This window comes from Brachyhypopomus gauderio, chromosome 1, assembly GCF_052324685.1.
Source record: "Brachyhypopomus gauderio isolate BG-103 chromosome 1, BGAUD_0.2, whole genome shotgun sequence".
NCBI lineage: Eukaryota > Metazoa > Chordata > Actinopteri > Gymnotiformes > Hypopomidae > Brachyhypopomus > Brachyhypopomus gauderio.
The window spans coordinates 713,977-858,155 of record NC_135211.1 but is presented as its reverse complement, the minus strand read 5'-3'; the positions used below and the strand labels follow the sequence as shown (position 1 = coordinate 858,155).

Genomic DNA, 144,179 nt, shown 5'->3' with positions numbered 1-144,179 from the left:
CTCCGGTAAAAGACTAAGGACCATCAAAACCAGCACTACCCGACACACCAACAGCTTCTTCCCCAGAGCTGTAGCTCTCCTCAACCGTAGGGGTCAGCATTGAGACATATATACACAAACTAAATTCACCTACAGCACTGACCAACAACCTGCACATCAGCATTGCCTGTACAAACATATGTATATTTCTGTAGATAATCGTGTAAACTACTTTTTTTTTTTTACTTACCTGTACAGTATACCCACACACACATCACCAGTGTAAACTACTTTTTACTTACCTGTACAGTATACCCATACACACATCACCAGTGTAAACTACTTCTTACTCACCTGTACAGTATACCCATACACACATCACCAGTGTAAACTACTTCTTACCCACCTGTACAGTATACCCATACACACATCACCAGTGTAAACTACTTCTTACTCACCTGTACAGTATACCCATACACACATCACCAGTGTAAACTACTTCTTACCCACCTGTACAGTATACCCATACACACATCACCAGTGTAAACTACTTCTTACTCACCTGTACAGTATACCCATACACACATCACCAGTGTAAACTACTTCTTACCCACCTGTACAGTATACCCATACACACATCACCAGCCTCCGACCACCACGTACAGTATCTGTATCTCTCGTATTTATTGTCCTGTATCTTATTATCCTATCTCACTGTAAATACCTGTTTATTGTCTGTGTTCATTATATGTCATTACATGTCATACATGTTTGCTCCCACCAAGAAAAATTCCTGTATGTGTAACATACCTGGCGAATAAAGGGATTCGATAAAGAGATTCAATTAACTGCATTCTTGCAGTAAGGGCAATGTAGGTCATTGAGCTTAAAAGACCTGCTGTTTTAGGCTATGAAGAGTAATAAGATGGAGGAGAAGGTGTGAATAGTGTAAGAATGTACCGAAATGAAGACTGTGAGTATCTAATGAAAGGACATTGGATGTAAATTCTCTGAAACAGTACTTTGTAATCAGAGTGATTATTTCACTTAGAAAATGTCAATTTGTTTTCAATATATTTGTAAAAATGTAATTTAGCCTAAGTGAGGGCAGGTTTTCTTGTATCATAGTCCTTTTTTGTTTCATTCTTAGAGCTAACAAGTAACAATAATTGATACCAGAAAAATAGTATTTGTAGGGGTTCTCAATTAACATGGACTTTCCTTGTTTTTTCCTTTACAGCAACGTATTAATTAGTATTAAGACAACCCAACCCCCATTTTTGTACACAAAAAACTAAACCTCTAGCAACATGAAAATTTTTTAGCTAGCTACCTTACTTAGCTTAGTCAGCTAATAAGGTGACACTAGCTCCGATTCATGGAGTGCGGGCCAGTGGGTTAGTGCTGTGCCGTACGAACATGATAATCTAGTGACATATATGCCATAATAACACACAGAAAATAAGCAAACTATTACACTAACCAAGCAAACTATTACACTAACCAAGAAACAAAACTGAAACAATATTTTGCATTTACGTTTTCGCACAAACCAGGAAATGCAATATTAAACTAAACAAAACTGACAATGGGGAAGCTACTGAAAACAAGGTCACAAGGCACTGATTCTAAAAGGTTATTTAGTCACATTAATTTGTTAACATATTGATGTTACATGCAAATGTCACCATTACGAATATTTTGTTTGGGCGGCTCATTCTTCCTTTTGTGCAAAACGCCATCTAGCGTTAATTATGTGTCAGTACCAGCTCCCCTGTGTAAAGACTCAGCGGTCTTTTGACGCTAGTAGTAGGTGGTGAAAGCGGTCAGATAACCGGCCCTCTGCTCTTCTAGGTATAAGTATGTAAATGAGGTGCAGCGCTTCTAGTGTTAAAGATTGGAACTGTGTCAGAATCTCAGATTGGAGCTGGAAGGCTATTCCATAATTGAGGGGCTTTAAAGGAGAAAGCTCTGCCTCCGGCTGTAGTCTTACAAATTTTTGGAACTAGGAGAAATCCAGCATTTTGGGAGCACAATGGGCGAGATGGGTTGTAGTAAGCAATGAGTTCACTCAGATATTGTGGAGCAAGACCATTTAACGCCTTATAGGTTATCTTGAAAGTAGTTGTGATATCATCCGGATTGGAAGATATATACAACTGGCATTTGTTTTGTTTGCCGCTTTTCCAGCTAAAAAAATCGGAGAAATCTGCGGACTTTTGAGCTTAATTTCTGAGCTGAGTTCATATTGTGCACTGGGTATATTTTAGTTTTAGTAACACATTTTAGAAATGAGTAATAGTTTAAAGTTTTTTTGGAGTTTGTTTCTGTTTTCTTTTCGTCGGATGTTCTGAAATAAACCGGACCATGAAGCGGAGTTGCTCATGGAATCAGTTGCTGGAACTAAATAATAATCAAGCTTGTCCGGGGGATTTATCTGTCATCAGGCAATTTTGGTTGCTTCGTCGACCTCCCTATGTCCACAGGAGCCAGCGGAGAAAGTTTGTTCATCTCGGCGCTGGATCCGCTATTCCATCTCTCTGGTCGGTTTCGCGTACCGACGCAATGCAAACGCATCATCAGGGCGTCGAGAGGTGTATTTTTTTTTTTAAGTATTCATGTGCCGCTCCAAACAGAATTCTGTCACTAGCCTCGCGAGAACTGCCACCCAGACTACTGCAGGTGGCAGTTCTCGCGAGGCTAGTGACAGAATGCGGCACATAAATGCTTTTAAAAAAATGAAATTGAAAACTCGCGGGTTTAGTGTCGACAGTGGGAGCAAACCTGGAACAACAAATCAGAGATGGATTTAACGAGAGAAGGCAGTCCTGCCTAAAAAGCTAAGCGTACGTGTAAGTACCTTGACGAATGGGACAGGGAATTTACTTTCCCAAAGAGGAGCATGAAGGGGCATATCTACTCATTCTGTAAGATATGTAGCTGTGATTTTAGTGTCTCTCATGGGGGAAGGAACGAACAATCTGCCAAGCACAAACGCGGGCTAAAGGCACAGAAATATGCCCAGGAGATGTCCCCATTTGTAGCTAGAAATACCACTAGAAATTTTTTATATTTTTTATTCATTTGTAGTTCAAAACATATTTGGGGTGTTTTTTCTTCACTTTTTGCCACTTCAAAGATGTTTTCGTCTCTCCTACAGCCTCAATTGCAGCTATATGCAAATAACCGATTATGCAAATTAGGCTATGATGTCATTTATGGGAAATGTCCCGTATTTTTAAATACAAAACATGACAGGTATGTTCTAGGTATAAGTATGTAAATTAGTATGTAAATGAGTATGCTTCTAGTGTTAATCATCTTTGCAAGATTTCATTTTGGAATCTTAGGAACATAGCTAAGCTTCGTCCTACCCTTTCACTGTCTGACGCTAAGAAATTGGTACACGCTTTCATTTCCTCAAAACTGGATTACTGCAATTCACTCCTTATCGGATCTTCTGCTAAAGAACTCCAGAGATTGCAGTACATTCAAAATAGTGCAGCCAGGATTCTGATGAGGGTATGGAAAAAAGAGCACATTACGCTTGTACTGTACACACTTTACTGGCTCCCTATAACCGCTTGCATCGAATACAAGATCTCAGCCCTTACATATCAGTGTCTTTATGGTAATGCCCCATGTTACTTGAAAGAGATACTTACTCCGCTGATGCCTTCAAGGTTTCTTCACTCTACAAACTCCAATCGTCTTCTCTGTCCCAGAGTTAAGCTCACTACCATGGGCGATCTAGCTTTCTGCTCAGTTGCCCCTTGCCTGTGGAATGCTCTCCTGGACCATTTGAGGATACCTCAGACCACGGATTCTTTTAAGAAAGGACTCAAAACTTACCTTTTTATTAGAACTTATCTTTTTAATTAACTTAAGGAATTTTACTGCATTTATTTTTTGATGTTTCTACAGGTATGTTGTTTAATTATGTTTTAACTTTTGTAGCCCTTTGAGATTTGCGGATGTAAGGTGCGTTACAAATAAAATGGATTATTATTATTATTATTACAACCGAGTATCATCTGCGTAGCAATGGAAGCTAATAGCATGCCTACAAATGATAGTGCCCAGTGGTAGCATATATAATGAGAATAATATGGGGCCCAGTACAGATCCTTGTGGGACAGCATATTTTACCTTAGCATGCTCTGAGCATTCGTTATTTACTAGTACAAATTGGTAACAAACTGTCAGGTAGGACCTGAACCAGGAGAGTGCTTGACCTTTTATGCCAATGAGTGTCTTTAGCCTATTAATTAGAATATTATGATTAATGGTTTCAAAAGCAGCACTAGGGTCTAGCAGTATGAGAAAAGAAATGTGTCCTTTATCAGAGGATATTAAGAGATCATTCAGTACTTTAGTAAGTGCTGTCTCAGTGCTGTGATGGGGTCTAAATCCAGACTGAAATAACTCTGATATGTTTTGTCTGTAAGAAGGAAGAGAGTTGTGAAGAAACTACTTTCTCAAAAATTTTGGATATGAATGACAGATTAGAGATTGGCCTACAGTTGGACAGTTCCTGGGAGTTACGACCAGGTTTTATAATTAGGGGCTTGATGACTGCAAGTTTAAATGAACTGGGAACATAGCCCAGGCTCAGAGAATAGTTAATTATAGCAAGCAAAGGTTCTACATTGCTATGCAGTAATTATTTAGGTAGATCGGTTGGTACGGCATCTAGTATGCATGTGGAGGCTCCTCGTAAGGCTGGAAACAGTTTTAAATAGGAGTGCTCAATTGTTTTTATGCTTTTCTATTAAAGCTGATAAGTATGAGGAATTTGCCGTATGAAGGCCACGCTTATATTCAATAAGGCTGCTTTTCCATGATAGTCTATACACTTCTAACTTTGAATTTCGCTATTTACGCTCCAGGGTCCGCGCGGCTTGTTTGAGAGTATGCGTGTGCTCATTGTACCAAGGCGCTATTTTTCTCTCTTATATCGCAATGACCCAACCTTGTCTAAAGCTGTACGAAAAGAAGTCTCGACATGCTCGGTAAAAATGCCCTAGTCCTTCCAGAGCTACAGGTAGATCAATGTTTGTCAGATCCGGTAAAATATCAGTGAGCGCGGCTATGGTACTGGGTGTTATAGTTCATTTAATTTGGTAGCGGGGCGGCTGATGAATACCGTCAGTCAAACACAACTTGTACGTTATGAGGCTGTGGTCAGAAATGGCCTCACTCTGAGGAAGAATTGCTAATGTTAATACCAAATGATAAGACCAAGTCTAAAGTATGACTACAACAGTGTTAATTTCGTTGACGAATAATTTTTGTCATAGTTTTCGTCAACGAACCTTTTTTTCATGACGAAAATGAGACAATAACTAAATAATTACTATAAGGCCTACTATATAGGCCTTTTTCACAACAAAGCGGAAATACGTCACCGACGGGTAAAACAAGTTCCTGTACTCGCAGAAGACAGTTGTCAATTCACCTCAGCATGGAGCGTGTATTTACTTCATCCCTGTCGTCGCTGCTGAGACTGAGTTCAGGGTATCTGCACATTTTTAAATCTCAAATTCAATGACTTTTAAGACCTTTTTAATACCTCTCACAAGAAAAAATAATACTATTACCGGGGATGCAGGTGTGTTCCACATCGTTGACGGGGGGGGAGGGGTGGGGGGGTTGGCGAACGAAAATTGTTGACGTTGTTGAGGCTGTATACTCCAACGCTAGGAATCTAGCACTAGGACCCTGGAGCGGTTATTTTCTGCATTAGCGCTAGATTCGGCAAAGTTCACATCGCGCCAGAACAACTGAACAACACACACTTATAATAATTTAATGCCTCCCCTCATAAAATTCCAGACATTTAAGACATTTTTAGGCCTTGAATATGGAAAACTAAATTTAAGACATTTTAAGACTTTTTAAGGACCCGCGGGTACCCTGGAGTTTTGAAGACGTTTCCAGGATCGTTGGAGAACATTCAACAACGAAGGGTTCCAGGCTACAAATTGTTTGTAGAAGAATTACAAGAATTGTTTGTCACCATACCAGGGTAAGGTGACACCAGCTAACCCTAGCTATTGTTTAACATAGGTAGTTCCATTAGTCATCCTACGGAGTGGTAAAACAGTCTATATTATTATGATATATATTATAATATTATGAATGATACTGACAGCTAGTTAACAATATCTAGCTAGGTTAGCAAGCCAAGTAATGTCAGCTATTGATTGTTTGCTTTACATCAGTATCAGTAAAGTTCATGACACACACCAAGTTATTAAGTGTTATTGTTTATTCAGTCTCCAATATAGTCCACAGCAAAGTGATAGTCAGGGCTAGATGCTACATTGTAAACCCAGATTTGGTTTTAATAAATTATTTTAGTAATCATTAATTATTATTTCATGTTTTGTAAAACAATATTGCCTTTACTAAATAAAACAAGTTGTTATCATTAATGAGCTGAAATAGGCATTGCAATGATCATGTTAAGTAAAGATAACTCAATATGTTAAGTTTATAATTGGTAGGGGTGGGGGCTGTTTGAATCGTGTGCGTGAAGAGTTGTTCTGGTTGTGCATATTGTTTGAAGAACCTTTCGTTATCACCCCGCTGCACCCCAAATGTATGAGTTTTGAAATCGGTGTTTCTTCAAATGAGTATTTGCAAGGTTGTCAGCTTTCAGTGCATGTAACTTATTAGTTAACGCTAATATATTCTTATCGGTTCATATAGCATTAGAACATGTCTGGCGTTCCTGTCCGATCATAGTTTAACTAAAACCGTAGCATTGAAATATGTGTTCTGACAGTTCGGAGTTTATGGCTAATTTTAACTATTAATATTATATATTTTTTATATTGAAGCGTCGGTCCAATGGGGGACGGCGCTACTTCCCGTGAGTCCCTGCAACTCCGGTATCGTTATCTGTTAATGTGATGTCTGTGCATGTGTTGATTGATTGTGTACTTGATTATGTGCGTTACTTGGTTTAAGTCCCCCTTCATCAGTTTATGTAGTTGTACTGTGTGAATTATTCCATGCCATGTTTGTGTAGTGTTGTTGTGTTATTGCCATTTCCTCATGTTTCGTGTCTGACGTCTGTTCTGCGTGATCGTGGATCTCTTGCGTGAGTATGTTAGAGGCAATTTGAATTTAAAAAAAGCCTTGTTGTGTTGCAATGGATCTGTTTGCTACCTCTCCTTCCTACACCACGCCACAAATATTCTTATAATTGAATGTGAACATGAGTAAAGACCACTAAAGAAAATTTGATTTGTCTATTGCATCCACTTAATTCCTTAGTTAGAGTTTAACTCCTTAGTTACGTTACCGATTACTTGATTTTAAAAATAAGTACGTTAGAATACAAGTTACTTTAGTAGTTACATTCAGCAGCAAAATGAATTTTTCCAATACTCACTTTATTGGAAGTGCATTTTTAACAGTAACAATGTATCTCCTGACATTACATTTGTGTCGCTGCATGGTATTATTTGTAAATGTATTTGTAAACGTACTACAAGCAAACTATTCAGTCAGAAAGCTATTTGCTATACAAGTTCAAGCATTTTAATGTACTTTAGCCAAAATTCCAGCACTTTTCAAACCTGGAACACAATGCAACATTAAAATTCGTCAGGCAAATGTTCCATTCCCTGTTTTTGAAGGGTATTTCTTTACACTACCACATATTGTTACAGAGAACACTGCAAAGAATGACGTGTAAAACGCGTTTGCCGCTCTCACAGGTTCATGCGCAGTGTGCAGAGTCAAGCGCTACGGTCAGACGCAAAAGTATAACAGCCAAGAAGAAAGCAAATATATTGTCAGGGCTGGGTCCAGGACCATCCCTCCTGTCGCCACTGGAGGGAACCCACGAGCAAATACTCGTGGTAGTGTCAGAGCTGGGTCCAGGACCATCCCTCCTGTCGCCACTGGAGGGAACCCACAAGCTGATTCTCGTGGGAGATGCAATCAGCGGTGAGGACCTGCAGCTGTGCCTTCCCCTATTTAATGGGCACGGTTGGAGGGCCTCAATGCTCTTGCATCCAGCCTTATTCCCGGTTACTGAGCAGTCGTTGCGCTCTCTCTATACTGTTTTTTTGAGGTTTCTTCTCCTGCGCCCTTACTGGCCTTTCTCAAGTTTTTCCTAAGCTGTGTTTTCTCTATTTTTAGTTTTTGTTCTTTTGTTTTCAGCCAGCTCCTTTTCCTGGCTTATATTTATTTTGTTCGTTTGTGCTCCCTTTTTGATCACGACACGTTGAGTGGTTTTCCTCTGTGTGCTTTTTGCTTTCATTCCAGTCAGTTTCTCTGGCTTGTATTTTCTTTGTCCGTTTGTGCTCCCTTGTTACAGAGTCTTGTCTCCACCGTTTTGTTGTTTTCACTTACCTGGTCTTACGTCAAGGGGGTTCCGTATTCTTTTCTGTTTTAATTTTCTGAGTTATACTCAGTTTTCCTTTTCCGCGTTTCCCGCTTAGTGGCGGAGGTCTCAGTTTGTCATGTTTTCTTTTGGGTTTTGCCCCTGGGAGTCCCCTGTTCCCTGGGGGGTTCGCGTGACACATATATATTTTTTTACTAAGGAAAATAAAAATACTAACGCAGTTACTTGGATAAGTAACTTTAATCTGGAAATAGTAACTCATTATATTACTCGTTACTGAAAAAAGTGGTAAGATTAGAGTAACACATTACTGACATCACTGTGTAGGATCATAGGTGAGGAATGGATATGAGACCTCACCATGTCAGTAGTTTATTATAAAGCACAGGGTGAAGCCTCCACTACAGTTACTGGAATTTCTAGCACCTCTGCAGTTTTAATCTGCTCATGCATTTAATTTCATTCTTTCTTCCCAAGATATAGAGGATAATTTTATCAGCAGTTTAGATTCTGGAATTCAACATATTCTGATTGATCTGCATTTTGTACTGTATTTACTCCTACTTTACAGACTGTCTATATGTGGTCTCACTGAGGAGTCTTGCAAATCTCTCGCATCAGTTCTACAAACAGAGAACTCACTGAGAGAGTTGGAGATTAATAACAATAACCTACAGGATTCAGCAGTGGAGCAGCTCTGTGCTGGACTAAAGAGTTCACAATGTAAACTGGAGATTCTCAGGTGAGTTTTCTGTGAATTTATTCTGGAATGGAAACAAAGTGTGATGCCAGTACAGTTATTTTTAAAGGGTCAGTGTTCTCTTTAAAACTATAAACTGCCTCAATTTATGTGTTTTTAAAAAGTCAGTTTCATAAAAAAATTTTAAAAAATCCCCCTGAGGACAGCATTAAAAAGTACTTCCACTCAAGGCAATGCAAGACAATTTTTACTTTTTAAAGTTCTTTTTTCTAATTCATTGCAAATATTTTTGCAACATTTCATAAAGTGAACACACTGTGAAGACAGATACAGATACATCATACATGAGCAGATTTCCAACATCTGAGACACAGATTAGTCCTTTTACACATGTATGTGTAAAACATGTAAAAAAAAAAAACAAACATTTTACACATGTATCCCAGATAGCAAAATTATTCTGGCCCACATTGCCCATTTTCATCTGGCCCACTTGCCACACTGATGGACGGCCCTTGGGCGGACCACTCCCGGTTGCCAGATTTGGGCCACATAAGGGCCAGATTAGGGCCACATGTCAGCCAAAAGAGAAGCACACATTTGGGCCAAATGTGGGCCAGAAGCTGACTACAAGGTGTGGGCCATATCTGGAACAGATCTGGACCAAACTCCATTTACATCTGGCTCACTTGCTGTGTGAATTGACACACTGGGCAGACCACTCCCGGTTCCAAGGAGGGACACTGCAGTAACAGATCCATATCCTACTGACACTCACATTCACTTAAAACAAGACAACCACTAGCCTTCATATTTCCCCATTATGACCGGCCTACACATTTGTAAAAGTACAATAAATTAACCTAAAAACTTTTTAATCATTCAGTGACATGTAGTTATGCACAGAGGTGAAATCACACCATATAGCATGTCATCTGAAAGCAGAAAAATGAATGCAAACACTGGAATTGGTGCAAAATAATTTTATTTCCAAGCTACAGCCAACCACAAATTTGGTGTGAATCTCACACACACTGTCTTTCCTGCCGCAACTTCCTCCCTCCTTCTCTGTCCATGGCTAAATGTAGCCATCTTTTAACGTAGAACTCTTTCTTGGTTTGTGGCTTGTCTAGTGAGATGATTTCTTCCAACAGCTCCTGCAAAACAAAGAGCAAAACAAAAAACGAGATTATTTAGTAAAGCAAGTGTTATAGAAGCTTATAAACATTTCTAATCAAATTGGAAACATGATACAAAATGTATATTTAAATCTACTTATTTAAATTAGCTGTTGCCTTTTATCCTTTTAAAATGAAAAATGCTAACCATGCAAGACAAACCTATTCACACTCATGCTGAAGTTACACACTTCCTTTATTACAGCTGACAAACATTTTGCTTTAAAGCATTAAGTAAATTTCAAGGAATTAGTTTATGGTAATCAAACAAGTCAGTAGTACAATACAGCACCTACCAGTAATCACATCTTTTAGGCACAAGCTGCTGAACGCCATTTTGCCGTTTATGCCCCGCCAGTTCAACTTCTTGGCTAGAGAGTTCGCCACAGTTCGCTTCATAATTCTCCACACAGTATCCTTCAGGTCCACCCCTCCATTAAGCCCCAAAGCAGTGATCTGCAAATAATAATGCACTCGCTGTGTGTCCAAGATACAGACCTTTCATCAAGAATGTTCAGAAAGACATAAAAGTAACGCATTATTACCATTTTGTTTTTGAGCTCTGGTTCGTTTTTCAGAGCACTCTCCAGATGAAGCAATGACTCTGTATCCGCAAGCAGTAGAGTCCCTTCATCAAGATCTTGTTCACCTGGACCTCCTGAACTTCCTTGTGGTCTGAAGAGTTCTCTGCATGATCTTCAATTGGTCCAAGATCATTTCCTGTTTTACAAGTAGATTTTGTAAAACAGCTGAAAAGCAAAAAGAACAGATAAGGACAATAAATGATAAGGGGTTAGACTTGTGATACAAATGTAAATAAATTGTGTATTATGTACTATAATATATGATAATACTACTACCCAGTAATTAAAAGCAGTGAAATTCATATTAATGTAGACTGAAAGAAATCTGGGTGGGGTTTGGTTCCCATGCTACACTGCTACAGCACTTTGTAAGTCGCTCTGGATAATTTAAATGCTACACTCCTTCGGCAAGACTCCTAACATTATTTTGATCTACTTTTAAAACAGTAACCTTGTAAATCACTCAGAATAAGATCATCTACCAACTGCCGTAAATGTTTCAGTATTTGCTCTGCTTCATTAGCCTGCTGAACACGATCAACATAAAGAACCTTTCATCAACTCTTTATCTGACTATCATCAAAATGACATACGCAAAAGTAGTAGAGATCAAATCCAATGACACCATCCAAGCATGCAGTTATATAGTTAAACAGTAATAAGAACACTGACTTAGAACATCATATTTTAAACAAGTAAAATTACTCACAGGCAAAATCCGGTCACGGGGGTCGCCGGTCCATGTCCGGTCACGGGGGTCGCCGGTCTCAGTTCAATCAAGCTAGCCAATCCTGGGTTTGGGTGCATAATGATTGGTGGTGGCGGAAGCTTTCTGCTCTTTTGCAGTTTTTTACAGCAACTTACATCTTTTTTTTCTCCTGGATTTTTTTGTCACTGTGTCATCATCATCTTCAGCTGTATGGATGTCGGTCATGGCTTCTGCCTCAGGGAGTTTCCATCGTGCGCTGGTATAGTTGTCTCAAGAAAAAGAAAGAGAAAAAAAAAGGTAAAATTGTTAAATTAGTTGCAAGTACAGTTTGAATTCCTTAGACAGAAGAAACCACTCACAATGCAAAAATAAAAAATATATATATAATAATTTACCAGAGCTAAACTCTAAACTCTTAAGAACCTGCAAATAAATGCTTAATGTACATACCAGTTGAATATAAAATCTTTATACTGAACAACTCCCAGTGGTCTCCAGGCTGCTCTTGATTCCATGTAGCTCTGATGATGTCACTCGTTTTAGATGTCAGAGGCCACAGACACATTCCATTTTTAACCCAAATTGATGGGACAACTGCAACTTCGTTTGTTTGGAGAAATTCCACAATGTTATACATGATCTAAAATCAAGCAAGTGCACGCAAACACAAACAATTGTAAAGTAGCTTCTTTTAGGTATATTGTGACCAAAAATGTGAACCATAGCTTTTCACTCATTTTATAATATCATTCTTCCTGTTGCTTGTGGGAGAAATGCTATGTTTGGAATATAGCCATTACTATTAATTGTATTTTTTGGTCACAATATCTCAAATATTTAGGAGAACCCTGCATGTAGAAGTGGAATGACTCCACAGGTAACCTGGCACACTTCTGTATACAGCCTTCAAACTTTAGGCACAGTAGAGAAGAAGATAGATCTGACACAAAACAAATTCCTAAATCTGTTGAATCAACAGGATAGTCAAAAAACTTCATGGCACACCTAAATTCTTTGCATACAATGTATTTCACTCCATCAAGGACAATAATATTCTGAATTAAGACAATTTTGCTATTCACTGTGATGCAGCAATCCCTCTCTGATGTGTTAATGATGAAGTCATCCATTACCAGCTCTTTAAACTGATTTAAAATGGTTCCTTCAAAAGTCTCGGGGACAGGACCACCTGAATGCTGCAATTTCAATACAGTTCTAGGGGAGGGCAAAGTAACGTCTGTGGAACAATTAATTTCTGATAGTCTTCGTATGACTTGGGACAATGGGTATCTAGGCTTCTTCACCATTTTCTTTAATTGCTTCAGGTAATTTTCAAACGGGAACCCTGACAAAAGGTCCAAATGGCCATGAATCCTTACATCACCACAAAGGTGTGTCAACCCATGTATATTATAAACCAAAAACTCACGGCCATAGAGCTTCCCAAAATGATCAACAAATGACACCAGCAAAGTTTCTGCAAAGCTGTTCAACAACAAACAATACTAAGGACTAGCCAAGATGTAGATGCTCACAAATAACAACATAAAGTTCTGATAAATCTCAGTAGGCAACACATCTCTCAGAACTACTGGACCTGTGTACAGTAAAAACTGGCATAGCTCTGTTGCCTTCCACCTTAACTGCTCAGAAAGTGCCCTAGGTCTCCTGGCAAATTCGGTTGATATGTAAGGTCTCAGAGCAATCAATTTAGCTGATATGCAAAACACCTGTTGAGATGAAATACGACAACGCAAGGGGCCACCACTGCCCATCCACAAGTCCAGCAGGCGACGCATCACACCTAGCACACTAAATGCATATAGTCATGTGGAAAACCACTGACCATACCAACAGTGGTTTCAGAAAGAGATGGTTGCACATGATGGTCCTCATCCTCCAAGTTTGCAAAAGACACATCTGTTCTTTGTAGTGCATTCACTTCAGGAAATGTCATTCTATTGCTTAAATAAACACCAGACTGTACACATTTGTCACAGCCACTGTAGCCATTGTGGGATTTAATTCCCTTAATAAATGCCTTAGCAGGAGCATCACAAACAACTGAGGACAATGTCAAGAAAAAAGTTTTACCACTGATAACAAACCCACTACTCATCAACTTCAAGTCACTGACCAGATCTTTCAGGTAATCTGACTGACCGAGGCTTCGAATTACCACAAAATATGGCAATCATGACAGGCTTCCTTGTAAAGCCCTTAAGCATCGCTAAAGTTGGATGCAAAGCACAGCTTTTAAAAATTGGAAGACCATCAATATTCAACATTTAGGAAGGGATTTAAGAGTCACTACTTTGAGCAAGGGTGGCTTAAATTGCAAAGCTTTTATTTATCATTTATAAGTTTCAAAATCTGTAATTTTACTTGTTTGAGTGCTTTTTAAAACATGTTGAACCACAGCACGGAGGCTACAAATTCAAACTACTATGCAGCTTTTCAACTAACTGTCCCTCAGTTTCTCTTTCACAAGCCTGCATCTCTGGCTGCTGCTCTCCCTGTCTGCTGCTGCCGTCTTCACCTACAGAGGACGCGGAGGCTACAGCAGCTAACATGTCTGTGATTTTTACATCTGCAATGAGACTCTTCAATTTCTTCGCGCATAACTTCTCCGCACCCCCTTTCTGCCGCTTCTGTTGCTCCATGCTGCCTCTCCTTTAACAACGCACTCAACACTGAATGTAGCGGGAGTTACAGCGGACCACGCAGAGAAAGGGTGGGGCCGCTTTCGTCTTATATCCTGATTGGTTCAGTCCACTCTCTATATTGAAGATGGGCCAATGGGCCGCCCCCTCTCAATTGTGGGCCGGTCTCTTAGAAAAAAAAAATCTATCGGCCCCTGAGGACTGTCGGCCCACCGGGCAAATGTCCGGTACGCCAGATTACCAGTCCAGCCCTGTATGTCGGTATTTATGTAAATGCATAAACTCCTATACAAACACACCCTCCTTTCTGCAGGTTATCTGGTTGTTTGGTCACAGAGGAAGGCTGTTCTTCTCTGGCTTCAGCTCTGAGTTCAAACCCCTCACACCTGAAAGAACTGGATCTGTCTTACAACCACCCAGGAGACTCAGGAGTGAAGCTGCTCTCTGCTAAAGTGGAGGATCCCCACTGCAGACTGGTCACACTCAGGTATGTAGGAATCTCCAAAACACCCTGTGTGTAAAGCTGAAACAGTATACATGACACAAACAAGTTCTCATTTCTAAAATAAATAGTGTCATACATGACACACATATATGTTGTTATTCCTAAAATACATACAGTGTCAAACATGACACACAAAGTATTTGAATAGCAAGGCAAATGACCTTTGTTTTTCTTTTTCACTGAAGATATTTGGGTTTAAGATCAAAAGACGAGTATGAGACAAGAGTTCAGAACTTCAGCTCACATATATAATTCAGTATCATCAGTATAATTATTTTAAAATGAAAGTATGAACAAAGTATAATCGTAATGATTTGGAAACACAAAAATACAAATACAGATCCAACAAAAATAAATATATTTTTTTCTCCCTTGTTTTGAAGGTTTGCTTTACAAATTGAGATTTGTTCACTTCATCAAATCAAATCAAATATATTTGTATAGCCCCACCTGTCCCATATCACCCAAACAAATTTGTTGACGGGGGGTGGGTAAGCGATCGTAATTTGTTGACGGGGGAGGGGGGTGTACAAATTCATTAAAGGGCGCCGAATATGGCCCTGGTTAACGCTGTTCTGCAGAAATTTTAAACATCCGGGGTTTATGCAAAACGAAAAGGCATTAAAACGGTTTATACTTGAAGCCTGGTTTATATTTATATACTTGACGCGGCGCGAGGGTCCGCGCGGCGAAAATGACGTAATTGCTGTGGCTCCGCCCATGCGCGAGGGCCTCGCGCGGTGTCGATTTGCGAGGTCGTGCACATCTCGAATTTTGTAACTTCGTGCGAGCGCCGCGCTTCAGCGCAATGAACTCTGACTTAGAGAAAGCTTATGATGGAGTACAGAGACAGGAGCTGTGGTATTGTATGAGGAAGTCAGGAGTAGCAGAAAAGTATGTGAGGGTAGTGCAGGATATGTATGCGAACGGTGTGACAGCAGTGAGATGTGCGGTAGGAATGACAGACGAGTTTAAAGTGGGGGTAGGACTACATCAGAGATCAGCCCTGAGTCCCTTCCTGTTCGCAATTGTCATGGACAGACTGACGGACGAGTTTAGGCAGGAGTCCCCTTGGACTATGATGTTTGCTGATGACATTGTGATCTGTAGTGGGAGTAGGGAGCAGGTGGAGGTGAGCTTGGAAAGATGGTGGACAGGTCCTTGTAACGGTGGACAGGTCCAGTTACAAGGAGTTGATTTGGTGAAGGTTGACGAGTTTGCCTACTTAGGGTCGAGGGTACAGAGTAATGAAGGAAGTGAAAGAGAGGTAAAGAAGAGAGTGCAGGCAGGGTGGGTTGGATGGCATAAAGTGTCTGGGGTGATCTGTGATAGAAGGGTGTCTGCTAGAATGAATGGAAAGATCTATAGGACAGTAGTGAAACCTGCTATGTTGTATGGACTGGAGACAGTGGCACTGAAAGAGACAGGTGAGGGAGATGGAGGTATCTGAGATGAAGATGTTGAGATTCTCATTTGGAGTGATGAGGAAGGATGGGATTAGGAATGAGTTTATTAGAAGATCAACACATGTAGCATGTTTTGGAGATAGTAAGAGAAGCGAGATTGAGATGGTTTGGACATGTACAGAGGAGGGAGGAGAGGTATACTGGTAGGAGGGTCTTGAATAGAATAGGTACTTTATTAATCCCGAAGGAAATTAAGTTCTCAGTAGCATTCAGCAGCAATAACATTGCACACAATAGAAATATTGCACATTTAAATTGCACACATGAAATAGGTGTAGAACATTACTACATTTTTTTTAGTAATATTAATAATATTAAAAACAGTATCCTACTACAGTGGTGTAATGTGACACAGATTATTCATAGTCCGCCTTTAGTGCTCCAAGTTGCTCCATGTTAGAACACACATACATGGCCAGTTTATCTACCTGCTTGCATTATAAAGTCTGATCGCACGAGGAACAAAAGACTTCCTGAGTCTCTCAGTGGAGCACGTAAGAGACAGACGTCTGTCACTGAACTTACTCCTTTGTTTTTGGAGTTCTGTGTGTAGTGGGTGTTTTCCATTATCCATTATTGATTGCATTTTGTTAAGTGTCCTTTTGAGGATGGAACTTCCAGGCAAGAGGAGGAGAGGTAGACCTATGAGGAGGTTTATGGATGCAGGTGTAACCCAGGTGAAAGTACACATTTATTTGTTAATTATTATTATTTAATAACCAGAATAAACATAGAAGAAGTAGAAATTCATCATTTAAAAAATGTACTTTAGTGGTATTAAAAATGTCTAAAATGGATAAATAGAAAAAATTTTTTTTTTAATGGTTTTGGTAATTTATTTTATCATTGGTTGAAGTTGAAAGGTCATATCTATCAGCAAATCACCGCTTGATAGTCGTTCTCTTCCAGAAGTAGAGGTGGGCAATACTGGGAATTGTGGTATCGATCCGATACCAAGTAAATACAGGGCCAGTATCGCCGATATCGATAACGATACCGATACTTTTTAATAGATCATAGATCCAAAGGATCCAAAAGATCTAGGATACAATTTCTCCAAACACTGTATGTGACAACAAAATACTTTATCACAATCAATATTTTTGTTTAGAAACAAGTAACAAAACAAAGTTTGCCTTAACATTAGAAAAATTAATCTTTTTTGATTGAATGAATGTTCAATTTATATAGCGCCTTTCAAGATAGCCAAGGTCGCTTTACAATTTTAACACAGGTACAAGTCTTACACAACCAATCACACACCGGCTGGAAGCGGCAGCCAATTGCACACAGTGTACTCTCTACCAGATGCCACAGCCCCCTTGAGGACTGAATGGAGTGCAGGAAGGGGAGAGAGGACAGACCCTAGTGACAGAGCACCATCCACCACTGGGCATATAAGCACACACACACATTTATGCACAGACACCTGTTTTTCTATTGAACAGAGACACACAGTTACACACTCAGAGAGAATTAGTCAGGGAATGCCAATTTACCTAACTTCCATGTTTTTGGATTGTGGGAGGAAACCAGAGACACCTGAGGAAACCCACGCAGACACGGGGAGAAAATGGAAATTCCACTCAGATAGGGACTTGAACCCAAGACCACGGTGCTAACCACCAAGCCATCGTGTTTGCCAAAAAAGTAGAATACACAAAAAATACAAAAATGAATAAAATCCCTCACTAGATATCTTTTCTATTTCTTTCTTTCTGTTTATTTTTTAAAATAGAATTGTTCATAGGGAAAAAAAAGAAATTTTCTTCCTTTCATTGCAATTGTTTTTTCTTAAATAAACAGAGTAAAAAAATGACAGAAAATCATTAATCTATTTTTTTTTACCTCTGTATGTTTAAAGTCTCTATAAATTTCATACTTGTATGGCTGTGTAAAAATTCCTTGGTTAAATTGTTCATAATATTTTTTCTAGTCCACCTCTCATATTATATCTTTCAAACCTTATGTAATTTTGTTGCACTATGTGCACTTGCCTGTTGCTTTAATTCTATAAAATTCCCTGTTGTGGGATAATTAAAGCTTAATCTAATGTTATCTTAGATAACACTTTTACAAATGCACTAGGTTATTATCTCAATGTCTTAATTATATATATTATATATACACAGTAATCCCTCACCACTTCATGCTTCAGCTTGTGTGGCTTCACTCTTTCACGGGTTTTTATAAGATATTAATTTGAAAAATAATTCGTGGAGCTTTTTCACCGTTTTTTTACGTTATTCGATCGGTGGAAAAAATATATTTTATGAATTTTTACATGAAAAAAATCCCAAAATGTATACAAATATATTACAAATATTAATTCTAACAATAAAGGAATGTACCAAATGCACCATTGTACCAAAACAATGGATCCATGCTTTCATTGTGACGTTCGGTGCAGCTAGAAGGACGAGGCACTCCGGCTTGCACTAACGTACGTTTATTAAACAAAAACAGACCATTGGCTCAACCGGGGTTTCGCCACGGGACCACTCCATCCTGCTTCCCTCTGTGGGATCGGGAGAAAGCTCCTCCCTCCGCCCTCCCTTGTCCCTCACGGTCCTCTCGGAGTACTCCGAGGGGGGCAGACCCAAGTCCTCCTCCTCCATGTAGGGCTCACTGTCCAGAGGGCTCACTCGGACGAAGGAGGGGTCGCTTCCTCTCCCTCTGACTCGGAGGGATCTCCCGAGAACACGGAAGGAGGATGGTCCTCTTCCTCCTCCTCACCCTCGCCGTAGTACTCTGTGGGGGCCGAGCATACGGACGAAGGGGAGCTCTCCTCCTCCTTGGTGTTTTCCTCCGACTCCTCCCCCTCAAACTCGCTCTCGGGGGTCTTCTTGGTAGAGCAGAGCTCAAGGGAGCCTACCCTCAGTGGAGAGAGGTCTCTGGCGGGAGAGGGGTGTGGCTCCTTCCACATTTGCACCGCGGCCTGGTGGAAGTAGTCCGACATCTCCGCCGTCTTGACTTCCCGAGCCTGACACAGCATAATCCTGCACAATGGGTCCTGCTGCATCACCTCGAGGGTCACGGGGGCTTCACGGTGCTGTGCAGGGGAAGAGGCATGGTGGTGCCTGCTGGGCCTTTTCCCCTTCTTGGCACGGGTGGTGTATCCTGGCATATACACACATGGACAAAATTGTTGGTACCCCTTGGTTAATGACAGAAAAACCCACAATGGTAACGCAAATAACTTTAATCTGATAAAAGTAATAATAAATAAAAATTCTATGAAAATGTACAAATGAAAGTCAGGCCTGGACAGAAATGATGGTACCCCTGAAAATAATGTGACCAAATGGACATGTTAAATCAAGGTGTGTTCACTAATTAGTATCACAGGTGTCTACAATATTGTAATCAGTCAGTGGGCCTATATATAGGACTACAGGTAGTCACTGTGATGTTTGGTGACAAGGTGTGTACCACACTCAACATGAACCAGAGGAAGCAAAGAAAAGAGTTGTCTCAGGACATTAGAAAGAAAATAATAGACAAGCATGTTAAAGGTAAAGGTCATAAGACATCTCCAAGCAGCTTGATGTTCCTGTGACTACAGTTGCACATGTGATTCAGAAATGTAAGATCCATGGGACTGTAGCCAACCTCCCTGGACGTGGACGCAGGAGGAAAATTGATGACAAATCAAAGACATGGATAACACGAATGGTAACAAAAGAGTCAAGAAAAACATCTAAAGAGATTCAAGGTGAACTTCAAGCTCAAGGAACATCAGTCTCAGATCGAACTATCCGTCGATGTTTGAGCCAAAGTGGACTTCATGGGAGACGATCAAGGAGGACACCATTGTTGACAACAAAACATAAAAAAGCCAGACTGGAATTTGCCAAACTTCATGTTGACAAGCCACAAATCTTCTGAGAGAATGTCCTATGGACAGATGAGACAAAAATGGAACTTTTTGGCAAGGCACATCAGCTCTATGTTCACAGACGGAAAAATGAAGCATATCAAGAAAAGAACACTGTCCCTACTGTGAGACATGGAGGAGGCTCTGTTATGTTCTGGGGCTGCTTTGCTGCATCTGGCACAGGGTGTCTTGAATCTGTGCAGGGTATAATGAAATCTCAAGACTATCAAGGGATTCTAGAGAGAAATGTGCTGCCCAGTGTCAGAAAGCTTGGTCTCAGTCGTAGGTCGTGGGTCTTACAACAGGATAATGACCCAAAACACAAATCTAAAAACACTCAAGAATGGCTAAGAGGAAAACACTGAACTATTCTGAAGTGGCCTTCTATGAGCCCTGACCTAAATCCTATTGAGCATCTTTGGAAGGAGCTGAAACATGCCGTCTGGAAAAGGCACCCTTCAAACCTGAGACAGCTGGAGCAATTTGCACATGAAGAGTGGGCCAAAATATCTGCTGAGAGGTGCAGAAGTCTCACTGACAGATACAGGAATCGTTTGATTGCAATGATTGCCTCAAAAGGTTGTGCAACAAAATATTAAGTTAAGGGTACCATCATTTCTGTCCAGGCCTGTTTCATGAGTTTATTTAAAAAAAATAATTCTGTTAAAGCATAGTTGAAAAGCAATGTCTGACTTTCATTTGTACATTTTCATAGAATTTTTATTTATTTACTTTTATCAAATTAAAGTTATTTGTGTTACCATTGTGGGTTTTTCTGTCATTAACCAAGGGGTACCAACAATTTTGTCCACGTGTGTAGGACGGCTCGTCTTTCTGTGACGTTCGGTGCGGCTAGAAGGACGAGGCACGAGTCCACTCCGGCTTGCACTGACGTACGTTTATTAAACAAAAACAGCGCGGATAGCGCACGTTTAACAATAACACGTAGGAACATATAACGTTCAGACTCAAACAAAGACGAGCACGGGACACTGTGCAAACGCACATTAAATAGACAAACCACATTAGTCCCGGGTGATGACGAGACGAGCCACAGGTGAGACGGATAAACACATTAAGATGTAACCGCAGCCACAGAGATCCACAGACGCAGACGACTAGACACAGACGACTAGACATAGACAACGTAAACACACACCCAAAAGGGAGGGGTCAGGGGCCATAACGTGACATTCATGTTGATGCCAAATTTTGATCCTACCATCTGAATGTCACAGCAGAAATCGAGACTCATCATGCAAGACCATGCAACTTTTTTCTAATCTTTTATTGTCCAATTGTGGTGAGTCTGTGCGAATTGTAGCCTCCGTTTCCTGTTATTAGGAGTGGCACCCAGTGTGGTCTTCTGCTGCTGTAGCCTATCCGCCATCTCTGTGTTCAGAGATGCTCTTCTGCATGCTTCGGTTGTAACAACTGGTTATTTGAGTTAGTGTTGCTGTTCTACCAGCTCGAACCAGTCTGGCCATTCTCCTCTGACCTCTGGCATCAACAAGGCATTTGTGCCCACAGAGTTGCCGCTCACTGGATATTTTCTTTTTTGGACTATTCTCTGTAAACCCTAGAGATGTTTGTGCATAAAAATTCCAGTAGATTAGCAGTTTCTGAAAAACTCAGATCAGCTCGTCTGACACCAACAACCATGTCATGTTCAAATTCACTTAAATCACCTTTCTTCCCCATTCTGATGCTCGGTTTAAACTGCAGCAGATCGTCTTGGCCATGTCTACATGCCTAAATGCATTGTGTTGCTGCCAATGTGATTGGCTGATTTGACATTTGCATTAAGGAGCGGTTGGATAGGTCTACATAAAGTGGCTGGTGAGTGTATGTTTCAGTGTATGAGTAAGACATTTCAGAACTTTCAAAACTATTTGTGTATGAGAGTGTATAAATGCGCAAATTTATTTCTCTCTACATTTCTCTGTGTGAGACACAAACCGACCTGATATCTAGGTGCATATGTGTGTGTGAGACAGACAGACCAGCTATTTAGGTGCCTGTTTGTGTGTCAGAGAGAGAGAGAGGGAGAGGAAGACAGTCTGTTTATCTAGGTGCATATGTGTTTGTGTGTGAGAGATAGACGGTCGTGTTATCTAGGTGCATGTCTGTGCAAGAGACAGACAGATGTTATCTGGTGTAAGTGTGAGAGAGAGAGAGACAGACAAGTTTGAACATGCCTGTGTGTGTGTAAGTGAGAGACAGAAAGACATGCTATCAAGATGCATGTGTGTGTCAGATAAAGACAGGCAGATATCTTATCTAGGTGCATGTCTTTGTGTGTGTGTGAGGGAGAGAGGTAGGGAATCTGCTGTGTGTGTCTGTGAGAGTAATAGAGACAGGACAGTGTTTTCAGTTCTTAGAATTTTATGAACTTGTGTGTACTGTATGTGTGTTTTCTTTAGGGTGGAGCACGCAGGGATGATCAGACTCAATCCAGAACTAAGGAAATGTAAGCAGTAGTCAGTGTGTTCAGTGTAATGTATACACACACACACACACACACACACACACACACACACACACACACACAGTATTTGTCATTTCCTCTAATGTCTCTTCTTGTGTGCAGATGCGTGTGAGCTCACACTGGACCCAAACACAGCACACACACGTCTCTCACTGTCTGAGGGGAACAGAAAGGTGATGTTTGTGTGGGAGCAACAGTCGTATCCTGATCATCCAGAGAGATTTGATGGCTGGAGTCAGGTGATGTGTAGAGAGAGTCTGACTGGACGCTGTTACTGGGAGGCTGAGTGGAGTGGAGAAGCTGGTATAGCAGTGACATATAAAGGAATCAGCAGGAAAGGAGACAGTGATGACTGTGTGTTGGGATGGAATGTAAAGTCCTGGAGCCTGAACTGCTATAAAAGATACTCTGTCTGGCACAATAAAAAGAGATTTGTCATCTCTGCCTCCCCGTCCAGCTCCAACAGAGTAGGAGTGTATCTGGACTGGCCGGCTGGCACTCTGTCCTTCTTCAGTGTCTCCCCTCATACACACACACTCACACACTTACACACACTCCACTCCACATTCACTGAGCCCCTCTATGCAGGGTTTATGGTTTGGGGTTCTGACTCCTCAGTGTGTGTGTGTGAGAGAGAGAACTAGAATAACCTCCTGTGTCCTGGAAAAACACCTGATTCTGCAAGAAAACGCACTCATCTACACACAGAACATCATAATACACACGAGTGCTGAGGCTTACACACACCACTTTCTTGCACACACAGATACTACACCTATCTATCTCTCAAATCAAATCAAATATATTTGTATAGCGCTTTTCACAACACATGTTGTCACAAAGCGCTTTACAGGATTTACAAGGTTAACAATACTATGGGTCCAAATCCCTAATGAGCAAGGAAAGGAACCAAGGAAAAACTCCCTATGATGGTGGGGAATAGGAAGAAACCTTGCGAGGACCAAGACTCAAAAGGGAACCCATCCTCCATTGGGCGGCCCACACAAATTACACAAAAACAAATTATACAGACGAATACACAAGTCTCAAACAAATCACACAATCAGGCTATGTATAAGGTAACTAGAATGAAAGTTCTGGGTGTTGATATTGTCAATGTAAATGTCTTATGATGAACGTCAGGTTTTCATTCCGTGTCGGAGTGATGATAAGACGCTGGATGCTAGCGGATCAGAGCTAGATGGTAGCGGATCAGAGCTATATGCTACCGCAAATGCTCAAATCTTCCACAACCTCCGACTCTGGTGGACGAACGTCTACTCCCAGCCGAGAGCTTGCTCTTTCAAACTTTTAGTCACAAGCTTCCTACTATGTAGTCTGCAGCAGTGAAATGCTGGCTACACACAAAGGTGCTTCCCCTCCGTATCACAAAGTTTTCCCCTTCATCTCTCCTAATTGCACAAACCCATTTTCTTTTCTGTTCGTCATCAGCCAGAAAACCATGGAAACTGAGATACGGCTGTTTTTGCTTCGAGTTCGAACACCCTGGTGCACTGCAAAAGCTCTTGTTCTTGGACTCTGCCATTGTTCAATGTTTAACGGAAGAAACTTTACCCTGCGACGAGAGCTTCCGGAAGAAAAAATGAGGAAGTGTGAAAAGGGCCTATTCAATTTGATAGATGTAAATGCACTTTATATAGTGTAACTATTTACTTTTTAATTTTTTTATTTTTACAAAGATTTGGGATTTTAAAGGATTTTGTCCTTCACTGGTCTGTTGATGTGCAATAAATATCAAAAGTTGAACACCTTTCTGATCTACTCTTTTCAACTGACTGTGAAAACTGCTTTTTCAAAAAAATTCTTATTCATTGGCATAAAACTTTTTTTTTTTAACTGTAATGCAAATAGTTACTTTCCCTGGTAACAAGTTACTTTTATTATAGAGTAATTCAGTTACTAACTCAGTTACTTTTTTGAACAAGTAGTGAGTAACTATAATTACTTTTTTTTAAGTAACGTTCCCAACACTGATGACATATATGCAGATGTTGTACAGTATGAATATAACACCTTAAGGATTTTTTTCAATAAAATACTATGAACACTCTAAACCTCACAGCATCCGAGAGAAACAAATAGGAAACTCACAATTAAGTTAGTTTAGTTTTTTTAATTTAAGGTAACACCAGTGGCATTGAGCGATAAGTATGTGGAAATATTCTGACATATTCCTCATGTTTGTGTTGTTCCCTACTCCTTGATCCCGCCCTGCTTGTCTGTCTCCATGGTTTCCCCTCATCTGCCACGCCCGTGTCGTCATTGTCCTCACCTGTGTTTAGTCCAGTTCTGTGTATTTATAGTCCCTGTGTCTCCCATGTCGAGTGTCAGATATTTTGTAGATTCATGCTGCCATTTGTGAGTTTGCTCTTTTGTGTTATCCGTTATCCGTGTTTTGCTTTGTCCCTTCGTAGTCAGGCTGCCTTTTTGTTTTTGTTCCCGTTAGTATACCTGTGTACATTTTGTGTTCGGACTGCCTGCCTGATATGACCCCTGCCCGGTATTACGACTCTGCTTATGGAACGACTTACGACTCAGCGTTTGTGTCCGCCTCCATGTTCTGCGTCACGTGGATCATTACAGCGTTTCAGACCTAGCTTTTAACATAACCCTATTTAACATAATGTAAGACACGCCATTATCTTCATATATATAAAGGGGTTGGTTGGACAATTAAACTGAAACACCTGTCATTTTAGTGTGGGAGGTTTTATGGATAAGTTGTATGGTGGTTATTTTGTGTCAATATTAAAATTAAAATGTAATACGCATTTGCATTCACATGTTCCACTCATACAAGCAACTTTGAGCTCAAAATTCAAATTAACATTTGCAATGGTATAGATGTCTATTCATATTTCATTTACACATACATTTTGATGCTTTATTTGTGCCTTTATTAAAATGAAAATGTATTTCCCGATTTGAATTATCAAGTTCATGTGATCATGCAAAGGTTGTATCAAAATTATAATTAAAATGCTATTTGCTTAATATGCTTTGCATTTTGTGATAACGCGTTTGAAATGTAATTTTCAACCTCACCACCACGCTAAAAAGATGTCAATATTCAAATGTTAATGGAGAAATAGTGCCTCCCCTGTTTGCAATAACATTATGATACCAAGAGTGCTCAAACTTTGTCAAAATGCATTTTCATTTCCATTGTCTTCCACTATAGTCAAAATTATAGTCATATTAGATCCCATCAGCCTTCCAATCAGATTCCACAGCTTTCCACCTCCGGCAGTCAGTCAGGCAATCATTGCGCATGTTGGCGGGTATAACTGCAAATAAATAAAAATGGCAAAAACAGTGGTGTCTCAGCTTCTGCGTGAGGCTGCCGAAGCTTTGGAACAGCAAAGAACATCTTCAGTTCCAGAGAGGCCCGAAGAAACAAATGCAGCTCCGAACTGAAGTGGTGGAACTCGAGGTGAGTGACACACATTACCTAGTAGGCCAAAAACAGAGAGAGGGAGAAAGGATATAAAAAGGGAATGTTGTGAGTTTGCAATTAAATGTATTGCCGAGCAATACTTGAAATCTATACACTTTGGATTCTTAATTATTTGCAAATATTTTATTGAAAGTTTTCATACGTTTTATTGCAGCTGAGGTTCAGAGATTTTTTGCTCCATATGCAAGCTCAAGAAACATAGGGACTAGACGCCCCACCATTCTGCGACATAGCGCTGCTCTTCCAGTCAAAAAAAAGAAAATGTCTTCCAATACCCATCGATTCTTTTGCCTCCCCAAAAGTAAGGAAAAGGAGGTGCCAAACCCTTCACACAAAAAATTGGAGAGAGTAGGATTAGGAGAGAAGTATGGAATTTATTCTGTGTCAATATTCAAATGAAAATGTAAAACGCAATTGCATTTACATGTTCCACTCATACAAGCAACTTTGAGCTCAAAATTCAAATTCAAATGCAATAATTCTATTTACATTTGCAATGTGATGGACGTCTATTCACATTTCGTTTACACAGACATTTTGATGCTTTATTTGTGCCTTTATTGAAATGAAAATGTATTTCCCTATTTGAATTATCAAGTTCATGTGATCATGCAAAGGTTGTATCAAAATTATAATTAAAATGCTATTCGCTTAATATGCTTTGCATTTAGTGATAATGTGTTTGAAATGTAATTTTCAACCTTACCACTCCTGTTTGCAATAACGTTACTATACCAACAGCGCTTAAACTGTGTCAAAATGCATTTTGAATTTGTGTATTACATTTTCATTTTAATATTGATACAGAAAAACTTTCATAGAGAAGAGGATAACTTCACCTGGTATTTTATTCATTGGGTTTCAGAAATATTTGTGCATGAGTGTGTGAATGAGGGACTATGTGATGTGATTTTTCATTTCAATAGGCACAGAATGTTGTTTATATTAACTGGGAACATACTTTCCTTATACATTAGCCATTTTGTTAGAAACAGCTCCTTTCTCACCATAATATATAAATCGTCTATTCATTTACCCTTTTTTAATGAAAAGGTTTGCTAATGCACTTTGAAATTGTCCCTTCAATTCAGACAAATGCTGCAGTCCACAGGACTTTTCAGAGCATCTACTTTTAAATTTCCCTGCCTTGAAGGAATGTGGATTTCAGCTGTTGCGATCCAGGGGATACACTGTAAACTGCTTGATGAAATACCATGTCCAGATGATGGTTATTCTCCTGAGTATCTATTGAGTGAATCACTCATGGTTGGACAAGCTCTTGTATATACGACCACTACAGAAGGACATAGATGTACAGGTAAATAAACAATTTGTAATGTGACGTGTTGAAGTGCCGATGAAACTCTGCATGCACATCTTTCTGCTAGTTTCTGACAATACAGGCTTGTTAGTGTGCTGATGTCCATGGTGGAAAATAGTTGGTTAAGCATGACTTGAAAGGTACATGTGCTAAAATCTGGTCTGTTGAACCCCTGTGCTAGAGGGCTGGAGTCTCGCAGAGTTCTGTTTTCAAGCTTGCATTTTTTGTGTGCTTACATAATATTGCAGAGCCTTGAGCTTGGGTATGATCAGTCCATATCATCTGGCCCATTGACTGAATGCTTGTATTGCATTGAGAAATACAGCCTGTCAGAAATGCGAGGCCATGTTGATGTCTGTGAGAAGTAAGTGGCACAATTAATTGGGCATAATTAATTTACATAATCATAATAATAATAATTTCCACTTATATAGCGCCTTTCAAAGTACTCAAGGACGCTTAACAGAGAAATACAAAAAAAGAACAAAGACAAGAACAAAACAGACAAACGTTAATAGTTAAAAGTGTTATATGGTCGTACTTCCTGTACGGTTCAGCAGCATTCTGAACAGTCTGAAGGGACCGAAGAGACTTAGAGGGGAGACCATAGAAGAGAGAGTTGCAGTAATGTAGTTTGGAAGTGATGAGAGCGTGAACCAAGGTTTCAGCAGATTTAGGAGACAGAAATGAACGAACACACAACGGCACATTTACGAAAACACAGACAGGCACATTTATTAACATGGGAACGAAAAGGCTGGAGGAATTGAGGTTGTATTGGTGGCCATCCACTTGAGAAGCGGAGAGTTACACACAGCGGTTTCAACCGGTAGGTCGCTGGATTGTTGTGTGGAGACGTGCTGGTGAGTGGCTATTGGGAAGCATGGCTTATCGGCTACTGTGCTAACTGGCTGCACCTTTGCTCGTATAGATTGCGAAGTGTTGACTTCAGCGGTGACCTAACAGGTGTGGAGTTGAGCTTTGCCTGCGTATCTATTGAGTATGTACTTTTTAAGCGCTATACTATTGTGTTTTTACCATTCATTGGTGGACGGCTACCATGCATGTGTTCGTGGGTGTTGTAGTTTGAATATTTTAAAACATTTTAGAACATTTGAACATTTAAATACAAGGTACAATTTTAAATGTGGAACTGTATAAAACCACAAAAAGCTTTAGAAATAAAAACAATTAAATTCCTCCTTTCTGGGCTGGGGAATCCTTGAATTGGGTCTGAAAAGTCGCTAAATATAGTGACAAAGTCGCTAAGTTGGCAACAGTCTTCCCTACATGGTACTCACGGTTTGCAAAAAAATGAGTGATGAGCTTCACTAAATGCAGCTAGCTGGCACACCAATACATACATGCTAGCAAACACTAATGTTTATGCAGTAACGTTACTCCTACAGCAAACTGATGATGTTATCCACTAAATGTCACAAAGTTTTGGTAATTTAACACACATTAGCAGCTAAGGAAGGTGCCTCTCTACTGTTTTCCTCTCCCAGTGCAGTGTAGGATTATGTAGCAGAGCAGCACCTTAGAATGGTGGAAGTGAGAGCTGATAAACACCGGCTTCATGTTCATTTACACTATACTGGAATAAACTGCTTTCAATGCTATTTATCTCACTTAGTACCAGTTACTGGTAGTAGCTGAAAGATGCGAGCTAAAAGGCTCGGCTAATAGAGTTAGCTGAGCTAACCATTAGCACTAGAAGACTGGCTGCTGGTGTACGTGCCAACAATAAAAACAGTGATTTCAAAGTGGATTTCTGTTTGAATTGCTGAATAAATCCCGCTCAAAAGTAATGTATTATGATTCACAGCAAAATTATATTTACTGTAGAATTCACCCGCCACTGAATTTTGACCATGATGCTTTGCAGATTTACAGTAACATGCTGTAAACAGGTTCTACAGTAAGAATTTGATCATTTACAGTAGTAATGCTGTGAAAACTACAGAAATACAGTGTAGGGAGGACAACACAGGACTGGTGTGGTGGGCGGAGCCAGATGTACAGCCGCCATGTTTATCACATACGCACCATTCTCAGCCTTCCTCTTGGTTACTTATGTGTTTATATAATTAATCTGTCTATTAATCAGACAAATTATAACCATTACTTAGAAATTAATAATATGTATTAATATAATGCTAAGATTGTTGCTCTGGAGAAAATAATTAAATGTTTGTCATTCATATGTATATTGTACTTTCAACCCTGAAAGAAACCCAAATTATATTTACCTGCAGGATTTAAGGAACTTTATAGTGGTAGGTGGTAAACCTCCCCTACACCATGACACAGAGCTGGATTAATGGTACAATTCATGTCTCCTCCCATGATAAGATAGTGAGTGTCTAAAGACGGGAGTGAAGCAAAAAGATTTTGTATGAATTTGGGATTGTCAAAGTTTGGAGCATATATACTGACCAACAACACAGGAACATTATACAAGGAGCCCCAGACAATCAAATATCTGCTATTTACTTCAGTTAACCTATAATCAGACACAAACGAAATCCCTCTTCTGACCATGGGGATATTCCACGAAGCGAGCTAACTCAGTAAGCCGGGCTTTTTAAGACAAGCCTGGCTCATTTTGCTCAAATTCGGTTCCACGAAAGAGGCTAGACTTGAGCCTCGCTCAGTTACTACAGCAACATATACGTTTGAACTAACCTGCTCCGTACCAGGCTAGAGTTGAGGCTTAGCTTAGCAGGACCGCTTCTATTGGCTGAGCAGCGTGATGTCAGTCTCGCCATCCGGGAAACAAAATTGAGGAACAAGGTTCCACTGCAGTTCTATCCATTAAATTGCTGTGGATGTAGCATATCATATCATATCATATCTTTATACATTTAATGGAGTACTGTAATTATTAGTTTGGAATGATTGCAGGTTATCATTATCAAAATTTAATAATTATATTTCCAAATGCAATTTATATTTCGATCTTCAGAGTACATATTCATTGTTAATCATTGAGGTTTTTGCACATTTTAATGTATTGGTTTAATCTTAACAAATTCAGGTCAGTGTAAAATGGAATACAGTGTCTAATCACAGTTATGGTCCACAAACATACATTAGCATAATCTCTATATCACAAAAATAAAATTCTTTGTACCTGAGTATTAATAATAACTGAGTAATTTAGGTGAAGATACTTTTAGGTATATATTTATCCCCATACTTCCTCTTTTGTGTTCAAATTACAAGCAAATCATATCACTCCGCAATTCACATATGTTCAGTATAAATAATGTAAATGTGTGGTTAACTTAATGGTGCAAAAAGGAAATGGATACAGACAACTACCTTACCAAGATTTTTATACAGGTGATACAAATAATCCAAAATGTAAGCTATAAAAAGAGCAGCTAACAGTGAAGGCTGAAGGCTGATTGACCATGGCATGCCCATTTGTAGAGAATCCAGTAGATGAGGGAGCGTGTGTAGTGCACAGAGCATTCATGCTACCAGCTCCAAGGTCATTCCAGGACAGGACAGATCCACTGGGCTTTCCGGATGACTATGTATTTGAGCGCTGCAGGTTCAGAAGACACAGTATTATATATCTTTGTAAATGACTGGGGCCATATATTGAGAAGACCACTAGATGTAGTAAAGCTCTTACCAAACCCCAAACGGTCTGTATCGCTTTGCGCTTCTTTGCCAGTGGCGCATTTCGATACAGCGTTGGGGATGCAGAACATCTTAGTAAGGCAACGGTCTGCCGCGAAATTCGAAAGGTTTACCTTGCGCTTAAGCGCTTCCTTAATATATTCATTAAATTCCCTGGTCACAGAGGCATCCTTCCCATAAAAGAAGCTTTTTCAGAACAGCAGTAACTTGGAGTTAAATTTATATTACTTTAACAGATGCTCTTATCCAGAGCACTTACCGAAGTGCTCTGTATTCATCTTGATCAACTATTTCATGCTAAAATTCATTCAATTCAAAACTAATTGAATTCTCCAGGATTTCCAAATCTCATTGGTGCTATAGACTGCACTCACATCAGGATAAAGGCTCCATCTGGTCCCATGGAAGCAGACTATGTGAACTGAAAATCATTTCACAGCATCAATGTACAGGTACATGCAAGTTTTGCCTACCCAACAGAAAATGTAAAGCATGTCAGTTCATGGGTTTGAACAACTTTCACCCATTGTCACTTTTGCCATTGTTCTAGATGGTTTGCACCAGCCAATTACAGGCATGAAAATGGGTCAGGGGTTAAAAAGGTGAGAAGACCGGGGGGCGGGGCATGTGACGTCATGGGGATACGGCGACGGGGCGTTGACATGGGGGGGGCGTTGACATGTGACGTCATGGGTATACTGCGACAGGGGGGGGGGGGGGGGGGGGGGCTGCTGGTGTACGGGGATACAGCGACAGGTGATGCCAAATATTACGGAGCTCGCAAGGTGACATCATGTAAAAAATATAATAACGCGTGGCCACGACTTACTAACGCATGCAAACGACTTACTAACGCGTGCGAACAAGATAATTAAGTATTACTTTATATAAAGCCAGGTTTACCTTCCTTGGGCAGTCAGTTCGCGAACATCCCTGGGATCTGCTTGCTTTGCTGTGAAAAAAATAAACTTTGTTGCCGCGTGTGAAAGGCGACGTTAGTATCTCGTTCCCACGCGTTAATAAGTCGTGGCCACGCGCTATTTATTTATTTTTTACATGATAGTCACCTTACGGGCTCCGTAAAATATAGTAAAATCCATTAAAAAAAAAATTTTGACTGTCATGTCAATGGATTCAATGTAAACGCAATCCGTAAACGCACGAAGCCGCTTTCGCCATTCCGGATGGCTCAGTCAAAACCATTACGTCTTAATGAACCAATAAATACATCAGCGCCGAAAATTATTGTAAAAATACCAGGGTTCACGTGTTTTTATTTTATAACATGAGCTAAAGCACAGGGTAGACTCAAACGACAAGAGTTTACAACTTCATCTTCAACCTTTTCAGCCCTGGTGCGAATGTGATCCTCACACGTCCCTGGATTCACCAGTTACAACTACAGACACACTAGAAAAAAATCTTGATTCTTATTTTATGTCACCGTTAACTACACGGGGTTGACGCGAACTTAATAGGCCCATCTATTTACCTATTTAAGAGCTTGTGGCTAGATCTGACAGTGTTCAACGCTGTAGCGAACGGCAGTAACTTTGTTTTACCGCAAAATATGAAAACGATTGACCATTAATAACCCAATTAAATCCACCCAATTAAAATGTACGATCTGGTAAATGTAGTGGTAAATGTACGCTCTTCTGACTTGTCCGCGGTGTAGCACTAGGTCCTGCTTCTCGTCCCGCTTAGCAGGAAATGAATAACATGAATGAAGAACGTTCGTATGATTGAAACGCTATTTGGCCTCTATGAAGGTTCTGGGCGGAAACTGCTGGCCACTGTCATTGAAATTGCCAATTTCGGAAGTGCTCTGTTTGCTTATTAAGTCAATATGATAATTAAAATATATACATATACTGTAATCTCCCGACCCCCCCCCCCCCCCCCAAACAAAAAACTCATCGGATCTACACGATTCACATAGGTCACCCTTTTCAACTTCAAAACAGCGAATTTCGCTGAAAGGTGACAGATTTTCATGCCTGCAATTACTATTCTCCAACATTGAGGCAAAATGGCCTGGCTCGGTGCACGATTCCAGGATATTTCGTGCCTCCTCACTGGCACAGAGGTTTGCCCAAGGTAAGAATAATCCAACCACACAAAATAGTGCAGATTTGGCCTCAGTGTTGAACTCTTCTCCTTATAATCGTAGGTACTTTTCCTGGCTTACTGCTTGGGGATAGGGGTTACCCCTGCCAACCTTTTCTCCTTACCCCATATGCAGACCCTACAACAGATGCAGAGAGGAGGTTCAATCGTGCACATTCTAAGACAAGGGCATGCATTGAGATGGCATTTGGACAGTTAAAGAGCAGATTTATCTGCTTGCGCCATCTCAGAGTGACCCCTGAGAGAGCCTGTGACATTAAAGCAGCCTGTGCAGTTTTGCACAATGTGGCAATACTGCAAAAAGGAGTAATGCCAAGAGTGCAGTTGGAGCAATGGGAAGACGACATTTTAATTGCAGAACACATGGATGGTAGAGCTGTGAGGGACATGTATGCAAACACTTACCTTAGTTAAGGGAATATTTTGTTTGTATTTGTTCATTAACACAAAACAAGACACCTTTTTTGGAAAGAGAAATTTATTGATTGTCTTGCTGAGCCTGTGGACAGAAGAAACTTTGATTTACTTGGCTTGCAAAAACAAGCATATTAAAGTGAGACATTTTTGCAAAAAAGCTCCAACTGCAGATCTGCTTTTTTACATTCTATATCTTGGAGCAAGTACCTTTTGTAGATCTCACTAATCTCAGATTCCTTCAAGACAGAAGTATAGTCAAGATTGAGAAGTATTTATTCATGTTGAACTGCATAACTACTACTCACTTGTTCTCTTGTAGAGGTGTGAGCTCTGGACGTGGAGGCCTGAGGGTCTTCTCTCTGTTCTTCCATTTCCTTTAAACACAACACAAATCATGAGATCACACAGCACATTAACAGACAGATACATAGACACACACGCCTTACAGCTGGCCATTCTGAACAGGCAGACACTGTGAACCATCCTGGATGGTCCAGCAATCTCCCCCTGCAAACAACAAATTAAGACACATAAATGTTAACGGTCCTCAGGGTTCAGCTATAAGAAATAGGCTGGTTTATGGTACTCACATCATTGTCAAATACAGGAGGGTCCAAAAGAGTCAGCACACCCCCCACCACTGTAAAATTTTAGTCATCAAGTATACAATAATATAACGATGTAAAATCTGAGAAACAACTGAACCTACCTTTAACATAAGGTTGTGTATCATGAGGACAGACAGGATCAGATGATGTTCCTCCTTCAATTCCCACAATGATGGGGCGTCCACTGTTTTGCTCTAAAGCAAGGTCTTCTGCAGGAGTGAGGGCTGCTACAGGAGGCACACCACCAGTTGCAGCAGTAGCAGTTTTCTTTCTGGTTGCTAAAATATTTTATACAGTTATTTAATATGGTGTTTTACCTTTTCCTGCACATTGGACTAATCAACTGTACTTACCATTCTGGAGTATATTTTTATATTTCACCTTGACCTGCTGCCACGTTCTCTTAACCCCGCTCATGTTACTTCTAAATCAGGAAATTATTAACATTATTAATTTACTATAACACTTTTTAAATGAATGGAATAAATTATATGCTCATGCATTTAATCTGTCTGCAATATTGTGCCAGGCAGCTTCTGTGGCTTTATGAATACAGGACGTGTTGCCTTTCTTCATAATAACGTCTTTATATTCCTGATAAAGACGTATGAGTAGCTCATGTTCAGCAGAAGAAGAAAAAAAGCTGCTCGTTCCTTCAGCTCTTTCGACATTTTCTTGCCTTTTCGAATATCGATTAGTGAGGCTGTGTAAATACTGTGTGCACGCGCATGATCACCGATTACAAAAGCCTGGCTTGAATTAGCGGGAACAGGTTGCATCTGGTTTTTGTTAGTGGAACGGAACTATACGGAAGTGAACTGTTTGGTTAACTCAAGCGAGGCTCACTCTAATAAGCGCCGCTTTCATAAGATCGCTTCGTGGAATAGCCCCCATAATAGCAACTCCTATCGACTTAGCACTGAATGTTGAGTGGAAAACATTTCCGACCCAAGGGAACCTCAGTTTATCCATGTCATTCCTCATAAGATGAGTCTCTTGTAAAAATGCCAAGTTGGTGTGCAACCCCCCTAAATGGGCACTAAACCCTTAAATGCTTCACATTTACATTTTACATTTACATTTATGGCATTTAGCAGATGTCCTTATTCAGAGCGTCTTACAAAGTGCTTTGCATCTGATCCGTGATTTGCATCTGATCCGTAATTTGCCGAAACCGAGCGGAACTTCAGCAGCGCACCGGTAAGGCAGAGCAACGGCTCTGCGTTTCTAACGGCAACAAAGTAGCAGCGACCGGACAGTTGTTAGCAAGCGCTAACACAACAAAACAACAAAAACAACAAAATAACGGTGCCGATACATACAACGGACAACAGACAGACAGACGGTTAATGACAACATCATCAAAAATGAAAAAAACGGTTTCCAACGGCCATTCGCTAAGTAGAACTTACTTCCCTACCCAGCTAAGTAGAACTTACTTCCCTACCTACCAAACCATTGAGACTGTGTCTGTTAACCGTGGCAGATATAGGAATAACAGGGCCATATGTTTTAAAAATCTAATTAAAATTAAATTAAATAATCAACATGAAATGAGCAACAATATTAAGCTAAGGCTAGGACTTCTAAACATTAGATCGCTTGCATCAAAAGCTGTGATAGTAAACGAAATAATCTCAGATAACAGACTAAATGCACTCTGTTTAACAGAGACATGGGCTAGAGTAGACGAATATGTAAGTTTCAATAAAGCAGCTCCTCCTGGATACAGTTATGTTCATCAGCCCCTTATCACAGGGCGTGGAGGTGGAGTAGCCACAATATATGACACAGATATAGGTTTTACTATATAATGGAATTATATTAATTATATAATATGTGGAATAATCTTCCTGCCTTTATTCTGGACTCAGACACAGTCTCAATGTTTAAAACTCGACTAAAGACTTATCTGTTTATTTTGGCCTTTGAATAATCTGTTACATATTTACCACATCACATATCTTTCTTCTCAGAGGTTCACCTGGGGAGTAACACTGCAGTCGGAGCCTACAATTCCAGTATCATCACTCTGACACAGAATGAAAACCTGGAGTTCATCATAAGACATTTACATTGACAATATCAACACCCAGAACTTTCATTCTAGTTACCTTATACTTATCCTGATTGTGTGATTTGTTTGTAACTTGTTTATTCGTCTGTATAATTTGTTTTTGTGTAATTTGTGTGTTAACGGGTCCTCCCAAGGTTTCTTCCTATTCCCCACCATCTAGGGAGTTTTTCCTTGCCACTGTCGCCTTTGGCTTGCTCATTAGGGATTTGGACCCATAGTATTGTTAACCTTGTAAATCCTGTAAAGCGCTTTGTGACAACATGTGTTGTGAAAAGCACTATACAAATAAATTTGATTTGATTTGATCACAGAATTCATCCTAGGTAATAGTATGGATAGGCCAGAACTCAAGATACCATTGAGTCAGACTACTACTAAACTACAGCAGTCAATGTCATTACCTAGTGTTTTGCAAGTTAAACATTTGCCAAGAAGCACAAATAACCATAGACAGACATACAATTTAAGAACAACGGCAGGTGGTATGAGCTGAGTTAGTGCTCTGTTAAGAACTCAACAAACAGGTGAGTCTTCAGTCTACGCTTGAAGATAGCCATAGACTCTGCAGTCCTAGCAGCTAATGGAAGATCGTTCCACCATCTTGGAGCCAGGATGGAGAATAGTCTGGAGCTTTGTATTCCATGAGACTTTAAGCATGGAGTTTCACGTCGAGCCAAGCTTGAGGTTCTGAGTGTTCACTGTATGGATCGGCTTTTAACCATGGACATCATGTAGGGAGGGGCCAGTGCATTTTTGGCTTTGTAAGCAAGCATCAAGGTTTTATATCTGATGCGTGCCACTACTGGAAGCCAGTGAAGAGAGCGTAGCAGTGTTGAGAACTTGGGTAGATTGAAGACCAGTCGTGCTGCAGCATTCTGAATTAGTTGTAGAGGTCTGATGACCCGTAGAGGAAGACCTGCAAGTAGGGAATTGCAGTAGTCCAGTCTCCCTATGTTGCAGAGGAGAAATCTGTAGGATTTGGTCAGTTTTGAGTGTTGAGAAGGACAACTGGATGTCCAACGTTACACCCAGGCTTCGAGCAGTTTCTGATGGTGTTAACAAGGTGTTCTCAAAGGAAACTGTGAGGTCGTTGTGTGGGGTTGGGGTTCCTGGAATGTACAGAAGTTTTGCTAGGGTTGAGGTTCAAGTGGTGAGCAATCATCCATGAAGCAATATCTGCCAAGCATGCAGAGATATGCCTAGAAACCTGGGTGTCAGAATGAGGGAAGGAAAGAATTAGTTGGGTGTCATCAGCATAGCAATGATAAGAGAAATCATGAGACTGTAACGATCTGCGTGACGCAGAGCATGAAGGCGGACACAAACGCTGAGGAGAGCGAGATTTATTAAATGGAATTCCAAAGACGTGGTCATTATAACAGGCATGGGTCGTATCAGTTAGGCAATCAGAACATGAGATATAAACTGCCATTTTCGGGTAGGGAACTAAACATGACGGAGAAACACAGAACAGGCAGATATACACGCAAAGGGAAACAATACTCAAAGGAGGCATTGAAACAAAACAACTGATACAGACATGGGAAATACAAGGACTATAAATACATAGAACTAGACTACACTGTAAAAAGTGTATTTGAGCAGGAGTTCAAGTAATGTAATTTTTTGAGTCAGTTTTATTCAGTTTCCTGCTTTAGTGATGGTAATCTAATTTTGTGGATTGTATCAACTTAAAAATGACACCATGTTACCACAACCTGCAATTCTCAGTTCAGTAAAAGCATGTCAATTAAGTTTCTTTTGTGCGTTAACGCCATGACGTCCATGTCATTTCTAGATTTTACCCCCGCAATTTTTTGTACCGTGACTCGAAAACAAGGTACGTCTAATACAAGACAAAAACGATATTTTTGTATTAATATGTAAAATTAGATGTAAAATGATGCACGCTAATTTTTGTTTACATTGTATTGTTTGTGTTTGCGTGAAAACTTGCTCAACCAAACCAGATATCTAGGGTTGCCAACTTTTCAAGATCGCTTGGAGTGAGATTTGAACCTGGAGGGGGGTGGCGAGTGTAAATTGTTGACGGGGGGTGGCGAACGTAAGTTGTTACCGGGGCGGTGTAAAATGGACACAAATTAAGTATTATATCGCATTGAGTAGGATCTGCCTCATCCGACTGTAATTCTGTGTTGACTGCCTGTAACGATGTTCACCTTGTGCAGTTTGGTTGCCCCTATGATGTGTTTGATGCTCATTGTGTGTTTGATACCATGTTTCTGCCCTTTACGCTACAGGACTGTCCTGTGTGTGGTCGCCGGGACGGCTGACCTCTTGGGGGGGGGGGGGGGGGGGGGGTGCCAGAGGGTGACGTCATTGCCCATGAGCCCTTGCGGCTCCGGCCCTGTTATGCATGTTATGTGGTGTTTATGTCTGTATAGTGTTATTAATGATTATTAATTGTGTGTTATTAGTTAAGTCACCCCGGTCCATCTTATTATGTACGTGTGCATTATCGTAGTTCCCCCTCCATGTATGTGTAACGTTGCCGTCTTCATGACCTCCCCGTGTTTCATGTGCAAGGCCAAGCTAATTTAGGTCTCATGTTGTACGGATTGTACCTGTGAGTGCTGGAATAAAACCTCTGTTCTGTTTGAGAATGGACTTGTCTGCAGCTTCTTTCTCCAATGTCACAATGTTGTAGGACTGTTATGCAGTTTGGACATATTTGTTTAAAATAAAATGATCCGAATGGTACATTTTAAGTGCATAGTATGCTTTAATATTGTGACGGCGCCGGACCACGGACTGACAAGCCCGCCCACACGCCAGCAGAGGAGGCTGGGAGATGAGAGAGAGACACTGTAAATTGTAAATAGTCTGTTTAAGATAAGTGAGTTCATAGTTATTTTGATGTTTCTAGTTATGGTGGTTGGGGACGAATATGTGTTAGGTCTGTGGGGAAAACATAGGAACACCCTCATCATGGAGTGAGTGCAGTTGAATGGGGTAGTTGCCATAAAGAGCAGCAAGGGGTATGTTAAACAACCTAGGAGATTCTCAATAAAACACAATTCTTGTTAAAATGAGCTTTTCGCGTGAGACTCCTTTCTTCGCCGCCACGACAAATGGTGTCAGAAGTGGGCCTCGGTTTGATCTGCGTGAGATAATGGACCAGATCGCTGAGGTGGACAGACGGCTGTTTCGAAAGGAGGAAGAGTTACAACGGGAGATACGGAGCCATGCTGATGGACGCAGCGTGACAAGATGGGAGAACGACGGGAGAGCGACAGCCAACGGACTGGCTGACAGGGTCGTGCGTCACTGCCCACATCGAAGACGCCCAATCAGGGGTGGCGGAACAGCAGTCGGTGGAGTGGATGGGTGGACCCAGCGTCACCGCCCACTTCGAAGACACCCAATCGGTGTCAACGCAGGAGACCGCTGAGTGCTGTGGACGTGAGGTGGGCCGACCCACGAAGCGAACTGCACGAGGCCACAATCTCGCGACAGCGCTTGCCCAGGACCAACTGGTGTGGCTATTCAACCCAAAACGGTCAAGGGGCCTCTGCCCTAAACTACAGTCGAATTGGGTGGGGCCGTGTTCGGTGGTGGAGCGAATCAGTGAAGTTGTGTACAGGGTTAGGTGGAAAAAAAACGTGTCATCATACACAGGGACTGGCTGGCTCCGTACAGGCACAAGGACCCGACCGGCTGACACAGTGGTAATGTGGATACTTATGCCGTTGTGCGTTGTACTCCCCAGGACAGCTCTGGAACATGCATCGAGGACCGGGCTGCGGCCCGTGGAGGCGTAGAGGAAGAGGACGCTACATTGATCACTGAACAAACACCTCCTGGTCCTCCCACCGCGCTGGTCTCTCAGCCCCAATCCGGTGCCCAGCCTACCAGGCCGCAGAGGGGCCGTAGGCCGCCCCGTCACTTGGATGATTTCGTTGTTGGTTCCCCATGCTGAGGGTCGCCGGGACGGCTGACTGTGGGGGGGGCTATGTGACGGCGCTGGGCCACGGACTGACAAGCCCGCCCACACGCCAGCAGAGGAGGCTGGGAGATGAGAGAGAGACACTCCCAGCCAACATGTCCACATGGGCCCCACATGGGATTTAACTGGGCAGTATGGGTTTTATCTGGGCATGGGCTTAGAGTGGGCTTTTTTAAGGGTTTTATTCGGGCCCCAGTTGAGTTACATTTGTGGGCCCCATTGGGGTTATAAATCCCGGCCCCAGTTGGGTTATAGTTGGGACCCACGTGGGCCTGATTTTTAAAACAGCCTAATATTTTAAAAACGGACTTTTAAATACCATTTACAAAACACATTTTTACATAGTACACGATTTTATACCTCAGCTCAAGCAAATGATGGTAGAAATGGATATTTCTCTGGCACACAAACAAATAAATTGCATGTTGATATAGTTTAATTTGTGAAGCAGTTATAATAACTAACTTCATTCAAAATATTAACAAAGTTAATGAACCTGCTTCAGATATATGGAATAAACCATTGCCTCGCCTCCTCTCGTGCGCGCCCGCCCCCAACGAAAGACTAAACGGTCTCTCGCCTGGCCTGACTGAAAGTGAATTTTTATATCCGTTGGAGATATCATTCACTGAGGTAAGAAATTAACTTTTTATCCGGTTTCTCTAATTTGGTTATCAATGTGTAAAAGAACAAATATACAATGAAAGAAAGAAAAATATCTGAGGATATAATGCCTGACGTTATATTTAATTCAAACCTAGCTACGTTAATTAGCTAGCTTGATAGCTAAAACAACCGTTAGCGTTGAAAGGTAGAACGCAAGCCGTTCATTTGTTATGGTTAAGAGGAATAATCTGTGGGGGGAAATATAGTGTTTAAATGTCTATGTTTACACATTTTCGACGTAACCCACCTAGATTTAGTTAATTAATTTTCCTAGATCAGCTAAGACATAAGTGCAAATTTCGATGTTGCTAGGCTAGCTAACCTAAGATAGTGAGTTAACCTATCTTAGCAAACACTAGAACTAAGTGGTCACCTTGGTTAACTAGCTAGCTAGTTATGTTTAGAGAATGTTTGCTTAACGTTTTGGTAGAAAAGATAATTGTCCTGTTAGTTATTAATTAAGTGATAAACCTTTACAGTTAATAGTAAGTCGTGTCCTGGCATTAAATATACCAAATACAGTGGTACCTCGAGATACGAGCTGCTCTATATACGAGCGATCCAAGATACGAGCACCGAGACGAGCAAAATTTCTGTTCGACACCCGAGTGCACGTTCGAGATACGAGCATGAACCGGTCATCACAGCCATTCGCACGTGTGCTTTGCAACGAGTAACACTACGTACGGTGTATACAGTACAGTATTTCAATACTACAAACGTTTGTTTTGCATTATGACTCCATAAAAGGCTCTAGTAGTGGAAAGTCAAGTGAGAAGAGAATGATAACTATAGAAACTAAGCAGGAGATTATTCACCTGCATGAGAAAGGCACTCGTGTAGCCGAACTCGCTCGTCTGTTCGGCCGGAGTACATGTCTTTTTTTCCACATTTACGCTAGTTTTGTGACTTTTTTAAGGACCGGAACCAATTACAATATTTTACATTGTTAAATTGCTTCCAGAACCGAGCAGTTCGAGATACGAGCACGGGTCTGGAACGGATTAAACTCGTATCTCGAGGTACCACTGTACAAATGACTGCATTTCTAAGGTAGAGCTGTGTAGTATTAATCCCAGTATGAGGGGGGAAAAACAAATGATCGTAGTCCTAACCTACCATAGACAATCTTGTGTATAGCAGAAAAGAGTATTGTCTTACGGATAAACAGCTACTAATCATTCTTGTAATGGGTCTAAGTTAGATAGCGGTTTTCTTGTTTTGGTGCTCTGTAAAGTAACATGTGGTGGTTGTTTTTGCCTCAGTTTATTCTATCTGAATTTTAAATTTTGTTTTGTAGGTGCCCTAAAACAAAATGCTTATCTTCAGAATTAACTAAAGATGTTGAGAGAGCTGTCTCAAAGTGGTTTACCAATGCTCGTGACCATGATGGAAACCGTGCACTGAGAGCGCAGAGAGACTTTCAAAAAAGGAACGCAGAACAGATGTAAGTAATCAATAGTGAGTTACACGTTTGTGATAATGTGACTATGAAGGCATGTGAAAATCAGTCATTTTTACTTTCCAAAACCCTGACAGCTCCTATATTGGAGTTTTTAAATGTTTTATGTACACCTAACTTGTAAACGCATCACTTGGCCTTTGTAAAATCTCCCCCAAGAGGTGATTAATGTGTTAGACATCAGTGTCTTTGGAAATTTTGAGTAACTGCAGCAGCTCAAATTAGTGAATTGTATAGTATATTTGAAGGAGTACTGGTCAGGATTTTATTATACTGTGCAAACTAGAAGCTGGCAAGAGCCTTCATAGAGTTCTGTACAGTGTATTATGGTCAGGACCCAGGTGGTGCAGAAAATGCATGCCCATTAAACAGGCCTAGTGTGCTAATTCAATAGTACAAACAGGATTTTTATGCTTTACCATGTTTTAGATTCACAGAGAAGGATGTTTATCATTGCTAAAAGTGGTTTAGATAATCTGCAGTGTTACTGTTGTGTGCTTTAATTAATACTGTTGTCTGTCTCTCCCTCCCCTCTTCTCTCTCTCTCTCTCTCTACAAGATGTGAAACTACACAACTCAGCAACACACAGTAAAGGATTCTAAAGACTCTTAACATATGTTTTATGGACATTTATGGTTAAAATTGTTAGAGTTGTCGTTTTCAATAAAACATTTTTATTAGGATTGATCAAGCATTTGTCGTCATTATAAACAGCTCATCTCTGATTGAAATTACTTATGATAATACAGTCTTTAGTACTGTGCTCTTATACAACAGTTTTGCAAAGTAAGAAAAGCAACTGAATATTGCATTAGGTATGTACAGCAGAGACCTCACCTGAAGCCCTCCATGGCTCCATAGGGACCCACATTGGATGACACAAGTTAGCATTATAGTAATTGTGCTCCAAATGTGTGATGCAAGCTGACATTCTAGTGAGTGATGGGCTGATATTTGGGCCCCCTTTGCATAACCCATATGGGGCCTATAAAGATTTGCCCATGGGCCCCTAATGGGGCTGAAGCGGGTGTCTGCAGTTAACCATAAGGGCCCTACTTGTTGCCCACACTGGCCCCATCATTATCCCACACAAACAAGGGGCCCATGTAGGGCCAGCGAATCATTGCTCATACGGGGCCCACCTGAGGCCCACATTGACCCCAATATTGGCCCACATGGGCTAACACACATGGGGCCCATGTAGGGCCAGTGAATCAATGCTCATACGGGGCCCACCTGAGGCCCACATTGACCCCAATATTGGCCCACATGGGCTAACACACATGGGGCCCATGTGGAGCCGATGGACAAATCTTTGTGGGCCCCAGCTGGGTTGCCCAAAAAGGGCCCATGTGCCAGCCCATTTCAAACCCATGTGGGGCCCGCATGGACATGTTGACTGGGCTGTAAATTGTAAATAGTCTGTTTAAGATAAGTGAGTTCATAGTTATTTTGATGTTTCTAGTTATGGTGGTTGGGGACGAATATGTGTTAGGTCTGTGGGGAAAACATAGGAACACCCTCATCGTGGAGTGAGTGCAGTTGAATGGGGTAGTTGCCATAAAGAGCAGCAAGGAGTATGTTAAACAACCTAGGAGATTCTCAATAAAACACAATTCTTGTTAAAATGAGCTCTTCGCTTGAGACTCCTTTCTTCGCCGCCACGACAATATTGTTTTTAGTTACATTACATTTTATTTCTTTCAGCTAACCTAAAATTGTAATTGTTTGGAGCTAATTACAATTAGATTTAACGAACTAAAATAACACATTAGGGTAATTACAAAGCTTACCTTTCCTGAAACTGTACTGTTGGGTTGTGAAGGACCGGTATTTGACCTTTCAGTAACGCTAATAATTGAGTTGGAAAACTGTGAAAAGTTAAGTTGACTTGCCTTAAAATTAATTCATATTAATGCAAACTGTTCATTTGAAAATACTTAGATTGTTAAGCTAATCTAACTTTAAAAATTATGTTCATCTAACATGTTAACTTGATTTGAAGAAACTTAATTCATTTGCGTGCTACCAATTGAAGTAATTTTTTTAAGTTGTTCCAACAATTCACTTTTTACAGTGTAGGACCAGGTGACAACACTGATGACAAGGGCATGGCAGATGAGGGGAAACCAGGGCAACAGACAAGCTGGGCGGGATCAAGGAGCAGGGAACAACACAGGGAAACCGGCGTGACTGCTAGGGGAGGGGGCGTAGCCCTACGTGACAGAGACAAAATAATGTCACCAAGGGAACGAGTATATAAAGAGAAAGACTGACGGACTGCTGCAATCTTCTCTTCAAAGAAGATGACAAAATCCTCAAGAGTGAGAGAGGATGGAGGAGGGGGTGAGGGATGGTTAAGGAGAGAAGAAAAAATACTGAATAGCTTGCGTGGGTTGGAGGCAGATAATTCAAATTTCTTTCTGTAGTAGGCTGACTTTGCTGATGTGACTTCCAATGAGAACTTTGAAAGGAGAGATTGATATGAGCGGAGGTCTGAGTTTAGGCGACTTCTCTTCCACCTCCTCTGTGCAGTTCTTAGATCTCTCCTGTGACTGCGTAGCACTTGAGTTAGCCACGGGGTGGATGGAACAGATCTCTTAAACCTGGGGAGGGAGGACACAGAAGATTGATGGATGAAGAGAGCGTAGAGAGGAAAGTATCAGTAATTGTGTCCAGCAAGAGAGAAGACAGACAATTCTGATGAGGAAGGGAGGACAAAATAGTGGTAGCAAGGGTTGAGGGATTGATGGAGCGCAAACTTGGGTGAAAGTAAGAAGAATGTACAGGGGAAGTGTGAGTGGAGATGGCAGGGAGGGGGAAAGAAAAGGATAAAAGTTGATGGTCTGACAGGTGGAGTGGGGTGACTGTGATGTCCGATGTTCTGGTGTCACGTGTAAAGACCAGGTCCAGAATGTTGCCTGCTCTATGAGTCACAGTGGATGGGTTGATGTTGAGGTCAAATGATGACAGCACTGGAAGAATGCAAGATGAATGAAGTTTGTCGGATGGAAGGTTGAAGTCACCAAGGAGAATGAGTGGGTTTGCTTCAATGGTGAATTGACTAAGGAGGGTATCAAGTTCATCAATGAAGTTATCAAGGGAACCTGGAGGGTGATAAATGGGTGTTGGACAAAAAGATTAAAGCAATAAAAGTTGCTGTGGTGAAAATGATTCATCTACACTTCTCACAAATAAAATTACCACTACTGATTGAAGAAGGGTAACTATACATGCCACACTCAGCAAAAGCAACAAGTGAAAAACTGAGCTTCCGTTAAGTTGAACGTCAATGTTTTTTTTGAAGGTTGAAAATGTCTTTCGATGGATTGTGGAGATTGTTGGAGTTATGTGTAGCAGAGGTGGGACCAAGTCAGTGTTTTGGGGTAAAAAAAAATCAAGTCTTTGCAAGTAAACAGGTTCAAGTCCAATTCAAGTCAAGTCTAAGTCTCTGAATATTTTTTCAAGTCAAGTCAAAAGTCTTAATATTGATGACTCGAGTCTGACTCGAGTCCAAGTCATGCGACTCGGGTCCCCACCTCTGATGTGTAGATATATCCAGAAAGAATTTGTGGATATATCCGATGTAAGCAAACAGACTCTGGCCCCTACATCTGATCAATGTAATGTATTTCTTAGTTTTTTCCAAAGATGTATAGTAACGAAGTAGAACTACTTCACTACTGTACTTAAGTACTAAAATGCTGTATCTGTACTTTACTGGAGTATTGTTTTTTTTCTCCTACTTCCACTTTTACTTAACTACATATTTTCCATCAGTTTAGTACTTTTACTCCGATACATTTTTTACGTGCTGTATAGTTACTCGTTACAATTATAATCATGTTAGCTGGCCCTGTCACCGGGTCAAGCGATCAGGCTGTCTTATGAGAAAACTGCGCATGCTCCGGTCGCGTCTCGATTACTCTGCTGCTGCCTTCACTGAACACTTGAGCTTCGTAATCTAGGTTCACTTGACACGTTGTGACTGCCGCAAGGGTCCGCGCGGCAAAAATGACGCAGTCATGGAGGCTCCGCCTATGCGCGTTGGCTACTGATGCGGTCACGTCGCGATGTCATGCACCTCTCGATTTTTGTGCGTGCAAAGTTACAAGGTGGAATTCATGCAATTGTATGGCAATTTGAAGGTCCATTTTCCATATTTTTCAGCACCTTCAGCTTAATTTACATATTTATACAAATACACACATACTCGAAATAATTCCAAATAACTCGCTTTTTATCTTATTAAAAGAGATGGTACCGTGTTTGGTAACAGCAGAAGAGCAGCATAAGTGCTGCATAATAAGCTTGTTGACGTTTTAATGCACATATATTTGCACCTTCCACACCTTCAACATCGAGTGATCGTGGCGGTGAGGATGAGGAAGGAGACCACCCTGGCCCTACCTAGAGACAGTGTTTGCGTTTGCTGGAGTGAATGTAAATTCCTATAGGATGAAGTGCCATCTCTGCCTCCCTAAAGAGGGTGAAATATTGGCCTTCAAAAATTCACCCTCGAACTTGAAGAAACACATCAATGGTAAGTCATAAATATAACGCACAGAAGACACACCAGCTTGAGCTGTCAGTAAGCGCTAGTTAGGTTAGATATCTTAGCTAACTAACCTAATTATGTTCGTGACGTGCTGCAGTATTCACTTAACATTAGCTGGCAATCATAAAGGCGATGTCACGCTGAGTTGTGTTTTTAGCAACAGTAAGCCATTTTTATAGTGTAGTGTTTTTATAGGGTAAGGGCATTCCTGATCCTATACTTACATATCTGCTTAAACAGGTCGTCTCTTCTCTATCCTCCTCTATCTGTATCATCTTGTTAATGGTCACATTGCATTAGATTTAAAGACATCTGCCATCACTCCGGTTATCAAAAAACAGAATCTTGACAATACTGTTCTAAATAATTATCGCCCAATATCTAATCTACCATTTCTCTCAAAGATCCTCGAATGCGTGGTGGCCTCCCAACTACTTCTGTACATGTCTTCCAATAATCTCTTTGATATTTTCCAGTCTGGTTTCCATGCTCGGCACAGTACTGAGACCGCTCTTGTTTATGTGTTAATTGCTTCTCTTCTTTTACTCCTCGATCTCACTGCTGCCTTTGATACAGTCAATCATCCAATACTGCTCTCACGGCTCCGTGATCATGGGTTTTTCGTACCTTTCGGATAGACGTCATTTCATATGCTTGGGTAACTGTAAATCGATTTAGCTCCGGTTGCTCAGGGTGTTCCTCAGGGCCTCACTGCTCTTTACCTGCTCTCAACCTGTGGCTGCATGCTAATTTTCTCTTACTAAATGCCCACAAGACTGAGTTTCTGCAGCGTCAGCAGGAAGCAGCGTCCAGGTACAGAACAGAAGGCTGGGATGCTGCCCTTTTCCTGGGTCTCAATCCACAGGCAGCTGTGTGAAAGCCTTTTGGTTTCTGCTCTAAACCAGCTCCAATCCGAGATTCTGATACAGTTCAAATCTTTAAATCTAGACTTAAGACTCACCTGTTTAGTCAAGCCTTCAGCTAAAATTCCCCTTGTAAGGTGTAGGGGCTTGGGGGCCCCCAGACGTTCAGATTTCTGGTTATCTGAGATGTTGATGCTGTCATCCAGCTGTGTCTTAGCATCACTCTATTTGTGACTATGACTTGACTGGAAAGCAATGTCTCAGTGAGCCCTCATGCCTGTGGTCACCTCTGAACCTCTCCCTTTAGTTATGCTGCTATAGATTAGTCTGCCAGAGCCACATGCTGATCACTGGCACGTGAGCTACATACATTTAAATCAATGGTGGTTTAAATTCATGTCCACTCAGTCTGTATTGTCTATCTTCTTGCATGGCTCTACCCGGTGTTACTACCCGGGGTTCACCTGGGGAGTAACACTGCAGTCGGAGCCTACAATACCAGCATCACTGCTCCGACACGGAATGAAAGCCTGGCATTCATCAACAGACATTTACAGTGACAATATCAAAACCCAGAACTTTCAATTCTACCTTTTACCTAGTCTGATTGTGTGAATTGTGTGTGACTTGTGTATTTGTGTGTTAACGGGCCGCCCAATGGAGGATGGGTTCACTTTTGAGTCTTGGTTCTCCCGAGGTTTCTTCTTATTCCCCCCATCATAGGGAGTTTTTCCTCGCCACTGTCGCCTTTGGCTTGCTCATTAGGGTTCTGGACCCATAGTATTGTTAACCTTGTAAATCCTGTAAAGCTGCTTTGCGACAACTTGAGTTGTTAAAAGCGCTATACAAATAAACTTTGATTGATTGATAAACAGCAACCCAAACTTCCAGGAGTCACCTGTTACTATGGTGCTTGTCATCACTCACAGGAAGTGAAGGAGCAGAGAATCTCCTGTACCCCCAGTCTGCTTAGTCACAACACGTCATGCTGTGGCCTCTATGTTTGTTGGGAAGTGTGTATGGTGTGTGGGTGTGTGTTTGAAAGAATGGGTGTTATGGTTAGGGGTTCTGTGGTTTTCTTTTGGTGTTGTATCTGGTGTGCTTGCAGGTTCTCCAGAAGAGGGTGCAACAATGTGATCGACATCAAGTGCCAGTGTCATGTGACGCAAGACGAGATTGGATGGCGGGACTTTAAAAGCTCACCTTGAGCAAGAAGCTGTACCTTGTGGTGTCTTGAACAGTGGACTCCACCTGGTCCCTGGGGGATACTGAGTTTGGCATTTAGTGTGACCGTTCGGACCGATGGTTTATATCATTTGGTCAGTTAGGAGATATATCGCCATGTATGCCATTTGAGATATACTGTTACGAGGAATATCGCTACGCGATTTGAGACGTAATGCTTCTATTCTCGTACTATTTGTTGTGTTTGTGTATGGTGTAAAATATAGAAGATCAGTGAGCCATTAAATGCAGTTCAGTGTCGCCCGATACTTTTTCTTTCTTTATTTATTTATTTTATCTATTTATGTTGCGGCCCGTCTAGCGAGCCGGGGTCATCTGGGCCGTAACATGGGTAAGAGAGGTGCTGCATGTGTGTAATGCAGAATGCCTATTCACACTTCCTCTTGCAGTTCCACCTTTGACTGACCCTAACAACACCCTTCTTAGATGACCGGTTATCCAAAACCCATATACACAGGGCCCACAGAACTGAGGAGACCCTTCTTATCAGACTCACCAGGGCCTTGGTATGAGAAACCATGATAGAGGGGCCCTGTTTATGGCTTTTCTTGTATAGCTTGGTGCATTCCTAACATAAAGCATCGGCTTTGAAATTCACCAACAGACGTATATCCAAAAATGCCCAAATTGACCATGACTCTAATAACTCTAATGTTAGGCAATAAAGAATGCAACATAAAAGTCACAACACTAATAAGTGTTTAGTCCAACATTTTATGTAGGCCCACACATCAACACAATACAATACAACTCAGGAGTATAATGTCAGGATGGGCTCGTGCCAAAATAACAAACAAAACAATCTAATCATAATACAGTTTTCCTTATCTCCCGATCCTCTCACAGTACAGTCTTAACTCGCTACCCTCTCACAGTCTTAACTCCTCTCACAAAAACAGGAGAAAAAGAAGATGCAAATCAATAGGCACCCATCCCTACACTTCAATAAAATACAAATAAACAAATAGAACAACAATACATTATGAAAATAAAGAGCCATCTAGACAGCTATATATAGTTAGACTATAACATCTTGTTGCATGTTCTAACCTACCACAACCTGCATGTATATCTGAAATTATTCTTGAGATGCAATTAAGAACCCACTAATCTCTGAACAATTAATTATTTAATGACTCGAGACGGCTTGGAATAAATCTACAAACGTCTATCCAGAAACAGGTCAAAACCCTTCTAGTCTGCATATTGGACAGGATTACTTCTGCTCTTTGGGAAGTAATTAATATCAATTCTGGTAGCACATCAAAGACTGGCTAGCGCCCAAACCTGCAGAACTCTACAAAGGCCTTACTCAACCAAGTGAATAGCGCTTCTGGAACGGACCCACTCACACAAACACTCACACATATCGATAAACATCAAGCTGGGTCACTGTTAGTGCTTGGTAAAACTTGAGAAATTATGTGTGGTTTCATTTTGGACCTCAAAATACCACATAATCCTACCGGCACAAATGTACAGCCATCCAAGCCTGAAAGACCCTTGCTCGAAGTAATCCTATCCTATCCTGTTAAAGCTTATTTTCTCTATATTGAGTGTGGTGCCCCCCATAATAACTCATAACTTAAATCTGTTAGAGGCAGTGTGTTCGTGACAGACAGCTATAGCGTCGTGGTGTAGTGTGTGTATGTGTGCTATTCTACCTCACACACATACACACTGAGGAGCCATAACCAACCCAAAATCCTGCATAGAGGGGCTGAGTGAATGTGGAGTGGAGTGTGTGTAAGTGTGTAAGTGTGTGTGTGTGAGAGGAGACGCTGTAGAAGGACAGAGTCCCAGCCGGCCAGTCCAGATACACTCCTACTCTGTTGGAGCTGGAGGGGCGGGCAGAGATGACAGTGAACTTCTTATTGTGACAGACAGTGTAACTGATATTAGTGCAGTCCAGACACCAGGACTTCATATTCCATCCAAACACACAGTCATCACTGTCTCCTTTCCTGCTGATTCCTTTATATGTCACTGCTATAACAACATCTCCACTACACTCAGTCTCCCAGTAACAGCGTCCAGTCAGACTCTCTCTACACATCACCTGCTCCCAGCTATCAAATCTCTCTGGATGATCAGGATACGACTGCTGCTCCTTCAACCGTGTCACCTTTCTGTTCCCCTCAGACAGTGAGAGACGTGTGTGTGCTGTGTTTGGGTCCAGTGTGAGCTCACACGCATCTGCACACAAGAAGAGACATTAGAGGAAATGACAAATACTGTGTGTGTGTGTGTGTGTGTGTGTGTGTGTGTGTGTGTGTGTGTGTGTGTGTGTGTGTACATTACACTGAACACACTGACTACTGCTTACATTTTCTTAGGCCTGGATTGAGTCTGATCTTCCCTGCATGTTCCACCCTAAGGAAAAGAAACACAAACACAGATGCATACACACACACACACACAAACACACACACACACGCACACACACACACACACCTATGTTTAGAAAATGTTGAGCTTTGAGAACTGTTTACTATTACTCTCAGATTTTTATACATCACTCTTCGTTTTTTTGCTAGTGGAAGTTTTCTTATAGGGTAGGAGATGCGGAACCTTTTAGCAAAGCTAGTTTATGTGTCACACAGTGTCAGCTCCGGACCCCTCCTTGTGGGCGTGTTAATACGTTATCTGCGTGTAGTTATGTATGTCAGTTTAGGAAAAATTGAGGCCTGTGTAAGAGATATTAAATGCTGGATGTCTCTAAACTTCCTCCAACTAAATGAGGACAAAACAGAAGTTCTCCTCGTGGGCCCTAAGGCTGCAAGACAGAAAATTCCAGATCTAATGCTTAATCTCACAGACTATCCCATTACACCTGGCACAGTAGCCAAGAACCTAGGCGTCATAATCGACTCTGACCAATCTTTTGATAAATACATAGATAATACTACTAGGATAGCTTTTCTACATCTCCCCAACATTGCCAAGTTAAGAAATGCATTATCACAGCATGATGCAAAAAAAATTGGTGCACACCTTTGTTAGCTCCAGATTAGACTACTGTAACTCACTACTGTCAGGATGCTCAAATAGGAATCTAAATAAACTTCAAATAGTTCAAAATGCCGCAGCCAGAGTTCTGACTAGAACTAGAAAATTTTATCATATCAGACCAGTCCTATCAGCCCTGCATTGGCTCCCAGTTAAATTCCGTATTGATTTTAATTTTAATTTTCTTTTATTGAATTATAAAGCACTGCAAGGGCTTGCTCCTGATTACCAGTGGTGGACGAAGTACACCAATTATGTACTTGAGTAAAAGTACAGTTACCTTGTATTGAATATTACTCAAGTAAAAGTAAAAGTATTCACCTCAATTTTTTACTTGAGTAGAAGTACAAAAGTATCTGCCTTCAAAAATACTTAAGTATTAAAAGTAAAAGGGTCACATCAAAAACCCTAAGCCTACTCGATCAACAGGTGAACATGAAACAGTGCCTTACATTTACCTAGCAAACACAAAATATTCAAAACTAGCCTATATTATCCTCACGACATTCATTTCAGGCATGACAGGCAGTGTTGCCAACTTAGCAACTTTGTTACTATATTTAGTGACTTTTCATACCCTCTAGAGACTTTTTGTAGTAAAAAGAGACTAGCGACAAATCTAGCGACTTTTTGTGGTGTTATCGGACACTTTTGGAGACTCTGAACACACACGCTCTTCAGTTGCTGTCCTCTGGGGCGGGTGCTGCCGTGAGCCCCGCCCCACAACACTCAGTGCAGTCTCACACTCAGAGCAGACCCTCACCGCTCCACGTCCACACTGCCAATGAACTGCGCATGCCCAAAGCTGCCGCTGACTCCCCGCCCCGTATTTACAGAGCGGGATGTAAATATAAATGCTTTAGTCTTCAGTGAGACACGAAAAGAAATCACTGCATTTACCTCACAGTCTCAGTCATTCTTCAACTCATTCATTCCTGCTAACTGCTACTTTTATACTAACATTTAACAACACAGCAAAACAATTATTTATGTTTTATGTAAAATGATTTATACAAAGCATTAAAGTCATGTAGTTCTTTTGAGAAGTGACTGTGTGACGGGCAGGTGTGAGCAACAAAAAGGAAGCGATCACGCCAAGTCTCAGGGAAAAAGGGTGGTTTAATATAAAGTGTGCAAAACCTAAAACCCGTGCAATAGATCCAAATTAAGGATATAATGACCAGCGGTCAACTGGTACAAAGACAAGACATATATAGGCAAACAAACGACCCTCAGGTGAGACGGATCACGGGCTCCGCCCACCTGAGGGACGCACATGACGTCACCAGACAATAACAACAACAGCCGCTGTGGACAGAGACGGCCGGTAGGGGGCCGCCTCACCGTGACAGACCCCCCCACCAAGCCGCACTCCCCTCCACTGGGTGTGTGGCACACAGCGGCTGCACACAAAACATGAAGGGGCAGGAAGGCAGAGACAGGCAGGAACACACCTCCTGCCGTCCGGGAGCTGAAACATAAAACACAAAACATTACTCAACTCACCTCCCCGGGCGGGACCCTGGACCGACCGGGCCGTTAACAACACAAAACCACGCCCCGGTCGGTCACAGGGCCCTCACGTCCTAACCGGCATTCAGCTGGTAAGCCCCATGGGTGTGAGGACGAGGGGCTACGGCTCCTTTCTCGTCCCTCGTGTGTGTGTGGGTGTGCAGGCTACCTCTCCAAGGCGTGGCTACTTCACCTCCTGGACCTACCTCCTCCCAGAGCTGACCCCTGCCTTCTGCTAGGGGTCACCCCAGCCTCCTGGGGAGCCAACCCCTCCCGGGGCCTCTCATCTCAAGGTGGACTCCTCCACCCAACCCAGGAGCGCCAGAGACCGAGGCCCAGAGCACCCCCGACGCGGGCTAGGGAGCAGCCCCAAGGGCCTCCTGGTCACCCCGGGCAGGAGGGAGGATCTCCATCCCCAGCAGGAGCTTTTCAGACCGGAGCCCCATGGTCCCCAAACATCCGGGGGCCCCAGCCCTCTAGGGAGGGGCTCTTCACAACCGGGCTCCGGTCACCCCACAACACAAGGGGGCTCCTGCCAGGTGGAGACCCCCACAAGGTCCAGGATCACTGCCAAGGAGAAGCACCTGCACAAAGAACACAACCTCACACACACACACACACACACACACACACACACACACATACATATATACAAACACAAAACATAAACGCGCCCTACCCTATTCAGGGCCTCCCTCGGGAGAGACGCCCTCCGTGCCACACCCCATGGCACGGGACCACAGCCGGTCCCCCCCCAAACACACATTTAAGGGGAGGAGCATGCGTGGAATTACATGTAACAGTTGACAACACGCTAGGACAAAACACACACGCAAATACTAGACAAACAAAACTGTGCACAAACAACGAACGGAACGGGATCCATACGTGCACGCTCGTTAGACACTGACGCGCCGCTCGGGTTCGCAGTCGCTCCCCCACATTAAACACAAGACGACGGGGGAGCGAGGCGACGGTGATGAGCGGTACCCGCGTCACACATGAAACATTCACACTAACACAAACGAGCGACGCACACTGACCAACGTTACCATTCATACGTACACAGACACCACACAAGACGAAGAGCATACCCAGGGAGACTGCCCTGGTCCTCGCCGTGCCACACACACAACACGGGCACGGCGGAGCTCTTCAAACAAACAGACAACAAACACGAAGAGTTTTTCCCAGAGCAGACAGCCCTGGTCCTCGCCGTGCACACACAACACAAAAGCACGGCGGAACTCTTCACAAAACACCACGCAGACAAACACTTACCACGAGACATGACCACGAACGAAGGAGAAAGAAAAAGAGACTCGGCGGCTTCCGAAGGGTGGCTGGTCATTCTGTGACGGGCAGGTGTGAGCAACAAAAAGGAAGCGATCACGCCAAGTCTCAGGGAAAAAGGGTGGTTTAATATAAAGTGTGCAAAACCTAAAACCCGTGCAATAGATCCAAATTAAGGATATAATGACCAGCGGTCAACTGGTACAAAGACAAGACATATATAGGCAAACAAACGACCCTCAGGTGAGACAAATCACGGGCTCCGCCCACCTGAGGGACGCACATGACGTCACCAGACAATAACAACAACAGCCGCTGTGGACAGAGACGGCCGGTAGGGGGCCGCCTCACCGTGACAGACCCCCCCACCAAGCCGCACTCCCCTCCACTGGGTGTGTGGCACACAGCGGCTGCACACAAAACATGAAGGGGCAGGAAGGCAGAGACAGGCAGGAACACACCTCCTGCCGTCCGGGAGCTGAAACATAAAACACAAAACATTACTCAACTCACCTCCCCGGGCGGGACCCTGGACCGACCGGGCCGTTAACAACACAAAACCACGCCCCGGTCGGTCACAGGGCCCTCACGCCCTAACCGGCATTCAGCTGGTAAGCCCCATGGGTGTGAGGACGAGGGGCTACGGCTCCTCTCTCGTCCCTCGTGTGTGTGTGGGTGTGCAGGCTACCTCTCCAAGGCGTGGCTACTTCACCTCCTGGACCTACCTCCTCCCAGAGCTGACCCCTGCCTTCTGCTAGGGGTCACCCCAGCCTCCTGGGGAGCCAACCCCTCCCGGGGCCTCTCATCTCAAGGTGGACTCCTCCACCCAACCCAGGAGCGCCAGAGACCGAGGCCCAGAGCACCCCCGACGCGGGCTAGGGAGCAGCCCCAAGGGCCTCCTGGTCACCCCGGGCAGGAGGGAGGATCTCCATCCCCAGCAGGAGCTTTTCAGACCGGAGCCCCATGGTCCCCAAACATCCGGGGGCCCCAGCCCTCTAGGGAGGGGCTCTTCACAACCGGGCTCCGGTCACCCCACAACACAAGGGGGCTCCTGCCAGGTGGAGACCCCCACAAGGTCCAGGATCACTGCCAAGGAGAAGCACCTGCACAAAGAACACAACCTCACACACACACACACACACACACACACACACACACACACACATACATATATACAAACACAAAACATAAACGCGCCCTACCCTATTCAGGGCCTCCCTCGGGAGAGACGCCCTCCGTGCCACACCCCATGGCACGGGACCACAGCCGGTCCCCCCCCAAACACACATTTAAGGGGAGGAGCATGCGTGGAATTACATGTAACAGTTGACAACACGCTAGGACAAAACACACACGCAAATACTAGACAAACAAAACTGTGCACAAACAACGAACGGAACGGGATCCATACGTGCACGCTCGTTAGACACTGACGCGCCGCTCGGGTTCGCAGTCGCTCCCCCACATTAAACACAAGACGACGGGGGAGCGAGGCGACGGTGATGAGCGGTACCCGCGTCACACATGAAACATTCACACTAACACAAACGAGCGACGCACACTGACCAACGTTATCATTCATACGTACACAGACACCACACAAGACGAAGAGCATACCCAGGGAGACTGCCCTGGTCCTCGCCGTGCCACACACACAACACGGGCACGGCGGAGCTCTTCAAACAAACAGACAACAAACACGAAGAGTTTTTCCCAGAGCAGACAGCCCTGGTCCTCGCCGTGCACACACAACACAAAAGCACGGCGGAACTCTTCACAAAACACCACGCAGACAAACACTTACCACGAGACGTGACCACGAACGAAGGAGAAAGAAAAAGAGACTCGGCGGCTTCCGAAGGGTGGCTGGTCATTCTGTGACGGGCAGGTGTGAGCAACAAAAAGGAAGCGATCACGCCAAGTCTCAGGGAAAAAGGGTGGTTTAATATAAAGTGTGCAAAACCTAAAACCCGTGCAATAGATCCAAATTAAGGATATAATGACCAGCGGTCAACTGGTACAAAGACAAGACATATATAGGCAAACAAACGACCCTCAGGTGAGACGGATCACGGGCTCCGCCCACCTGAGGGACGCACATGACGTCACCAGACAATAACAACAACAGCCGCTGTGGACAGAGACGGCCGGTAGGGGGCCGCCTCACCGTGACAGACCCCCCCACCAAGCCGCACTCCCCTCCACTGGGTGTGTGGCACACAGCGGCTGCACACAAAACATGAAGGGGCAGGAAGGCAGAGACAGGCAGGAACACACCTCCTGCCGTCTGGGAGCTGAAACATAAAACACAAAACATTACTCAACTCACCTCCCCGGGCGGGACCCTGGACCGACCGGGCCGTTAACAACACAAAACCACGCCCCGGTCGGTCACAGGGCCCTCACGTCCTAACCGGCATTCAGCTGGTAAGCCCCATGGGTGTGAGGACGAGGGGCTACGGCTCCTTTCTCGTCCCTCGTGTGTGTGTGGGTGTGCAGGCTACCTCTCCAAGGCGTGGCTACTTCACCTCCTGGACCTACCTCCTCCCAGAGCTGACCCCTGCCTTCTGCTAGGGGTCACCCCAGCCTCCTGGGGAGCCAACCCCTCCCGGGGCCTCTCATCTCAAGGTGGACTCCTCCACCCAACCCAGGAGCGCCAGAGACCGAGGCCCAGAGCACCCCCGACGCGGGCTAGGGAGCAGCCCCAAGGGCCTCCTGGTCACCCCGGGCAGGAGGGAGGATCTCCATCCCCAGCAGGAGCTTTTCAGACCGGAGCCCCATGGTCCCCAAACATCCGGGGGCCCCAGCCCTCTAGGGAGGGGCTCTTCACAACCGGGCTCCGGTCACCCCACAACACAAGGGGGCTCCTGCCAGGTGGAGACCCCCACAAGGTCCAGGATCACTGCCAAGGAGAAGCACCTGCACAAAGAACACAACCTCACACACACACACACACACACACACACACACACACACACACACACACACACACACACATACATATATACAAACACAAAACATAAACGCGCCCTACCCTATTCAGGGCCTCCCTCGGGAGAGACGCCCTCCGTGCCACACCCCATGGCACGGGACCACAGCCGGTCCCCCCCCAAACACACATTTAAGGGGAGGAGCATGCGTGGAATTACATGTAACAGTTGACAACACGCTAGGACAAAACACACACGCAAATACTAGACAAACAAAACTGTGCACAAACAACGAACGGAACGGGATCCATACGTGCACGCTCGTTAGACACTGACGCGCCGCTCGGGTTCGCAGTCGCTCCCCCACATTAAACACAAGACGACGGGGGAGCGAGGCGACGGTGATGAGCGGTACCCGCGTCACACATGAAACATTCACACTAACACAAACGAGCGACGCACACTGACCAACGTTATCATTCATACGTACACAGACACCACACAAGACGAAGAGCATACCCAGGGAGACTGCCCTGGTCCTCGCCGTGCCACACACACAACACGGGCACGGCGGAGCTCTTCAAACAAACAGACAACAAACACGAAGAGTTTTTCCCAGAGCAGACAGCCCTGGTCCTCGCCGTGCACACACAACACAAAAGCACGGCGGAACTCTTCACAAAACACCACGCAGACAAACACTTACCACGAGACATGACCACGAACGAAGGAGAAAGAAAAAGAGACTCGGCGGCTTCCGAAGGGTGGCTGGTCATTCTGTGACGGGCAGGTGTGAGCAACAAAAAGGAAGCGATCACGCCAAGTCTCAGGGAAAAAGGGTGGTTTAATATAAAGTGTGCAAAACCTAAAACCCGTGCAATAGATCCAAATTAAGGATATAATGACCAGCGGTCAACTGGTACAAAGACAAGACATATATAGGCAAACAAACGACCCTCAGGTGAGACAAATCACGGGCTCCGCCCACCTGAGGGACGCACATGACGTCACCAGACAATAACAACAACAGCCGCTGTGGACAGAGACGGCCGGTAGGGGGCCGCCTCACCGTGACAGACCCCCCCACCAAGCCGCACTCCCCTCCACTGGGTGTGTGGCACACAGCGGCTGCACACAAAACATGAAGGGGCAGGAAGGCAGAGACAGGCAGGAACACACCTCCTGCCGTCCGGGAGCTGAAACATAAAACACAAAACATTACTCAACTCACCTCCCCGGGCGGGACCCTGGACCGACCGGGCCGTTAACAACACAAAACCACGCCCCGGTCGGTCACAGGGCCCTCACGTCCTAACCGGCATTCAGCTGGTAAGCCCCATGGGTGTGAGGACGAGGGGCTACGGCTCCTTTCTCGTCCCTCGTGTGTGTGTGGGTGTGCAGGCTACCTCTCCAAGGCGTGGCTACTTCACCTCCTGGACCTACCTCCTCCCAGAGCTGACCCCTGCCTTCTGCTAGGGGTCACCCCAGCCTCCTGGGGAGCCAACCCCTCCCGGGGCCTCTCATCTCAAGGTGGACTCCTCCACCCAACCCAGGAGCGCCAGAGACCGAGGCCCAGAGCACCCCCGACGCGGGCTAGGGAGCAGCCCCAAGGGCCTCCTGGTCACCCCGGGCAGGAGGGAGGATCTCCATCCCCAGCAGGAGCTTTTCAGACCGGAGCCCCATGGTCCCCAAACATCCGGGGGCCCCAGCCCTCTAGGGAGGGGCTCTTCACAACCGGGCTCCGGTCACCCCACAACACAAGGGGGCTCCTGCCAGGTGGAGACCCCCACAAGGTCCAGGATCACTGCCAAGGAGAAGCACCTGCACAAAGAACACAACCTCACACACACACACACACACACACACACACACACACACATACATATATACAAACACAAAACATAAACGCGCCCTACCCTATTCAGGGCCTCCCTCGGGAGAGACGCCCTCCGTGCCACACCCCATGGCACGGGACCACAGCCGGTCCCCCCCCAAACACACATTTAAGGGGAGGAGCATGCGTGGAATTACATGTAACAGTTGACAACACGCTAGGACAAAACACACACGCAAATACTAGACAAACAAAACTGTGCACAAACAACGAACGGAACGGGATCCATACGTGCACGCTCGTTAGACACTGACGCGCCGCTCGGGTTCGCAGTCGCTCCCCCACATTAAACACAAGACGACGGGGGAGCGAGGCGACGGTGATGAGCGGTACCCGCGTCACACATGAAACATTCACACTAACACAAACGAGCGACGCACACTGACCAACGTTACCATTCATACGTACACAGACACCACACAAGACGAAGAGCATACCCAGGGAGACTGCCCTGGTCCTCGCCGTGCCACACACACAACACGGGCACGGCGGAGCTCTTCAAACAAACAGACAACAAACACGAAGAGTTTTTCCCAGAGCAGACAGCCCTGGTCCTCGCCGTGCACACACAACACAAAAGCACGGCGGAACTCTTCACAAAACACCACGCAGACAAACACTTACCACGAGACATGACCACGAACGAAGGAGAAAGAAAAAGAGACTCGGCGGCTTCCGAAGGGTGGCTGGTCATTCTGTGACGGGCAGGTGTGAGCAACAAAAAGGAAGCGATCACGCCAAGTCTCAGGGAAAAAGGGTGGTTTAATATAAAGTGTGCAAAACCTAAAACCCGTGCAATAGATCCAAATTAAGGATATAATGACCAGCGGTCAACTGGTACAAAGACAAGACATATATAGGCAAACAAACGACCCTCAGGTGAGACAAATCACGGGCTCCGCCCACCTGAGGGACGCACATGACGTCACCAGACAATAACAACAACAGCCGCTGTGGACAGAGACGGCCGGTAGGGGGCCGCCTCACCGTGACAGACCCCCCCACCAAGCCGCACTCCCCTCCACTGGGTGTGTGGCACACAGCGGCTGCACACAAAACATGAAGGGGCAGGAAGGCAGAGACAGGCAGGAACACACCTCCTGCCGTCCGGGAGCTGAAACATAAAACACAAAACATTACTCAACTCACCTCCCCGGGCGGGACCCTGGACCGACCGGGCCGTTAACAACACAAAACCACGCCCCGGTCGGTCACAGGGCCCTCACGCCCTAACCGGCATTCAGCTGGTAAGCCCCATGGGTGTGAGGACGAGGGGCTACGGCTCCTCTCTCGTCCCTCGTGTGTGTGTGGGTGTGCAGGCTACCTCTCCAAGGCGTGGCTACTTCACCTCCTGGACCTACCTCCTCCCAGAGCTGACCCCTGCCTTCTGCTAGGGGTCACCCCAGCCTCCTGGGGAGCCAACCCCTCCCGGGGCCTCTCATCTCAAGGTGGACTCCTCCACCCAACCCAGGAGCGCCAGAGACCGAGGCCCAGAGCACCCCCGACGCGGGCTAGGGAGCAGCCCCAAGGGCCTCCTGGTCACCCCGGGCAGGAGGGAGGATCTCCATCCCCAGCAGGAGCTTTTCAGACCGGAGCCCCATGGTCCCCAAACATCCGGGGGCCCCAGCCCTCTAGGGAGGGGCTCTTCACAACCGGGCTCCGGTCACCCCACAACACAAGGGGGCTCCTGCCAGGTGGAGACCCCCACAAGGTCCAGGATCACTGCCAAGGAGAAGCACCTGCACAAAGAACACAACCTCACACACACACACACACACACACACACACACACACACACACACACATACATATATACAAACACAAAACATAAACGCGCCCTACCCTATTCAGGGCCTCCCTCGGGAGAGACGCCCTCCGTGCCACACCCCATGGCACGGGACCACAGCCGGTCCCCCCCCAAACACACATTTAAGGGGAGGAGCATGCGTGGAATTACATGTAACAGTTGACAACACGCTAGGACAAAACACACACGCAAATACTAGACAAACAAAACTGTGCACAAACAACGAACGGAACGGGATCCATACGTGCACGCTCGTTAGACACTGACGCGCCGCTCGGGTTCGCAGTCGCTCCCCCACATTAAACACAAGACGACGGGGGAGCGAGGCGACGGTGATGAGCGGTACCCGCGTCACACATGAAACATTCACACTAACACAAACGAGCGACGCACACTGACCAACGTTATCATTCATACGTACACAGACACCACACAAGACGAAGAGCATACCCAGGGAGACTGCCCTGGTCCTCGCCGTGCCACACACACAACACGGGCACGGCGGAGCTCTTCAAACAAACAGACAACAAACACGAAGAGTTTTTCCCAGAGCAGACAGCCCTGGTCCTCGCCGTGCACACACAACACAAAAGCACGGCGGAACTCTTCACAAAACACCACGCAGACAAACACTTACCACGAGACGTGACCACGAACGAAGGAGAAAGAAAAAGAGACTCGGCGGCTTCCGAAGGGTGGCTGGTCATTCTGTGACGGGCAGGTGTGAGCAACAAAAAGGAAGCGATCACGCCAAGTCTCAGGGAAAAAGGGTGGTTTAATATAAAGTGTGCAAAACCTAAAACCCGTGCAATAGATCCAAATTAAGGATATAATGACCAGCGGTCAACTGGTACAAAGACAAGACATATATAGGCAAACAAACGACCCTCAGGTGAGACGGATCACGGGCTCCGCCCACCTGAGGGACGCACATGACGTCACCAGACAATAACAACAACAGCCGCTGTGGACAGAGACGGCCGGTAGGGGGCCGCCTCACCGTGACAGACCCCCCCACCAAGCCGCACTCCCCTCCACTGGGTGTGTGGCACACAGCGGCTGCACACAAAACATGAAGGGGCAGGAAGGCAGAGACAGGCAGGAACACACCTCCTGCCGTCTGGGAGCTGAAACATAAAACACAAAACATTACTCAACTCACCTCCCCGGGCGGGACCCTGGACCGACCGGGCCGTTAACAACACAAAACCACGCCCCGGTCGGTCACAGGGCCCTCACGTCCTAACCGGCATTCAGCTGGTAAGCCCCATGGGTGTGAGGACGAGGGGCTACGGCTCCTTTCTCGTCCCTCGTGTGTGTGTGGGTGTGCAGGCTACCTCTCCAAGGCGTGGCTACTTCACCTCCTGGACCTACCTCCTCCCAGAGCTGACCCCTGCCTTCTGCTAGGGGTCACCCCAGCCTCCTGGGGAGCCAACCCCTCCCGGGGCCTCTCATCTCAAGGTGGACTCCTCCACCCAACCCAGGAGCGCCAGAGACCGAGGCCCAGAGCACCCCCGACGCGGGCTAGGGAGCAGCCCCAAGGGCCTCCTGGTCACCCCGGGCAGGAGGGAGGATCTCCATCCCCAGCAGGAGCTTTTCAGACCGGAGCCCCATGGTCCCCAAACATCCGGGGGCCCCAGCCCTCTAGGGAGGGGCTCTTCACAACCGGGCTCCGGTCACCCCACAACACAAGGGGGCTCCTGCCAGGTGGAGACCCCCACAAGGTCCAGGATCACTGCCAAGGAGAAGCACCTGCACAAAGAACACAACCTCACACACACACACACACACACACACACACACACACACACACACACACACACACACACATACATATATACAAACACAAAACATAAACGCGCCCTACCCTATTCAGGGCCTCCCTCGGGAGAGACGCCCTCCGTGCCACACCCCATGGCACGGGACCACAGCCGGTCCCCCCCCAAACACACATTTAAGGGGAGGAGCATGCGTGGAATTACATGTAACAGTTGACAACACGCTAGGACAAAACACACACGCAAATACTAGACAAACAAAACTGTGCACAAACAACGAACGGAACGGGATCCATACGTGCACGCTCGTTAGACACTGACGCGCCGCTCGGGTTCGCAGTCGCTCCCCCACATTAAACACAAGACGACGGGGGAGCGAGGCGACGGTGATGAGCGGTACCCGCGTCACACATGAAACATTCACACTAACACAAACGAGCGACGCACACTGACCAACGTTATCATTCATACGTACACAGACACCACACAAGACGAAGAGCATACCCAGGGAGACTGCCCTGGTCCTCGCCGTGCCACACACACAACACGGGCACGGCGGAGCTCTTCAAACAAACAGACAACAAACACGAAGAGTTTTTCCCAGAGCAGACAGCCCTGGTCCTCGCCGTGCACACACAACACAAAAGCACGGCGGAACTCTTCACAAAACACCACGCAGACAAACACTTACCACGAGACATGACCACGAACGAAGGAGAAAGAAAAAGAGACTCGGCGGCTTCCGAAGGGTGGCTGGTCATTCTGTGACGGGCAGGTGTGAGCAACAAAAAGGAAGCGATCACGCCAAGTCTCAGGGAAAAAGGGTGGTTTAATATAAAGTGTGCAAAACCTAAAACCCGTGCAATAGATCCAAATTAAGGATATAATGACCAGCGGTCAACTGGTACAAAGACAAGACATATATAGGCAAACAAACGACCCTCAGGTGAGACGGATCACGGGCTCCGCCCACCTGAGGGACGCACATGACGTCACCAGACAATAACAACAACAGCCGCTGTGGACAGAGACGGCCGGTAGGGGGCCGCCTCACCGTGACAGACTGCCTATTTCAAAGGCAACAGATGTTGTTCATTTGTAGTTCTAACATATTTAGGGTGTTTATACTCACTTTTTTCTCTCCCAACGTTATTCATTTACAGCTTCAAAATATATGTATTATGCAAATTAGGTGATGACATCATTTAGCGACTTCTAGCTACTTTTAGGACAAACAATAGCTAGTACCTAGCTATTCTAGTACCTAGAACTAGAACTGTGTGCAGCCCAACCAACTGCACTCATAATATTAAACTTGGCCCCTGGTTCATACTCTGAGTTCTTGCAGGAGTTTTCAGACTTCCTGTCTCATGTAGTGCTATCAGCCGATAAGGTGATTATAGTGGGTGATTTTAATATCCATTTTGAAAATCTGTGTGACTCTTTTAGCATTCATTTTCAAGCAATTCTTGATTCAATGGGTATCACTCAGAATGTGGTGGGTCCTACGCATAACTGTAGTCATACTTTAGACTTGGTCTTGTAATTTGGTATTGACATATCCAGTTTAGCAATTCTTCCTCAGAGTGAGGCTGTTTCTGACCACAGCCTCATAACGTACGAGTTGTGTTTAACTGACTGTGTTCATCGGCCACCCCGCTATCAAATTAAACGAGTTATAACACCCAGCACCATAGCCACGCTCACTGATATTTTACCGGGTCTGACAAACACTGATCCACTTGTAGCTCCGGAAGGACTAGAGCGTTTCACCGAGCACGTCGAGACTTCCCTTCGTACAGCTTTAGACAAAGTTGCACCACTACGATATAAGAGAGCCACGGAGAGAAGAATAGCGCCATGGTTCAATGAGCACACGCATAGCCTCAAACGAGCCGCGCGAATCCTGGAACGTAAATGGCGAAATTTGAAGTTAGAAGTGTATAGACTATCATGGAAAAGCAGCCTTATTGAATATAAGCATGCCCTCCATACGGCAAAGTCCTTATACTTATCGGTCTTAATAGAAAAACATAAAAACAATTCAGGACTCCTTTTTAAAACAGTTTCCAGCCTTACGAGGAGTCATGAACACATCAATTCACTTATTCCACTAGAGTGTAGCAGTAACAATTTTATGAAATTCTTTAATGATAAGATTGATAAAATTAGGGAAAACATTAGTAGTGCTATCTCAGAGCCTGTCAACATGCCAATGCACCTTGACAGCTGTCTGGTCAGCTCTGATGCCCTGTTAGAGTCCTTCTCCCCAATTGGTCGTGAGGAGCTTATTTCACTGGTGAAATCTGCTAAACCCTCCACATGCATACTAGATGCTGTACCAACCCATCTACTTAAAGAATTACTGCACAGCAATGTAGAACCGTTGCTTACTATAATAAATTATTCTCTGAGCCTGGGCTACGTTCCCAGTTCATTTAAACTTGCAGTCATCAAGGCGCTAATTAAAAAACCTGGTCTTAACCCCCAAGAACTGTCCAACTATAGGCCAATTTCTAATCTGTCATTCATATCCAAAATTTTAGAGAAAGTAGTTTCTTCACAACTCTCTTCCTTCTTACAGACAGAACATGTCTTAGAGTTATTTCAGTCTGGATTTAGAGCTCATCACAGCACTGAAACAGCACTAACTAAAGTACTGAATGATCTCTTAATATCCTCTGATAAAGGACACATTTCGTTTCTCATACTGCTAGACCTCAGTGCTGCTTTTGACACCATTGATCATAATATTCTACTTAATAGACTGGAGACACTCATTGGCATAAGAGGTCAAGCACTCTCCTGGTTCAGGTCCTACCTGACAGATCGTTACCAATTTGTTCTAGTAAATAACGAATGCTCTGAGCATTCTAAAGTAAAGTATGGTGTCCCACAAGGATCTGTACTGGGCCCCATATTATTCTCATTATATATGCTACCACTGGGCACTATCATTCGTAGGCATAGTATTAGCTTCCATTGCTACGCAGATGATACTCAGTTGTATATATCTTCTAATCCAGATGATACCACCACAACTCTCAAGATTGAGAACTGCGTCCAGGATATTAAAAACTGGATGGCGTCTAATTTTCTTAAACTAAATTCTGACAAGACTGAGGTACTGATTCTTGGGCCTAAAGCTGTTAGAAGCAATTGGGCTGATATTCCCTTTACCCTAGATGGTTTTTCAGTAACACCAAAATCTACTGCAAAAAGTTTAGGTGTCACTATTGATTCTGATCTTTCATTTGACGGACATGTATGCAATGTCACTAAGGCTGCCTTTTTCCATTTACGTAATATCGCCAAGCTGAGACACTTACTTTCATTAGCTGATGCAGAGAAGCTAGTCCATGATTTTGTCTCGTCGAGATTGGACTACTGTAAAAGTCTTCTAATTGGATGCTCTAAACAGTCCATAAAGAAGCTACAACTTGTTCAAAATGCCGCAGCTAGAGTCCTAACCAAGGCTAGGAAATTCGATCATATTAGTCCCACTCTCGCCGCACTACACTGGCTGCCGATTAAATATCGCATTGAATTTAAAGTTCTCCTGTTAACCTATAAGGCGTTAAATGGTCTTGCCCCACAATATCTGAGTGAACTCATTGATTACTACAACCCATCTCGCCCTTTGCGCTCCCAAAATGCTGGATTTCTCCTAGTTCCAAAAATCAGTAAAATTACAGCCGGAGTCATAGCTTTCTCTTTTAAAGCCCCTCAATTATGGAATAGCCTTCCAGCTCCAATCCGAGATTCTGACACAGTTCCAATCTTTAAATCTAGACTTAAGACTCACCTGTTTAATCAAGCCTTCAGCTAACATTCCCCTTGTAAGGTGTAGGGGCTTGGGGGGCCCCAGACGTTGAGATTTCTGGTGATCTGAGATGTTGATGCTGTCATCCAGCTGTGTCTTGGCAACACTCTATTTGTGACTATGACTTGACTGGAAAGCAATATCTCAGTGAGCCCTCATGCCTGTGGTCACCTCTGAACCCCTCCCTTTAGTTATGCTGCTATAGATTAGTCTGCCGGAGCCACATGCTCATCACTGGCATGTGAGCTACGTACTTTTAAATCAATGGTGGTTTAAATTTATGTCCACTCAGTCTGTATTGTCTATCTTCTTGCATGGCTCTACCCAAGACGATTGGATACAGGCACCTGCAGGCACCTGGTGGATGGTCTGGCTGCCGGTGGATGTGCTGATGCCGGGGTTCACCTGGGGAGTAACACTGCAGTCGGAGCCTACAATACCAGCATTACTGCTCCGACACGGAATGAAAGCCTGGCGTTCATCAACAGACATTTACAGTGACAATATCAAAACCCAGAACTTTCAATTCTACCTTTTACCTAGTCTGATTGTGTAAATTGTGTGTGACTTGTGTATTTGTGTGTTAACGGGCCGCCCAATGGAGGATGGGTTCCCTTTTGAGTCTTGGTTCTCCCGAGGTTTCTTCCTATTCCCCACCATCATAGGGAGTTTTTCCTCGCCACTGTCGCCCTTGGCTTGCTCATTAGGGTTCTGGACCCATAGTATTGTTAACCTTGTAAATCCTGTAAAGCTGCTTTGCGACAACTTGAGTTGTTAAAAGCGCTATACAAATAATCTTTGATTGATATATCAAATGTAAACAAACAGATAAGAAAAAGCAGGCAAAAAACACTCTGCAGCAGCATCAGCAGGAAGCAGCGTAAGCAGGAAGCCTTGCGTGTCACGAAAGGCTTGCTGTGTGAAAGCTACTAAGCTGTTGCTATTATGTTGCTATTATTTTTAGTTGCTGCTGTAGCCTCTCACCATTTTGCTACATTGACAATCATAGTAGCCTACTAGTTACTCGCTTCTCCTGGAACGTTCGCTAGCGTCCCCATCGATCTAAAGTGAGAAGTAAACTGTAATCCGCACTCTGCGTTCCAATGGACTACTGTTCTTACTCGCACCTCTCAAAGTTTAAAAGCCCCTTTTTAATATATAGAGTCTCAATGTTAGGCTTGTGTTGTCTGACCATGTCTGAATGTCATGTCTGACATGTATTATGTTTAGTATCTCTATGTTTAATGGTTCAATTATTATTGTTCACTTCTTAATAAAATATGGACAGCACAAGATGCATGTGATGTGTGTTTGTCACCTGCAGAACACTGAAAAACAGTGTGAGTGAACAAAGCTGGTTGTATATAGGGTGGCCACTTTTCAGTATTGCTTTAATTTTGGTATTTTTACTATTATGGATTTTACTATATTTGGCATCACCTGTCGCAGTACCCCCGTGGCATCAACTGTTGGCGTACCCCCGTACACCAGCAGCCACCCCCCACCCCCCGTCGCCGTATCCCCATGCCGTCACCTGGTCCCCATTTCCCTGTTTCTATTTCTTCTACTTATGTCCCCACTTGTGGTGTTTCTGGCCCTGTCCCAATTCCCTTCCCTCTATTTTGCTCCCTCAGCATTTACTTCATAGCCAAATTGTCCCACCTCTAGTCCTGCTCTTACTTTCCCCTTGTCTCCATCTCTACCTTTGTTCCTGTCGTTGGTCAGTCCCTTTGCACCCCCCTCCCCAGGTTTTCTATTGCCTCTGATCGTATTCTACTCCCTCATGATCTCTTTCCTTGTGTTAGTCTGGGTGCACCCCAGAGTGGCACTCAGGGAACATTTGTTCCGTCACGAATGACTCAATCCCACCACTCACCCCCCATCAATCATGTTCATGTTTGTACCCTTCTTCTTTGTTTTGGTGTTTCATGTGTTTTTCTGTTGTCCACAGATAATAATATTTATAATATTGTATTATCTTGCCCCATACCTTCCCATAAGTCCCATGTACCCAATCCCAGTGGAGGGGTTTGCGTGCTTGAATGATCCTGGGGGCTATGTTGCCTGGGGCATTGCGTCCCTTGGTAGGGTCTCCCATGGCAAACAGGTCCTAGGTGACAAGTCAGACTAAGAGCAGTTCACAAAGACCCCCTATGAACGACATCAATAAAAGACCAGTGACGTCGCCCGGTATGGCGCAGCCGGGGCCCCACCCTGGAGCCAGGCCCAGGGTTGGGGCTCGTAAGCGAGCGCCTGGTGGCCGGGCCTTTGCCCACGGGGTCCGGCCGGGCTCAGCCCGAACTGGTGACGTGGGCTCAACCTCCTGTGGGTTCACCACCCACAGAGGCTATCGTAGGGGGCCGGTGCAGTGTGGATTAGGTGGCAGCCGAAGGCGGGGACCTCGGCGGCCTGATCCTTGGACAGGGCAGCTAGCTGTTGGGACATGGAATGTCACCACACTAGGGGGAAAAGACCCCGAGCTTGTGCGGGAGGCTGAGCGGTACCAGCTAGAGATAGTTGGGCTCACCGCTACGCACAGCATGGGCTCTGGAACCCAGCTCCTTGAGAGGGGCTGGACTCTTCATTTCTCTGGAGTTGCTCATGGTGAACGGCGGCGGGCTGGGGTGGGCGTTCTCATAGCTCCCCAGCTTAGTCGTTATGTGTTGGAGTTCACCCCAGTGAACGAGAGGGTTGCCTGTCTTCGCCTTCGGGTTGGGAGCAGGGCTCTGGCTGTTGTTTGTGCCTATGGACCAAATAGCAGCACAGAGTATTCAGCCTTCTTGGAGTCCCTGGGAGGGGTACTGAAAAGTGCTCCAATGGGGGACTCCATTGTTCTACTGGGGGACTTCAACGCCCACGTGGGCAATGACAGTGACACCTGGAGGGGCGTGATTGGGAGGAACGGCCTCCCCGATCTGAACCAGAGTGGTGTTTTGTTATTGGACTTCTGTGCTAGTCATGGTTTGTCCATAACGAACACCATGTTCGAACATAGGGATGTCCACAAGTGCACCTGGCACCAGGACACCTTAGGTCGGAGGTCGATGATCGACTTTGTTGTCGTTTCATCTGATTTCCGGCCCTATGTTTTGGACACTCGGGTAAAGAGAGGGGCTGAGCTGTCAACTGATCACTACCTGGTGGTAAGTTGGATCCGCTGGCGGAGGAGGAGGCTGGACAGACCTGGAAGACCCAAACGCATGGTGAGGGTCTGCTGGGAACGTCTGGCTGAGCACTCTGTCAGGGAGGTCTACAACTGCCACCTCCGGGAAAGCTTTTCCCAGCTTTCGAGGGAGTCGGGGGACATGGAGTCTGAGTGGACCATGTTCTCCGACTCTATTGTTGAAGCTGCTGTACTGAGTTGTGGCCGAAAGATCACTGGTGCCTGTCGCGGCGGCAATCCCCGTACCAGATGGTGGACACCGGAAGTACGGGATGCCGTCAAGCTGAAGAAGGAGTCCTATCGGGCCATGTTGGCCACTGGGACTCCCGAGGCAGCTGATAGGTATCGGCAGGCCAGGCGTGCGGCGGCTCAGGCAGTGGTAGAAGCAAAAACTCGGAGCTGGGAAGAGTTTGGTGAGGCCATGGAGGAGGACTATCGGTCGGCCTCAAAGAAATTCTGGCAAACCGTCCGGCACCTCAGAAGGGATAAGCAGTACTCTGTCAACACTGTTTACAGTGCGGGTGGGGAGCTGTTGACCTCAACTGAGGATATTGTCGCATGGTGGAAGGAATACTTTGAGGATCTCCTAAATCCCTCTGTCATGTCTTCCATGGAGGAAGCGGAGACTGACGACTCAGTGGTGGACCCGTCCATTACCCAAGCCGAAGTCACTGAGGTGGTTCGCAAACTCCCCAGTGGCAAGGCAGCGGGAGTGGATGAGATTCGTCCTGAGTATCTTAAGTCTCTGGATGTGGTGGGGTTGTCTTGGCTGACACGCCTCTGCAACATCGCATGGCAATCTGGGACAGTTCCCCTGGAGTGGCAGACTGGGGTGGTGGTTCCGCTTTTTAAAAAAGGGGACCGGAGAGTGTGCCCCAATTATCGGGGTATCACACTTCTTAGCCTTCCTGGTAAGGTCTACTCTAGGGTACTGGAAAGGAGAGTTCGGCTGATAGTCGAACCTCGGATCCAAGAGGAACAATGCGGTTTTCGTCCTGGCCGTGGAACACTGGACCAGCTTTATACCCTTCATAGGGTGCTCGAGGGTTCATGGGAGTATGCCCAACCAGTCCACATGTGTTTTGTGGATCTGGAGAAGGCATTCGATCGTGTTTCTTGTGGTATTCTGTGGGGAGTGCTCCAGGAGTATGGAATCGGGGGTCCTCTACTAAGGGCTGTCCGGTCTCTGTATGATTGGAGCAGGAGTTTGGTTCGCATGGCCGGCAGTAAGTCAGACCTGTTTCCGGTGCATGTTGGACTCCGTCAGGGCTGCCCCTTGTCACCGGTCCTGTTCATAATTTTTATGGACAGGATCTCAAGGCGCAGCCAAGGGCCGGAGGGAGTCCTGTTTGGAGGCCACAGGATCTCATCTCTGCTATTTGCAGATGATGTTGTTCTGTTGGCAGCTTCGGGCCAGGACCTTCAGCATGCATTGGGGCGGTTTGCAGCCAAGTGTGAAGCAGCTGGGATGAGAATCAGCACCTCTAAGTCCGTGGCCATGGTTCTCGACTGGAAAAGGGTAGCTTGCTCCCTTCAGGTGGGTGGAGAAGTCCTGCCTCAAGTGGAGGAGTTTAAGTATCTCGGGATCTTGTTCACGAGTGAGGGAAGAATGGAGCGTGAGATCGACAGACGGATTGGTGCAGCTTCCGCAGTAATGCGGTCGCTGTACCGGTCCGTTGTGGTGAAGAAGGAGCTGAGCCAAAAGGCGAAGCTCTCAATTTACCGGTCGATTTACGTTCCTACTCTCACCTATGGTCATGAGCTTTGGGTAATGACCGAAAGAACGAGATCGCGGATACAAGCGGCCGAAATGAGTTTCCTCCGCAGAGTGGCTGGGCGCACCCTTAGAGAGGAGTCAGTTGAGGTGGCTTGGGCACCTGTTTTGGATGCCCCCTGGGTGCCTTCCTAGGGAGGTGTTCCAGGCATGTCCCCCGGGGAGGAGGCCCCGAGGAAGACCCAGGACACGTTGGCGAGACTATGTCTCTCGACTGGCCTGGGAACGTCTCGGTGTTCCACCCGAGGAGCTGGCTGAGGTGTCTGGGGAGAGGGAGGTTTGGGTTTCCCTGCTCAGTCTGCTACCTCCGCGACCCGGCTCCGGATAAGCGGTAGATAATGGATGGATGGATATATATATATATATATATATATATATATATATACCGTATTTTCCAGACTGTACGTCGCTCCGGAGTTTAAGTCGCACCAGCCAAAAAATGCACAGAAATGACGAAAAAAAAACATTATTTTTGTATAATATTTTAGTTAAGCCTCCAGGGATGATGGCAGGTATTGTGTTGAAAACTTTCAATTTATCTTTGAACTGTGGCGTGATGTGCGCTCGCATGCTGTCCATCACAAGCAGGGCTTTGCGTGTTCTAAACCCCAAGTGATGACGAGACGAGCCACAGGTGAGATGACTAATCACAAGACATAACCACACCCACGGAGATCCACAGACGCAGACGAGTAGACGCAGATGACGTAAACACGCCCAAAAGGGAGGGGCTGGGGTGACATATATATATATATATATAGTATATACACTGCTCAAAAAAATAAAGGGAACACTTAAACAACACAATATAACTCCAAGTCAACCACACTTCTGTGAAACCAACCTGTTCAATTAGGAAGCAACACTGATTGTGAATCAATTTCACCTGCTGTTGTGCAAATGGAATAGACAACAGGTAGAAATGAGAGCCAACTAGCAACACCCCCCCTATAAAGGAGTGGTTCTGCAGGTGGGGACCACAGACCACTTCTCAGTACCTATGCTTTCTGGCTGATGTTTTGGTCACTTTTAAATGTTGGTGGTCCTTTCACACTCGTGGTAGCATGAGACGGACTCTACAACCCACGCAAGTGGCTCAGGTAGTGCAGCTCATCCAGGATGGCACATCTGTCAGCCATCGGTGATGCGGTGTTGCTGTGTTGCTGGTGATGCTGTTGCGGTGTCTGTCAGCATAGTGTCCAGAGGCTGGAGGCGCTACCAGGAGACAGGTCAGTACACCAGGAGACGTGGAGTAGGCCGTAGGAGGGCAACAACCCAGCAGCAGGACCGCTACCTCCGCCTTTGTGCAAGAAGGAACAGGAGGAGCACTGCCAGAGCACTGCAAAATGACCCCCAGCAGGCCACAAATGTGCATGTGTCTGCACAAACCATTAGAAATCGACTCCATGAGGATGGTATGAGGGCTCGACGTCCACAGATGGGGGTTGTGCTCACAGCCCAACACCATGCAGGACGCTTGGCATTTGCCAGAGAACACCAGGATTGGCAAATTCGCCACTGGCGCCTTGTGCTCTTCACAGATGAAAGCAGGTTCACACTGAGCACATGTGACAGACGTGACAGAGTCTGGAGACGCCGTGGAGAGTGATCTGCTGCCTCCAACATCCTCCAGCATGACCGGTTTGGCAGTGGGTCTGTAATGGTGTGGGGTGGCATTTCTTTGGAGGGCCACACAGCCCTCCATGTGCTCACCAGAGGTAGCTTGACTGCCATTAGGTACCGAGATGAGATCCTCAGACCCCTTGTGAGACCATATGCTGGTGCGGTTGGCCCTGTGTTCCTCCTAATGCAGGACGATGCTAGACCTCATGTGGCTGGGGTGTGTCAGCAGTTCCTGCAAGATGAAGGCATTGAAGCTATGGACTGGCCCGCCCATTCCCCAGACCTGAATCCGATTGAGCACATCTGGGACATCATGTCTCGCTCCATCCACCAACGTCACGTTGCACCATAGACTGTCCAGGAGTTGGCAGATGCTTTAGTCCAGGTCTGGGAGGAGATCCCTCAGGAGACCATCCGCCACCTCATCAGGAGCATGCCCAGGCGTTGTAGGGAGGTCATACAGGCACGTGGAAGCCACACACAATACTGAGCCTCATTTTGACTTGTTTTAAGGACATTACATCAAAGTTGGATCAGCCTGTAGTGTGTTTTTCCACTTTAATTTTGTGTGTGGCTCAAAATCCAGGCCTCCATTGGTTAATAAACTTGATTTCCATTGATGATTTTTATTGTGATTTTGTTGTCAGCACATTCAACTTTGTACAGAACAAAGTATTCAATAAAAATATTTCATTCATTCAGATCTAGGATGTGTTATTTGAGTGTTCCCTTTATTTTTTTGAGCAGTGTATATATATATATATATATATATATATTAGGGGTGGGCATAGATTTAATTTTTAATCTAGATTAATCTCACTGAAATCTTGAAATTAATCTAGATTAATCTAGATTAATCTATATTAAAATGGCTCATATGCGTGCTACCCAAGTAATGACTAAAAGTCAGTTTTTGAGATAGGGTTTCTTAATACAGAGGGTGCATTAGACCAGGGGCTCATCTCCTGTTTCCAAAATGCATCAATGACTGCTTGAGAAAGCTGTTCTACTTTGATACTTGAAGAAAAAAAACATGCTCAATAAAATGTAGGCTACTCGTGTTCAATGGTTTATTCAGTTAAACATGAATTTGTAAGCCTACATACTGTACATTAAAAGGGGTTGATAACATGTTTATTCAGCTAAACATAATATTTGAAATGTAAGCCAACATTTAGTACATTTAACCTCACGGATGTAATTTGGGGGGGACTTTTTCAAAAGTCGGTTTTGGTCCTCTGCAGTTTTAACGGTTAAAAAGAAATATTTAAATAGCGACGAATCTAGCGCTAGGACCATGCAGAAAACGACCGCTCCGAGCTCGGCTCCGGTAATATTTTACGTTCCTAAAATGAATTTTCCATGAGGCAAACCTGGCGACTTTGTGGCTGCATCAATGTAAACACACGTACGATTTGTAATTCACAGGTTTGAAAACTTGTTCTCGCCCCTACTGTGCAATTTGGTTAGGAATACAGCCGAGCTAAACTATCAAGTTGAAAGTCATCATAGTTTGCTTACCCATTTTGACCCAGTTCCCAACCCAACTTTAAGAATAGATTAACGGCGATAATTTTTATATCGCCCGATAAGAGTATCAAATTAACGAACGCCGTTAACGCCATTAACGGCCCACCACTAATATATATATATATATATATATATATATATATATATATATATATATATATATATGCCTAAAGCGTCAGCATTGCACATTTGCAAATGTATGCAAAAAAAAGTGTTTTCCAAGGTAGTTATGGTAACTGTTGTGCATTATTAAGCTCATTGTTTGAATACCTGAGTGTGTCCAGTCTGCAGTGGGGATCCTCCAGTCTAGCAGAGAGCAGCTTCACTCCTGAGTCTCCTGGGTGGTTGTAAGACAGATCCAGTTCTTTTAGGTGTGAGGGGTCTGAACTCAGAGCTGAAGCCAGAGAAGAACAGCCTTCCTCTGTGACCAAACAACCAGACAATCTGTAGAAGAGAGTGTGTGTTCAGCTCTGTGTTGGAGTGCCTTCAGATGTGCGTAGGATTGTGTGTTCAGCTCTGGGTAGGAGTGTGTGTTCATGTCTGTGTAGGAGTGTGTGTTCAGGTCTGTGCAGGAGCATATGCAATTCCATGCATTTCTTTAGACTGTTACATTATTTTCTAGGAGAATTGACAGAAACTGACCTTTTTACAGGACTTAAACTTTTCAAAATTACTCTGTACTTTACAGTTTCCATTCAAGAATAGACTCACAGGGGACATCCAATTCCAGATGTAAGGAAAAGACATAGGCGAGAGAGCTCTCCGACTAAGGGCTCATTATCAATCAATCAATCAATCAAATTTTATTTATACAGCGCTTTTTACAACAGTTGTTGTCACAAAGCAGCTTTACAAGTGCCGAGTCCTAGCCCCCAGTGAGCAAGCCAAGGGCGACAGTGGCAAGGAAAAACTCCCTAGTTTTTGCATGAGGAAGAAACCTTGAGAGGAACCAAGACTCAGGGGGGGAGCCCATCCTTCTCTGGCCGACACCGGTCACCATGACAACTGTTGATATGCAACCATGATATGCATACTGAATGTTCCTGAAGGCAGCGAAACCGGCAAAGACCCACTCAAGTTCCCGGACATCTTTTGACCACCCGTTAGAGCGATCTCATCAATCTCCAACGCTCAGACCAGCCACTCTCCGTGCCCATTTCTGGTCTGCTTTTCCAGATTTCAACAAAGAGAAGTAGTGCTACGCTGGGCCAGGAATCAAGAGCTAAGATATCAGGGATCTACTCTCTGGACCCATACGATTGTAAAGCTGCTTTGTGACAACATGTGTTGTGAAAAGCGCTATATAAATGAATTTTACTTTGACTTTGGATCTACCAAGATTTCAGCACAACTCTCATAAAGAAGCATGCCACTTTAAAACAAGCCCTTTATCAAAAGAACATTCGGTTTCACCTGCTCTATACGGCTCGGCTGCATGTCTTTCTGGGGGACAACATAAATGTCTTCAACTTGCCTGAGGAAGCTCAGAGGTTCCTTGATCAAAGGTCCGGTAAATAGACATCTGAACTTGTTCTAGATATAATCTAAACTGGAGACACCCACTCATGCTACTTGAAATAAGGCTAGCCTGCTCCAGATTCTTATTTGTTTGCAGCCCAGTGAGACTTTTGCTTACACTAAACTTACACTAAATTTACAATTGTCAGTAACTTGGGCACTTTATTTAAGCTCCATCTGTTAGTTGCTGATGGGTATTATTTTTATATGTTCACGTTTGTAATACAATGTTTACCTTATTACAGTACCCTTTTTCTGGGAGCTCGCCTAGTTAGGTGCAATATGTGGTTATGTTTCACAAAGTCCATATGTAAAGGGGTTAACCTGCAGCTTGACTCAAGAAGAGATACAAGCATACGCATAGTTCAGGTTTTGTTCTGGGAATGGGTTAATAATGCTCTACATCAGTCTATAAGTTTAAACAAAAATGGGAACACACTTTATTAGTTGGAATGTAAAAGCTTTAAATGGACCAGTCAAAAGATCCAGGATCTTAAGAACTTAAACTGTGAAATAGCACTCTTGCAGGAAACCCACCTAATGATAAAAGACCAAGTTAGACTTACAAATGTTTGGGTTGGACAGATGTTTCACTCAAACTTTAATTCCAGAACACAGGGAACAGTCGCTTTATAATTGCATCATGCCCCAGTACCCAGTCTTAATGAATCTTGCATTCCCTTTCAGTAATACAATTAGGAATTCTTGGAAGATGGATAAAACTTTGCTTGATGATTGTTGTTTGGGGTGGTGTGGGGTCGGGTGGGATGGAGAGGAGATTGTTAAATGACACTTTGTATTTGATAAGGGAGGTAAATGAGGGGTGGGGGTAACAATGGGAAAGGGTTCTTGTTCGAAAATGGAAAAATTGGAAAGATGTAACTGTGATTTTACTTTGTAATTTGTAATGTTACACATTTCCAAAATAAAAATTATCATAAAAAAGAATAGACTCACAGAAAACTCACCTGAGAACCTCCAGTTTACACTGTGAACTCTTGAGTCCAGCACAGAGCTGCTCCACTCCTGAATCTTGCAGATCATTATTATTAATCTCCAGTTCTCTCAGCAAGTTTTTTCTCTGTAGAACTGATGTGAGGGATTTGCAAGACTCCTCAGTGAGACCACAGCCAGACAGTCTGGAAAGGAGAAGTAAATACAGTACGCTGATAAATTCCAGAATCTGAACTAGTGATCGACCGATATATCGGGCCGATTTTTGGCATTTTTAAATTATCGGCATCGGCCGATATGAGTAGGGTTGGGCGGTATTGACGGTATTTCGGTATACCACGGTATTTAAAAATGGTGACGGTATTGTAAAATGGTGACGATATATTAAACACGTGACGTGACGCGCCAAATCCGTACTTAAAAAATGGGACGTTTAAGACGTTTTGCACATCCTAAAAGAGCAGTGGGAGTGGCAAGCATTTGGAGCACACTGATTGGTTATGGATTGGGGTTCTCACTGAAGCGATCTTACAGAGAGAAAAAGTAAGAAGGCACAATGGCGAGCGTTAGCTGTGAGCGAATTCCAAAGAAAAACCAAATCCAAGAGCCATGTAGCAGCTGCAAGAAAAGCCCCGACTCAACTATCACAACAGACCTTAACTGGAGCTTTCGCTAAATCCCCTAAATACAAATGAGACAGTGCACGATGGAAGGCGTGCACATTAGCGGTGTCAAAATATCTCGCTAAAGAAATGGTGTCATTTCATACAGTCGAAAAAATGTAATTCAAAAACATGATAAAAACGCTTGATTGTCAGTACGAGTTACCTGGTAGGAAATTCTTTTCTAAAACAGCAATTCCTGACTTGTACAACAAAGTTCGACAAGATGTCCAGGCGCTGATGTCGAAGGCAGACAGTTATTCGTTAACAACAGATATGTGGTCGTCAGTGAATATGACACCATACATGTCTTGACAGCACTTCATCACACCCGATTGGAAATTACAGTCTAAATGTCTCGAAACAACCTTTTTCCCGGAAGCTCACACCGCTACCAACATTGCTGATGCGCTTGGTGAGGCGCTTAGAGAATGGCAACTGGATGAGAATAAACTCGCGGCCATAACTACGGATAACGGAGCTAACATTGTAGCAGCGGTCAAGCTCTTGCACTGGCCGTGGTTAAACTGTTTCGGGCATAATCTCAACCTCGCTATTTCCAGCGGACTGCAAAACCAAAGGCAAAAAACTGAGCGCGCTCTTGGAGTGTGCCGTACCATCACTGCAGCCTTCTTACACAGCTGGCACAGAAAGAGAGAACTGATGAAGAAGCAAGTGGAATTGGGCCTTCCTCAGCACAGCCTAATAACGGTAACGGGTCATTATTTACAAACTCATTCCATACTGTTCTAGTTTATCTAGGCCTATGCTGAAAATAAAATGTGTTAGTGAATACTATGATTATTGTAATGAGATTGGGGCTCCAAGCAGGCAATGATCGAGCGGATCCTTGAACAGGCACAAGCTATCCGTCACGTTTTGGCTGATGAAAGACGGAGCAGTATCTCCCTGACATGGCAAGACACGGATGTTCTACAGGCTATCAGTGCTGCACTAAAACCAGTTGCATTCATAGATATTTTGTCTGGAGAAAAATGTGTGTCCAGTTCATGTGTACTCCCCATGCTTAAGCTGTGCAGCGAAGAAATGTTAGTTGCCTTAGACAACGACGTGCCGCTAACTAAAGCACTAAAAGCTGGGATCATTGTCAAGTTGGAGGCCAAATACAAAAGTGAAGATGTCAGAAAATTGCTGCGGAAGTGCACCTTTCTCGATCCTCGATACCGTGATGGATATGAAGCGGACGGCGCTTCTTTGGGTGAGACAAAAAGTTGGTTTGAGAAAGAGATGTTGGCAATGAGATCGGAAGCAGCAGTGCGTGCAGTGGAAGAGTGTGAAGACATAGGACAGGAGGAAGACGCGCAGTCTGAACCGCTTAAAAAGAAAGTAAGTTTGGGCAGCCTCTTGCAGAAAACAGCGGCAGTCAGCGCACCTAGCATGTCTGCAGAGGATCAAGCAGCAGCTGAGCTTTCTGCTTATTGTAGTGAGCCTGTAATCAACGGGGATGAAGACCCGCTCATTTGGTGGAAAGCAAATGAAACCCGCTGTCGAAGTTGGCCAAAAAATACTCGTGTGTTTGTGCCACAAGTGTGCCATCAGAGCGGCTGTTCAGCACAGCAGGCAATATTGTTACCCCTTCTCGTAGCTTGCTCAAGCCTGACAAGGTAAACCAGTTAGTTTTCCTGGCAAAAAACCTTGAATAAATATAAGAATATGCTCCTCTCTAGTAAACGACAGTTTTATTGCCGGCACCATTTAAAGAGAAATACGTCACCTAATTGCTAGTTTAATCTACAATGTTAATGGCTTATTTTAAACAAGGAGATGCCGTCTGTCATTATTCCATAAACCCCCCCCCCGAGAGCGTGCACCCGGTAATACCGTATACCGCTATTTCATTTGAAGACGGTATGACGGTATGAAAAAGGTCAAGACCGCCCAACCCTAGATATGAGACCAAAAGGCCGATATTTACACAATGCACACAGGCAATGCTGTGGGCAGCTCTGTCATTCTGACTGGTAGAGCGCCCCCTTGCATCCATTTTGCCACTTACTGGAAGACATCAGTGAAAGCACAGGTACAGGAGTACAAGCCTTCAACCTTTGTCTGAATGCCGTCTCATCAGAGAAAATGGTAAGAATTCCTTCAGCTCTCTCTATTGTTAATGGCTGCTCTTGGTAACATACACTCAGTCATCTGCAATCATAAATGACTGAGCTGATAGCCCAGATACCAAGAGTTATTTAGTATTTTCAGTCGGCTGCGCTTGCTAAGGCAAACTTGTTAGCATAGCCTTACAATGCAGGGAGTCCAAAAGCTAGCGTAAAATGATTAACTTGCCAACAAGTTAGGAAACAAACTTTACTTTTTTTGTAGCTGTGAATGCTCCCTTTTATTCACCATCGTTGATTGAAACAGCAGCGCAAATAAGGAGATAATGTTCCTTATGTGCCACTGTGCATACCGCGGCAGCAGCAGCCGCTGTGCATATATCAACTACGACGAAATATGATGATACAACTGGCATAACAACAAATATGCGACATATATCCGCGCAATCTACAAAACACTGTTTACAAATAAAATTATTATTATTATTATTATCATCATGTAATCAGAATAACCATACCTAGTCATGGCACGTTTAACGGCTTCGGCTCTTTTGGCAGGATATTAATACGTCTTGTTTTGTCTCGAAAACTGCCTCGTTGTGATAGCACAGTGTACACACAGCACGATCTTTGACATACACAACACCATAGTCTTCCGTCCAGGAGGGCTGAAATGCCCTAGCTTTGTTTTTTTTAGCCGGAGGTTCTGTCATCAAATATCGGCTTTACATATCGGCCATTGGCCACTACTGCCATCCAAATATCGTCATCGGCGGTGGCGTGCACACATAGACCTCCAACTCTGCCCTTTATCAACGAAAGTACCCTTTTGAAACTTCGGTTTTTAAAAAAAATCATTTTACTGAGGTCGGTTTGAAATGATCTTTTGAAAACCTGAGCGATTAAAAACAATGTCCTAAAATGCGCCACCACCTCGCACACGCCCGACCTCTCTCTTCCTTTGTCACACCAGATGCGCTGCAGCTGCAGTTCAGTTCAAGGAAGCGTCTTCAGCACAGCACGCACGGTCAGATAGACTTCTTCACATACACATCAAGTAAAATCGTACCGTTTGCCCTCTAAGCCCAACCTGAAATCATTTTCTTGTGCAGTAAAATGTCTCATACAGCACCAAACTACTAAGCATTTTTAGACGACTGACTGAAATATAGTCCAGACACTTAAAAGGTAGAAATAATGTTTTTTTTTTTTAAATAATTTTCTACTTTAAACTTTGCTTTCGTCAAAGAATGCTCCCTTAGCAGCAATTACAGCATTGCAGACCTTTGGCATTCTAGCTGTTAATTTGCTGAGGTAATCTGGAGAAATTTCAACCCATGCTTCCAGAAGCTGCTCCCACAAGTTTGATTGGGTTGATGGGCACTTTTTTCGTACCATACGGTCAAGCTGCTCCCACAACAGCTCAATGGGGTTGAGATCTGGTGACTGTGCTGGCCACTCTATTACCGATAAAACACCAGCTGCCTGCTTCTTCTCTAAATAGTTTGTGCATAATTTGGAGGTGTGCTTTGGGTCATTGTCCTGTTGCAGGATGAAATTGGCTCCAATCAAGCGCTGTCGACAGGGTATGGCATGGTGTTGCAAAATGGAGTGATAGCCTTCCTTGTTCAAAATTCCTTTTACCTTGTACAAATCTCCCACTTTACCAGCACCAAAGCAACCCCAGACCATAACATTACCTCCACCATGTTTGACAGATGGTGTCAGGCACTCATCCAGCATCTTTTCAGTTGTTCTGCGTCTCAAAAATGTTCATCTGTGTGATCCATACACCTCAAACTTTGTTCATCTGTCCATAACACTTTTTTCCAATCTTCCTCTGTCCAATGTCTGTGTTCTTTTGCCCATATTAATCTTTTTCTTTTATTAGCCAGATATGGCTTTTTCTTTGCCACTCCCCCCGAGTCGCCTCTTCACTGTAGATGTTGACACTGGCGTTTTGCGGGTACTATTTAATGAAGCTGCTAGTTGAGGACCTGTGAGGCGTCGATTTCTCAAACTTGAGACTCTTAATGTACTTGTCTTCTTGCTCAGTTGTGCAGCAGGGCCTTCCACTTCTCCTTCTACTCTGGTTAGAGCCTGTCTGTGCTCTCCTCCGAAGGGAGTAGTACACACCATTGTAGGAAATCTTCAGTTTCTTGGCAATGTCTCGCATGGAATCACCTTCATTTCTCAGAACAGGAATAGACTGTCGAGTTTCAATTGAAAGTTGTCTTTTTCTGGCCATTTTGTGAGTTCAATCGAACCAACAATTGTAATGCTCCAGATTCTCAACTAGCTTAAAGGAAGGTCAGTTTTATAGCTTCTCTAATCAGCAAAACTGTTTTCAGCTGTGCTAACCTACTTGCACAAGGGTTTTCAAGGGTTTTCTAAATATCCAATAGCCTCCTTACACAGTTAGCAAACACAATGTACCATTAGAACACTGGAGTGATGGTTGTTGGAAATGGGTCTCCATACATCTATGTAGATATTGCATTAAAAACCAGACTTTTACAGCTAGAATAGTCATTTACCACATTAACAATGTATATTTATTGTTAGCTAAATTGAAAAAAAAACTGCTTTTCTTTCAAAAATAAGAACATTTCTAAGTGACCTCAAACTTTTGAATGGTAGTGTGTGTGTGTATATATATATATATATATAATTAGTGGTTAATTTGTTCGTTAATTTGATACTCTTATCGGGCGATATAAAAATTATCATATATATATATATATATATATATATATATATATATATATATATATATATATATATATATAAGCAAGTTAGGATTATTATATATACTGTATATATACACTGCTCAAAAAAAATAAAGGGAACACTTAACACAATATAACTCCAAGTCAACCACACTTCTGTGAAACCAACCTGTTCAGTTAGGAAGCAACACTGATTGTAAATCAATTTCACCTGCTGTTGTGCAAATGGAATAGACAACGGGTAGAAATGAGAGGCAATTAGCAAGACCCCCCCTATAAAGGAGTGGTTCTGCAGGTGGGGACCACAGACCACTTCTCAGTACCTATGCTTTCTGGCTGATGTTTTGGTCACTTTTGAATGTTGGTGGTCCTTTCACACTCGTGGTAGCATGAGACGGACTCTACAACCCACACAAGTGGCTCAGGTAGTGCAGCTCATCCAGGATGGCACATCAATGCGAGTTGTGGCAAGAAGGTTTGCTGTGTCTGTCAGCGTAGTGCCCAGAGGCTGGAGGCGCTACCAGGAGACAGGCCAGTACACCAGGAGACGTGGAGGAGGCCGTAGGAGGGCAACAACCCAGCAGCAGGACCGCTACCTCCGCCTTTGTGCAAGAAGGAACAGGAGGAGCACTGCCAGCGCCCTGCAAAATGACCTCCAGCAGGCCACAAATGTGCATGTGTCTGCACAAAGTTAGAAACTGACTCCATGAGGATGGTATGAGGGCCCGACGTCCACAGACGCTTGGCATTTGCCAGAGAACACCAGGATTGGCAAATTCGCCACTGGCGCCTTGTGCACTTCACAGATGAAAGCAGGTTCACACTGAGACAGATGTGACAGAGTCTGGAGACGCGTGGAGAGCGATCTGCTGCCTGCAACGTCCTTCAGCAGGTTTGGCAGTGGGTCAGTAATGGTGTGGGGTGGCATTTCTATGGGGGGGCCGCACAGCCCTCCATGTGCTCACCAGAGGTAGCCTGACTGCCATTAGGTACCGAGATGAGATCCTCAGACCCCTTGTGAGACCATATGCTGGTGCAGTTGGCCCTGGGTTCCTCCTAATGCAGGACAATGCTAGACCTCATGTGGCTGGAGTGTGTCAGCAGTTCCTGCAAGATGAAGGCATTGAAGCTATGGACTGGCCCGCCCATTCCCCAAACCTGAATCCGATTGAGCACATCTGGGACATCATGTCTCGCTCCATCCACCAACGTCACGTTGCACCACAGACTGTCCAGGAGTTGGCGGATGCTTTAGTCCAGGTCTGGGAGGAGATCCCTCAGGAGACCATCCGCCACCTCATCAGGAGCATGCCCAGGCGTTGTAGGGAGGTCATACAGGCACGTGGAGGCCACACACAATACTGAGCCTCATTTTGGCTTGTTTTAAGGACATTACATCAAAGTTGGATCAGCCTGTAGTGTGTTTTTCCACTTTAATTTTGTGTGTGGCTCCAAATCCAGGCCTCCATTGGTTAATAAATTTGATTTCCATTGATGATTTTTGTGTGATTTTGTTGTCAGCACATTCAACTTTGTACAGAACAAAGTATTCAATGAGAATATTTCATTCATTCAGATTTAGGATGTGTTATTTGAGTGTTCCCTTTATTTTTTTGAGCAGTGTATATATTATATGTTTATACATATGACATGTATAAATTAAAATATATTGCTACATTTTCTTTCACAGTGGTGTGAATGTGGACATCTGGAATTGGAACATTGGTCATTCTGGAGGAAATGTGTTACAAGAGAATTGTGAACAATGTGATTCAGTATGAAATCATGTGCTCATATGTGTATTATGACCTATATTAAATTAATGCGCAGAGGTAGAAATCACTGTTATCTACCTTGACCCGCTGACACATCAGCTCTTTCTAGGAGCGGCTGCTTATGCTAAAACAGGAAAACTACTGTAAGGAGACAATGCACATGTAAGGCAAAAATTGTCTACTGTGCATTTTCCCTTGTTTCTCAGTGTGCCCAAATGTACTGTAAACATGCAATAACAACCCTGCCTGCTAAACGGTATAAAGGAGAGAGAACTGCACTCTCTCCTCAGAGTTTCTGTTCTAGACTGAACTATTATGCTTATTTTACCTATTAATAAATTTCTCCTTTAACCACCCAAACCATCACTGCCTGTGGAAACTTCCCACTGGACCTCAAAGCAGTGTGGATTCTGTGCCTCTCCTCTCTTCCTCTAAACTCTAGGACCTTGATTTCCAAAGGAAATGCAAAATTTACTTATCAGAGAATTTTGGACCACTCAGCAGCAGTCCAGTCCTTCTTGTCTTTAGCCCAGATGAGACACCTTTGACGCCGTCTCAATCAATCAATCAAATTTTATTTATATAGCGCTTTTTACAACAGTTGTTGTCACAAAGCAGCTTTACAAGTGCCGAGTCCTAGCCCCCAGTGAGCAAGCCAAAGGCGACAGTGGCAAGGAAAAACTCCCTAGTTTTTTGCATGAGGAAGAAACCTTGAGAGGAACCAAGACTCAGGGGGGGAGCCCATCCTCCTCTGGCCTCCTCTGTCTCTTGTTCAAGAGTGGCTTGACACAAGGAATGTGACAATTGAAACCCATCTCTTGCATACGCCTGTGCATGTTGGTTCTTGAAGCATTGAATCCAGCTGCAGTGCAGTCTTTGTAATCTCCCCCACATTTTAAAATGGGTTTTGTTTTACAATCCTCTCCAGGGTGCACTTATGCCAATTGCTTGTAAACTTTTTTCTACAAAATCTTTTCCTTCCCTTTGCCTCTCTATTAATGTGCTTTGACACAGAGCTCTGTGAAGAGCCAGCCACTTTAGCAATAACATTTTGAGTCTTGCCTTGCTTGTATAAGGTGTCAATAGTCCTCTTTTGGATGACTGTCAAATCAGCAGTCTTGCCCATGATTGTGTAGTCCACAGAACTAAAGTCCTTTGCATGTGTTTTGAGTTAATTAGCTGTTTGGAGTGTAGCACCAGGTGTCTTCAATATTGAACCGTTTTAGTAAAAGGTGGGCAGTCTTGGTCCTGTGGTAGGGAACTGGTCTTGTGACCAGAGGGTCATGAATTTGATTTCCAGGCCTGAGGCCATGACTGAGGTGCCCTTCAGCAAGGCACCGCACCCCAACTGCTCGCCGGGCTAGGGCTGCCCACCGCTCTGGGCATGTGTGCACCACAGCACCCTAGTAATCACTAGTGTGTGTGTTCTAACTGCACAGACTGGTAAAATGCGGAGGAAAAATTTTGATTGTGGTGAAAAAAACACAATTGACAAATATGGCACATTCATTCATTTGTGCCATACTTTTTGTCAATTGTGATTTTTCACCACAATCGTTTTTTCATACTTTGGGTTATTTGTCAGGTGCAGGATTAAAAAAGATCAGAGTAAATAATTAAAAAATCTGAGTAAATAATGTGTAATAAAAACTCATCAAAAGATACCATTTTTAAAAATGTATTCAATTACTGTTGAACAACCGACTGTCCAAAAAATAGCGGCCTTGTGACGCACTCGAAGCAGGAGGCACGACGAGCGTCGAACGGTGCACATTAAATGTTTTAATGACAACAAACAGGTGTAAGCTCTGTGCGGAGGATAAGTACAGACTTCTGACACTCACATAGGCACGAAACTTTAGACAAAGACAAGCACAAGACATAGCGCGAACGCACATTAAATATTTTCCCAAGGATGTGTCATTTGATTGGTATGCTTAGTTGATTACTTGAGTCTTTTAACTAATTGACTTTACTACTGCAGCTGTGGTTCACTGACTTTTGCACATGCTCTGATTCATGATGTTTCATGTAGTCTGCTGGCAACTCGCACAATTTCCTCAAAACAAGTCATTGATTAACAAATACAGTAGAACCCTGGAACTCAACGGTAATTCGTTCCAGAAGGAGCAACGAGAAGCGATGCAGTCAATTTCCGAATCAATTTTCCTCCTTGAATCGTCAAGATGGCGGTGCCCTGTTCAACTGCAGCTGCATGGGCTCATGACAGAAACTGACACTTTTACAAAAATATGCCATTTAGGACATAAATGTTCCATATTTTCTCAATTGTGATTTCTCACCGCAATCGAAATTTGTCCTCTGCTTTTTACCCATCTGTGCAGTTAGAACACACACACATACACACACTAGTGATAACTAGGGGGCTGTGGATCACATGCGCCCAGAGCGTTGGGCAGCCCAAGTCCGGCGCCCTGGGAGCAGTTGAGGTTAGGTGCCTTGATCGAGGGCACCTCATTCATGGCCTCAGGTCTGGGAATCGAACCCACGACCCTCCGGTCACAAGACCAGTTCCCTACCACCAGGCCATGACTGCCCCATCGTAATCAACCAAGATAAAGAGAGTATTGGTGTATGACCGTGAACGATTATGGAATCTACGCACTTTCAGCGACTTCGACTTCATAACCCAAGACGTACAGGAATGGTTGCATAGCTTCAGAGTACTATGGAAAGACGCAGTGGCCTACGGAGCCTTGGACTCATCCAGCGTCATGAGCCGACAGAGATGCAGGCGGAGTCGGAGCATCCATAAGCAGAAGCGGGGCTAACAGCTAAGCTAAAAGCAAATCCCTACAGATCATCACTTCCATCTGTCTTTCTCTCCAACGTTCAAACTGGAAGGGATTCCAGTTCCGCAGTGCAGGTCTTAAGTAGACGTGGGCACACCTTGTCCGGGCCTGCTGCTTTCCTGGAGTGGAGTTTCCTCAGTTGTCCCCTCACCTGGTCTGCAGTGATGTGTGGGGGGCTCTGTGATGAGATGGGGGTGGAGGAGGAGGAGGCTACTGTAATAAGTGATGGGAGGTGTGTTTAGGGCAGAGGGAGATATGGCTGGAGTGAGGGAGAGGGTGGGGGAGACATGTGCTGATTGAAGCGGTTCAAGAAGATGTTCATTTCATTGGCCTCCTCAACAGTCCCTCCTATGACTCTGGTCTTTGAGTTTGTGACCAGTGATGGTCTTAACACCTTTCCAGACCTCCCTCATGTTGTTCTCCTCAAGCTTTTGCTCCACCTTTCTCCTATAGCTGTCCTTGGCTTCCCTCACACATTTCACCTCCTGCTGGGCTGCTTTCATCGCCCCCTTGTCCCTGCTCCGGAATAGTCATTCATGTAGGGGCCAACGATATACGTCTGCGGCAGTCATAAGTGACTAGGGCTAATATAAAAGAGGTGATTAAACTGGCCCAGACAATGTCCGATGCCGTAATCTGCTCTGGCCCCATCCCAATGCGGCGCGGCGATGAGCAATACAGCAGGCTCACGTCGTTAAACCGCTGGATGTCCAAGTGGTGCTCCGAAAATCAAGTGGGCTTTATTGATAATTGGAAAGAGTTCGAGGGCAAGCCTGATCTTTTAGGCAGGGACGGTGTCCACCCCACCTGGGATGGCGCTGCCCTGTTATCCTGCAGCATAGCCCATAGTCTGTTAGTTAGTGGGCAGAATAGTACTAGGAGCTGCTGACTAACCAGAGTCGCGACCAGGCCGCAGACTAACGGGCTAAACCTGTCTGCGAGCTGCCTAGAGGCGTCACCAAGATCCCATAGGATTGAGACTGTGTCTGTGCCCCGGGTTAAACTAAATCATAAGAAAATAGTCCGTCCTAAGTTTTTAACTAATATTCAGACTTCACATCCAATTATTACCTATATGACCGATCTGAAAATCGGATTAATCAATATTCGATCGCTCAACTCAAAAGCAGTTTTTGTAAATGAACTTATAACTCACCAGAAAATTGATATTCTGTGTCTAACTGAAACGTGGATTCAATCTGGTGATTATTTAACTTTAAACGAAGCCACTCCTGTGGGATATAGTTATATACATAGATCTAGATTGTCAGGCAGAGGAGGAGGAATATGTATAATCTATCGTGATTGTTTAGAAATTCATCAGAAATACCTAGACATCTCAAACTCATTTGAGATGCAGTCTATTAATGTAATTAGTCCATCTGAAAATAAAAGTACATTTTCCCTAACTAATTATAGACCAATTTCGAACACATCATTTATATCTAAGATCATAGAAAAAGCTGTTGCCCAGCAATTATGCCTATATCTGCATAGGAATCACATATTTGAAAAGTTCCAATCTGGCTTTAGGCCCTATCACAGTACTGAAACAGCATTAGTCAAAGTAACAAATGATCTCCTCCTTGCTTCAGATCAAGGCTATGTATCACTGTTAGTGCTTCTCGATCTTAGTGCAGCTTTTGACACAATTGATCATAGGATCTTGCTAAAGCAGTTAGAATGCTGGGTTGGAGTCTCAGGCACAGCCCTTTCATGGTTTTACTCTTACTTGACAAATCGCCATCAGTTTGTAGAGCTCAATAATATTCCATCCAAACGTACAATAGTTAAATATGGGGTCCCGCAAGGCTCCATCTTAGGACCACTATTATTTACATTATATATGCTACAACTGGGCACAGTTATAAACAAACATGGTGTCAATTTTCACTGCTATGCAGATGACACTCAACTTTACATATCAGCCAAGCCTGATGACAAACTCAGTTTAGGAAAAATTGAGGCCTGTGTAAGAGATATTAAATGCTGGATGTCTCTAAACTTCCTCCAACTAAATGAGGACAAAACAGAAGTTCTCCTTGTGGGCCCTAAGGCCGCAAGACAAAAAAATTCCAGATCAAATGCTTAATCTTGCAGACTATCCCATTACACCTGGCACAGTAGCCAAAAACCTAGGCGTCATACTCGACTCCGACCTATCATTTGATAAATACATAGATAATACTACTAGGATAGCTTTTCTACATCTCCGCAACATTGCCAAATTAAGAAATGCATTATCACAGGATGATGCAGAAAAATTGGTGCACGCCTTTGTTAGCTCTAGATTAGACTACTGCAATGCACTACTGTCAGGATGTTCAAATAGGAATCTAAATAAACTTCAAATAGTTCAAAATGCCACAGCCAGAGTTCTGACCAGAACTAGAAAATTTCAACATATTAGACCAGTCCTATCAGCTCTGCATTGGTTCCCAGTTAAATTCCGTATTGATTTTAAAATTCTATTATTAACATATAAAGCACTGCACGGGCTTGCTCCTGAATACCTCCAGGAACTTATTTCCTACTATGAACCCCCACGTCCACTAAGATCACAGGGTGCTGGTCTTTTATTATTTCCACAAATTAATAAGGTAAGCAGGGGGAAAAGCCTTTTCTTATAAGGCCCCCCAGCTTTGGAACAACCTTCCAAAATTCGTACGGGACTCTGACACAGTCACAATCTTTAAGTCTAGGTTGAAAACCCACCTATTTGGTTTAGCGTTTGATAATTAACATCCCCCCTTAGATAAAGGTACAGATCCAGGGGTTCATAGACGAAGGGTCTTATGGTAGACTGGGGCGCTGGTGCTGTCGTCCTGTCACTGCTCGTGGTCACTCAAGTTTGTTGACAGGGCAGTGGATGGATGCCATTGTCTCAGAATGCCCCCAAGCCTATGTTACCTTCTGGTTCTGCCTTTTTAGCTAGGCTGTAATAGTTTAACTTAATGCCGGAGTTGCTGCCACACTCCAGAAATGTGTTTAATTTCATCTGTCCTGTATATGTCCTCATACTGAGCTAATTTCCCTGTTTTATTTTCTCCACATGGCTGCCCGCCTGCTCGAGGAAAAATGAGATGAGGAGAGACAAGCGATCCATCCAGTGCCAGCCACCTACTGCCAGACTGGATGAGCCTACACCATGATGGACATTATTACATCTTTTCCTTTTCTTCATTTCTTTCTGTCTAAATTGTTGTTGTTGTCATGGTGACCGGTGTTGGCCAGAGGAGGATGGGCTCCCCCCCTGAGTCTTGGTTCCTCTCAAGGTTTCTTCCTCATGCAAAAAACTAGGGAGTTTTTCCTTGCCACTGTCGCCCTTGGCTTGCTCACTGGGGGCTAGGACTCGGAATGGATCTTCTCACATACCTTGGCTGCATCTGCTGTCGGAGGAATGTACACGATCACGGTGAACACGTGTCTGAACTCCCTCGGCAGGTAGTATGGCCGCATGCTAACCACTAGCAACTCCTAAGTCCTAACAACAGAAGACCGTCTTTACAGTGATGTGTCCAGGGTTACACCAGCAGTTGTTGACATAAATGATGAGCCCCCCACCTTTGCTTTTTCCGCAAGCTTTAGTGTCCCTGTCTGCTCGCACAGAAGTGAAACCTCACAGGTCCACGTTAGTATCCGGTACGAGTTGGGTTAGCCATGTCTCCGTAAATATAAACAAGCTGCACTCACGGTAAATCTGCTGGTTGTTCAGTGCGGACAGCTCGTCGATCTTGTTCGGCAGCGAGTTCACGTTCTGTCAGGGCTGGGTCCAGGACCATCCCTCCTGTCGCCACCAGAGGGAACCCACGAGCAAATACTCGTGGTAGTGTCAGGGCTAGGTCCAGGACCATCCCTCCTATCGCCACTGGAGGGAACCCACGAGCAAATACTCGTGGGAGACGCAATCAGCGGTGAGGACCTGCAGCTGTGCCTTCCCCTATTTAATGGGCACGGTTGCAGTGCCTCACTGCTGAGTTGTTTGTTGCCTCTCGCTCTTGCAGCCAGCCTTATACATGGTTATTGAGCAGTCATTTCTCTCTCTCTCTCTCTCTCTCTCTCTCTCTCTCTCTCTCTCTCTCTCTACTGTTTTTCAAGGTCTCTTCTCCTGCACCCTTTCTGGCCTTTTTCAAGTTTTCCCCAAGCTGTTTCTTCTCTATATGTTTAGTTTTTGTTCTTTTGTTTTCAGCCAGCTCCCTTCCCTGGCTTGTATTTATTTTGTTCGTTTGTGCTCCCTTCTTGATCACGACACGTTGAGTGGTTTTCCTCCGTGTGCTTTTGTTTTCAGCTAGCTCCCTTCCCTGGCTAGTTTTTATTTTGTTCGTTTGTGCTCCTTTTTATCACGACACGTCGAGTGGTTTCCTTCATGTTTTTTTTGTTTTCTGAGTTTTTACTCAGTTTTCTTTTTCCGCGTTTTCCGCGGCGAACGTAAAATGGACACAGATTCAGTGTTATATCGCCGGTGGATGGCGCCAGAGCTAGCGAACTAGTAACGTATTGAATCATATATGTGGATCTGAGGTAAATAAACTGGATTTTTTTTTCGGCGTGAGATATCGGAAGTGTGGCGTGAGAGCGTGTGAAAACGGTCAAATGCGTGTGTCTCACGCTCAATGCGTGAGAGTTGGCAACCCTGGGTTAGACTACCAAGATGCCACACTGCTAATTTTACTTTGTCTTTGTTTATATTGACTGTAGCATAATGTTGTATTGGATGACTGAATACCTAACTAGCAAAGAGAGAAAACCGTCATTTTATTATTGACTTTTAATATGGTAACATAATTTGCTTAAACAGGTTAGGCTAGGCTAATCAGTGAATTGTGGTTTTAGAAAATGTTTTTGTTCCTTAAACTAAAGTGTAGGTTAAACTTTTCTGCTACCACTACCTGAATGATGTACATCATTGGAATATGCCTTATGGATTATTATCAAAGACTGTATGAATATTGTGCCCAAAGAGGATTTGGTAGGATGTATAATACTTTTAAACTATAACTTTTTTACAAATGTGACGGAAGGTGTACTTTAATACTTAAGTATTTTTAAAAGCAAGTACTTCAGTACTTTCACTTAAGTAAGATTTTGAACATGCAACTTTCACTTGTATCGGAGTAGCATTTGACCAGTGGTATCTGTACTTTGACTCAAGTAATGAAATTGAGTACTTCGTCCGCCTCTGCACGTTCCCCATGATTACAGATGGAATGGATGGTTTGCAACATCTCCGCTTGTTCGCAAGCTCAGCCTTTAGCTTAGCCCCAGCTTTAGATCCCCTGGGTCTCCTCCTCAGTTCCGCCGGTATGGGGTGTCGTATTCCAGCTCGTCCCATTGTTCTCAGCGCCAGTAGATCTAGAATACCGTGAATGTAGCCTGATGCTGTTTACAGAGACATGGCTAACAGTGTTAGCTCCGGACACGGTTGCCTCTCTGAATGGATTCCACCTCATACGGGCAGACAGGACAGCGGAGAGCGGTAAGAGGAAGGGAGGAGGACTGGCAGTGTTTGTGTTTGTGAATGATAAGAGGGTGTAACTCTGGGCACATCACTATTAAAGAGCAAATCTGTTGCAAAGACATTGAACTGTTAGCCGTTGGCATGAGGCCTTACTATCTCCCTCTGGAGTTCTCGCATACTATCGCGATAGTAGCGTATGTACCCTCATTTGCTGATGCTGAAGCTGCCTGTGAGATCCTGCACACAACTGTGAGCAGGATTCAGACCCAACACCCACAGGCTCTCCTCATCTCAGGAGATTTCAATCACTCATTTCCTTCCTTAACTTTGAGCTCTTCCTTCACCCAGTACGTCACCTGCCACACCAGAGACAATAAAAAACTGGACCTGTTCTATGCCAGTGCAGAGGGGCCATATAACTCTTCACCCCTCCCTCCCCTGGGAAGATCAGATCACAACCTGGTTCATCTCCTGCTTGTGTACAAACCCCTTGTACACAGAGCCAGCTGTCACTTGCACAGTGAAGAAATGGACTACAGAGGCTGAAGAGGCTCTCAAGGACTGTTTCAGCACAACACTGTGGGAGGAACAGTTCCCACCAGGACTGTGCGGTGTTTCTCCAACAACAAACCCTGATATAAAGGCTCTACTGAAGGAGAAGAAGGGGGGTTTTAGATCAGGTGACAAGGAGGAGATGAAGTCTGTGCAGAAGAAGCTGAGAAGGAAGATCATAGAGGGTAAAACCATCTACAGGAGGAAGATGGAGGACCAACTGCAGCAGAGCAACGTCAGCAGAGTCTCAAAACTATTTCAGGCCACAAGAAGTCTGACTCACAGGCAGTGGGGGACCAGAAGTGGGTGAATGAACTCAATCTCTTTTTCAATAAGTTTGATCATTCTCCTGCTCCCCTCACTACACAAACACCGCTGCTGGATTCTCCCTGTCTGGCACTACCAGCACGCTGCCCTCCTCCCACTCCCACACCCACCCTGCTCTCCTCCCACTCCCACACCCACCCTGCTCTCCCCCCACTCCAACACCCACCCTGCCCCCCCCACTCCCACACCCACCCTGCCCCCCCCCACTCCCACACCCACCCTGCTCTCCTCCCACTCCCACACCCACCCTGCCCTCCCCCCACTTCCACACCCACCCTGCCCTCTCCCAACTCCCACACCCACCCTGCCCTCCCCCCCATTCCCACACCCACCCTGCTCTCTCTCACTCTCAGTCACCTCCTGCTGACACAGACTCCAGCACTCAGTCCTCCCACTCCAGTCTGACACTGACAACATCCCAGGTGAGATGTGCACTGAAGAAGATAAAGGTCAGGAAAGCTGTAGGTCCAGATGGCATCAGCTCAAGGCTCCTGAAGACCTGTGCAGATGAGCTGTGCGGAGTGACCCGGTACCTTTTTATTCTCAGCCTGAGGTTAGGGAGAGTCCCACAGCTGTGGAAAACATCCTGCGTGGTACCGGTGCCAAAGACCACACACCCCAAAGACCTCAACAGCTACAGGCCAGTAGCACTAACATCTCACCTTGTCCACCTCCACTCACTCGTGAGTTCATGAATGGACCCACTTCAGTTTGCCTACGAACCTGGCATCAGGGTGTAGGATGCCATCATCCACCTGCTACACATATCTCTGTCCCACCTGGAGACCACTGGGAGCACTGTGAGAATCATGTTCTTTGATTTCTCTAGTGCTTTCAATACCATCCAACCCACACTACTGAAGGACAAGCTGGAGTGCACTGGACTGGACCACCACTTCACCACATGTATTCTGGACTACCTCACTAACCGACCGCAGTACGTGAGGACAAAGGGCTGTCAGTGTGACACTGTTGTCTGCAGCACGGGGGCTCCACAGGGAACAGTTCTTGCTCCCTTCTTGTTCACCCTCTACACTGCAGATTTACAGTACAGTTCTGCCAGCTGCCACCTGCAGAAGTTCTCTGATGACTCTGTTCTACATGTATCTTCTTTTTGTTTTACCCGTGAACTCTGCATCCTTGTTCTATCTCAGACCCACTAGATTATATACAGACCCATTCCAAAAAATTTGAATATCATGGAAAAAATGTTTAATATCCATAATTTCATTCAAAAAGTTTAACTTCCATACATTATAGATTCAGGGCCCATAGTTTAAATGATTTGAATTATTTAATTGTTTATGTTTTACATAATTTGGGATTTCAGTTCATAAAACCCATGAAAAAAGGATTTTAAAAAATTTTATACTGGAGAAATCAGATCAAATTTTGCAGGGCATGAATGTTTTTAACTGAGTGTGACACACTAATCATCTACTAAACTCATAGCACCTGCACAGATTTCCCATGTGCCATTAAATTGCTTCTAAGGTTAATAAGTTGTGGCCACGCATTATTTTTTTTTACAGGCTCCGTACAAAGAGCTGTAACGATACAAAGTCGGAGAGACACGTGCAGATCAAAAGGTCTTTAATCGGAACACAGAAATGTAGAGAAGGGCTGAAGACAGAGAACTCCAGGATCTGGCAGGAGTAAAGGCAGGTGTAATCAGGCAACCAAATCCGTGGGAGCAGTATAGGGAAGAGAAACCAGGACACAAGCAGAAGTCGGAACCAGAACTGTAGTCGTGGAAACGCTTGGTACGCACACATAAGAATGAGGCAATACTTCGCAACTAAGGCAAATGGGCTTAAATAACAGAGGGACAGACATGCAGGTGAAATCAATAATCCGGTGATGATGATCTTATTATGGCTGTTCGGGCTGGGGAAAGTTATGAATTCTGGGTATTTGAGTCCGGTTGGTTGTGTGATGTGACAAGAGCGTGGAAGATGCAGTGATTTAATAAATACCCACAGACATGTGGACAAGCACTCATACGTCCCTTCTTTAAAGTGTTACATTTCTTTTGCAGTTAGTGTTGGAAATATCTTGCATCACAATGTTTTCTTTGTCTCCAGTGTGGTCATTTAATTGTTGGAAATATTTAAAAAGAGAACTAGTGTTTTTAATGCTGTACTCTGAGGGAGTTTATACTTTTAAAGAGGACACAGACCTTTTATAATTAATATGTAGTGTCACTACACCTTAGTGTTTCCATTCAAGAATAAATTCTCAGAAAACTCACCTGAGAATCTCCAGTTTACACTGTGAACTCTTCAGTCCAGTACAGAGCTGCTCTACTCCTGAATCCTGCAGGTCATTGTTATTAATCTGTAGCTGTCTCAGCGAGGAGTTTTCTGTTTGTAGAACTGATGTGAAAGATTTGGAAGACTCTTTAGTGAGACCACAGCCAGACAATCTGCAAAGAAGGAGTAAATACAGTAGAAATTTGCAAAGAATTTTATACCATAATTCAATCAAAGGACACATTGCAAAAAGTAAATATAAAAAGTAAAATATTCATAAATGTGACACGCGGCGGAGCAGGGAAGGATGAGACACGAATCCTTGTTGCAGCGAACGTCACTTTATTAAAGTTGCGCAATACAGCGCACATGAAACAACAAACTGACACTAAACGTGTAGACTTAGACAACGACGAGCACAGGACACTGCGCGAGCGCACATTAAATAGACAAACCACATTAACCCCACGTGATTACGAGACAAGTCACAGGTGAGAGTTATTAATCACACGACATAACCCCAACCACGAATATACACTGACACAGACAAAGCACGTGGACTACGTATACACATGCCCAAAAGGGAGGGGCCGGGGTCCTCAACGTGACAGACGCCCCCTCCAAGGGCACTACCCGTCCCGGGGTGCCAACAGGACCGAGTGCCCCGAACCCACGACGATGGGCGGATCCGACACGCTCAGTCCTGCGTCTGGGAGGTGACTGCCCTTGGCGAAGCGTCCGTCCCGAATCGCCTAGCACACCCCCCCTGGGAAGACCGGGGAAAAAACGTTTGACACATTAAATGGAACGGACACGAACACACACACGGGCACATTAACACATAGAGGAACGAGAGGGAAAAAGGGGTTTGGTAAACATACAGGTAGACTTACAAACACTGGAACAAACATACACGTAACGGGCGCCAGACTACGCGCCAGGAGAAGAGCTAGGAGTGGAGGAAGACTGGGGGCCGCCGGGGCTGCGGCGGACGTGCCAGGTGCAGCGCGCCCGGTGTGGGCGCCTGGAGCAGCGCGTCCGGCGTGGGCGCCCGGAGCAGCGCGGTCGGCGGACTCCCCATACGGGCCACTTGGGGAAACCCCTTTGGTCTCCATGTCCTCTTCTTCCTCGCTCTGGTTCCACTCCATGGACTGCTCTGGGCTGCCACCCCGGGAGCACTCCATCTTCTCCTCTCCAGAGCGAACGAAGGATGGACCCGCCTCTGGTATCCACCTCCCTTTCACAGTCCCAGCCGAACACTCAGAGGGGGGCGGACTACCTTCCTCCCCCGAGTAACGCTCGTTGTCCGTGCACTCCGAAACGCCCGAGTGCACGGACAGAGGACGATCTTCCTCGTCAAACTCCTCCTCCTCACCATAATCGGATGGGTATGTGGAGCGCTCCGACGGCGGGTAGTCGTCCTCCTCGTCCTCCTCCCTCTCCTTCCTGATGGAAGCGGGACCTACGGGCGGAGGGAGGTAGTCCTCTTCTTCGGACTCCTCCTCCTCTCCCCCGTAGTCGATGGTGGACGCATCGTCCAGCGACGGGGGGTAGGCCTCCTCTCCCTCCTCGCCGTAGTAGACGGTGGAGGCGTCGCATAACGATGGAGGGTAGCCTTCCTCTTCGTCCTCCTGCTCCTCCTCCTCGGAGTCCTCAGCCCCGAACTCGCTCTCTGGGGTGGACTGGGTGGCTCCGATGACGCACGAGCCCACCCTCAGAGGCGAGAGGGCGCGGGAAGGAGACGGGTGTAAGTGTCTCCAAATCCTCACAGCGCCCTCGCGGAACAAGTCCGCCCTCTCGGGGTCCAGGCACTCATGAGCCGTGGCCAGCTGAGCAGCGCACACTGGGTCCTGCTCTAGCTGTTCCAGCGTGGGCGTGTTCTCGTGTTGCGGGAAGGAGTCCTTCTCCAGCTCGCCCTCTGCCCCATATAGCTCGGGGACGCTGACCCGTACAGGCGAGAGCTCCCAGGAAGGCGAGGGATGTCTCTCCCGCCACACCCGCACCGCTGTCTTGCGGTACTCCTCCGCCAACTCCGGTATAGCGGTCTCCCGAGCCGCACACAACAGATAGGAGCACTCGGGATCCCGCTTCAGCTGCTCCGGAGTCGGCGTGGAGTTGCGGCGTGGGGGGGAGGAAGACGCGTGGTGGTGCCGCTTGCTGGGCTTCTTGCCCTTCTTGGGCTTTGGCTTGTAGCCTGGCATGACGTTGGGTGTCTCAGTAGGCTCGTCGTTCTGTGACGCGCGGCGGAGCAGGGAAGGATGAGACACGAATCCTTGTTGCAGCGAACGTCACTTTATTAAAGTTGCGCAATACAGCACACATGAAACAACAAACTGACACTAAACGTGTAGACTTAGACAACGACAAGCACAGGACACTGCGCGAGCGCACATTAAATAGACAAACCACATTAACCCCACGTGATTACGAGACAAGTCACAGTTGAGACTTATTAATCACACGACATAACCCCAACCACAAATATGCACTGACGCAGACAAAGCACGTGGACTACGTATACACACGCCCAAAAGGGAGGGGCCGGGGTCCTCAACGTGACAATAAATGCTAAGCTATTTATTTTTTAAATATTAATAATAATAATAATAATAATAAACATTTAATTTAAAAGTGCCTTTCAAGCCACCCGAGGTCACTGCACATAAAGCAAGAACATAAAACCATACAAAAAATTAAAGTAAAAGAAATAAACATCAACAAAATTAAATCATAGTACAGAAGCTCAAGTATATGCCAATTGAAATAAGTGAGTCTTAAGGCCAATTTTGAACATGGAGAACGACGCGCAGGCACGGAGCTCAGGTGGAAGGCCATTCCACAGCTTGGGACCAGCAACACTGAAAGCCCTATCTCCGACAGTAAGCATCTTAGAAAACTGAATTTTAAGTAGATTTGTGTCCGAGGAGCGTAGAGTACGAACTGGAGAGTAAGCATGTATTAAACTACTTAAATAAGAAGGAGCAGTGCCATGTATGGATTTATATACCAGTATCAACAACCTATACTGTATTCGATACTTCACAGGAAGCCAGTGTAGGTGTTTCAATATAGGAGTAATATGAGCCCAAGATATCGAGTGCGTCAAGACCCTCGCAGCTGAATTTTGCACAGCTTGCAAGCGATTCAGTACTCGAGCTGGAAGACCATACAAAATAGCATTGCAATAATCAATTCTGGATGTTACAAATGAGTGAATAACTTTTTCAGCAGCTGTAGTAGAGAGGAAAGGGTGAATCTTCGCAATGCCCCTTAGATGGAAAAAAGCTGTCTTGCATAGATATATGCAAGTTAATATGAGGTTCAAAAGACATGGCAGAGTCAAAAATAACACCCAAGTTTCTGATCTGACTTGATAACGAGACAGAAAGATTCGGGACAGAGAAGACAGCACCAGCTATTTTTTTCATAATTGCTTGTGTAGATATTAACATAACCTCTGACTTGCTCATTTTCAGGCTAAGGAAATTCTCCTTCATCCATACCTGAACATCCGTCAAGCAGTCACTCAAAATAGATGGTGAGGGACTAAGAGTTGGTTTAGTACATAAATAAATCTGAACATCATCAGCATAACAGTAAAATTTCAAACCATGCCTCCTAATGATTTCGCCAAGGGGCGAAGACACAAACTGTTGTCTGTCAGCAAGATAGGACTGAAACCAAGCAAGAGCAGTCCCAGTGATGCCAACCAAATTGCTGAGACAGGACAATAACCGGCCATGATTGACAGTGTCAAATGCAGCCGTTAGATCTAACAGAATAAGCATGTTCATCAGCCCTTGGTCTACAGACAGCAAGAGATCATGGACAACTCTTAGCAACGCAGTCTCAGTACTTTCTTCCTAAAGCCTGACTGAAATACTTCAAACACGTCATTAGATTCAACACGCTCACATAGTTGGGCAGCTACAGATCTTTCCAATAACTTAGCAAGGAAAGGAAGATTAGAGATTGGTCGAAAGTTTGCCAAATCCTCAGGATTTAAACCATTCTTTTTCAGAACAGGTGTTTATTAATTTTATTGATTAATATATCATTATATAGATATAATCACGTTATAATGCGTACGACGCATAAGGTCGAAAACTTGGTTTAGGTTCAGAGAGTTATTAACCAAATCAGAGGAAGGAACTGATTTAGTGACGATGTATGAGCAGATACGTTCTAGAACCGCTATCCGCTATAACTTGGTTGAGTAAATAAGGCTGGTCTCCATGATCTATCGTGATCTCCATTCAAAGAGATGGTGGTTGGTGGTGAGACCTTAAGAAGTCAGATATGTTTGGTTTTGTTGAAAAAATTGGTTTTTTGCTTAGCAATAATATTAGCAATAGTATATTTTGCTCATTAATAAGTGTGATATTAAAATTTTATATGATTGCTGCTTTATGTTTTAAGCTAGATATTTTGAGAAGGGCAATTCAGCTTATTGTTGCATCAGAAAATACAATGGTCTAAGACAAGTGTTAGACTCTTGTGAAGTGTCTGTAAAATATGTTCTACACTGATAAGCTCCACAGAAGGTGACTTGCAACGATTGCCTGTAATGACACCTTATCAGGCTGAGACACTGGGACCATGGAAGAGGACTGAAGGGGTGAAGCAGTAGCATATAAAACTTACATGTTACTAGTAACTTTCAGATCTCTCTGGTGTATATGTTTTGTGTGTGTGAGATCTCCTGAGATATATCTTAGTTATAATAAAGGCCTTTTGATATTGCAATAAATTTGGTCAAGTTAAGAAATGCATTATCACAGGATGATGCAGAAAAATTGGTGCACGCCTATGTTAGCTCCAGATTAGACTACTGTAACTCACTACTGTCAGGATGTTCAAATAGGAATCTACATAAGCTTCAAATAGTTCAAAATGCCGCAGCCAAAGTTCTGACTAGAACTAGAAAATTTCAGCATATTAGACCAGTCCTATCAGCCCTGCATTGGCTCCCAGTTAAATTCCGTATTGATTTTTAAATTCTATTATTAATTTATAAAGCACTGCACAGGCTTGCTCCAGAATACATCCAGGAACTTATTTCCTATTATGAACCCCCACATCCACTAAGATCTGCTGGTCTTTTATTAGTTCCACAAATTAATAAGGTAACAGCAGGGGGAAGAGCCTTTTCTTGTAAGGCCCCCCAGCTTTGGAACAACCTTCCAAAATGCGTCCGGGACTCTGACACAGTCACAATCTTTAAGTCTAGGTTGAAAACTCACTTATTTAGTTTAGAGTTTTATAATTAACATGCCCCCTTAGATTAAGGTACAGATCCAGGGGTTCATAGACGAAGGGTTTTATGGTAGACTGGGGCGCTGCGGCCACCTACTGCCTAACCGGATGCCTACACCATGATGGACACTATTACATCTTTTTCCTTTTCTATATTTCCTTCTGTCTAAATTGTTAGTTGTTGTCATGGTGACCAGTGTCGGCCAGAGGAGGATGGGTTCCCCCCCTGAGTCTTGGTTCCTCTCAAGGTTTCTTCCTCATGCAAAAAACTAGGGAGTTTTTCCTTGCCACTGTCGCCCTTGGCTTGCTCACTGGGGGCTAGGACTCGGCACTTGTAAAGCTGCTTTGTGACAACAACTGTTGTAAAAAGCGCTGTATAAATAAAATTTGATTGATTGATTGATTGAATTTTGCATTCTTGGATATAGATCTGTTTGCAAATTCCAAAGGTGATGCTTTGTAGTTAGGAATGTACAAAGGAAAACAACAAAGGCCATAAACAGAGGCCCTCTGTCCTGGTGAAAGCCATAATTCCTCATACCAAGGCCCTGGTGAGTCTGATAAGAAGTCCTGTGGGCCCAGTGTGTTTTTGGAAGTAATCCCAGGTCATCCAAGTAGGGTGTTGATAGGGTCATTAAAAGGTGAAACTGCAAGAGTGAGTGTGACTAATCTAATTTAACTACTCTACTCTTCATTCTGTATTTAACAAACTAGAACTCTTTCCTGCCACCCGCGTGTTGTGAATCTGTTCCCTGGTGCCAGCTACAGAACTGTAGCTATGCTACACTATGCAACTAGAGTTTGTATTATTTCACAACTTCTTCTTCTTTCGGCAATTCCCATTTAGGGGTTGCCACAGCGGATCAAACTCTTCCATCTGGCCCTGTCCTGAGTGTCCTCCACTGAGACACCAACCACTCTCATATCCTCTACCACTGCATCCATAAACCTCCTCATAGGTCTACCTCTCCTCCTCTTGCCTGGAAGTTCCATCCTCAAGACCCTCCTACCAATATACCTCTCCTCCCTCCTCTGTACATGTCCAAACCATCTCAATCTCGTTTCTCTAACTTTATCTCCAAAACAAGCTACATGTGCTGATCCTTTAATAAACTCATTTCTGATCCTATCCTTCCTCATCACTCCAAATGAGAATCTCAACATCTTCATCTCAGACACCTCCATCTCTCTCACCTGTCTCTTTCTCAGTGCCACTGTCTCCAGTCCATACAACATAGCAGGTCTCACTACTGTCCTATAGATCTTTCCTTTCATTCTAGCTAACACCCTTCTATCACAGATCACCCCAGACACTTTATGCCATCCACACCACCCTGCCTGGACTCTCTTCATTACCTCTTTCACTTCCTCCATTACACTGTACCCTCGACCCTAAGTAGGTAAACTCGTCAACCTTCACCAAATCAACTCCTTGTAACTGGACCTGTCCACCATCTGCCCTCTCATACACACACATGTACTCTGTTTGACTCCTGCTCACTTTCATTCCCCTGCTCTCCAAAGCATATCTCCATCTTTCCAAGCTCACCTCCACCTGCTCCCTACTCTCACTACAGATCACAATGTCATCAGCAAACATCAAAGTCCAAGGGGACTCCTGCCTAACCTCGTCCGTCAGTCTGTCCATGACAATTAGAGAACAGGAAGGGACTCAGGGCTGATCCCTGATGTAGTCCTACCCCCACTTTAAACCCGTCTGTCATTCCTACCGCACATCTCACTGCTGTCACACTGTTCTCATACATATCCTGCACCACCCTCACATACTTTTCTGCTACTCCTGACTTCCTCATACAATACCACAGCTCCTGTCTCGGTACTCTGTCATAAGCTTTCTCCAAGTCAACAAAAACACAATGTAACTCCTTCTGTCCGTCCCTATACTTAACACTCTCAAAGCAAACATAGCATCTGTGGTGCACTTAGCTGGCATGAAATCATACTGCTGCTCACAGATCTCTACCTCTCCTCTAAGCCTAGCTTCCACTACTCTTTCCCAGATTTTCAGGCAGTGACTGATCAACTTTATTCCCCTGTAATTACTACAGCTCTGAACGTCGCCCTTATTCTTGAAAATCGGCACCATTATGCTTCATCTCCACTCCTCAGGCATCCCATTCTTCTTCTGGCTTTCAAGAGAGGCGGTGGCACTTTACCTCTGCTCCTGCACTCCCTCCCTCCTGCCCTGCTCAGCTTAGATTCTCTGTCTTGTCTTAGTAACCTGACGCTGCTCTTCGAATTTTAACAAGAAAATGGATTTGATCAGGTGGTCTCTCAACACAATTGACACTATTTTTTCCACGAGGAGTCATGGTGCGGGAGAACCCACATGCCCGGATGGTACGTTCTCATCTGGATATGTGCATGACTCATGGGGGACCTGGCGTAGTTTGTGTCTTGCGCCTCTCTCCCTGGAAGATGTTGAGGACGTGTACTTATTTGGAACTTTGATTGCGGTGGCTCTGCTGATTGGATTAGGCGTTGCCCTGGTGTATCGGAAAATTGATAGAGTGGAGTCAGCTATTGAGCGTCCACGTCAAGTGCCCCACATGATTGATGCGGTGGGTAGAGCTGTTGGAACACAGACTGTGACTGTTGGAAAAAGCTTGGAGACGATCATGGATGGAATCAATGCTCTACGTGCGAAGTTGGATCAGTTGGGAGACAGCCGACTTTAAGAGGAGTTCGTGCTCAAATTCCCAAGGACGAGCTCCTTGCTAAATTCTTCATTCTTCTTATCTGCATTGGCGCCCAAACAAATTTCTCCCAGAAGGTCGTCGTCTTGGTTACCTGCTCCTACCCCCACACAGAGACTGTCAGAGATGGCTCTCGCCTTCCAACGCGAACTTTGACACAAAAACTCTGTGCCAGGCCTCTGGCCCCCCTCCCTCTCTGAATGGATCACGCCTCTCACTGCTTACTGTCTGTGTTATCAATGCTGTATGTGCTATGGGGATTTTTTGCGTGCACACAGACTGTTGTCCTATTCGCAAAAATAATCTGTGGTCATATTTTTTTGTCTCCTCCTAATGTTATCTCTATGTTTTCTCATTCTGCGTAAAGGTGGCGCCTGTCGAGGCGACGCTGCTCTGGGTTTTCGGTGCTTTAACACTGGGCCCTGGGCAAAGATGCATTTCACCCTGTACTTGTACAATGTGTGAAGAATAAATCTCTTTAAATCTTTGAATCTTCTGACCTTCCAAGATTCTGTTAAATAACCCAGTCAAAAACTCCACTGCTGTCTCTCCCAAACATTTCCATGCCTCCACTGTAATATCATCTGGTCCAACTGCCTTACCACACTTCATTCTCTGAATTGCAGCCCTAACTTCCTCCTTGCTCACCTGGGGCACTTCCTGATTCACAACCTCTAACGTCTTCTAACCTTCTCTCCCTTTCATTCTCTTGATTCATCAGTTCCTCAAAATACTCCTTCCACCTTCCCAAGACACTCTCCTCACCAGACAACACATTTCCATCTTTATCCTTTATCATCCTAACCTGCTGCACATCCTGCCCATCATGGTTTCTCTGTTTGGCCAATCTGTACAGATCCTTTTCCCCTTCCTTAGTGTCCAACTTCTCATACAGCTTGCTATATGCCTTCTCTTTGGTTTCTGCCACTGCTCTCTTTGCCTTATGACACATCTCCTTGTACCTCTGTGTACTTTCTTCATCTCGCTGAAAATCCCAATTCTTTCTAGCCAACCGCGTTCCTGAACTTCCTCATTCCACCACCACGACTCCTTGTCTATCTTCCTCTGTCCTGAGGTCAAGTACCTTCCTAGCCACATCCCTCACTGCATTTGAAGTTTCATCCCAGGTATCCCAGAACACCACCACCATTACCCAGTACCTGCCTCACCTCATCCCTGAATTTTACACCACGGTCCTCATCCTTTACCTTCCACCACCTGATCTTAGGTTCCGCTCTCACTCTCTTCCTCTTCTTCACCTCCAAAACCATCCTACATATCACCATCCTATGCTGTTTAGCTACACTCTCCCCTGGTAACACCTTGCAATCACTAACCTCTTTCAGGTTTCGTCTCCTACAAAGGATATAGTCAACCTGTGTGCATCTTCTCCCACTCTTATACGTTACCCACACATTGCATTTAGAGACACTTCCTCCTGTCAATATCTTTAAAAGCTCCTAAAATCTACTCTTACAGAGCATTGCCATTGCTTTTAAATATGATGTCCATGAGTCTATTTCTCTAAATGTATTGTCAGTTGTGTTTATGAGAATTGTCTTGTTTTAGTTGTTTTCTTTTTCCTTAGTGTATGTTGCATGTTTTAGTTTCATTCATATTTTATTTCTTTATTTGATTTTGTAGTTTGATTTTTGTCTTCAGTCCTCTTGCAGTTCTGTCCTGTGTCTTTGTATTTTTATTTTAAATGTTTAACTTGCTGCCTGCCACTCTTGGCCAGGACTCCCTGGAAGAAGAGCCATTGTGGCTCAATGGGACTTTTTCCTGGTTAAACAAGGGTTAAAATACCCTGTGCTCTTCCTTTTTCTTAAAGTAAGTGTTAACTACAGCCATCTTTATCCTTTTAGCAAAATCTACCACCATTTGTGCTTCTGTATTCCTTTCTTAAATTTTTCTTTTATTCCTTTTGTATTATTTCACAACTATAAATGTTTTTTATCAATATCTTTATTAGATTTTTAAGTGGATGAAAGAAATTTGCATAAAGACAGTTTAAAACTTAACAACAGCACACAACAGAACGTAACAAAAGTAAAAAAAAAGAAAAAAGTATGTACGTAACCTTTACAACTCACTTTACATTGATCCATTACATTGCAATCATGTCCAAGTCCTTTGTTGTGTTCCTCTTTAAGGAACATTGTTTAGCAGGTTAGCTATACACCTTACACCTTATTTCCATCCTCAATCAGTAAGCTCCCCCTTTTCGAGGAAGTTCGGGAACACATCCCATATATCTCTGAATTCTTTCATTTTATCCTTAATAGAATATGTATTTTTTTCCAATGCAAGACTTGAGGTCATTCCTGTTATTCACTGTGGTAGACCAGGAGCTTCTTCCTTTTTTCATGTTTAGCTTCAAGAAGACAAAGGTTAATCAAGGATGATTCTTTTTTATGAATTTTAAGTTAATCTGGGAACAACTGAAAAATTAACATATTTAGGACTAAGAGGAACATCCTTGTTAACAATTAATGACACTATGTGAATTACCCTTTTCCAGAAATCCTGTTTGACAGAGCATTCCCATACGCAATGAAACAGGGTACCTATATTCTGTTTGCATTTAATACAAGCATCTGGAATAGTTGAGTTAATTTGGTATAGTCTGGATGGTGTAAAATACCATCTGACTAGCCATTTGTATTGGGGAAGTTTTAAATTAGTATTTAGCATTTGTGTATGAGCCTTCACACAGGCCAGGTTCCATTCTTCCTCAGATATTTCCTCCTTTAGGTCGTTCCTCCAGGCTCCAGGTTTACAATTAGAGGATTCTTTTGATTCCATCATAAAACTGTAGAGAGCAGAAATCTGGCCTCTTCCTTCTAGATGGTCTAGAGTTATTTTTTCTAATGAAGATAACAGTGGAATATCAAGAGATTTGTGTCTTGAGTGAATGAAGCTTCTTACTTAGAGGTATTTATAGAAATGTTTTTGAGGTAAATTATAGGTGTTCCTGAGATCCTCAAATGTCACCAGTTTCCCTTCCTTGTAAAGATCTGACACATTACTAATGCCTTGCCTTGACCACATCCTAAAACCTAGATCAGATTCCCCAGGGCGAAAGTTATTACCAAAAATTGGACTGAAGCGAGAATAGTGCAAAGTGTCTCCAAGGTAGCATAAAATTTCATACCACACCAATATCGTATTTTTGAGAAAGGGTTTTTTTGTTTGTTTTTTAAGAGTTGCACCACCAGATGAAAAAAGATACAACTTTAATGGAAGATTCTTTGTATCCTGTGATTCAATTAACATCCATGCTGGTGGTGGCTCTGGCAAAAAATAAAACATTCCGGCACGCACCTGAGCTGCCCAATAGTACCAATTTAAAATTGGGTAACATCAAACCTCTTCTATAATATGGAAGATGAAGTAAAGAATATCTCAGTCTAGGACGTTTACCGTTCCATATGAAGTGTGTGATAATTTTTTAAAGAAAGTTAAATAGAGAAGGTGGTGGTTGTAGGGGAATTGTTTGAAAAAGATATAAAAATTTGGGTTATATTAATTTTAATTATATTAATTTTACTGATCATAGATATGGGTTGTTTGGAACATCTGGAGATTGACTTTAATGTTGAGTAGACAACTGGGTTATCAACTGGGTTATAGTTTGTTGTGATACGTTTACTCAAATCAGGGGTTATTTTAATTCCAAGATATGTGAATCCCTCTTTAGTGGAGCTAAACAGTGTTAATAGAGGCGGTTGAGTTCTGTTATTTTCTTGCAGGTACATTACAACTGATTTGTTGTACCCAGAAATTATACAGAAGGAGCTAATTAATTCAAGGAGTGCAGGTATAGATTGCTTTAAATTAGAGAGAAACAGAACTATGTCATCTGCATATAAAGATATGCGATGCTCTACCTCACCAACCTCTATACCCCTAATATTAGTATGTATCCGAATGGCCATGGCCAAGGGCTCTATGGCTATAAAATGGATCCGTATTCTCCATGCAGACCCATCTACTAGAATTCTCACTAATGAGCTGATTTCCTCTCCATTTAGTCTACACAGAGGCACACGACAAGATTGCCTCTTGACAGCTCTATAATAATACAAATTTGTAGGACTCATGATACATATCCATGAGTGGATAACTCCCTAAGGGCATGAGGAAGAAGCCTTCCCCCTTCACACCTCGCCAGGCAGAGGTGTGGAAATCCATCAGCAATTCAAAGCCATCAGCAATAGAAATCATGGAATTTAAGAGTAATCAGATGCAGCTTTGCAATTCAAGCACAGATCACATAAAATGCATGGTCGCTGATAGGTCACTGATATAAGATGTTGTAAACAAACAAATAAAGGTATTTACCAACATTCCATATGCTATTTGAAAGTGATAATGAAGCTGTCACATTACAGCCCCTGACCCCTCCCCTTTGGGCGTGTGTTTATGTCGTCTACGTCTAGACGTCTGCGTCTGTGGATCTTCGTGGGTGTGGGTGTGTCTACGTGTTCATCAATCTCACCTGTGGCTCGTCTCGTGATCACGTGGGGTTTATGTGGTTTGTCTATTTAATGTGTGTTCGCGCGGTGTCCCGTGCTCGTCTTTGTCAGAGTCATTCATATGTGTTATACGTACCCTGTCTGCGCTATTTTGTCATTATTAAAGTACGTCAGTGTTCGCAAGAGTGGACTCGTGCCTCGTCCTTCTCGCCGCACCGCGCGTGACAGAAGCTTTGATAGTAAATAAATTTTAGGTGACAAAACATTAAGTTTTTTTACTTTGTACACTTCTTAACCTGTTTGTGCAGAAGCGCCCTCTAGTGATCCTGTTGCAAAATCTGTTTTTCCACATTAAAATAACGAATGATATCAACAATTCTTAAAACACAAGCTCATCACACTAAATGTATTATTCAGAACTAGTATAACTTCCTGCATACTGATATTGAGCCACCTACACATTCTGAGCACACCATGTTTACATGTGGTTTACATGTGCAACTTGACTTGTCCTTTTAAATAAATACCTACATATAAGGGCAAGGACTCATTTGCGTCTTTTCTTTAAAGTGTTACATTTCTTTTCCAGTTAGTGTTGGAAGTCTCATACATGACAACTTTTTTTTGCTTGTCTCTACAGTGTGGTCATTTAATGAAATGCAGTTAATATAACATTTAAATAATATTTGGAAATAAAAAAGAGAGAACTAGTGTTTTTAATGTTGAACACTTAGGGAGTTTATAGTTTTAAAGTAATCATTGACCTTTCATAAATTAATCTGCAGTGTCACCACACCATAGTGTTTCCATTCAAGAATAAATTCACAGGAAGCTCACCTGAGAATCTCCAGTTTACAGTGTGAACTCTTTAGTCCAGCACAGACCTCCTCCACTCCTGAATCCTGTAGGTCACTGATATTAATCTCCAGCTCTCTCAGCAAGGACATTTCTGATTGAAGAACTGATCTAAGAGATTTGCAAGACTCTTTAGTGAGACCACATCCAGACAGCCTGCAATGGAAAAGTAAATACAATACAAAGTGTAGTTCAATCAGATGATAGGGAATTACATGACCTGAACTACTGATAAAATCTTCAAAGAGGAAGTTTATTCTGTAGACAGTTAAATCAAAGGACACGTTGAAAGTTTCATAATGCACATATTTAATAAGGCACATATTCAGTAATGTTTGGTTAGATGGGATTTAGGTATGTTGATGACTGAAATCCATGTATTTCTGTTCAACTAGAGTTTGTATTGTTCTATAACTATTAGATATAAATGGTACCACCTGATGATGAAATGGTTATGATGATAACCTTGTTACCTGTGTTTGCTGTTTTGAAAATTGCTTCATGTGAAAACCTCTGTTCACGCAGTCTATTGATTATTATCCTCCAATTGCTCATTCATTTTCTTGGATGCAACTGCATAAGTTCTGATGTGAAGAACTTCTACTAGACATCAAAAACTGCTTGACCATTACAAATGTTGAGTTGTGTCTAGGACTGTGTTCAGCACTGTGCCAGAATGTGTGTTCAGCTCTGTGAAGGAGTGTTTTTTCACCTCTGTGTAGGGGTGTGTTCAGCTCTGCAAAGAAGTGTGTCTTCAGCTCTGTGTAGGAGTGTGTGTGTTCAGTTCTGTACAGGAGTGTGTGTGTGTGTGTGTGTGTGTGTTCAGCTCAGCATAGGAGTGTGTTCAGCTATGTGTAGGAGTGTGTTCAGCTCTGTGTCGGAGTGTGTGTTCAGCTCTGTGTCGGAGTGTGCATTCGGCTCTGTGTCGGAGTGTGCATTCAGCTCTGTGTAGGTGTGTGCGTTCAGCTCTGTGTAGGAGTGTGCGTTCAGCTCTGTGTAGGTGTGTGCGTTCAGCTCTGTGTAGGTGTGTGTGTTCAGCTCTGTGTAGGAGTGTGTTCAGCTCTGTGTAGGAGTGTGCGTTCAGCTCTGTGTAGGAGTGTGCGTTCAGCTCTGTGTAGGTGTGTGTTCAGCTCTGTGTAGGAGTGTGCGTTCAGCTCTGTGTAGGTGTGTGTGTTCAGCTCTGTGTAGGTGTTTGTTCAGCTCTGTGTAGGTGTGTGTTCAGCTCTGTGTAGGTGTGTGTGTTCAGCTCTGTGTAGGTGTGTGTGTTCAGCTCTGTGTAGGTGTGTGCGTGTAGCTCTGTGTAGGTGTGTGTGTTCAGCTCTGTGTAGGTGTGTGCGTTCAGCTCTGTGTAGGTGTGTGCGTTCAGCTCTGTGTAGGAGTGTGTGCGTTCAGCTCTGAGTAGGTGTGTGCGTTCAGCTCTGTGTAGGAGTGTGCGTTCAGCTCTGTGTAGGAGTGTGCGTTCAGCTCTGTGTAGGTGTGTGCGTTCAGCTCTGTGTAGGTGTGTGCGTGTAGCTCTGTGTAGGAGTGTGTTCAGCTCTGTGTAGGAGTGTGCGTTCAGCTCTGTGTAGGAGTGTGTTCAGCTCTGTGTAGGTGTGTGCGTTCAGCTCTGTGTAGGTGTGTGCGTGTAGCTCTGTGTAGGAGTGTGTTCAGCTCTGTGTAGGAGTGTGCGTTCAGCTCTGTGTAGGAGTGTGTGTTCAGCTCTGTGTAGGTGTGTGTGTTTAGCTCGGTGTAGGTGTGTGTGTTCAGCTCTGTGTAGGTGTGTGTGTTCAGCTCTGTGTAGGTGTGTGCGTGTAGCTCTGTGTAGGTGTGTGTGTTCAGCTCTGTGTAGGTGTGTGCGTTCAGCTCTGTGTAGGAGTGTGTGCGTTCAGCTCTGAGTAGGTGTGTGCGTTCAGCTCTGTGTAGGTGTGTGTGTTCAGCTCTGTGTAGGAGTGTGTGTTCAGCTCTGTGTAGGAGTGTGCGTTCAGCTCTGTGTAGGTGTGTGCGTTCAGCTCTGTGTAGGTGTGTGCGTTCAGCTCTGTGTAGGAGTGTGTTCAGCTCTGTGTAGGAGTGTGCGTTCAGCTCTGTGTAGGAGTGTGCGTTCAGCTCTGTGTAGGTGTGTGTTCAGCTCTGTGTAGGAGTGTGCGTTCAGCTCTGTGTAGGTGTGTGTGTTCAGCTCTGTGTAGGTGTTTGTTCAGCTCTGTGTAGGTGTGTGTTCAGCTCTGTGTAGGTGTGTGTGTTCAGCTCTGTGTAGGTGTGTGTGTTCAGCTCTGTGTAGGTGTGTGTGTTCAGCTCTGTGTAGGTGTGTGTGTTCAGCTCTGTGTAGGTGTGTGCGTGTAGCTCTGTGTAGGTGTGTGTGTTCAGCTCTGTGTAGGTGTGTGTGTTCAGCTCTGTGTAGGTGTGTGCGTTCAGCTCTGTGTAGGAGTGTGTGCGTTCAGCTCTGAGTAGGTGTGTGCGTTCAGCTCTGTGTAGGAGTGTGCGTTCAGCTCTGTGTAGGAGTGTGCGTTCAGCTCTGTGTAGGTGTGTGCGTTCAGCTCTGTGTAGGTGTGTGCGTGTAGCTCTGTGTAGGAGTGTGTTCAGCTCTGTGTAGGAGTGTGCGTTCAGCTCTGTGTAGGAGTGTGTTCAGCTCTGTGTAGGTGTGTGCGTTCAGCTCTGTGTAGGTGTGTGCGTGTAGCTCTGTGTAGGAGTGTGTTCAGCTCTGTGTAGGAGTGTGCGTTCAGCTCTGTGTAGGAGTGTGCGTTCAGCTCTGTGTAGGAGTGTGTGTTCAGCTCTGTGTAGGTGTGTGTGTTTAGCTCGGTGTAGGTGTGTGTGTTCAGCTCTGTGTAGGTGTGTGTGTTCAGCTCTGTGTAGGTGTGTGCGTGTAGCTCTGTGTAGGTGTGTGTGTTCAGCTCTGTGTAGGTGTGTGTGTTCAGCTCTGTGTAGGTGTGTGCGTTCAGCTCTGTGTAGGAGTGTGTGCGTTCAGCTCTGAGTAGGTGTGTGCGTTCAGCTCTGTGTAGGAGTGTGCGTTCAGCTCTGTGTAGGAGTGTGCGTTCAGCTCTGTGTAGGTGTGTGCGTTCAGCTCTGTGTAGGTGTGTGCGTTCAGCTCTGTGTAGGTGTGCGTTCAGCTCTGTGTAGGTGTGTGCGTTCAGCTCTGTGTAGGAGTGTGCGTTCAGCTCTGTGTAGGTGTGTGCGTTCAGCTCTGTGTAGGTGTGCGTTCAGCTCTGTGTAGGTGTGCGTTCAGCTCTGTGTAGGTGTGTGCGTTCAGCTCTGTGTAGGAGTGTGCGTTCAGCTCTGTGTAGGTGTGTGCATTCAGCTTTGTGTAGGTGTGTGCGTTCGGCTCTCTGTAGGAGTGTGTGTTCAGCTCTGTGTAGGTGTGTGTGTTCAGCTCTGTGTAGGAGTGTGTTCACCTCTGTGTAGGAATGTGTTGTGAAAAGCGCTATACAAATAAACTTTGATTTGATTTGATTTGAATGTGAATTAACCTCACCTTGAAAGGTATTGGATACACACTGAAAATCAAAATTAATACAGGGTCTCCCTGATGAACACACAAGGCTGTGTGCACTTGTAAAAATGTCATTTAATGCCTGAACCTCAGTTGTTCCACTTGTAGGCAATTTTATATATAAATTTTTATATCATGAAGCAAAGGATGTGTTACTTAATTAAATGTTCCTTTAGAAACTTCAAAGGGTTTCACAGCAGGATAAACACAATTCACTCGATTAATTTACATCACCATATATTTTGTGAGTTTGAGTGAAATGAACTTGAATACCTGAAGATTTTATACTAGAACACTTTTTTCAAAGTCATAAATTCTTGTGTGATTTTCAGTAAGTGGGGGAATAGAGGCTTCTCTTCAGCTCTGTGTAGGAGTGTGCGTTCAGCTCTGTGTAGGTGTGTGTGTTCAGCTCTGTGTAGGTGTTTGTTCAGCTCTGTGTAGGTGTGTGTTCAGCTCTGTGTAGGTGTGTGTGTTCAGCTCTGTGTAGGACTGTGTGTTCAGCTCTGTGTAGGAGTGTGTGTTCAGCTCTGTGTAGGACTGTGTGTTCAGCTCTGTGTAGGTGTGTGCGTTCAGCTCTGTGTAGGTGTGTGCGTGTAGCTCTGTGTAGGAGTGTGTTCAGCTCTGTGTAGGAGTGTGCGTTCAGCTCTGTGTAGGTGTGTGTTCAGCTCTGTGTAGGAGTGTGCGTTCAGCTCTGTGTAGGAGTGTGTGTTCAGCTCTGTGTAGGACTGTGTGTTCAGCTCTGTGTAGGTGTGTGCGTTCAGCTCTGTGTAGGTGTGTGCGTGTAGCTCTGTGTAGGAGTGTGCGTTCAGCTCTGTGTAGGAGTGTGCGTTCAGCTCTGTGTAGGTGTGTGTTCAGCTCTGTGTAGGAGTGTGCGTTCAGCTCTGTGTAGGTGTGTGTGTTCAGCTCTGTGTAGGAGTGTGTGTTCAGCTCTGTGTAGGACTGTGTGTTCAGCTCTGTGTAGGTGTGTGCGTTCAGCTCTGTGTAGGTGTGTGCGTGTAGCTCTGTGTAGGAGTGTGCGTTCAGCTCTGTGTAGGTGTGCGTTCAGCTCTGTGTAGGTGTGCGTTCAGCTCTGTGTAGGTGTGTGCGTTCAGCTCTGTGTAGGAGTGTGCGTTCAGCTCTGTGTAGGTGTGTGCATTCAGCTTTGTGTAGGTGTGTGCGTTCGGCTCTCTGTAGGAGTGTGTGTTCAGCTCTGTGTAGGTGTGTGTGTTCAGCTCTGTGTAGGAGTGTGTTCACCTCTGTGTAGGAATGTGTTGTGAAAAGCGCTATACAAATAAACTTTGATTTGATTTGATTTGAATGTGAATTAACCTCACCTTGAAAGGTATTGGATACACACTGAAAATCAAAATTAATACAGGGTCTCCCTGATGAACACACAAGGCTGTGTGCACTTGTAAAAATGTCATTTAATGCCTGAACCTCAGTTGTTCCACTTGTAGGCAATTTTATATATAAATTTTTATATCATGAAGCAAAGGATGTGTTACTTAATTAAATGTTCCTTTAGAAACTTCAAAGGGTTTCACAGCAGGATAAACACAATTCACTCGATTAATTTACATCACCATATATTTTGTGAGTTTGAGTGAAATGAACTTGAATACCTGAAGATTTTATACTAGAACACTTTTTTCAAAGTCATAAATTCTTGTGTGATTTTCAGTAAGTGGGGGAATAGAGGCTTCTCTTCAGCTCTGTGTAGGAGTGTGCGTTCAGCTCTGTGTAGGTGTGTGTGTTCAGCTCTGTGTAGGTGTTTGTTCAGCTCTGTGTAGGTGTGTGTTCAGCTCTGTGTAGGTGTGTGTGTTCAGCTCTGTGTAGGACTGTGTGTTCAGCTCTGTGTAGGAGTGTGTGTTCAGCTCTGTGTAGGACTGTGTGTTCAGCTCTGTGTAGGTGTGTGCGTTCAGCTCTGTGTAGGTGTGTGCGTGTAGCTCTGTGTAGGAGTGTGTTCAGCTCTGTGTAGGAGTGTGCGTTCAGCTCTGTGTAGGTGTGTGTTCAGCTCTGTGTAGGAGTGTGCGTTCAGCTCTGTGTAGGAGTGTGTGTTCAGCTCTGTGTAGGACTGTGTGTTCAGCTCTGTGTAGGTGTGTGCGTTCAGCTCTGTGTAGGTGTGTGCGTGTAGCTCTGTGTAGGAGTGTGCGTTCAGCTCTGTGTAGGAGTGTGCGTTCAGCTCTGTGTAGGTGTGTGTTCAGCTCTGTGTAGGAGTGTGCGTTCAGCTCTGTGTAGGTGTGTGTGTTCAGCTCTGTGTAGGAGTGTGTGTTCAGCTCTGTGTAGGACTGTGTGTTCAGCTCTGTGTAGGTGTGTGCGTTCAGCTCTGTGTAGGTGTGTGCGTGTAGCTCTGTGTAGGAGTGTGCGTTCAGCTCTGTGTAGGTGTGCGTTCAGCTCTGTGTAGGTGTGCGTTCAGCTCTGTGTAGGTGTGTGCGTTCAGCTCTGTGTAGGAGTGTGCGTTCAGCTCTGTGTAGGTGTGTGCATTCAGCTTTGTGTAGGTGTGTGCGTTCGGCTCTCTGTAGGAGTGTGTGTTCAGCTCTGTGTAGGTGTGTGTGTTCAGCTCTGTGTAGGAGTGTGTTCACCTCTGTGTAGGAATGTGTTGTGAAAAGCGCTATACAAATAAACTTTGATTTGATTTGATTTGAATGTGAATTAACCTCACCTTGAAAGGTATTGGATACACACTGAAAATCAAAATTAATACAGGGTCTCCCTGATGAACACACAAGGCTGTGTGCACTTGTAAAAATGTCATTTAATGCCTGAACCTCAGTTGTTCCACTTGTAGGCAATTTTATATATAAATTTTTATATCATGAAGCAAAGGATGTGTTACTTAATTAAATGTTCCTTTAGAAACTTCAAAGGGTTTCACAGCAGGATAAACACAATTCACTCGATTAATTTACATCACCATATGTTTTGTGAGTTTGAGTGAAATGAACTTGAATACCTGAAGATTTTATACTAGAACACTTTTTTCAAAGTCATAAATTTTTGTGTGATTTTCAATAAGTGGGGGAATAGAGGCTTCTCTTAGGCAGTGTCTTCCAGCAGATGAATTTAGAGAACATCTGTAAATTGTGTCCTATGTTGATAATACTCACATGGCTTTTCTGGATGCTGTGACCACTGGCAGCAGTCTCAGTAGACATTCCTCCGATGGGTCATATTTCCTCAGGTCAAACTCATCTAGCTCCTCTTCTGAGTTCAGCAACACAAACACCAGAGCTGACCACTGAGCGGGAGAGAGCCTGTCTCCACGGAGACAAGTGTCACTTCCTCTGTTCAGGTATGTTTGGACTTCTTGTACTAGAGAACGATCATTCAGTTCATTCAGACAGTGAAACAGACTGATGGATTTCTCTGGAGAGGGATTCTCCCTGATCTTCTCCTTTATGTACTTGACTGTTTCCTCTTTGCTGTGAGAGCTACTTCCTGTCTGTGTCAGTAGACCTAGCAAGAGAGTCTGACTGGACTCCAGTGAGAGACCCAGAAGGAAGCGGAGGAAAAGGTCCAGGTGTCCATTCTGACTCTGTAAGGCCTTGTCCACTGCACTGTTGAGGAGAGTAGATATTGATTTTTTGAAAATGCTGAAAAATCCAGGGTTTTGTTGTTGTAGCACATTGGTGTTGGTGGAGATGAAGGTAATAAAAACATATAAAGCAGCCAGATACTCCTGAAAACTCACATGTACAAAGCTGAAGATCTTCCCCAGGTGCAACCCAACCTCCTCTCTGAAAATCTGAGTGCACATTCCTGAATACACTGACGTGTCTCTGACATCAATGCCACTGTTTTTCAGGTCTTCCTCATAGATCAGGTTGCCTTTTTCCAGCTGTTGAAAAGCCAGTTTTCCCAGTGCCAAAACATGTTTTCTAGTTTGTCGAGGGTAAGTGTCAGTTTTTCGATCATACTTTTGGTCCTTGTGTTTGATGTGAAAGATCAGGAAGTGTGTGAACATCTGAGTCAGAGTCTTGGGGATCTCTCCACTCTCTGCTTCACCCAACATTGTCTCTAGAACAGTGGCTGCAATCCAACAGAAGACTGGAATGTGGCACATGATGTAGAGACTTCTTGATGACTTCACATGTGAGATGATTTTATTGGCCAAGATCTGATCACGGATTCTCTTCCTGAAGTACTCCACTTTCTGGAGGTCGCTGAACCCTCGTACTTCTGTTACCTGGTCAACACACTCAGGAGGGATCTGACTGGCTGCTGCTGGTCGAGATGTTATCCAGAGGAGAGCAGAGGGAAGCAGATTCCCCTTGATGAGGTTTGTCAGCAGCACATCCACTGAGGTCGACTGTGTTACATCCCACAAGTTCTCATTGTTCTGGAAATCTAGAGGAAGACGACACTCATCCAGACCATCAAAGATGAACAGAATTTTGTAGTATGTATAGTGAGTTGGTTTTAATTCACGCGTTTCTGGAAAAAAGCAATGAAGAAGCTGCACCAGACTGAGCTGTTTCTCCTTCATCAAATTCAGCTCCCTAAAAGGAAGTGGAAATATGAAGAAAACATCTTGATTTACATTTCCTTCAGACCAGTCCAGTATGAACTTCTGCACCGAGACTGTTTTACCAATTCCAGCCACTCCTTTAGTCAGCACAGTTTTGATGGCTTTTTGATGTCCTGGTAAGGGTCTAAAGATGTCACTGCATTTGATGGGTGTCTCCTGTGTTGCTGGTCTCCTGGATGCTGTCTCAATCTGTCTCACCTCATGTTCATTATTGACCTCTCCACTCCCTCCCTCTGTGATGTAGAGCTCTGTGTAGATCTCATTCAGAAGTGCTGTGGTTCCATGTTGTGAGATTACTTCATTTATTTTCTGACATTTTTCCCTCAGTTTAGATTTGAGCTCTCTGTGACAAGCAGGGGCCAGTTCTGATAAAGTGGAAAACAACATCACACATGTTAATCTCCTTTAGAATCATTCATAAAATTTGTGATACAGGAATTACAAGAAAATAGATCACTATAAACACCCATTGTTTGCCCTAGATTGGAGTTAGATTTCAGAATTAAACCAGTGACTATATGACTTATTATTTTGTTGAGTGTGTCTACTGGGTATCAGTAAAACTGAATGATCAGCAGTTTGAAATGGAGAACACATGGGTTCATGGAGGAAGCCATTACACCAGCTGTAGTTCCACCACATACACTGGTTATCTGACTGAGGAGACCTACAACTAGCAGACTGGACATCTGAGAGACAATGGAGGGAAATAGAAAACACACTTGTGTATGACACCATGAGACCTGTGGTCAAATCTGATTGGTCAAATCTCAGTTCTAAAGAATAACAATGTATCCTCAACACTTCAACATTCTACAATCACACGACAACAGTGATACATGTAGGAGAGTCTTGAGTCTGCACCTGAGCAGACTACACTGAAGGAAGGTCAACTGAGGACACACCAACACTGATATAAGATCCTCACTGTGAACTGAGATTCACCAACAGTGTCCTCCAGCTGAAGTAATAAAGTGATGTGATGATGTCATGACCCAGATCTCTTACTGGTCTGTAGTGTGTTAGTGAGGTCTGTCTGGTTCATGACCCAGATCTCTTACTGGTCTGTAGTGTGTTAGTGAGATATGTCTGGTTCATGACCCAGATCTCTTACTGGTCTGTAGTGTGTTAGTGAGGTCTGTCTGGTTCATGACCCAGATCTCTTACTGGTCTGTAGTGTGTTAGCGAGGTCTGTCTGGTTCATGACCCAGATCTCTTACTGGTCTGTAGTGTGTTAGTGAGATATGTCTGGTTCATGACCCAGATCTCTTACTGGTCTGTAGTGTGTTAGCGAGATATGTCTGGTTCATGACCCAGATCTCTTACTGGTCTGTAGTGTGTTAATGAGGTCTGTCTGGTTCATGACCCAGATCTCTTACTGGTCTGTAGTGTGTTAGCGAGGTCTGTCTGGTTCATGACCCAGATCTCTTACTGGTCGGTAGTGTGTTAGTGAGGTCTGTCTGGTTCATGACCCAGATCTCTTACTGGTCTGTAGTGTGTTAGTGAGATATGTCTGGTTCATGACCCAGATCTCTTACTGGTCTGTAGTGTGTTAGCGAGATATGTCTGGTTCATGACCCAGATCTCTTACTGGTCTGTAGTGTGTTAGCGAGGTCTGTCTGGTTCATGACCCAGATCTCTTACTGGTCTGTAGTGTGTTAGCGAGGTCTGTCTGGTTCATGTCCTAGATCTCTTACTGGTCTGTAGTGTGTTAGCGAGGTCTGTCTGGTTCATGACCCAGATCTCTTACTGGTCTGTAGTGTGTTAGTGAGGTCTGTCTGGTTCATGACCCAGATCTCTTACTGGTCTGTAGTGTGTTAGTGAGGTCTGTCTGGTTCATGACCCAGATCTCTTACTGGTCTGTAGTGTGTTAGTGAGGTCTGTCTGGTTCATGACCCAGATCTCTTACTGGTCTGTAGTGTGTTAGTGAGATATGTCTGGTTCATGACCCAGATCTCTTACTGGTCTGTAGTGTGTTAGCAAGGTCTGTCTGGTTCATGACCCAGATCTCTTACTGGTCTGTAGTGTGTTAGCGAGATATGTCTGATTCATGACCCAGATCGCTTACTGGTCTGTAGTGTGTTAGTGAGGTCTGTCTGGTTCATGACCCAGATCTCTTACTGGTCTGTAGTGTGTTAGCGAGGTCTGTCTGGTTCATGACCCAGATCTCTTACGGGTCTGTAGTGTGTTAGTGAGGTCTGTCTGGTTCATGTCCCAGATCTCTTACTGGGGTGGGTTTCCCGACACGTTCGTAGCGCTAAGTACTTCGTAACCTCGTATAAACCATAAGAGGTTAAGAAGTACTTAGCACTACGAACGTTTCGGGAAACCCACCCCTGGTCTGTAGTGTGTTAGCGAGGTCTGTCTGGTTCATGACCCAGATCTCTTACTGGTCTGTAGTGTGTTAGCGAGGTCTGTCTGGTTCATGTCCCAGATCTCTTACTGGTCTGTAGTGTGTTAGCGAGGTCTGTCTGGTTCATGACCCAGATCTCTTACTGGTCTGTAGTGTGTTAGCGAGGTCTGTCTGGTTCATGACCCAGATCTCTTACTGGTCTGTAGTGTGTTAGCGAGGTCTGTCTGGTTCATGTCCCAGATCTCTTACTGGGGTGGGTTTCCCGAAACTTTTGTAGCGCTAAGTACTTTGTAACCTCGTATAAAACGTACAAGGTTAAGAAGTACTTAGCGCTACGAACGTTTGAAGTCTGTCTGGTTCATGACCCAGAGCTCTTACTAGTCTGTAGTGTGTTAGCGAGGTCTGTCTGGTTCATGTTCCTCAGGACGTGCAGTGTGATCTTTAGCGCCCCCTCGCTGACATTGCTCTGATCCTCCTCTTCCTCCACCTGTCTCTCAGTGCATGCTGGGTAATCTGGACTCAGTAGATCCTTGAATCTTTTCAGCTCATTTTTCACCAGAGAGATGATTTTGTGCTCCAGCTCCTGAATAAACAGTAACAGTATCAGTAAATCTACAGTGTTTGAGACAGATGATTATACACAAGATAATCAATTAAACATAAGAGAGGTCTGACCTGAGTAATTTTATAAAGGTACAACACAGTAGCAAGTGAAGTTTGAGTTTTGTTCATTATCAGCTAAATTACTAAAAGGCAGTAAAGTAAATCATGAACCAGTAAAACCACAGAGTTTCATCCTGATCTGTGATCTAAACACACTTTAATGCTAAGACCACACACACATATACAAACACATACACACCTCGAATACTGACTCCAGTTTGTCTTTAGAAATGTTTGCAGGTTTCTTTTGGACACTGTGGACAAACAGAACAATAACTAATGGAAAATCTACATTTTATAGACATGTATACATGTTACACTCATGCTTCTATACATGATAATGATGTGACATATGTGAAATAACCCAAAAGAGTTGAATCCAAATGCTGTAATGTGATTAGGTACCATGCCAAACCAACAGGTGGCAGCACCACCACCAATACATAGAACAAGCTTGCTACAGATGATATTAGGGAGTTACAGTGACTATAACTTATTTCATTGAGCACATTGAGTTTTGTCCTAACTAGATATTTAGACATAATACTGCTGTAATACTGCGAAGTCGTGGTCAGAGCTGAACTTGTATATAGCCAGTGTGTATTTTATTTAAAATAATTAACACCTTTGAGCCAGTGTGACGTTGGACATAGATAATGCCATGCCGTTTGCTGCATAGAAACATAAATCGACAATATAATCTGTAGCATCTTTATGCGCGGATAAACAAGGGGAGTCGGAATTCGGCACAACACTGGCTGAAAGCTAAAACTGTTGCACATAAAATGCTACAGGCACCATTCAGAAACTGATCAGTTCAGTTAAATGTACAGTGAGTCCCTGCTTAACAATGGGGTTAGAGACTGAAAAGTCCGTCGTTAAACAATTTTCGTCGTTAAGCGTGACCCTAGATTTAGATACGCTTTGATCGTAAATACAGTATAGAAAAAACTAACAATGTTCTCATGGGTACAGCGTGAGAAAGAGCGATCACATTGCCGAGATGGGCTGCAGTGGAGGCTGCGCTGCCTCAGCTTCTCCGTGCACCATGCAAAATAAAAAAAAGTTAAATAGCAGACTGCTATGGAGAAACATTGACAATTTACTTGGAAGGGGAAAAACAATCAACATGAGGTACAGCTTAGAATAAATAATACTGTTCAGAATGAAAATATAACTTTGGCAACATAATTTATTATGTTGTATTATATTATCTATATATATTATATTATATATATATATATATATATATATATATATATATATAGAGGTAACGTTAAGTCAAATTTGCTAGGAATGTCGCAGACTATTCTATCGCTAATGATTAATATTCACATTAAATGATGTACAAATCAATGTCCTTAACAGTTCAGCTTTCTCCATATGCCACTGATGTCGCATGTTGAAGTTGACGTAATTTCTACATTTTTAGCACTGGATCTGGATTTTGAGAGGCAGACATTAATGGGGTTTAAAAAATCCGCCTCCATCACGTTCTGCGTGGCTGAATATTGTACCGTCCGCCAATGGGCAGTGTCGAGGGGTGGAGTCTACAGGCCTCCCAGCAGGCCCCGCGGTGAGTTCCCTGTTTCCCTGGATGTGTGTTGTATGTGGGTTAGTGTTCCCCCTCCCTTTCCCCCTTAGAATCAGTGTATTTGGCACTTGTTTATGCTTTTAGCGTGTTGCTTATAAAATAACAGTTTGCTAACATTGGTGTCATGACTCATTCTGGTCCTTCTGACTCGACACCGTTACAATATGTAATGAATATGAATAGACTTAAAACTGCAGCATTTTTTTGTCGAAACCTTTCCAGATTAATGGAGAAAATTCTATGCAATTAAAATTCATGTTGCTGCTGGACCACTTCTCAGTTAAGCTAATGCGGATCTGCACTGAAGAAAGAAAGGGTGAAGGAGACCAGGTATGGTTTGTGTAAAAAATTAAAACACCATTATTGGGATCATTGTGAAGATTTTGTCCATTGCATTTTAACCCTTAGGGAATAAATATGCTTTCTCATATGTTAAATATGTAAAGCAAAAAAATTATATGCACCAAGTTTGGCCTACATTTAGTTTACTGTCCAGAGCTAGAGCGCAACACAGCCCAGAGCAGGAGCATCACAGCCCAGAGCAGGAGCGCAACACAGCCCAGAGCAGGAGCGCAACACAGCCCAGAGCAGGAGCGCAACACAGCCCAGAGCAGGAGCGCAACACAGCCCAGAGCAGGAGCGCAACACAGCCCAGAGCAGGAGCGCAACACAGCCCAGAGCAGGAGCGCTACACAGCCCAGAGCAGGAGCGCTACACAGCCCAGAGCAGGAGCAGCACAGCCCAGAGCAGGAGCGCCACACAGCCCAGAGCAGGAGCATCACAGCCCAGAGCAGGAGCGCAACACAGCCCAGAGCAGGAGCGCCACACAGCCCAGAGCAGGAGCGCCACACAGCCCAGAGCAGGAGCGCCACACAGCCCAGAGCAGGAGCGCCACACAGCCCAGAGCAGGAGCGCCACACAGCCCAGAGCAGGAGCGCCACACAGCCCAGAGCAGGAGCGCAACACAGCCCAGAGCAGGAGCGCAACACAGCCCAGAGCAGGAGCGCAACACAGCCCAGAGCAGGAGCGCAACACAGCCCAGAGCAGGAGCAGCACAGCCCAGAGCAGGAGTGCCACACAGCCCAGAGCAGGAGCGCCACACAGCCCAGAGCAGGAGCGCCACACAGCCCAGAGCAGGAGCGCCACACAGCCCAGAGCAGGAGCGCCACACAGCCCAGAGCAGGAGCGCCACACAGCCCAGAGCAGGAGCATCACAGCCCAGATCAGGAGCACTAGCTCACAGTACAAATCAATCTGGCCATTATGTTGAGGTGAGTGACTCTCCCTGCTGCACCACTACACTGGATCTTCAGGATCTGCCACCTCCTGAATCCCTCTTCACTGTTTATGTGTTTTCCAAGATTAAGTGCTAATTCACCGATATCATTGTCATGATTCAACATAACAGAGAAGTCTGATCCCGTTTTGAAATGGCTTTGCAGTTTTCATTCTTGGATGAAAACTGATGTCCAGATGTATAAGCTTAACAAAGCTCTGTAGGTTTTCAAAGGGACTCCGATAAGGTGAACGTATCACATTTTTGTCTCTTTGAAAAAGAGCTTTGTTAACCTGCACACTTGTACCCCTAGACATCAATTGTTTTCCAAGGATGAACTTTGAGTAGTAATTTCAATATCAATAAATTTTCTACCTGCAAAGATTCAGAATCTAACCAATTAAATGATGATTCAAAGACTTATCATTTATACCAAATCATGGTAAATATTTCAGCTCATAAGAACTATAATATTTGTAATGTTATTGGCACAAAATTAACAGCAGCTAACTTTGGATTTTGTCTGCAACTTTTTAACAGGCAGACTTCAGCTTTTCACTTCTGAGAGGCCAATGACCAGATCCTGCAGATTTCTTCTCTGCAACATACGGAGAATACAACCCTTTTTTTCACAGGAAGCTACCCAGGTGCTTGTACAGTCTCTCATCATCTCAAAGCTGGACTACTGCAACTGCTTACTTATGGATCTTTCTCTATGGATCATCAGACCTCTACAACTGATCCAGAATGCAGCAGCACGACTGGTCTTCAATCTCCCCAAGTTCACATGTCACTCCAGTGCTGCATTCTCTTTACTGCCTTCCAGTAGCTGCATACATCAGATCTAAAACCTCGATGCTTGCTTGCAAAGCCAAAAATGGACCAACCCCTCCCTACATGATGGCCATGGTCAAAGCCCCATCCAAACCTTGAGTACTCTGAACCTCAAGTACGGCTTGGCTTAAAACGCCATGCTTAGTCTCACGGAAAACAAACTTCAAGACCTGTCCTGGCTCCGAGATAGTGGAATGAGCTTCCATTGACTGTCCAGACTGCAGAATCCTTAGCAGTCTTCAAATGACTGAAGACTCATCTGGAGAACAGACTAAATCTCTAGCACTTGTCATAGTTGTTTCCGTTGTATGATATAGTACCTATGTGAATTTGCATTTCTTGTAGGTATCCATTTTAATTCCTGTAGTTTTGCAATATTCAGCCTATGTTTTTGTGTACTTCTAGGTATTTGCATTGATTTCTGTAGTTTAGTAGTATTCTGGTTCGAGGGTATCTTGCATTCTGACCTATCTATGTACTATTTAGAATTAATTCTGTGAACAGATGGCAAAGCACTTCGTAAGGCGCTCTGGATAAGAGCGTGTGCTAAATGCCCTACATGTAAATGAGAAGGAGTGTATCTCATGTCACATCAGTGTTATGTGTTTGTAGTTGTGTTCAGGCTACTGATATTGGTGATAGAGAAAGACACTGAGTACAGTCCTGGGGATTTAAATGATTAAAAGTGATGATAGAGGACATTGAGGTGCTCAACATTGGTATAATATACTTTTTCATTTGTATAAAATAACTTTGCAGTTTGCATTCCACATTTGAGTTTGTCCTGGAAGTCACGATGAATATGGACAGGAAAAATCTGTAAAATTACGGTACTTCTCTGCAGAACTTTTTGTGCTGTCACTTTATTGAAAGTGCTTAATTGTACTAATTCAGGGAAAAGTTGTAAAATAAAGGTATTTCTCTGCAAAACTATTAGTGCTGTCACTTTATTGAAAGTGCTTAATTGTAATAATTCAGGGAAAAGTTGTAAAATAACTGTCACGTTGAGGACCCCGGCCCCTCCCTTTTGGGCGTGTGTCAACGTTGTCCAAGTGCTTTGTCTGCGTCAGTGGTATTCCGTGGTGAGGGCTATGTCGTGTGAATAATGTGTCTCACCTGTGAATCGTCTCGTAATCACGTAGGGCTAATGTGGTTTGTCTATTTAATGTGCGCTCGCGCAGTGTCCTGTGCTCGTCGTTGTCTAATGTTTATACGTTGTGTGTAAGGCTTCTATGTTTTTCGTGCGCTTTATGTGCTTTATTTGTCATTAAAAGCAACCATGACGTCAGTAAGAAGGGTTTCCATGTCTCATCCTTCGCCACAGCCCCAGTGTCACAATAACGATATTTCTCTGCAAAAATATTAGTGCTGTCACTTTATTAAAAGTGCTAAATCATAATAATCCAGGAAAAATCTGTAAAATAACGGTATTTCTCTGCAGAATGTTTAATGAATTTTTCTGTAAATTTATTGTTTTTCCACTTAATTTAAATCAGGGTTTTTTACTTTAAAATTAAAGTTTTTGTTTGGCAACCGCTGCTGCCAGTCGTTTACCGTTTTTTTACGATTTTTTTTTTTTATAGTGTAGTGTGTTTCTAAAAGTCCATTAGGAAAGTCTAACCTCAGTTTTGACAAAAATAATTAATCCATCTATTAGAGACATTATAGTTCCAGAAGCTTTCAAAATTGACAGTTACACCCATATATAAGTCTGGTGACAAACTGGAGGTCAGTAACTATCGTCCGATTACCATCCTGCCTGTCATCTCCAAAGTCTTAGAAAAGGTTGTAGCAGAGCAACTAATTCAACACCTTGAAACCAAAGCTTTATTAGATCCTTTGCAATTTGGATTCAGGAAAAAATATTCAACTGAGATGGCCTGCTCCTACTTCCTTGAAGAAATTAAATCAAATCTAGACAAAGGAGGTGTAGTGGGAGCTGTGTTTTTAGACCTGCGAAAGGCTTTTGACACTGTCTCTCATAATATTCTAATAAGTATCAAACTAGACAATAAATTGGATTACATCATTCCTAAGTGGCAGGAAACAATGTGTTTGGGTAAATCACACACTATCCTCTTTTAAGGACTGCACTATGGGAGTTCCGCAGGGTTCTGTTTTAGGGCCCCTGCTTTTCAGTTTATACATCAATTATCTCCCTATGATGTGCGACACAAATATCATCTTGTATGCAGACGATACTGTTCTGTTCACCCACGGAAAAAGTAAAACAGAAGTGGCCATAAAATTAACAGAAGAATTGAATAAGTTTACTAGGGGTGACCTGCAATAGTCGCTGATTCGACTATAGTCGACTATACCCCCTAGTCGACTATGAACGTCATAGTCGAATGTACCATTCTAACTGCATGGGGATGCCCAAGGATGCAGCTAAGCATTAGTTGTTACATGAAATGTCTTTGTTTTCGTTATATATAGCCTTTTGTCAAATAAAATTATCCTAATTTCTGTTAATAAATATTTTTAAATGATGTTTGCGCATTAACAATAGGCATCTTCCTTACTACACATTCATAAATCACACCCTGCAGTTGCACAATCCAAACGAGCGGAGCTGAACACGCTACAGAATACGCAGCATCTGCCGAGATTATAATGGCTACTAAAAAACTTCAAAAGTATTTTGAAAAAGATAAAGATGAATCAAACAAAGTAAAGTGCAAGTTATGTCATCAACGTCTTTCATTTCGCACGACAACAACTAAGATGGCATACCATTTAAAACGCGTAAGGCGAAAAAAACAGTTCAGCCGTTTGTCGTTTCGGTCATCGTCGCATCTCGTCGCGGTTTGTCTCGAAATAAGTAAATAAATAAAAGCTGAATAAAGCCAACCTACCGTGTTTATTCATTTATCTGAATGTTTTAGGTTTTTACTTTGAAGAGGAAAAAAGTCCTGAATGAGAACGGGATCCCGTTTAAGGTGCTCTAAATAAAAAAATTAAAAACCTGATTCGACTATTAGTCGACTAAAGGGAAAAGCTGACGAATCAGATTCGACTATGAAAATCCTTAGTTGAATACACCCCTAAAGTTTACTGTCTGGTTATAAAATTGTTGTCTTACATTAAATGTGGAAAAGACAGTTACAATGTACTTTGAAAACAGATATAAATGTTCTAATTATTCAGATATTTATATAAATAGGGAAAAAATAAAGAATGTAAATAGCTTATTTAGGTGTTACTCTTGACTCAACTTTAACTTTCAAAAATCATGTAAAATTTTTTTTTGGTAAATTTGAGGTATTTTCAAGGATCTCTCTCTACGGAGGCATCACATATGTACTTAAATTCTATGATTCTCTCACGTTTTCAATACTGTATGACGAGTTGGGTGCAGGCTAGTAAAGGTCTGAAAGCCTTTGCAATTAATTTTTAAAAGTGCAATAAAAATTTGTGATAAGAAACCTAGACAATATCACCAATGTCATATTCTTTCTAAATATGATTTTCTTAGTTTTGACAATTTAATAATCTATGCAAATATTTGTCTACTTCTTAAAGTCATCTATGGAGTAGCTGCGCCTCATCTAAGAAGGTTTATAACATTGAGCTCAGAGGGACCTCTAGAGGAGAGTGCAGCATCCCAAAATATAGGACCTCCTTTGCTAAATCTGCGTTTTCAGTTGTTGCCATGAGTCATTGGAATAATTTGCCAAATGAGATTATAACATGTAAAAGTTTCCCAACGTTCACGCATCTGACAAAGAAATGGCTCTTATCTAAGCAAGTTTGCACCCATTAGTAACGACGTGTGAGTGAGAGGTTTGTCTGGGAAAGTTTAATGATGTACAGGTGTGTGTATGTGAACAAATTACACATGTGTGTTTTGTGATAACTGGAGGATTTTTGTAAGTTTTATGAATGGTGTAATTGAAAGATGTTATATGTTGTGTGCCCATATTTGTGTTTAACGGTTTCGGTCATCCATTGAACAAAATTATTCTGTTATTCTGTTTAAACAGAATAAATGTTATTCTGTTTAAATTCTCTTCTTTCTGTCTAAATTGTTGTTGTTGTTGTCATGGTGACCGGTGTCGGCCAGAGGAGGATGGGTTCCCCCCCTGAGTCTTGGTTCCTCTCAAGGTTTCTTCCTCATGCAAAAAACTAGGGAGTTTTTCCTTGCCACTGTCGCCCTCGGCTTGCTCACTGGGGGCTAGGACTCGGCACTTGTAAAGCTGCTTTGTGACAACAACTGTTGTAAAAAGCGCTATATAAATAAAATTTGATTTGATTTGATTTTGATTTGATTAAACATCAACCTGTTCAGTGACTACAGGTGGAAATTAGCTTAATGCTATAACCTGACACAATGCATCTCTCCTGATCTCTAGGTTAATGTATTTGTTGTGCATTGTCTCTGATGAATAAAAAAAATAATAATAAATAAAAATAAATCACCCACACTCTGGTAGCTTTTATTTACATCATTGTCTTTTTCGTGTTATTGTTTAATGTCTTATGTTTGTAATAAACTGTGAATAGTGTTTGAATTTTCTTCACTCATTTATTTGAGCATTGTGCGAAGTCCCCAACCTAGTAACTTTGGCGTAGTCAGGGTGGCTGAGATGGGAGACGGACCAGCCAACGAGGGATGGGTGGTATAACTTCCGCCTCACCTTTAGTCTCTCAGGTCAACCTTACCCTTGTGTCGCCGCACACCCACAGTTATTTTAACTGTAGTCTTAACTACAAGCTTAATTGACATTCTGAATGTATTTGTGCTTGTTCAACTTTGTTTAGATAATATTCATCAAGATTTGTTCATGCAAAGTTCTCCTGACTTTGCATGCTCTCTCCTTTTCTTTATTAACACAACTGATATAGTGATCATCTCGTCTTTCCCAGGCTCAGATAAAGCCTGGGAATTATTTTTATTTTTAGTTATTAAGTCAGCACCATTACCCTTTGTTCTGACCACGTTAGAATAAACCAGTTGAGCTCATTAACATACCACCATGCTGCTCTACATTAAAGTTCAGCAGTTATTTTACTTGCTTTGTTCTCCATAGTGGAAACAAAATAATAAACCCGCCTCAAGCCACCTCAAGCACGCATGCTTACACGCACAAACATTTACTCTACTCCCCCGATCTATTCGTTCACACACACATTAGATGTTTAGTCTTCCCTGTAATTATACTGATCCTTGTTTGTGATGTGGTTTGTTTTTTAATAGTTGGTTTTAAATGTCCCCATCGCCCCCTCCTCTCACTGCAGTTCCCACGGCAACACCTTGTCTTCTGGCTTGATTTTATTTCCTGGGTTTCTTTTTACGTGTGCTTTTGTTTTGGTTTCCCTTGTTGTGTCTGCTTTCATGCTCCATCATTTATACCTGCCCCCTTATTAGTGTTTTAACCTGTGCCTAGTTTATTTCCATATTTTCTCATGTATTTACAGTATATCCCATATTTTAAGTTAGCCTTTGCTGGTCATTGTAGTTGTTTTCTGGTTGTGTTGTCTTGTTTTCTTGTGTTGTGTTCAGTCTTTTAGTTACCCTAAATTCTGTTCAGTCCTATCTCTATTACCTGTCTTGTTCTTTGCTTCATGTTTGTCTTGTTACTGTATAGTTGGTAAGTATTCATGTATGCATCTTGTGCATTTGTTTGTTACTGTATATTTAAAATGTCCGTGTCACTGTTAATTAAGACTGTTGCAGTTATTACGTGATTGCTGCCTTTAGTCTTTAGGTTTATCTGTGTTGTCTTAGCTGTAGTTGTCTTTTTGGGTTTTGTAATAAAACTGCTTTTGCATCCAGCTTTCATAAAGTTGTCTGTGTTCAAAGTGTGGTTGTTGCCAATATCTCCAAAGAATTCAGTTATTTACTCCTTCAGTAAAAACCATTAATTACTTTTAGTTGAGAACTAAATATTGTGATTCTGGTTTGAGTTGAATGAGACTATCGTGATTAACAATTACGATAAAATATATAAGGATTAGTAGCTGAAACCCCTACAAGTGACATTAGAGAAAACAGTAGAGCAGAACAAACACAAAGAACCTGTCACTATGTAGTAATTTTTATTTCAGTTAAAATTGGTAACCTATTTACACCATGTGTACAAGGCAGTGTGTTTAAGCCCATATGAGGGTTCTGTATGTATTACTGAAGGGGAGAAAGAGGTGCAATAGTGTTGCAGAGCCTGTGTTTATATTTTATAATAGGTCAATACAATAATAGAAATCTGGGCGTGTATTGTCACTCACACTGGGTCAGAGGTAACAGGTCTACTACTGAATCCAGGAGGTACACCCATAGACCAATAACTCTTCTGAGACACACAGCTGGGTCCTGGAGATGATTCACTCTTCATAGACACAGAGTTGGTTGCTGGAGATCCTGCTCTCTTTACCCTGATGAAGATTTGAAATTGAGGAAATAGTTGAAATTTACCCTGAATATTCCCTCTTTCTGTTTCCTCAGATTAAGTGCTGATGGAAAGCTCCTCACTTTTGGTCAGAGGTTCCTCCTCCACTGCTGGAGTGATGAGGCTCCATCATGGAGTTGTTCCTCTTGACATACACAGCTGGACACTGGAGATGCTGCTCTCTGCTCCCTGTCAACAGTTCATCATAAAGAGGAGGAGCAGGACACTAAAACAGTAAATCAATGACAAAATAAACATCAGCATATAATTAAAAACTAAAGCCCAATGTATCTGTTCATGATGTCGAATAAGAAATACTGATATTAAAAGGGTGCATGTGTAACGTTGGGAGGCTGGCACGATGAGGCAAGTGCGTTGCACATACATACACGTATGGCGGCTATGGTGGCATACTGCTTACAAGCAGAAAAAATAGAACATTTCTCCATAGTACTGCTGGCTGACATGCTATCAGCGGTGATTAGCTTGATTCGGAGCTGTGGTTTGCAGGGTTGCCACACACGCCATACATCTGATTTCTCACGCTGAAAAAATCTAGTTTATTTATCTCTGATCTACATCTATGATTCAATGAGTTACTAGTTCGCTCTGGCGCCAACCACTGGTAATCGATCGATTTAAGCCTGGTTTATACTTGACGCGTCGTGAGGGTCCGCGGCGAAAATGACGTAATCGCAGTGGCTCCGTCCGTGAGAGGGCCTCGCCGCGCCTCAGCGCAATGAACAAAGTAATGTTTGCAGGGTTCATACACTTGTACGTTACTTTAAAGGTCCATTTCAATATTTCCCAGCACGTTAAACTTAATTAAGTTAAATATTTATACATTGATTCGAAATTATTCGCTTTTTTATCACATTATTTAATGGTTGTTTATTTTCAAAATGCCCAATCTTAATGTCTTCACGTTCTCTCGTGTTTCGTCCTGGAAATACAAGAGGCTCATATTTGTTAATGTAATACAAGAGAACTGTTCAGTCAGACACAGGGCCGGAGTGGGCCACTTCAGTCCGGGAGCTCCATGCCCAAATCCGGCCCAAAATTATTTTTCCCTCCCAATCGGCCTAAACTAGAGATTGACATGAGCTGGCCCATCGGGAATCCTCCCAAATCTCCCGATTAGCCACTCTGGCTCTGGTCAGACAGATTTTTGTTGTGAAACGAAGTAGTTAAAATTTCCTATAATACCTGGTACCACAAACTGAAAGCACAAAACGAGTGCCAGGTTTCATTCCATATATTTAGACTTTCATTCCATATATTCAGACTTTCATTCCATATATTCAGGTTTTCATTCAATATATTCAGACTTTCATTCCATATATTCAGACTTTCATTCCATATATTCAGGTTTTCATTCAATATATTCAGACTTTCATTCCATATATTCAGGTTTTCATTCCATATATTCACTTTCATTCCATATATTCAGGTTTTCATTCCATATATTCAGACTTTCATTCCATATATTCAGGTTTTCATTCCATATATTTAGACTTTCATTCCATATATTCAGACTTTCATTCCATATATTCAGGTTTTCATTCAATATATTCAGACTTTCATTCCATATATTCAGACTTTCATTCCATATATTCAGGTTTTCATTCAATATATTCACTTTCATTCCATATATTCAGGTTTTCATTCCATATATTCAGACTTTCATTCCATATATTCAGGTTTTCATTCCATATATTCAGACTTTCATTCCATATATTCAGGTTTTCATTCCATATATTCAGACTTTCATTCCATATATTCAGACTTTCATGTGGTGAAAGTCTGAATATATGGAATGAAATCTGACGTCATTGACGCACTCGCACCATTTTGTGCTTTCAGTTTGTGATGGTGGGTATGGCGGCAGGCTGCTCCTTATGAGCGAGGCATCTCGTAATTCAGGGAAAATTACTCCATAGTACTGTTGGCTAGCGTGCTATCAGCTGTGACTGGCCTGATTCGGAGGTGCAGTTTGTTTGTGTAATCATACTTCATGTTCAGATTTACACTGAAATCCTCAGAACATTACACCAGAAGCGGTAACCGCATCGCGTGATGCGGCACAAAGGGCTTCCATACGGGAAAATAAACCTCTCAGTCCTCCTCAAACTGAACAGTGTGCAGATCCGTGCAGCACGGACTGGTTACCTGTGCAGTTCACTGTGTCTGGACATACATACTGACTGACAACACGCCGAACATCAACTGATCAGTGGGGCGCGCAGAGCGGGTTCATAGTTTACATCAGTGACTGTGTTTCATCCATTCACACAGATATATATGAACTATTACAATACTACTGAATGAATGGCACTGTATGAATGTCTGTTCTGTAGGTCCAGTCGAATTGGACAAGTAACCGTCCGCGCTGCGCGGACCTGCACACTGGTTCGGTTTGAGGAGGACTCTGAGAGTTGTATCTTTCCATATGGAAGCCCTTTGAACAAATTTAAAGTAAATTTGTGTAAAGTAAATTTACACAAACACCGCAGCTCCGAATCAAGCTAATCGCCGCTGATAGCATGCTAGCCAGCAGTACTATGGAGAAAGGGGCAGTCATGGCCTGGCGGTTAGGAAAATGGACTTGTGACCGGAGGGTCGTGGGTTCGATTCCCAGACAGGCCATGACTGAGGTGTCCTTGAGCAAGGCACCTAACCCCAACTGCTCCCCGGGCGCCGGGCTAGGGCTGCCCACCGCTCTGGGCACGTGTGATCCACAGCCCCCTAGTAATCACTAGTGTGTGTGTGTGTTCTGACTGCACAGATGGGTTAAAAGCGGAGGACAAATTTGGGGTGTAAAAATCACAATTGACAAAATATGGCACATTGCACATTTCACATTTCAAATGTTCTATTTATTCTGTTTGGAAGCAGTATATGCCACCATAGCTCGTGTTGGGGTGTTTATCATCTCCTCTGTACTGAGGATTACTGCTACCTAGGGGTGTGACGATACACTCAGCTCACGAGACGAGACACGATATTGGGTTCACGAGAACGAGACATGACGATATTTTAAGAAAACTAAAATGACAAATTATATGACTGGACAACATACTTTTATTTAACTGAATTACACATGCATTTTGAAATGTTTTATTAGAACTCTTAACATGCATGATGCAAGCATGAACTTAATAAACTTGTCCTACAAATTGAAATTAAAATAAAATTTCATAAAAGTTAAAATAAATAAAAATATTTCTCCTTTTTTCAAGCGCAAACAATACAGTGAGTCCCCGCTTAACGACGGTGTTAGAATTAATTGTTCAACTTGTATAGCGCCTTTCTAGAACCCAAGGTCGCTTTACAATTTTTATACAGATACAACTCTTACACACCGGCGAGAAGCGGCAGCCAATTGCGCACAGCGTACTCTCAACCGGGATCCACAGCCCCCTGGGGGACTGAATGGGGTGCAGGGAGGGGGAGAGGACAGACCCTAGTGGCAGAGCACCATCCACCACTGGACACACAAGCACACACACATTCATGCACACACACTCAGTTAGAGACTGAAAAGTCCATCGTTAAGCAGTTTTCGTCGTTAAGCACGACCCGAGATTTAGATAAGCTTTAATCATAATCCGTAACTCTGGTCCGTCGTTAACCAGACCCGTCCTTAAGCGGGGACTCACTGTATTATGTGTAAAACAAAAAGATCTTCTCTGTTAATACAGAGTGCAAATAGTGCAAACAGAGCCTGACCAAGTATGTCACTGAATTTGCTACAACTATACTGCCATGTTCAATTTTAAGAATATTAACATGTCCACATATTAGCATATTAACATCGCCACAATGCTCCCGATATCCTGCTGTCTCAACTTGCCAAAGCGCCGTTCTGTCCCTGCTACCAAGTGAGATATGTTGATCTGAGTACTGTGGTGGTGCTGTAAATGTCTCTGTATCGTGCTCGTATTGGCCGCGGTGTACGGCATTATTTTCATACAATGTTTGTATATGGTCAGTGTCTTATCAATCACTCTCTTGCCATTTATCATTTCCGCCGGGTACCCAAAATGCTGCCAAACAAACGAGCCTGCCGCCATACCTGGTACCACAAACTGAAAGCACAAAATGGCGCAAGTGACGTCAGGTTTCATTCCATATATTCAGACTTTCATTCCATATATTCAGGTTTTCATTCCATATATTCAGACTTTCATTCCATATATTCAGACTTTCATTCCATATATTCAGGTTTTCATTCCATATATTCAGACTTTCATTCCATATATTCAGGTTTTCATTCCATATATTCAGACTTTCATTCTATATTCTCAGGTTTCATTCCATATATTCAGACTTCATTCCATATTCTCAGGTCTCATTCCATATATTCAGACTTTCATTCCATATATTCAGACTTTCATTCCATACATTCAGACTTCATAAAAAAAAAATAAAGACGTAAACTGTTTCCTTCATGGAACAAGACATGTGTTTTCTTAAAATCTGTTTAATAACCAGCTACGTCACAATTTTGCTCGAGAATCCCTTCATTGAATGTGCCCACTAACGCGCCACTATTGTGACCACTGTAAAAACTAAATCCGGGACACCGGGCATGTTGGGGATGTCAGACGCTGCGTGACTTTGGATACTCATAAATTATAATGTTAGTGACAGTCATTACTCAAAAATATGTACTCATTTAAACTTAAAACATAAAAAAAAAAGACAGCGCAAAACCTTAATGCTGGGTTAACTACAGTGGGGAAAATAAGTATTTAGTCAGTCACCAATTGTGCAAGTTCTCCCACTTAAAAAGATAAGAGAGGCCTGTAATTGACATCATAGGTAGACCTCAACTATGAGAGACAAAATGTGAAAAAAAAATTGAGAAAATCATTTTGTCTGACTTTTAAAGAATTTATTTGCAAATAATGGTGGAAAATAAGTATTTGGTCAATAACAAAAGTTCATCTCAATACTTTGTTGTATATCCTCTGTTGGCAATGACAGAGGTCAAACGTTTTCTGTAAGTCTTCACAAGGTTGGCACACACTGTTGCTGGTATGTTGGCCCATTCCTCCATGCAGATCTCCTCTAGAGCAGTGATGTTTTGGGGCTGTCGGCGGGCAACACGGACATTTAACTCCCTCCAAAGGTTTTCGATGGGGTTGAGATTGGGAGACTGGCTAGGCCACTCCAGGACTTTGAAATGTTTCTTACGAAGCCACTCCTTTGTTGCCCTGGCAGTGTGCTTGGGATCATTGTCATGCTGAAAGACCCAGCCACGTTTCATCTTCATTGCCCTTGCTGATGGAAGGAGGTTTGCACCCAAAATCTCACAATACATGGCCCCATTCATTCTTTCATGTACACGGACCAGTCGTCCTGGTCCCTTTGCAGAGAAACAGCCCCAAAGCATGATGTTGCCACCCCCATGCTTCACAGTTGGTATGGTGTTCTTTGGATGCAACTCAGCATTCACTGTCCTCCAAACACGACGAGTTGTATTTTTACCAAATAGTTCTACTTTGGTTTCATCTGACCATATGACATTCTCCCAATACTCTTCTGGAACATCCAAATGCTCTCTAGCAAACTTCAGATGTGCCTGGATATGGACTGGCTTAAGCAGGGGGACACGTCTGGCACTGCAAGATCTGAGTCCCTGGCATCGTAGTGTGTTGCTGATGGTAGCCTTTGTAACGTTGGTCCCAGCTTTCTGCAGGTCATTCACTAGATCCCCCCTTGTGGTTCTGGGATTTTTCCTCACCGTTCTTGTGATCATTTTGACCCCACGGGCTGAGATCTTGCGTGGGGCCCCAGATCGAGGGAGATTAGTAGTGGTCTTGTAGGTCTTCCATTTTCTGATTATTGCTCCCACAGTAGATTTCTTCACACCAAACTGCTTGCCTATTGCAGATTCAGTCTTCCCAGCCTGGTGCAGGTCTACAATTCGGTTTCTGGTGTCCTCCGACAGCTCTTTCGTCTTCATCATAGTGGAGTTTGAAGTGTGACTGTTTGAGGTTGTGGGCAGGTGTCTTTTATACTGTTAACGACTTCAAACAGGTGCCATTAATACAGGTAATGAGTGGGGGAAAGAGGAGCCTCTTAAAAAAGAAGTTACAGGTCTGTGACAGCCAGAAATCTTGCTTGTTTGTAGGTGACCAAATACTTATTTTCCACCTTTATTTGCAAATAAATTCTTTAAAAATCAGACAAAATGATTTCCTCAATTTTTTTTCACATTTTGTCTCTCATAGTTGAGTTCTACCTATGATGTCAATTACAGGCCTCTCTCATCTTTTTAAGTGGGAGAACTTGCACAATTGGTGACTGACTAAATACTTATTTTCCCCACTGTAAATAATAAGATTTGAGTGTTATACCAATAAAGAGTATAAGTTAACAATACTATTCGGGTTTACAATGTAGCAGGACAACAGTCAACAACAAAGACACTAGACAAGTGAGGTGTAAAATGCTATATCAGCGTATTTACGATATAGACATTATTTTTTAATCTATAAATTTTTTTATCTATAACAACATGGGAGCAGTGTTAAGTTTACTGAGGTCAGTAATATCTATAACAACTTGTAAGCGGTGTTACCTTTAGTGGGTCCAGTCTACAAGTCTTCAAGGAGAAAGGTCAGATCTTTCTCATCAGGATTTTCAATGTTCCAAATGATACAGTAACTCAGTTAATCTGTATTTAATGCAGTATCTTATAATAGATTACTTGGTTACTATCTGTAATGTCTGAGTTCAGCTGTACACTCTCTGTTTCATCATTGGATTTCTCCTGTACACACTGTTTCTCCACTCCTGTTCAGTCTGAACAGAAATTTGGCTGCAACTTTATTCACTGTAGAAGGAGACAAACCAGTATGAGCACATTTCCGTCCAATTAGATCACAAGCCTGGTAAATACCATGTCCTCCTCTGTGTGTGTGTGTGATCATAGTAGATGAATCATAGTAGATCAGGAGTAGATGCGTGTGCAGTGTAAATGAACCTGACTGTGTGTGTATGTGCTTATATGTATGTATGTAAATGTGATATCTGGGAATAAGAGGATGTCTAGTGACCTATTGATGTGGGTTTTGGGGTGTGTGTGTGTGTGTGTGTGTGTGATAACGGTGGTGTGTTCCAAGTTAAATTTTTTCAGGGTCAAAGTTGAAAATGTGTTTGTTTGATTGAATGATATTAATCAGAAAACTGTCCAACTGTTTTTACATTAAAAACAGTGCTGAATTAACTTCTACAGTATTTATGACAAGCTAAAAAATGCAAGAGGTAAATTAACACTGCTGTTACCACCACTTTATAAATATTAACACAGCACTGTAGGGCTTAATTCAGCACTTCAGGGGGATATTCCGAGAAGTGGGTTAAGCAATAAAACCGGGTAAGATAACTGAGAATTCATGGAAACCAGAGGTTTTCCGTTCCAGAAACCGAGATTATTGAAACTCGGTGTCAGTTACTATAGCAACTTACACTCTGAAGCTAACCTGCTCGCTGGCAGGTTTACTTAATCCTGACCCGGGTTCACACACACTTTTCTCTAGCAAACATGGCGTGTCCTATCCTTACGGCTCCTGTGGATTTCGAGGCACTAATCATTCGTCGCGCTCTTCATCGGGAACGAGTTATAAGACCCAGAATTGACATTCTGTCGTTACCTGACAAATATTTCCGCGACCGTTATTATTTTTCGGCACAGTCAATAAAATACATTAACAATATTGTAAAGCCACATATTTCTAATTTTACACATCGTGGATCCGTGCTCTCATCATTGTAAACACTATGCATTGCGCTCCGTTATTTTGCTAATGGGTCTTTTCTATACAATGTAGGAGATGCGGAACATATAGGGAAGGCTACAGTGTGTCGGGCCGTACAAAAAGTAAGTCTAGTATTAAAGCGTTTGATGTAGTTTTGTGATGTTTTCTGGACATAAACCTTTAATGACAATCTAAGAGGTTTTCCACAGAGTTGCAGGTTTGTATTTAACCAAGATCACAATAGGAAAAAAATTGGGAAGTGGAAATAGCTCAACATCTTTTTAATATCTCAGGATTTCCAAGAGTCATTGGCTGCACGGATGGAACTCACATCCCAATAATAGGACCTGCAGAAAATGAAGGGGATTATGTGAACTGCAAATCATTCCACAGCATTAATTTACAGGTAGTGACCATCTTAAATGGACTTTGTTAAATAGATGGAAATAAAAGTGTAGCATTTAATTTATTCATAAACTTACTGTTATCTTCCATTTAGATAATCTGTGATGCTTCAAACCTGATTACGAACCTTGAAGCGAAATGGCCCGGATCAGTGCATGATGCACTATATAATAAATTTGAACAAGGTTAAGCCTGGGAAACCTTTGCTGTGGTTCACATTCCATTTTAACATGGTTTCAGTCTATATCACTGCATTCCTCTTGTGCTTAGAGGACAATACAATGGTCTCCTTTTGGCAGACAGAGGGTACCCTTGCCTTCCATATGTTATGACACCATACCATGACCCCAAGCCAGGACCACAGTCATACTACAACCTGTGGCGGACTTAGCAATTTGGGGGCTCAAGGCGAATTTAGCTAGGGGGCCCATTAACATTAATATACATAATAACATTAAGATAATAAGCTCGCCCCGTGGTACACCGACCAAACTAGAAACTTAAAACAAATAGCACGTAAATTAGAGCGTAAATGGCGATCTACAAAGTTGGAAGTATTCCACTGTGCCTGGAAGGATAGCATTATTGAGTATAAACGGGCTCTCACTAAAGCACGCTCAGCATACTTAGCCTCACTGATAGAGAAAAATAAAAACAATCCTAGATTTCTTTTTAATACTATTTCCAAACTTACAAAAAATCAAGCAGGCGCAGAACCTCAGATTCCAGTAAACCTCTCTAGTAATGTATTTATAGATTTCTTTGATAATAAAATAGAGAATATTAGAAAAAATATAAAACCTTTTATTAGCAATACAACGGGTATGTCATCTGGTTTGGTTGATATTGATTTAAATTACAGACTTGATGCTTTTCATCCACTCCCACAATCAGAATTAGAGAAAATAATTTCTTCCTTAAATTGTGCTACCTGCACACTTGTAACGTATTGAACAGGCAGAGAGGGATCCAAATGCGGAAGAACACCGCTTTTATTTAAATGAGACCCTGGTACAAACACAGGCAGGTGAATCACGAGTACTAGGATCAGTAACAGCGTTTTCTTGGCGTGGTCAGCACGGTCCAGGGTCATACCGGGGGAGCAGAAGTCAGGAGGTACAGAGGGATTAGGCAGGAGACAAGGTCGGGGACGTAAGCGAGGGTCAGGACACAGGAGAGCAGACAGGATATAGAAAGGCTTGGTACGCGGCATGAGTCGGCAATACTTCGCAACTGAGATGTGCTGGTGAAGTGCTTAAGTAAGGCTGAAGGGGGTGTGGTAATGAGGGGCAGGTGAGGTTGATTAAGACAGATCAGGTGGCATTCCTTACAGTACCCCCCCTCAAAGGAGCGGCACCTGACACTCTATGACGTGCTGGGGGGCGACCGCGGCGCCGGGGGGCAGGAAAGTTAGGATGTGTAGCGTGGAAATCCGCGATCATCGTGGGGCAGAGGACATCCCTCGCTGGAATCCAGGCCCGTTCCTCGGGGCCATATCCCTCCCAATCCACTAAATATTGCAGACCTCCTCGCCGGCGCCGGGACTCCAAAAGCTCCCGGACGATGTACGCTGGACGACCGTCGATTTCCAGAGGGTCCGGAGGTTTATCATACACAGGGGGCACGGTGAATGGGCTGTAGTGAACCGGTTTCAGGAGAGAGACGTGGAAGACAGGGTTAATACGGTAATGTGACGGCAAAAGAAGCTTGTAGGTAACGGCATTAACTCTGCTGAGCACTTTAAATGGACCGATGTACCGTGGACTGAGTTTTTTACATCGTTGCTTCAAGTTCAGGTTCTGTGTCGACAGCCATACTCTCTGTCCCGGGTGGTAAATCAACGCGGGGAGACGACGACGGTTTGCATTGAGCCGGCGCGTGTTTAGGGCACGCCGCAAGTGTACATGCGCTAGCTCCCATGTACGGGCACTGTGTTTGAACCATTCGTCCAGGGCGGGGACATCAGCCGGTGTCTTGTCCCACAGGAAAAACGCAGGTTGGTAACCGTATACACATTGAAAGGGTGTGAGTTTGGTCGCGGTGTGTATAATGGAATTCCGGGCGTACTCTGCCCATGGGAGTTATTTATGCCAGTCGTGTTGAGAAACACAGTACTGTCGGAGAAACCTCCCTAACTCCTGATTGTAACGCTCAACCTCTCCGTTAGACTGGGGGTGGTGGCCTGACGTCAGACTAACAGTAATGCAAAGGAGTTTGCAGAACTGCTTCCAGACTCGAGACGTAAACTGTGTCCCTCTATCTGAGACGATAACCTCTTCCATTACGTATTCCGTATTTATGGTTTACCCGAGGATAAGAGCTGTATCCATGGCAGTGGGTAATTTGGGGCAAGGAATGAGACGGCACATTTTAGAGAATCGATCTACGATTACCGTAACAACAGTATTACCTCCCGATGTGGGCAAATCTGTCACAAAGTCAACCGCGAGGTGCGTCCATGGCCGGTGAGGAACAGGTAAGGGAAGGAGTTCTCCTGCTGGAAGTGCACGGGGAGTACGGGTCTGAGCACAAACGGAACACGCCAGCACATAATCACGAACGTCATCCTCCCAGGACGGCCACCAGTAACGCTGAGAGATCAGGTGTCGTGTGCGTGTAATACCTGGGTGGCCTGTGCCCGCCGTATCGTGTGCGAGTTGTAGGATGCGTCCCCGAAGGGATACGGGCACGTATTGTTTCCCCTCCGGACATTCCACCGGACTGGGTTCAGTGCGCAAAGCCTCGTCTAATTCCTCTTGTACTGCCCAGCGAATAGCTGCGAGGAAACAGGACTCTGGCAGAATACGTCCAGGTTCATGAGTGGCTTCGTCCTTTTCGTGGATCCATGACAGGGCATCGGCTTTGATGTTCTTTGACCCGGGTCTGTATGAGACAGTGAAACGAAACCGGGAGAAAAACAGTGCCCACCTTGCTTGTCGCGGGTTTAGACGTCTGGCTGATTTCAGGTATTCAAGGTTCTTGTGATCAGTATAAACAATGAAGGGGTGTTCCGCTCCCTCTAACCAATGACGCCACTGTTCGAGCGCGAGTTTAATCGCCAGGAGTTCCCGGTCTCCCACGTCGTAGTTCATTTCCGCGGGGGTCAGCTTTTTGGAGAAGTAGGCGCAGGGGCATAGTTTCGGCGGGCTTCCCTGCCTTTGAGAGAGAACAGCGCCCACTCCGACCTCGGAGGCGTCGACTTCCACGATGAACTGGAGTTGGGGGTCAGGAAGGTGCAGAATGGGGGCTGACGTGAACGCCTTTTTGAGGAGTGAGAACGCCTGTTCCTCTTCAGCAGTCCAGGTGAATTTCCGATTCCTCCCTCCCTTTAAGAGATTCGTGAGAGGGGTAGCCAACTCACCAAATCCTCGGATGAAACGGCGACAGAAGTTAGCGAATCCCAGGAATCGCTGCAGCTCTTTTGTGGAACGAGGGGTCGGCCAGTTTAAGACAGCTTCTACTTTCTGCGCATCCATAGAGATCTGGCCAGGGGACAGCGTACATCCTAGAAACGTCACCGAGGAGCGATGAAATTCACATTTCTCCGCCTTCACGTAAAGATTATGCTCACGAAGGCGTTGCAAGACTACAGAGACATGTCGGCTATGTTCAGAAGCAGACGGGGAATAAATCAGGATATCGTCTATATAAACGAACACAAAGTCATCGATCAGGTCACGGAAGATGTCGTCCATAAACGCTTGGAACACTGCGGGGCTGTTAGTCCATACGGCATTACTAAGTACTCGTAGTGCCCTCTGGTGGTAACAAAGGCTGTCTTCCACTCATCGCCCTCTCGAATACGGATCAAGTTGTAAGCGCTGCGTAAGTCCAGCTTGGTGAACATATTCGCCCCCATCAGACGCTCTTGGGAGGCTGTGATAAAGGGGAGAGGGTAAGCATTTTTCGTCGTTACGGCATTTAAGGCACGATAGTTAATACAAGGTCGTAATCCCCCATCCTTCTTTTCGATGAAAAAGAAACCAACAGCAACCGGGGAGGTGGATGGTCGAATAAACCCTTTCTGCAGAGCCTCGGTGATGTAGGACTCCATCGCCTGATCTTCAGGGCGTGACAGAGGGTAAGGTTTCGTCTTACGAGGTAAGGGGGCTCCAGGCAGGAGGTCGATTGCGCAATCACAGGGACGATGAGGAGGCAGACGACAGGCACTGTCCTTGTCGAAGACGTCAGCGAATGCGCGATACTGCTCGGGGATGACGTCAGAGAGAGGAGTGTCGGGGCTTTCCACCGAGGAGGACCTGAGTGGTAGGTGCATGCACTTACTAAGACAATTCTCATTCCAACGTACGAGTTCTCGCTTCTTCCAGGAGATTTCAGGGTCGTGCATTGATAGCCACGGAAACCCGAGTATGACGGGATCTCGGGGCGTGGATATGAGGAAGAACTCTCTCATTTCACTATGGAACAGACCTACCCGCAACTCTACGGGGCAGGTACGTAGCGTAATCACGCCCTCTCCTATAGGCTGTCCATTCAGCGAATTCACTCTCACGGGGGGATCTATAGGTACAGTGGGAAGGTGTAGGTGATAGGCGAGGTCCTGGTCTATGAAATCGCCCGCTGCACCCGAATCAACTAACGCAGACAGGTTAGTATTTATGCCACCCCAAGATACTTGTACGGGTAAGCTAACTTGACTATACTTCAGTAACAATCGGCATGTTAGTGGGGACCTGCCCAGCTGCACGAACTCGTCTGACATCCGAAGACTCTGAGCACATACATTGGAAGGTGGTGCACCAGACGTAGCGACAGGAGCGTCAGTCTTACTGGAGTGGTAAGTCAACAACAACTTGTCAACGTTAATCGACGCTTGGATAAACTCTGATAAAGTGAGGGCTTCACTACGACAGGCGAGTTCAACCTGGACGTCGTCTCGCAGACCACGGCGGAAAACCGTTTTCAAGGCAGACTCACTCCAACCGCTTCCTGCAGCTAGCGTACGAAACTCCCGAGCATAATCGGCAGCACTGCGTTGTTCTTGTTTGAGTTCGTAGAGCCGATCTCCCACATCACATCCGTCCGCGGGATGATCGAAAACAGCCCGGAACACTGCGGTGAACTGACTCTCCGACTGGAGGGCAGGGTCCTGGCTTTCCCACAACGCTGTACCCCAGGCGCCTGCTACTCCCGTGAGGAACAACAGGATAAAGTGGACTCTGTGTAACTCGGCTTGGAACCGGGCTGGATGATACGTGAAGTATATGGAGCATTGCATGAGGAAATTTCGACAGCGATCAGGAGATCCATCGTAGCATTCCGGTTCTGCTGCAGAAACACTCACGGAGGTGGGAGCAGAGGTCGTGACGAGGCGGACAGCCTCCTGAAGGGCAGCGATGTTAATTCCCTGACTCCGTATGATATCCGTGAGTTGGCGGACCGTTTCAGTG

The 144,179-nt window shown here is 44.0% G+C and overlaps 2 protein-coding genes and 1 long non-coding RNA gene across 8 annotated transcripts in view; 2 read left to right on the top strand and 1 right to left on the bottom strand.

The window, feature by feature from the left end:
• The window catches only part of LOC143513044 (NACHT, LRR and PYD domains-containing protein 3-like), a 133,065-nt gene extending 107,539 nt beyond the window's left edge, over window positions 1-25,526 (top strand). For 2 of the 5 annotated variants that reach the window (XM_077004111.1, XM_077004021.1), the window contains 4 exons: window positions 8,913-9,083; window positions 14,489-14,662; window positions 22,447-22,493; window positions 22,614-25,526. In XM_077004111.1, the coding sequence (XP_076860226.1) occupies window positions 8,913-9,083; window positions 14,489-14,662; window positions 22,447-22,493; window positions 22,614-23,155 (934 nt within the window). In that variant the 3' untranslated portion in view covers window positions 23,156-25,526. Of the gene's footprint in view, window positions 1-8,912; window positions 9,084-11,718; window positions 11,810-14,488; window positions 14,663-22,446; window positions 22,494-22,613 lie in introns of all 5 variants that reach the window. The other 3 variants (XM_077004281.1, XM_077004198.1, XR_013130613.1) reach the window with 2 other exon arrangements.
• Window positions 25,527-40,633: 15,107 nt separating this feature from the next.
• Window positions 40,634-42,977, top strand: LOC143526098 (uncharacterized). Its single transcript, XR_013133819.1, has 3 exons — window positions 40,634-40,796; window positions 42,130-42,276; window positions 42,851-42,977. It is a non-coding gene; the product is annotated as an uncharacterized LOC143526098 (long non-coding RNA).
• Window positions 42,978-49,663: 6,686 nt separating this feature from the next.
• Window positions 49,664-137,380, bottom strand: LOC143512941 (NACHT, LRR and PYD domains-containing protein 3-like). Of its 2 annotated transcripts, none has more exons than XM_077003901.1 (12): window positions 137,184-137,380; window positions 130,678-130,820; window positions 130,434-130,580; window positions 120,701-120,755; window positions 120,217-120,421; window positions 116,065-117,850; window positions 109,498-109,671; window positions 96,209-96,382; window positions 77,581-77,751; window positions 75,365-75,538; window positions 51,285-51,331; window positions 49,664-51,154 (listed from the first exon to the last, which is right to left on the bottom strand). In XM_077003901.1, exons 2-12 carry the CDS (start codon window positions 130,725-130,727, stop codon window positions 50,619-50,621), a joined length of 3,519 nt encoding a protein of 1,172 aa, XP_076860016.1. In that variant the 5' UTR covers window positions 130,728-130,820; window positions 137,184-137,380; the 3' UTR covers window positions 49,664-50,618. The 2 variants fall into 2 exon arrangements, with proteins under 2 accessions (XP_076860016.1, XP_076859930.1); XM_077003815.1 differs by having other exon boundaries at window positions 130,678-130,783.
• Between the last annotated feature and the right edge of the window lie 6,799 nt (window positions 137,381-144,179).

What these genes read in the sequence shown, in the direction of transcription:
- LOC143512941 (XM_077003901.1), bottom strand. Translation starts at nt 130,727, where the DNA reads ATGATGGAGCCTCATCACTCCAGCAGTGGAGGAGGAACCTCTGACCAA. An exon ending in CCTGTTACCTCTGACCCAGT is followed by an intron (nt 120,756 to 130,433) that starts GTGAGTGACAAT and finishes GTTTGTCCACAG; the next exon opens with TGTCCAAAAGAAACCTGCAA. An exon ending in TGCAGACTGGACACACTCAG is followed by an intron (nt 51,332 to 75,364) that starts GTATTCAAACAA and finishes TCTTTTCCTTAG; the next exon opens with GGTGGAACATGCAGGGAAGA.